This window comes from Macaca nemestrina, chromosome 5, assembly GCF_043159975.1.
Source record: "Macaca nemestrina isolate mMacNem1 chromosome 5, mMacNem.hap1, whole genome shotgun sequence".
Classification (NCBI taxonomy): Eukaryota; Metazoa; Chordata; class Mammalia; order Primates; family Cercopithecidae; genus Macaca; species Macaca nemestrina.
Window position 1 is genome coordinate 181,078,048 of NC_092129.1, and position 142,169 is coordinate 181,220,216.

The 142,169-nt window shown below is 46.2% G+C and overlaps 3 protein-coding genes and 2 pseudogenes across 15 annotated transcripts; 2 read left to right on the top strand and 3 right to left on the bottom strand.

The window, feature by feature from the left end:
- Window positions 1-4,392: 4,392 nt before the first annotated feature.
- LOC105487419 (tubulin beta-1 chain-like) lies at window positions 4,393-6,731 on the top strand (annotated as a pseudogene).
- A 13,341-nt stretch (window positions 6,732-20,072) lies between these two features.
- Window positions 20,073-23,982, top strand: LOC105487326 (tubulin beta-2A chain). Its single transcript, XM_071097714.1, has 4 exons — window positions 20,073-20,228; window positions 21,495-21,603; window positions 21,912-22,022; window positions 22,723-23,982. Exons 1-4 carry the CDS (start codon window positions 20,172-20,174, stop codon window positions 23,781-23,783), a joined length of 1,338 nt encoding a protein of 445 aa, XP_070953815.1. The 5' UTR covers window positions 20,073-20,171; the 3' UTR covers window positions 23,784-23,982.
- Window positions 23,983-24,444: 462 nt separating this feature from the next.
- On the bottom strand, window positions 24,445-57,580 carry LOC105487319 (biphenyl hydrolase like). Of its 5 annotated transcripts, none has more exons than XM_011750772.2 (7): window positions 57,442-57,580; window positions 52,205-52,308; window positions 48,742-48,908; window positions 46,963-47,116; window positions 38,374-38,505; window positions 35,363-35,486; window positions 24,445-25,158 (listed from the first exon to the last, which is right to left on the bottom strand). In XM_011750772.2, exons 1-7 carry the CDS (start codon window positions 57,546-57,548, stop codon window positions 25,071-25,073), a joined length of 876 nt encoding a protein of 291 aa, XP_011749074.2. In that variant the 5' UTR covers window positions 57,549-57,580; the 3' UTR covers window positions 24,445-25,070. The 5 variants fall into 5 exon arrangements, with proteins under 5 accessions (XP_011749074.2, XP_070953816.1, XP_011749075.2 ...); XM_071097715.1 differs by lacking the exon at window positions 52,205-52,308 and adding an exon at window positions 50,770-50,888 and having other exon boundaries at window positions 57,442-57,572; XM_011750773.2 differs by having other exon boundaries at window positions 48,742-48,951; window positions 57,442-57,562.
- Window positions 57,581-59,153: 1,573 nt separating this feature from the next.
- Window positions 59,154-104,175, bottom strand: LOC105487318 (receptor interacting serine/threonine kinase 1). 9 transcript variants are annotated; one of them, XM_011750767.3, is made up of 12 exons: window positions 98,555-98,691; window positions 96,958-97,066; window positions 91,220-91,441; window positions 90,274-90,430; window positions 87,079-87,216; window positions 84,933-85,161; window positions 82,341-82,490; window positions 78,124-78,200; window positions 70,984-71,074; window positions 69,241-69,810; window positions 64,343-64,495; window positions 59,154-61,968 (listed from the first exon to the last, which is right to left on the bottom strand). In XM_011750767.3, exons 3-12 carry the CDS (start codon window positions 91,381-91,383, stop codon window positions 61,682-61,684), a joined length of 2,016 nt encoding a protein of 671 aa, XP_011749069.2. In that variant the 5' UTR covers window positions 91,384-91,441; window positions 96,958-97,066; window positions 98,555-98,691; the 3' UTR covers window positions 59,154-61,681. The 9 variants fall into 9 exon arrangements, with proteins under 9 accessions (XP_011749069.2, XP_011749071.1, XP_070953810.1 ...); XM_011750769.3 differs by lacking the exons at window positions 96,958-97,066; window positions 98,555-98,691 and adding an exon at window positions 104,077-104,175; XM_071097709.1 differs by lacking the exons at window positions 96,958-97,066; window positions 98,555-98,691 and adding an exon at window positions 103,726-103,822.
- A 3,969-nt stretch (window positions 104,176-108,144) lies between these two features.
- Window positions 108,145-109,884, bottom strand: LOC105487317 (elongation factor 1-alpha 1 pseudogene; annotated as a pseudogene).
- Between the last annotated feature and the right edge of the window lie 32,285 nt (window positions 109,885-142,169).

Here is a 142,169-nt window from a genome sequence, read left to right on the forward strand (position 1 = left end):
GTGGTAACACTGACATTAGTGGCTATAGCTTGGACCCACCTGAATCCAAGCTTAGGTCAGCCTCAGGATCCATCCCAATACTCTCACTTTTATTTTAGTTATTACAGATAACAATAACCAAGAGACTGGTACTAGCTTGTTCCTTGTTACTTTTCATTTCCTTATTTATCCAGTACCATCTCCTCAGAAATGGAGCCATTATTTCTAAATTCCTTTGGTAACTTCTGCCTCCAGCAACTAATTGCAGCAGAGCATTAATTCCATACCATCGGCAACCCTGTGGCCATCCAGTAATCAAAGGTTCATCACCACCAACCCTTTAATCACCCCCAGCCCTTTCCTTCTTCTTCCTCTCAAACCACATGTTTCAGCAAGTCAGGGTGGGGCTAGTGAATCCCACCTCTGACACCTACTGTGAAGTGTTTTGGCGACCTGTAATGTCAGAGGGAACCGTCATTAAGACCACTGTTGCTTCTGAAACCAATTGCAAATACAAGAGTCTCCAAGATCACGCTTAGGTTTGATAATTTACTAGAAGGAGTCACAGAACTTAACTGAAATCTATTATACTTACAGTAATGATTTTTTTTTTACATGGATGCAAATCAAAACCAGCCAAGGGAAAAGTGCCTGCAGTGGAGTCCGGGGGAGTCAAATGTTTTTTTTTTTGTTTTTTTTCTTGTGGAGTCAGCACACATTACTTTCCCAATATCAAAATATGACAATACACACGGAATGTTACTGACCAGTGAAGCTCACATAAGCTTTGTTGTTCACAGTTTTTACTGTGGTTTGGGTGCATGTTTGTGGATATCCTAGACTACAAGTCCAAACTCCATCATTTTCACAGGCAGCTACCCCTGGAGTGCCTCTTGATTCTAGGGGTGCACACTACAGGCATGGCCTACCCTCAGGAGGACTGACCCAGGGAGAAAGGTCCATTAGGCATTGCAAGTGGGTTCAGGGCAATCTGAGAAGGATATCCAAGCGCCATAATATTTGGAATGTGCTCTTGAACAGGAGTGCAAGCTTTGAGTGAACATGACCTCTTTGATCTACAAATTGTCTCCTACGGGAAGGGGGCTGGACAGGAAAGGAAAAAGCATGCCTGCTGGTTGGAATAGATCCTGTTATTTAGCTAATCCTCTTGGTGCTTTTCAAATCTTTAATTAGCCTGCCTTCTCTTCTTGTCTTAACTACTACTGGATTATCACTGATTTAAGTTTTTGAGGCACTAGACAATCCAAAGAGCTACAAAAACTTTACATCTACAAGCCAAGGCACCGAATCCCAGCCCCAGAAAGAGACCGTGGCCCTCCTTCCTTATCAGGATCCCAAGAAGCCATAGAACAAGAGGCTATAAGATTGGAAGGACACTGGAAAGGCTTCATGCTGCTGTAGGTCATGGATGGACAAACTTTGTGTCTGGAGCTGCTGGTAGTGGGCCACTCAGTAAGTTCACCCAGGCTCCCACATTCTCCATGCTCTGTTTCAGGAAACAACCAGAACTGTGGAAATCTTACCAAAGACACTAACATCATCACCAGAGGATTAAAGAAATCCAGTGAGTGGCCCACAACAATTGACTGGCATGGGACATGATCCTAGCTTCCCACAGGGCACTTGGGATTGTGCAATCAGAAGTGACCGATGTGCATATGTTTCCACACACCTCTCTGATGTCTATGCCATCACCAAAAATATTCAGACTGCAAACCAGGAAATGCATTGAATGGCCACTATTGTCCTTATACTTCCGTTTAAGGACACTCCAGGCCCAACGTCTCAAGGCCTTTTAGGCTAGCTTCCTTCAAACCTCAAATCTTGGTTACTCTCTAATTTAACTTTTAACACTTTTCCCATTTACCCTGAGAACACTCGCCAGCAGCACTTCCGGCTGCAGCATTTACCCTAAGATAACTTTGCCAAGAAAGACCTTGGTTTTATTATTACTTTTGCATTTCTCTGGCATATTGATGTTGGAAACAAAAGACATTATTCTATTTATAGCATTCTGTTTTTAGTAGTGGTATTTCCATTTACAAAATATAGTAATCCTTGATCGTTAAAAATGTCAGAGCCTAGAAAACGTAGCATTCCTATGCGTGATGTTAACATCATTAAACGGCTGTTGGCCGAAGACTCATGTGATGAATCCAATTTTTCTAAAATAGATGGCTCAGATGATTCCAATGATTCTGATATTAGGTCTGTTTAGAAATAGAACTTCAAAAACAGTTTTTATATTTTCCTTCCACTTTGAAAATCAGTCAGATTTGCTTTGGCCTCAAAGCATGTGTTTATGTAAAATTAAATGAGCACTAGCAGCCAGCTGTACTTTCTTTTCTTTTCTTTTCTTTTTTTTTTTTTTTTGAGATGGAGTCTCGCTCTGTCGCCCAGGCTGGAGTGCAGTGGCCAGATCTCAGCTCACTGCAAGCTCCGCCTCCCGGGTTCACGACATTCTCCTGCCTCAGCCTCCGGAGCAGCTGGGACTACAGGCGCCCGCCACCTCGCCCGGCTAGTTTTTTGTATTTTTAGTAGAGACAGGGTTTCACCAGGTTAGCCAGGATGGTCTCGATCTCCGGACCTTGTGATCTGCCCGTCTCGGCCTCCCAAAGTGCTGGGATTACAGGCTTGAGCCACCACGCCCGGCCTGCACTTTCTTTTCTAAATGGAAAAAAGGATTAATAATTATTATTTTAAACATATGCTAGGTATACCTCTCTTAAATGCTGATCTCTAAGACTCTCTAACAACTGTCATTCTAGAACACAGTCAGCAGATGACACAGCTAGATCTTCCGGGCCATTGAGAACGTGAAGGCCAGCCCACCCCTGAGACCTGACTGAACCAGCCTCAACCTTACAATGAAGGTTATTCCATCCCTAACAGCATTGAAGGACAGATTTTGTCTGTCTGAAACAATGAAAGAATAACCACAGGCTCACAGTTGCCAATTTTTTACCAACGACTTTGGCTTGACCAAACTTTAATTGGGTTTTTACCCATAAATCCCAAATGTTGCCTTTCATGCAAGCACTCAGAGGCACGCTGTCTTCCTGAACAGCTCAACTGCAAAATCAGCTGAATATAGAGAAAAATATTTCCTGTTGAAGAGACCTGATTTTGCCACCTGTCTACTATCCATTTACCCTCCTCCATAACAAAGCTTCTGCAAGTCCTGCTTACCCCACCCTACTAAAGAAAAGCTCTATCTAGTTAATTTTGGATGCACACAGGTTAATAAAACCAGAGCATTCTCTGTATTTCAATAAGCCTTTTGATTAGTTTCTTTTTTCTTTTTGTTTTTTCTGAGACAGAGTTTTGCTCTTGTTGCCCAGGCTGGAGTGCAATGGTGCAATCTCCGCTCACTGCAACCTCCACCTCCTGGGTTCAAGTGATTCTCCTGCCTGAGCCTCCCGAGTAGCTGGGATTATAGGCACGCGCCACCACACTCGGCTGATTTTGTATTTTTAGTAGAGACGGGGTTTCACCATGTTGTTCAGGCTGGTCTCAAACTCCCGACCTCAGGTGATCTGCCCGCCTCGGCCTCCCAAAGTGCTGGGATTACAGGCCTGAGCCACCGCGCCCGGCCTAGTTTCTTTTTATCTAAGTCTGAATTTCCTTTTTTTTGAGAGACAGGGTCTCTCTGTGTTGCCCAGGTGAGATTTGGACGCCTGGGCTCAAGCAACTCTCCCACCTCGCCCTCCTGAAGAGTCGCAAGTCCAGTCGGAGGCCATCGCTCCCAGCTTGGATTTGTATTTATTTGACCACAGGGTCATCTGACGCCCACAGGCGAGGGTGTCAGATAAACTCCCTTGCTCAGGCACTGTCTAGACATGATGACATATGCCATGATGCTCTTGCTGCCCATCCCCAAGGCAGCAGGTGACAGCACTGGGTGGGGGCTATAATTACCAAGCCCAGCAGGGGAGGCAGCAGCCAGACTGGTGCACGGGTGGACGTGGTCTCTTTGAGAACCGCCATGTCGCCCATACAACCTCCCTACTGCAAATTCACAGTGGAGCCAGCGCCCTCACCATGGCCAGCTCCTTCCACTGCCACCCAGGCGCCCTCCCAGGCTCCTGCTGCCCTTCTCCACTCAGTCCCTCTGGTGGTCAGTGCCAGCATGTAGATTGGTGGCATAAACCTGCACTGTTGCAGGGGTGCCTGGGATCTGTATCAAGAGAGCTTGATCCCTGGAGGCAGCCACAGGTGGGTCCCCCCTCTCCTTAGTCCTGCCACGACCCGTCAATCATCCCGAATGCAGTGGCATTTAGCCCTGCCTGGGGTGACAGAGCCTCCCTGTACCCCTTCTCGATTTCTCTACCTCCCCACACTCTCCCTAGAAGGGCATCTGCTGTGCCCCCTCCTCCTCCAGGGCCCCTCCCAGCCTTTCAGTCTATCGCCATAATATGGCCGATGCTCTGCAGATTTTCAAGCCCCTCAGCAGCGGCTGCTGCAGGAAATAGGGGGTGCAGCTCTTTGCTCTCTGTCTAGCACTTACTGTCTGACCACAAAAGCCCCTGTTCCAAGGACATGGGAGGAGGACAAGGCCATCCTTAGTGACATTCAGGATGCAGAGCCATGGTGTGGTTCTTGTTTCATTTCAGTTTTGGGAGGTCATCAGTGATGAGCATGGGATCGACCCCACAGGCAGTTACCATGGAGACAGTGACTTGCAGCTGGAGAGAATCAACGTGTACTACAATGAGGCTGCTGGTGAGTAGCGGGATGTGTGTGCCCAGGAATCCTTGTTTTCCATGATGTGGGAGATGAAATGTCCTAGGAACATGCACGTGACAAAGGTATGCTTCTTGCATATTCATTTCAAATGCCAACTGCTGGAAAAACACGCTTTATGGTTACCTAAGGGTCCTGCCTGTTTGCCACGGTTAAGCACGCTCAGGACCTCCTTTTTCTTAAAAGCAGAAAATCTCCTGTTCTCCTTTTGTCTCAGACGCTGGAATTGAATGCTGCTGTGAGTCCATCCCTAAGCACAGGTTTGAGTCAGTTCTCATTCCCCACAGGTAACAAATACGTACCTCAGGCCATCCTGGTGGATCTGGAGCCTGGCACCATGGACTCCGTCAGGTCTGGACCCTTCGACCAGATCTTCAGGCCAGACAACTTCGTGTTTGGTATGTAGTCATGATCACTGGGAACTGGCCAAATGACACCTTCTTCCTAACAGCCCTGCAAAGCACAGTTCTTAGTGTTCAGTGCCAAGGTGACACTGTGTCCACAATAGCCCTGAATCCTGGCCTAGCTCCACACAGTCCACGGGTGGTCATGGCTCACAGATCAACGCCAGCCTGCAGAGGGCTGCTGCAGCCCTTCCATTGCAGAGCAGCCTCAGACTGGAAGGAAGAAAGAGCAAGGAAAAGCTTCAAGCCAGGCTTCATAGGCTATAGGCAACTTCAAAGGACTTCAAAGAGTCAGGGGCCAAAAGCACAGGTTATGACCAGAGCTAGACAGATGCTGAGGCCACCTTCTCTCCTAGTCACACTGCCTTCACTTTGCCTGTTTAATTGTACTTGAGTATAAAGAGAATGCCTGTTAAAAATGTATGTATTTCAGAACCAATTAAGTTTTCTAACCCTATCCTCTTCCTCAATCAATGACCTCAGATTTGCTAAACTTCTAACTTTATTATGATCCCGAGTGTTTTTGAGAGTTACTGACATACAAAAATATTTCTGGCCAGGTGAGGTGGCTCACGCCTGTAATCCCAGCACTTTGGGAGGCCAAGGTGGGTAAATCACCTGAGGTCAGGAGTTTGGGACCAGACTGCCCAACATGGTGAAACCCTGTCTCTACTAACGATATAAAAATTAGCTGGGCATGGTCACAGGTGCCTGTAATCCCAGCTACTAGGGAGGCTGAGGCAGGAGAATTGCCTGAACCTGGGAGGCAGAGGTTGCAGTAAGCCAAGATTGCAATGCTGCACTCCAGCCTGGAGGACAGAGCATGACTCCATCTCAAAAAAATACAAAAAAGAAAAAGAAAAATATTTCTTTAGGTAAAAGAAGAGTATTCAAAAGAGAAGAAACTGCCAGTCTAAGACCAGTCCTACCTTCTCCTCTGTAGTCAAAATGACATGTTTTAGGCAGGCCAGAGCGGAGCTGGGAATAACTGGGCCAGAGGGAGCCGAGCTGGTTGACTCAGTCCTGGATGTGGTGAGGAAGGAGTCAGAGAGCTGTGACTGTCTCCAGGGCTTCCAGCTGATCCACTCTCTGGGGGGCAGCACAGGGTCCGGGATGGGCACCCTGCTCATCAGCAAGATCCGGGAAGAGTACCCAGACCGCATCATGAACACCTTCAGCGTCATGCCCTCACCCAAGGTGTCAGACACGGTGGTGGAGCCCTACAACGCCACCCTCTCTGTCCACCAGCTGGTGGAAAACACAGATGAAACCTACTGCATTGATAACGAGACCCTGTACGACATCTGCTTCCGCACCCTGAAGCTGACCACCCCCACCTACGGGGACCTCAACCACCTGGTGTCGGCCACCATGAGCGGGGTCACCACCTGCCTGAGCTTCCCGGGCCAGCTGAACGCAGACCTGCGCAAGCTGGCGGTGAACATGGTGCCCTTCCCGCACCTGCACTTCTTCATGCCCGGCTTCGCGCCCCTCACCAGCCGGGGCAGCCAGCAGTACCGCGCGCTCACGGTGCCTGAGCTCACCCAGCAGATGACATGCCCTTGCCTAGCATCCACACACTAAGAGGAGAGGGCCGGGGAAAGTGAAATGTTTTGCAGCAGCTGCACAAAGAACCAGGACAGCTTCCTGTGAGTCACCAGTGTGCTGAGGCTCTCCAGTGGTGACATAATCAGACCTGCATCTTCCCAGCCTTCAAACAAGAACAACTAAATGAGTGAGAGCATCTTTGGCCTTTGCATTCAGTTCTGAATCCAGTGCCTCTCTAGATTACAAAGTATTTAAAATCCTGCTTCATGGTGGGTCCAGAGAGGGACTGGAAATGCTTAGCTAGTGAGGAGAGCACTGCTGCAGCATGAAAATGACAGGAATCTGAATGGCAGTGCAGAAGACAGACGTGTCAGCTAAGGGGACACAGCAGGACCAATCGCTGAAGGCCACTGTCAGTAGACACAAGGACTTTCCCATCAACCTTCTTTGTAGCAGACACTGTTGGACCCACTCTGTGCCTTTGGCCATGGTTTTTCTCAGACCTGCCGATGGCTTCTTACTGAAAAAAACTGTGACCTGCCCCAGGGCTCATTTGTGCAGCAAGGTAAACCCCTTTGGAAAGAGGCCCCATTTACTGACAGACTGGAGGCTAAATAGCGAGTTCCCGTCCCCTCAGGTGGGGCAACGCCGAGTGCAGTTCTGCCTTGTCTCTGACAGATGCCCCAGGGTTGAACCCTTGCCACCTGCAGCAGTAACCTGTTCTGAGGCAGCCCCCTGGCTTCCTTCTCCTTCTTGGCTCTGTTCCCTACAGCACTTCCAGCGCTTCCCAGGACAGACACTTGCCCTCATCAACTTCCACTCAGATCCTAGCCTCAGGGTGTGCTTTGGGGCACCTGACCTACATCACTCATCAAAGAAGAAATCGTGTACTAGTTTGCTATTGTAACAGGTTACCACAAAGTCAGCAGCTTAACACACCACCTCACAGTTTCCATTGGTCTTGGTCTGGTCGGGAGTGCAGCAGGGCTGGGAGGGCTGCACTCATCAGGAGCTCAGGGGCCTCTCCCATGCTTGTTCACATGCTCAGCAGGGTCCAGGTCGTCAGGGTCATAGGCCGAGGTTCCTGTTTTCTTGCTGGCCTTTGACCAGAGGCTGCTTCCTGCTCCTAAGGGCTGCCTTCTGTTCCCTGCCACGCGGCCCTCTCCGTAGCAGGCTAGCTGATCCGTCAAGGTCATCAGGAAAGGGTCTCTACTGCTTCCAAACTCGAATATCCTTTCTGTCAAAGTGTGGAGAAATCCTCTTCTTCAGAAGGGCTCAAGTAATTAGGGGAGGCCAATGAGATCATCTCTCTATCTGAAGGTCTTGGAAACTTAACTGCATCTGGAAAATTCTGTCACAGCAGTACCTAGATTTATGCTTGATTGAACAACCGGAAAAAGGTGAGTGTTGTAAAACAAAAATAAAATTCTAAGGCCCCCCAGCCATCTGAATGGAACCCTCCTCTCAGCCGAGGTCTTTCAAAGTTAACCTGAAAAACTAATTCAGGCAATGATGGGAAGTGGGAGCTGGACATGTCTCTACATTCCCTCCTCCCTTTTGGAATTGCTGATAGAACAGACTCTCAAGTCTGATGAGAAATATTTACAATCTATTCTCTCTGAGGCCAGCTACCTGAAGGCTTCATCTGCATGATAAAACCTTGGTCTCCACAACCCCTTATCATAACCCAGGCATTCCTTTCTATTGATAACTCTTTCAACCAGTTGTCAGAAAACCTTTGAATCTATCTATGACTTGGAAGCCCCCCTCCCTCCAGTTGTCCTGCCCTTCCAGACCAAACCAATGTATATGTTATATGTATTGATTGATGCCTTGTGTGTCCCTAAAATGTATAAAAGCAAACTGGACCCTGACCACCTTGGGTACATGTTCTCAAGACCTCCTGAGGACGGTCTCATGGGCCATTAGTCACTCATGTTTGGCTCAAAATAAACCTCTTCGAATATTTTACAGAGTTTGACTCATTTTACCAACAGTATATACCATGAGCCCGGTGAATCTTGGGCCACCTTAGAGTCCTGCCTGCCCCAGAGTGGAAACAGCACAGCCTCTGGAACAGGATGAAGCTGCGTTCCTAAAGTAAGTTATGTTTTTTACTTCCTAGTTATATGGCCTTGGGCAAGGATTTTAATCTCTCTGAGCCATAACTTCTTTGTCCCAAAAACGGTGATCATGGTGGCCACTTCAGAAGGGTATTATGAGGATTAAGTGAAATGCACATGTAAATTACTCGTCACATGTGTGTGCAATAACTAGCTCTGTAAGAGCACCTTGTCAAGGGAGGTGTTCAAGGATAGGCTATATAACTTCCTGTCAGGGATTCTGCAAAGATAAACCATGATAATTTTGGAATATCTTTTAATTTTTTTTTTTTTTTCGAGACTGAGTCTCCCTCTGTCAGGCTGGAGAGAAGTGGTGTGAACTTGCTCACTGCAAGCTCCGCCTCCCAGGTTCACACCATTCTCCTGACTCAGCCTCCCGACTAGCTGGGACTACAGGCACCTGCCACCGCGCCAGGCTAATTTTTTGTATTTTTAGTGGAGACAGCGTTTCAATGTGTTAGCCAGGATGGTCTTGATCTCCTGACCTCATGATCCACCACCTCGGCCTTCCAAAGTGCTGGGATTACAGGTGTGAGTTACCGCACCCGGCCGGAATATCTTTTAATTTTTAAATCTACAATCTTTAGGTTCTTTACAACCAGGAAAAGTCTGTGGCTCCATGTAAACATTCTTGAAAGAGCTTTTCGTCAGAAAAAGGGCTTCATTGATTGGTATTCAAGTATTTCCTTGGGGCCAGGTGCAGCGGCTCACACCTGTAATCCCAGCACTTTGGGAGACTGAGGCAGGAGGATTACTTGAGCTCAAGAGTTTGAGACTGGCCTGGCAACGTAGTGAGTAAAATGTTCTTGTATTGGTTCGAACCCCGAGAGTGTGCCAACAGAGAACACGAGGCGGTTTGGAGCCACACACTGTTTTAATGAGTGCCTGGGTGCAGGCAGGCTGAGGCCTAAAATGTCCTCAGCACCAAATGAGGACAGGGCAGGGGTTTTATAGTCTCTTGTAAACAAGAATTGCGTCAGTCTGATGTAACTGCTCCGTGGTACCCGGATAGCCTCTCTCGGTCTTCAGGGGATACGTATCTTCCAGCCAGCTCTCGTCCTGCTTCTACTATCTTGCTGACACACACTCTGGCACAACGGGCCTGGCACCTTGGGACTGGGCCTGGGAAGGGAGGAGTTATTCATTCCTTTAAGTTTTCAGGCCTCGGGGAGAACCTTTCAGTGAGATCTCCTCTCTACAAAAACTAAAAATGAGGCCTGGCGCGGTGGCTCAAGCCTGTAACCCCAGCACATTGGGAGGCCGAGACGGGCGGATCACGAGGTCAGGAGATCGAGACCATCCTGGCTAACACGGTGAAACCCCGTCTCTACTAAAAAAAAAAAATACAAAAAACTAGCCGGGCGAGGTGGCGGGAGCCTGTAGTCCCAGCTACTCAGGAGGCTGAGGCAGGAGAATGGCGTAAACCTGGGAGGTGGAGCTTGCAGTGAGCTGAGATCCGGCCACTGCACTCCAACCTGGGCGACAGAGCGAGACTCCATCTCAAAAAAAACAAAACAAAACAAAACAAAAACTAAAAATGAAAGTATTGGCCCGTTGTGGTGGCTTGCATCTATAATCCCAGGTACTTGGGAGGCTGAGGCAGGAGGATCACTTGAGCCCAGGAGTTCAAATTTGCAGTAATCCATGATCATGCCACCACACTCCTTCCTGGATAACAGAGCAGGGCACTGTCTCTTAAAAAAAAAAAATTATAGGCCGACGGCAGTGGCTCATGCCTGTAATCCCACCACTTTGGGAGGCCAAGGTGGGTGGATCATCTGAGGTCAGGAGTTCAAGACCAGCCTGGCCAATATGGTGAAACCCCGTCTCTACTAAAAATACAAAATTAGCCGGGTATGGTGGTGCATGCCTGTAATCCCAGCTACTCAGGAGGCTAAGGCAGGAGAATCGCTTGAACCCAGGAGGTGGAGGTTGCAGTGAGTTGAGATCGAGCCATTGCCCTCTAGCCTGGGCAACAAGAGTGAAACTCTGTCTTAAAAAAAAAAAAAAAGTGTGTCCTTAGAGTACAGAATTTAAGGGGGTGGAGCCTGTTTGCCCAGTATGGTGGTAGGAAAGTGAGAGGTACAAAAGAACTCTAAATCAAAGAAAATGACCAAGGTGAGTCTCAGTCATTTTAGAGGTTTATTTTGCCAAGGTTGAAGACACACTTGGTGGGGGGGATAAAGAACACAAAACCACGGGAACCTCTGTGATCTGTGCTTTTTCCAAAAAGGGTCTGGAGACGTCAATATTGAAAGGAGAAAGAGTGGCAGTGGGGGAAAGAGGAAAGAAAAAATGGTCGGGTAGATAAAAGGAGAGCATTTCACTGAATGCACATTTTACGTCTGAAAGGAGGAGGTAGAAGGCCAGTCAATTATGCATTTGTCTCAGTGAATCTGCAGTTTTACATTAGATAAAGTAATCACAGGGTACAGGAAGCAGCCAAACATGCATTTGTCTCTAGTGAGTGGAGGGAGGATCTAGTCCTGTCTTTGTCCTTTACCTATGAAGATGAGCTGTGAATTCACGTTGTCAGGGTGAAATTCAACAGAACTGTTTTAGGCTAAAGATCTAGGGACCTACATGGAATTTCTTCATGGGCAAATCATGTGGAAGGTCCCCTAGGGAGGTTTGTGGCCTTCTATCTTTGTAGCTATCTACTTAGGAACAGAAGGAAGGCAGTCTTTGCACGACTCAGTTCCCAAGCTTTTCCCTTTGACTTAACAAGTTTGGGGCCCTGAGATTTTTATCTTCCTTTCACAGAACAAAAAGGAGATGTAACCACCCTTACTTACAATGTCACTGAGGACTAGTCTGGATCAGTAAGCTAAATTTACAACTGCAGGTAGCTACAATGGAAATCTCTGTCTCAGGCTGGGCTCAGAGTACCAGCAACCTAGGTTTCTCTGAGTCAGCCCTGCAGGGCAGAGGTCTCCTTGTAACCCACCTCTGACATATACATCCTAGTCTCTTGGTCCTGCTTCCCCATCAAGGCCTTTCAGCCAGATCTGAGATTGTGTCACAGATTCTGATTCTTGCATTAATCTCTGGTCATTTTTAGCAGCTCATTTGTTGACTCAGCTCCGGAGCCGCTCAGCCTCTGTCCTCACTCCCTCGTCTCATCCTCAGCCTGGGCGTTCCCCACCATGGATGGCCTCAGCCTATGCTGTTTTCAGCTTCATTTCTCGAAGGTCAGTGTGATATTGTGAAGTATATGTTCAAACTCGTTTTCTGGCATACAACTCCTAAAATCCTTAAAGTCTCCAAAGTGATATCTTTTTATGCTAATGAGTCAGCTGGTGGCTGGCAGTCCCTAGATAGCTTCAGGACGGGGCTGGTCACTGGAAAGACCATGGCATGATCAGAGGGTTGGGACTTTCAGCCCTATCCCCCACCTTCCCTGGAGAGGAGAGGGCCTGAAGCTTAAGTTGATCACCAGTGGCTAATGATTTAGTCAATCAGGCCTACATAATGAAGCCTCCATAAAAAACTAACCCAAAAGGACCGGGTTTGGAGACCTTTAGGTAACTGAAGATATAGAGGCTACTGGGGGTGGGGCATGTCCTGGGAGGGCATGGATCCCTTGCCCATACCTCACTCTAGGCACCTCTTCACCTGTAACCTTTGTAATATCCTTTGTAATAAACCAAGAAATGTAGGTGAGTATTTCCCTGAGTTCTGTGAGCTGCTCTGGCAAATTAATTGAACCCAAAGAGGAGACCCTGGAATCCCGGATTTATAGCCAGTTGGTCAGAGGCACAGCCTGGCACTTGCAGTTGGCATCTGAAGGTGGTGGGGAGAGCCTGGGGGACTGAGCCTCACCCTGTGGGATCTGACACTATCTGCAGGTAGACGGTAATCTTCTGTGTTGGGTGTTGTGCCGTGAGAACAGAGAAAAAACAATTGGTGGTTTTTCACTCATAGAGTCAGTATTGGCCTCTCAATGAGATCCACAATGCCTCATTAATTACAAAACTATCCAACCTTAAACGGTATCTGTAAATTATGTCAGTATGCAAGTATTCATGAGTTAGCAAATTTTGAATTTTGAAAGACCAAGTACATAGAAATATCCAGTTGTACATTGCCTCTCTATCCTATCATGCACCCTAACTCTCCCCTCTTCCCCTAACCCATGTACAGCAACCAAGTTGCTCTTGGCCTTGAGGCCCCTGAGGGTCAGTAAGGGGAATGACTGCCCGCAACCCCTGACCACCTACCCGATTTCCTCCCAAGGAAACTGGGCATAAAAGGAGCACCTCCCCTTCCCCTTTCCACATTCGCTGCTCTGTTAAATTGCCCTCAGAGGGTGTTTCTCCTGCATATTTGTCTGCATCTTCCTTAATCTTCTTCTTTCTTTCAGTTATTAAAAAAATTCTGGGTGGGCCCAGTGGCTCACACCTGTAAGTCCAGCACTTTGGGAGGCCGAGGCGGGCGGATCACTTGAGGTCAGGAGTTTGAGATCAGCCTGGCCAACATGGTAAAACCCTGTCTCTACTAAAAATACAAAAGTTAGCCAGGCATGGTGGCACACGCCTATAGGCCCAGCTATTTGGGAGGCTAGGGCAGGAGAATCGCTTGAACCGGGGAGGCGCAGGTTGCAATGAGCTGAGATGGAGCTATTGTACTCCAGCCCGGGGGTCACAGCAAGACTGGGTCTCAAAAAAATAATCCTGCCCAATTCTTCATAACCAGAAAATGATACTAAAAGTGGGTGATGAATGGAGCCAGCTGGAGCTCTGGAGGTCACTGGCACTTTTTTGGAGGAACAGTCTCATATCATATTAAACATGTTTCATTTTCTATTTTAGCTTTTTACATTAATTATAATTTATACATTACAATATAAAAGTTGAGTTGTCTTTGACTAATTGATATGATATATTCTATAGACATTTAAATAAACATTCATTTTACTATTGCAATTTTCCTTTCTTATTTTGGAGTCATCAGTACCCTTATACCCCCCACACCCCAATTCTGATCTCAAACGTTTTCTTAGGTCTGGAAAACTAATTAGCACTGTGCTTGTGGTGACTAATGGTAAAACTGACCATGCCGGGCAAACTTGAGGTAATGGAAGGAACAAATGTTTTTCCTAATTAAGAAGAGACACAGAATATATACATTGGCAGCCAGCCATCGGTGGCATTTCATTAACACTAGCAACAAAATGTGGTGGCATCAAAAAGTAAATTTAACAAAATTAGCCCACCCCCCATTAAAATGTTCCCTATTGTTATTTTTGTACTACAGGGCTGTTAGGCGAAGGCGGAGGTTGCAGTGAGCCCAAATCGCGCCATTGCACTCCAGCCTGGGTGACAGACCAAGACTGCACCTCTCAAAAAAAAAAAAAGTACTTTGATATTCTCTTATAGCTCCAAAAAAAAAAAAAAAAAAAAAAAAAGGCACGTCCTATTTTGAGCGCATTTCCCGCCTGGTATTTCATGCATTTGTGGGAATGGTTGTTGCTCCCGCTGCAAAGGCCATCCGATCTTGACACAGAGGCTCAGGCCGCCCCGGCGACGGGCAGGGTGGGGCGGCGGCGGCCTCCAGGCGGAACCCCGGTCTTAGGGCGCGACGGGCAGGGCCTCCAGGGGGCGCAGCCCCGCCCTCCCTCTGCGCCGCAGTCCCCGCACCCCAGGGCCTCTCCCGCCCGCACGAGGCCCCGCCCCGCCCCGCCCCGCCCCGCCGTGCCGCGCTCTCAAGGCGGGGAGGGGGCCAAGCTCAGCCTTTCCCGAACCGCCGTTTGTCTAGAGCGTGAAATGGAGCGGGTCGCGCGACCCGGCGCTCCTGAAGGAAGAAGGCAGCGTGGTGGCCCCACCCCGAGTCCCTGGCAGCCCAGCCCCGGCGAAGGGTGAAGAAGCCTGGGTCCAGAACTAGGTGGTCAGGGAGTCAGGCAGTAGGAAGCCACGGAGCCGGCTCTCCCGGGTGCCTCGCGCCTCCCAGCGCCGCCCAGCGCCCTCTGCCCTGGAAGGTGCAGAGGTGGGGCAGAGGGACCCTGGACCTGCAGACTTTCGGGGTCTGGGTGGGGGCAAGAGCGTTCCGATGGCGCCTCGGCTCGCGCTTAGAGATCCTGCGCCCGCTCACTCTGCAGCGCCAGCCTCGGGATTAGGGGCGAGGAGCGTAGTGCGGAGCTGGGTACAGAAGAGCGTGCGGCCGGAGGAGACCGCAGTCTCGCCGCAAGGGAGCCTCGTAAGTGGCTCTGGAATTGAGTCCTGATTCATGAAGAAGAGCTCCAGGGATGGAGGGGAAGGAGGGAGGAAAAAAGGGAGGGAAGGAGCGGGGAGAGGACGGGATTAACCAGTATAATAGCTAATATTTATATAACACTGGGGCAGGTGGTATTGTAAGTGCTTTCACATATTCATTCAGGCTTTATCACAACCCCAGGAAGCGGGTACTATTATTACTATCACTTTACGGATGAGGCAACTAAGGCAGAGCGAGGTTAAGTAACTTGCTGAGGTCACGAAGCTAAGAAGTGACAGAGTGAGGATTCGCAGCCAGTCCATCGACTCTAGGCCCTGTGCTCCTCAGCAGTCAGGGAACACAGCAGGAGGGCACTGAGGTAGGGACATTTATTCCAGTCCTCTAAACGGCCTTAGTCACGGGAAGCAGAGATGAGTTTGCTCAGATAATTCAGTATGGTCTGGACACCTCAGATTATGGGGACGATGATAGTTGGGAGTAGGTTACATGTTTTTGAGAATTTGTGAGATTATGTCTAAGTCATAGCATAAGAAGATATAGTATTTTCTTCATTCTTAATGTTGAAGGCAAAAAAAAAAAGTTATAAAGGAACAAAAACATCTAAACAGCCCATGAATAGGACAAACAAAAAGGAATATAATACATCAAGCATTAAAAAAAAATCTCGAGAACAGTGGAAAGATACACTTGTACTCTTTAGTACTTTCTAAGTGTTTCTAATTTTATAATCAGACAATATGTATATAAGATATATGTATATATAATTGCTGTGTACATTGTATTTTTTAAAAAAATTTTTCGGGTATAGCTTAATGAGAATTTGACATCAAGAATGACATCTTTGAGACCAGCCTGGCCAACATGACGAAACTGTCTCTACTGAAAATACAAAAATTAACCGGTCATGGTCGTGCGTGCCTGTAATCCCATACTCCGGAGGATCGCTTGAGCCTGGGGGGCAGAGGTTGCAATGAGCCGAGATCATGCCACTGCACTCCAGCCTGGGCGACAGAGACTCCATTTCAAAAGAAAAAAAAAAAAAAAAAAAAAGACATCTTTCAGTTTTGAAAGGCCCCAGATTGACACTTGTAATATGAATGTCACATTCTGGGACATAGCCCATCCCAGAAAGTGGCTAAAAAACCTTCTGTATATTTACTCTGTATTATTATAGTCATCTGAAAAAAAAATTGTAAACTTTGGTGGGGTTGATATTTTAAAATTAAATTTAATTGGAGTTCAGACTGTTTTATTTTAGGTAACCTTTTGAAAAGGTTACATCCTCTTACATGCTTTGAACAAAATTCTTCCATCTTCATAAAGAGATGCTTTTATTTAAAAAATAGCAGACAGGGGCTACAGTGGATGAGTTTCATGGGAAAGAAGTTGGAGCGGAGAGTGCAGCTAGTTCCCTGGGCCTGCTCTGAGGGCACGAACAGGATGCAAGACTGTTCCATACGAATTGAGACAATTGTGTTGCTCGGATGGTCCTTGGGTTTTCATCATGCTGCTGAAGAAACTGGTGTTTTCGAAATTCCAGGACTCTTTTACTTGGACCAACTAAATCTGTTTCAACTAGATCATAATTGTCACCCTTAGAGATGGCATCAATGAACAGTAATGATATCATCATAGCACAGGGTATTTTTCACTAGAACATTCTTGCCAGGACCCTTCTTGTTGGGCCCTCTGAAGCAGGAGGCAGGAAAGGCAGGCAGAAGGGTAAGAGATTATGTCCTTCTGTAAAAGACAGATGTGGCTCAGCCTCCTACCAGGAACACATTCTGTAGTCTGAATTTTGTCATTACACCTGCCCTTCCCTTCCCCTCCTGCCCCCCTCCTCCCGCGCCAATGATGCCTTCAGGGTAGGGGTGGCTCAGACACTGCGCGTGGCATCCTGTCTAAAGCAGGAAGTGACTTGAGGCTGGAGGAGGTTGGTCCCCTTCCCCTTCCCCATCCCCGGCCCACCCAACAGCCAGTGGAGCTGCTCGTCTTTAGACACCGAAAAATGGATGAAAGGGGAGAGAGTGCTCCTCAAAAGCCTATTCTAGGGAAGGGGAGAATTAGCAGGCTCCATTTCGTCCTGTTACCTGCGTCGGTGCTGTACAAGGTGAAGTTGCTTAGTGACAGCAAGGTGGGGTTGGGGATATCTACACTTGCGGCGAGGGAGGGGAGAACAGGAACTCACAGCCTCAGATGAGTCACCATAGGCAGGGCAGGCATTATTTAAAACTCCGCGTGTGAGTTTGTCTGATTATACACTAACACACATCACGGGCGGCGCCGAGGGAGGAGGGCGCCAGAGAGAAGTAGTCTGGGCGTGAGCTGCCAGGCAGGAGAAGGCTGACTTGGGCAGAACATTCACTGCCAGCCATCCAGAGCAGACAGTCAGGTGCCTGGCCTGCGCCCATGAGCCCTGCCATGGATTTATTTTCTGTGCGCTCACTGATGTCCAGTTCACAGACAGTGCCTCTCAGCTTCCCAATGTAAGAAAAATCCATTTCCATTCTTCAGATATGGTGAGAGAAGCTCAGAGAGGTGCAGTGACTTGCTGGAGGACTGAGCTAGGAACAGCAGAGTGGTCACATGCTCCACAGGCTGGGAAACGCCCAGCTGCTAGGGGTCCCCGTGTCCCCAGTGCTGTCCCTTTCAGGTCTCATCCTCTGCTCCTATTCGGCCTCAGATTTCACGTTGAATTAAAACACAAAGGCCAAGAAGCAATTATCTCCGGAAAAACCTTTTCAGAACTGTGTAATGAGTGAAGGTACCCCAAGAAAAGCCATTCTCTGGAGAGGTTCTGGAAGGCTCCGGCTGGTGGTGAAGAGCCAAGATGTGGGAGGTGGGGTGGAGGTGGGGAGAAGGTGGAGTCCAAGCTCTGGGTACCTGGGAGCGGCATCGGAGGGACAGGCTGTCCACTGGGGGCCCAGCAGCAGGGAGAGGGGAGACAGGAGGAGAAGTTCTAGGAAATCTGTCCCCACCCTGTGAAGAGGCACTAGGCACCTGCCTACCTACATGCTGGGAGGATGCTGGGCACTTCCTAAAGCTGGGGTGATTAAGACCTGACTTGGCCTAAGAGGCTACTCGTAGACATCTGGCTTTATTTTCCACCTCCGATACAGACCAGCTATTGAGGTGGCAAGTAGGGTGCACATTAAGAATGACGGCATCAAGGCCGGGCGCGGTGGCTCAAGCCTGTAATCCCAGCACTTTGGGAGGCCGAGGCGGGCGGATCACAAGGTCAGGAGATCGAGACCACAGTGAAACCCCGTCTCTACTAAAAATACAAAAAATTAGCCGGGCGCGGTGGCGGGCGCCTGTAGTCCCAGCTACTCAGGAGGCTGAGGCAGGAGAATGGCGGGAACCCGGGAGGCGGAGCTTGCAGTGAGCCGAGATCGCGCCACTGCACTCCAGCCTGGGCAACAGCGTGAGACTCCGTCTCAAAAAAAAAAAAAAAAAAAAAAAAAAAAAAAAAGAATGACGGCATCACCTTGGGTTTTACCAAGGCATTTTTTGCTCCATAAACTCAGTGTGCTTTCATATATGGCTTCTCATTTCCTACCACAAAGCCAGCTCCAGGGCATCTGTAATTATCATCATTATATAGTCGGAATGTGCTGGGAACCAAAGGCAGTCCCCAGGCCCCTGTTACCTAGTCCACTGTGCAGGGCCATCTTTGTGAATAATTAAGACTGGTCCTTACCACAGCCCACCCAAGCCTTTAAAACTCACCTGGGCTTTCTCTTTATACAAAGACTTTAGATTCCTTCCTTTACTAGCTTTGTGACTGGTCAGGTCTTTCAGCCTCGCTTTCCGAGCTATGAAATTGGGGTAGTAATAATGCTTACCCCAAGCCAGTGGTAGTCAACAAAAATATGCATAAGTGAGCAGCAAATGGAAACCAAGTATGTAATTTTATATTTTCTAATCTCAAAACAAGTCATTTAACACAATGTATCCAAAACACTATTATTTTGATAGATCATCAATATTTAAGAATCAATAATGAAATATTTCACATTATTTTAACTTACTGAGCCCATAAAATCCAGTGTATACTTCACACTTAACAGCACATCTCAGTTCAGACTACCTACGTTTCAATGTTCGGCAGCCACCATGCCTAGGGTCTACGGAACTGGACAGCCTAGCTCCGAAAGCTTCCCTGAGGATCAGGTGACCTAAGGGGTGTAAGGGGCAGGGCCATCAGCTGACACATCAACGTGGCAGATATATTCCTCCTGTCTTTCCTCTCTGACACACACACACACACACACACACACACACACACACACCCGCAGAATTTTCCACATTTAAAAGGCCTTTACAAGGACGCAGGAGCCCAAAGCAGACATGTGACAAATCCAGCCCTTTTCTAGACCCCCTAACTCCCACCCCAGACCCAACCATCTTCCTTCCCTGTAGGGGCGAAAGGGCGCCCACCCTGCCATCCTGGTATTCCTTTCAGGCAGCTGCCCGTCGGCTCCCCGGGGCTCCACACTCCTCTCCACGCTGCCCACCGCCCCCCAACGGCGTCCTGGCCCCTGCCCAGGATGCGGGAAACCTTTGCTACCCGCTGGAGAGCCCACTGCAAATGGGTCTTCAATTTCCAGTTCCCCACTCCAAAGGGTACTCGACACCTCTCCCCGCCCCTAGGAGGCGAGGACCCTGTTCCCAGGCAGCCCCTCCCCCTGGTTCCGGGGCCCCGGTCTCCAGCCCTCCTTGAGGGTCCAGAGTGGGCGGGGCGGGGTGGGGACTGCGGCGTAAGCGAAGAACCCAGCCCCAGGGGTCGCCCGCGCCCGTGGATCCGGCAGGGGGCTGCGGCGGGGTCCGAGGTCCCGGCACCGCGGTGACCGCGGGACAGCGGGGCCGGCGGCCCACCCCAGACCCAGCGGCAGCCGCAACGGGCCGAGCGCCCCCACACCTCGCACCGCGCCCCGGCTCCCCCTCGCGGTGCCGCAGTCCCAGCCGCACCACCCCCGCGGCCGCAGCCCCGCCCGTCATGACGTCACCGGGCAGGGCGGGTCCCCGGGTATAAAAGACGGAGCTGGGGGGCGGCGGCAGGTCTCTGCGCAGCTAAGCCCGCCTGTCCACGCCGCGCACCGCTCCGAGGGCCAGCGCCACCCGCTCAGCAGCCGGCACCATGCGCGAGATCGTGCACATCCAGGCGGGCCAGTGCGGCAACCAGATCGGCGCCAAGGTGGGTGCGCTGCCGCGGAGGGACCTGGGGTGGGGACCGAGGGTGCGGGCTGGGGCTGGGGCTGGGGCCGGGGCTGGGGCCGGGGCGGGAGGCCGCGGCGACCCCGGGCTAGCTGGGTGGCACATTCCGCGGCGAGGCCGCCGGGCGGGGCCCGGGAGGCTGCATGACCCGCCAGGATGCCCGCAGCGCCGCAGCTGTGTGTGCGTTTAATCCGGGCCCTTTCGATTTCCCTGGGACACAGCCCTTCTGAGGGACGCGGTTGGCATTCCGCTGGGTGTATTTGTCTCGGAAGCTTGGGTCGGGGCTACGGTCACATTTATTGCGCTAGCTTCATATGAATTTAATTTGTGTATTTATCTCTACGGTTTGAATGAAAACATGCACTGTCACTGGACTGACAGATGTAACAGAGGCTTCCCTTTGGGTCGTACAGGCGAGGGTGTTAGATAAATTTCCTTGCTCGGGCACTGTCTTGACATGATCACATACAACGCGATAGTTTTGCTGCCAGACCCCGAGGCGGCAGGTGACTGCGCTGGGTGGGGGCTGCAATTACTGACCTCTGTGTGGGAGGCAGCAGAGGGCCTGGTGCATGAGTGGGGGCGGGAGCCAGTACAAGGACGTGGTCTCTTTGAGAACCGCCATGTTGCCCACCCAGCCTCCCCGCCCCCTCCCTGCCGCAAATTCACAATGGAGCCAGCGCCCTCACCATGGCCAGCTCCTTCCACTGCCGCCCAGGTGCCCTCCCAGGCTTCTGATGCCCTTCGCCCAGTCCCTCCGGTGGTCAGTGCTAGCATTAAACCTGCACTGTTGCAGGGGTGCCTGGGATCTGTGCCAAGAGAGCTTGATCCCTGGAGGCAGACACAGGGTGGGTCCCCCTGTCCTTGGTCCTGCCACGACCCATCAATCATCCCGGATGCAGTGGCATTCAGCCCTGCCTGGGGTGACAGAGCCTCCCTGTACCCCTTCTCGATTTCTCTACCCTCCCCACCCTCTCCCTAGAAGGGCATCTGCTGTGCCCCCTCCTCCTCCAGGGCCCCTCCCAGCCTTTCAGTCTATCGCCATAATATGGCCGATGCTCTGCAGATTTTCAAGCCCCTCAGCAGCGGCTGCTGCAGGAAATAGGGGGTGCAGCTCTTTGCTCTCTGTCTAGCACTTACTGTCTGACCACAAAAGCCCCTGTTCCAAGGACATGGGAGGAGGACAAGGCCATCCTTAGTGACATTCAGGATGCAGAGCTATGGTGTGGTTCTTGTTTCATTTCAGTTTTGGGAGGTCATCAGTGATGAGCATGGGATCGACCCCACAGGCAGTTACCATGGAGACAGTGACTTGCAGCTGGAGAGAATCAACGTGTACTACAATGAGGCTGCTGGTGAGTAGCGGGATGTGTGTGCCCAGGAATCCTTGTTTTCCATGATGTGGGAGATGAAATGTCCTAGGAACATGCACGTGACAAAGGCATGCTTCTTGCATATTCATTTCAAATGCCAACTGCTGGAAAAACACGCTTTATGGTTTCCTAAGAGTCCTGCCTGTTTGCCACAGTTAAGCACGCTCAGGACCCCCTTTTTCTTAAAAGCAGAAAATCTCCTGTTCTCCTTTTGTCTCAGATGCTGGAATTGAATGCTGCTGTGAGTCCATCCCTAAGCACAGGTCTGAGTCAGTTCTCGTTTCCTGCAGGTAATAAATACGTACCTCGGGCCATCCTGGTGGATCTGGAGCCTGGCACCATGGACTCCGTCAGGTCTGGACCCTTCGGCCAGATCTTCAGGCCAGACAACTTCGTGTTTGGTATGTAGTCATGATCACTGGGAACTGGCCAAATGACACCTTCTTCCTAACAGCCCTGCAAAGCACAGTTCTTAGTGTTCAGTGCTGAGGTGACACTGTGTCCAAGGCAGCCCTGAGTCCTGGCCTAGCTCCATGCAGTCCATGGGCGGTCATGGCTCACAGATCAACGCCAGCCTGCAGAGGGCTGCTGCAGCCCTTCCATTGCAGAGCAGCCTCAGACTGGAAGGAAGAAAGAGCAAGGAAAAGCTTCAAGACAGGCTTCATAGGCTATAGGCAACTTCAAAGGACTTCAAAGAGTCAGGGGCCAAAAGCACAGGTTATGACCGGAGCTAGACAGATGCTGAGGCCACCTTCTCTCCTGGTCACACTGCTTTCACCTTGCCTGTTTAATTGTACTTGAGTATAAAGAGAATGCCTGTTAAAAATGTATGTATTTCAGAACCAATTAAGTTTTCTAACCCTATCCTCTTCCTCAGTAAATAGCCTCCGATGAGCTAAACTTACTTCTTAACTTTATTATGATCCCCAGTGTTTTTGAGGTCGCTGACACAGAAAAATATTTCTTCAGGTAAAAGAAGAGTATTCAAAAGAGAAGAATCTGCCAGTCTAAGACCAGTCCTACCTTCTCCTCCATAGTCAAAATCACAGATTTTGAAATTCCTTATGTTTTAGTGTCTAATGTTCACTTTCCCTCTGGCAGGCCAGAGCGGAGCTGGGAATAACTGGGCCAAGGGCCACTACACAGAGGGAGCCGAGCTGGTCGACTCGGTCCTGGACGTGGTGAGGAAGGAGTCAGAGAGCTGTGACTGTCTCCAGGGCTTCCAGCTGACCCACTCTCTGGGGGGTGGCACCGGGTCCGGGATGGGCACCCTGCTCATCAGCAAGATCCGGGAAGAGTACCCAGACCGCATCATGAACACCTTCAGCGTCATGCCCTCACCCAAGGTGTCAGACACGGTGGTGGAGCCCTACAACGCCACCCTCTCTGTCCACCAGCTGGTGGAAAACACAGATGAAACCTACTCCATTGATAACGAGGCCCTGTACGACATCTGCTTCCGCACCCTGAAGCTGACCACCCCCACCTACGGGGACCTCAACCACCTGGTGTCGGCCACCATGAGCGGGGTCACCACCTGCCTGCGCTTCCCGGGCCAGCTGAACGCAGACCTGCGCAAGCTGGCGGTGAACATGGTGCCCTTCCCGCGCCTGCACTTCTTCATGCCCGGCTTCGCGCCCCTCACCAGCCGGGGCAGCCAGCAGTACCGCGCGCTCACGGTGCCCGAGCTCACCCAGCAGATGTTCGACTCCAAGAACATGATGGCAGCCTGCGACCCGCGCCACGGCCGCTACCTGACGGTGGCTGCCATCTTCCGGGGCCGCATGTCCATGAAGGAGGTGGACGAGCAGATGCTCAACGTGCAGAACAAGAACAGCAGCTACTTCGTGGAGTGGATCCCCAACAACGTGAAGACGGCCGTGTGCGACATCCCGCCCCGCGGCCTGAAGATGTCGGCCACCTTCATCGGCAACAGCACGGCCATCCAGGAGCTGTTCAAGCGCATCTCGGAGCAGTTCACGGCCATGTTCCGGCGCAAGGCCTTCCTGCACTGGTACACGGGCGAGGGCATGGACGAGATGGAGTTCACCGAGGCCGAGAGCAACATGAACGACCTGGTGTCTGAGTACCAGCAGTACCAGGACGCCACGGCCGACGAACAGGGGGAGTTCGAGGAGGAGGAGGGCGAGGACGAGGCTTAAGAACTTCTGAAATCAATCGTGCATCCTTAGTGAACTTCTATTGTCCTCAAGCATGGTCTTTCTACTTGTAAACTATGGTGCTCAGTTTTGCCTCTGTTAGAAAAATTCACACTGTTGATGTAATGATGTGGAACTTCTCTAAAAATTACAGTATTGTCTGTGAAGGTATCTATACTAATAAAAAAGCATGTGTAGAAAACCTTGTGGTCTCTGTTCTCCCTTCAAGTAATTTTTATTCTTTCTCTAAATGCTTAAGTATAAAGTTTCAAGGTTTAACTTGGTACTGTTTTTATTGTGGTAATCAAAGTTTAATAGCAATGTAGGATTTCTGCTTTAGTATTTTAATTAATAGCATTCCTGCCCTTTTAGTACAGAGCCATGAAAATACGTATTTTGTTCGCCTTTACTGGCCCAAAGTATTCATCTCTCAAAAGTGAACCAGGAGTAAAGAGGGATATGGGGTAAAGCAAACCTGCTTCTATCTGCTGCTGGTCTGGACATCCTATGATCTTAGAATTGAGGACCTCAGGCACGGACTCTCCCTACTTCTCTTTGAATATGATAAACACAAATAAAAACACAAGTGAAGCTTGAACCTCTCAGATAAAAGGTACAGTATAAATTCAAGACGTCTTAAAATCTCCAACATTGACACTACACATTCTCCAGGTAAAATTTATTTGAAAGTAAATTATGGCAGGAATTCACCTGTTAAGACAATGGTATAACCTATCACAACTTCATATTAGAAAATCAGATTTAATTTTCATAGCTATGAAATTTAATTTTCATAACATAGAAGTTAGAGGCTTTATTCCTTTTTTTTTTTTTTTAAAGACAAGATCTTACTCTGTTGCCCAGGTTGGAGTGCAGTGATGCAATCACAGCTCATTGCAGCTTTGAATTGGCTCAAGTGATCCTCCGCCTCAGCTTCCGGAGCAGCTGGGACCACAGGTGTGTGCCACTTCGCCTGGCTAATTCTAAAAAACTTTTTTTTTTGTAGAGCCAGAGTCTCCCTATATTGCACAAGTTGGTCTTGAACTCCTAGGCTCAGGCAATTCTCCCGCCTCAGCCTCCCAAAGTGCTGAGATTATAGCGGTGAGCCACCGTGCCCAGTCTGAAGCTAGAGGCTGGTTTCAGTATGTCATTGTTCTCATCTGGTCAGGATAAGATTGAAGGGAGGGGTAGAAAGTTTCCAAGGCGGAAGGTTTCAAAGGCATCATGGTAACAGGCAGCAACACGATGAAGCCCCACGCGAAGGAGCCACCGAGACTCCAGTGCGCACTCTCACTGCAGGAAGCCTTCTGCTAACCTGTTGAAATCATTTGCAAAACGCAAATGCAGGTTGTGTTTGCCTTCTGGCATCAAATGCAGCCTAAAAACAGGAAGAAAAAACGCTTTGCGTCAATGGCACACCATGTAAGAACAAACCCCTCACTCTCCCCAACACTTCACAAACATCTAAAGTGAAAAATTGCCACATTTTCCCCATGAGCACTATCGAGGAGAAAATGGAACCCATCAGCCTTCTAAGAATACAGACAGAAACGTGAAACTTGGAGTTTATGACGACCCCTGAGGCTGACTGTAAGGCGACGACTTAACAGTAGCAGACACATATTATATTTGGAATTGAATCACGTAACAAATGGTTTGACCAGAAAAAGACTGAGAGTTGGGGAGGTGATTTGGTGGTTACTCTAGAAAAATCCATTTTAATGAAGTTGATTTTAAGAGAGGTTGGTAAGATGATAAAAAGAAGAAATGTCCAGAATGCACTGGGTTGGGGCAGGTGAGTTTCTTGGGCTGTCAATGTAGCGGGCAAGTGCAAAGCAGAATGCACAGCCGCCCTCAGCCTGCTGCTCAACGTTCCAAATCACCCTTCCATTTTTGGATTACTGAACAAATCCATCTACATACAAGCCGCCAGACAAATGGCTGTGAGGGTGGTGAGCCCACGCCAGCAGGCCTGTGCTCCAGGAGCCGCTGCTGCAGCTGTCACGGCTCAGCGCTGTGGCAAACACACTGTCCTCGTAAGGCTTCTTCCTTTCAACAGGATTGTGATAAAATGGGACAGGTTTACAGTTTCCTGAATAAATGCAGCCTTCTCTTTGTTCTATATTTGACTTATTAGCTACAAAAGTATAGAAACAGTAAAAGTGTTAAAGGTTCTAGGATGAAAGCCTAAGTTCAAGCCACTTTGTCTACAATGATAACTAGACATTAAAAGGACAATATTGGGGCAGAATGCGTTACCATGTTGCCGAATTTTTTGACTTTCAATACTTGGGGACTGACAGCTCAGAACCTCAGCAGGCTCCAGGGAGGGACTGTGGGGCAGGGAGCTGTCCTTGGAAGATGCTGGGCCTCTTCCAACTCAGCCACCACATTGTGGGTGGGAATGGGGTACCAAGAGAATCAACTTGAAAGGAAGACATATTGTTGGGACCTTTCCAAGGGCCTTGGAAAATTAGTAATGCTATTACTAACAACCAGAACATTCTAAATTCAAATTTAACACTATTCAGAAAAGAAGGATGAGTTGCACCTACCCCAAAGATAGGATCCCAGTTGCCTACACAAGGAACAGGGTTTGCAGGGACACTCAAGGCCTTTGTTTTCAGGAAACAGGAAAGAACCAATTGCCAAGGATGCTGAGAGGTCACAGAAGGTCACGTATAGGCTAAATTGCATCCCGTAATCTGCACTAAGCTGGATTGGGAGGCAGGGAATCCCCAGCCTGCCACACGTGAAGTCTTCCTCTGTAGACAGCCCAGCCCATCTGGCTACGATTTGTTGGTTTCCCATAAGGAAGGAAGGAGACCCTCGCTGTGAATCCTTTCTTTTTAGCTGTTCAGCACTGTCTGCACTCTTCCTAATCTCTAGATCTTGGGGAAATAAAAATTAGGTTCCCTTCATTAAACTGTGGGAGACCTGCTCTGAATGCTGGATGGATGAATGGACGGATGCACAGATAGACAGAAGAGAGTATGAAGACAACTGTTCTCCTTGATATCTTTTGAGGGTCATTTCAAGCTCCTTCGCAGCCCTTGCCTCCCTTAGGTCTGACCCAGGTTTCGCTGCACGGAAACTCTACTGTGTTCCTCTTTGGGAACAGGACCACAAGAGACCATCATGAATATCAGCTGTCAAGGCAAGGCAGGAGCTCTGTAGCTGCCCTAGATTCTCCCCAAGTAACAAAAGGATGTAATCACATGCTTTGTGGAGAGTGCTTTTCAAACAATAACATTCTCCAGAAAAATGAGTACGAAACCCCCCACTGCTACACACATGGCCGAGTGGGACATGAAGGGGCTTCAGAGGATGAACACGAGTTCCTCTGCCCGGGCAGGTTCCTCATTGCATGTTGCACCTTCAGAAACAAGACATGATTCCAGATATTTTGAGGAACTAGAAACTAACCCCAAGATAAATGTATGGGTCACTTTACCTCTGTCGATACAGCTCTTTTAAGTCAAAATGGCATAGGTGAGATGCTGGCCTCGTGACGCTACCTTTCCTGCCCCGCCTGGAGCCCTTTTCATCTTTAGCTGAACTTTCTTTTTTTTTTTTTTTTTTTTGAGACGGAGTCTGGCTCTGTCACCCAGGCTGGAGTGCAGTGGCCGGATCTCAGCTCACTGCAAGCTCCGCCTCCCGGGTTTGCGCCATTCTCCTGCCTCAGCCTCCCGAGTAGCTGGGACTACAGGCGCCCGCCACCTCGCCTGGCTATTTTTTTTTATTTTTTAGTAGAGACGGGGTTTCACCGTGTTAGCCAGGATGGTCTCGATCTCCTGACCTCGTGATCCGCCCATCTCGGCCTCCCAAAGTGCTGGGATTACAGGCTTGAGCCACCGCGCCCGGCCATTTAGCTGAACTTTCACCTGTAACTCAGGGAGTTAGACAGTAACAAGGCCACAAGTAATGCGCTGTGGCGTGTCTTCACCTTGGATCAATGTAACAAAACTTGATCTATGAATCCATAAAGTTGTCAGTAAGTCTGTAATCCGTAGAGTGCCAGTATTTCACACTTTTGTTTTAACTGGAACCCAAAGCAGGCCGCTGGATCTTTGCACAGCATATCTTCCAGTGTGAAACTGGGCAGCAACATGGATATCACTTCTTCAGGCATTCCTTCTGACACCATCCAAACCTGGTTGCCAGTAGCCCCTTTTTATTCAGAAACTAAATATTGTCCTTTTTCATTCTGCTTCTTCTAGAAAGCACCATCTAAGAAAAAGGTACTAGACCAGGCACGGTGGCTCACGCCTGTAGTACCAGCACTTTGGGAGGCCGAGGTGGGTGGATTACTTGAGGTTAGGAGTTCAAGACCAGCCTGGTCAACATGGTGAAACTCCATCTCTACTAAAAATACAAAAATTAGCCAGGCATGGTGGTGCATGCCTATAATCCCAGCTACTTGGGAGGCTGAGGCAGGAGAATTACTTGAACCCAGTAGGCAGAGGTTGCAGTGAGCCAAGATCCTACCACTGCACTCCAGCCTGGGCAACAGAGCAAGGCTCTATCTCACAACAAACAAACAAACAAACAAAAAGGTAATGGTGGGCAAACCACAAGCTCCTTGCTGCTGCTGAAGCTGGGGGCTGCCTGGCTGGACAGGCTCTCCTCTAGTTAGGGCTGACCAGGCATTTGGGGATGGTGGAGGCAACAGCTCACCGAGAGCTCCTTTTCTCAAATGCAACCATCTCTCAAGCAGTAGACACAAGCATTAGATGCAAAACTGCCCCGGAGGCTACTTTCTGGGCAGTGTGTCGGCTTAAAGTGGGCTGCTAGAGGACCCTCGGGCTGCTGGGTTGGTGCTTTTAAGTGGTGTGTGGAGGACAAAGCCTTTCCAAGTCTGCTGTGACTGTGGGGACCTAGTCAGGCCCTGGACTGCAGGAAAGCTTTCTTCCTCTGACAGTTGGATGTAAACTGGAGGCATCATCGCGGGAGGAAAACACTGGCTTTATGGGGCCAGGACATGTTTTGTCTAACCAGCACAGAGTCCGAACTGACAGGCTACATCCATCTCCCTGAGTCACAATTCCTCATCTGGAAAATGCGGACAGTAACAGAATCTACCCCGCAGAATCATTCTGAGGATGAAATGAGATAGTAGATTCAACGTATGCAGCATAGGGTCTGTGGGTACGTGGTAAGCTTAACAAATGTCTGCTGTTATTTTATTAGTGTATTTGTATTGCACTTTACAATGTGCAGAATTCCTTAAGGTGTTAACCTGTGCGGCACATTAAACAATGACTGACTCAGGGGAGCACAATTAATCTACATTTGTTGGCTAACACAACACCTCCAACTGCAGGCTTCTTCTCTTAAGAGTGGTTTTAATATAATCTTAGGTAAGATTTGTCTGGAAAGGTTCAGACCACACTGTTTGAAATATTAATACAAAGGACTCAACTTGATAAGCACTGGCTAATTCTGTGTGCAGTAAATCCTGTCATGAGCCCACAAGCAGTGTCCGGAGCTGACGGTTTTCCCTTCCACCTGAGCAGCAGCTGGGAGGAGCTGAAAGCAGCACGTGGGAAGAGCAGGGCTGGGATGCCAGTGGCGGGGAACTGTCACCTGGGGCAGTAGCAGAGGAGCGGGCGAACCACTGCGTCCAGGCTGGAGGCAGTACAGAGCGGAAGCTGCAGCCCTGCCTGCCGGCAGCGTCTACCTCCCCACCAGCACCTGGCTTCACTTTTCTATGGAGCTGAAAATGAACCATTGTCACTGGTGTGAATCTTTTCCACCTAAGCCAATTCATTTCACTCCACCAAGCGGTAAGGCTCCCACTGGCCGGCCTGGGAGGACTAGGGCCATCTTACCGCCGGCGGCCAGACCCGAACAGCCAAGGAAGCTGCAGAAAGAGGTACTTCCTTCCGTTCTGTGGTTCACACAGAGGACAGGGACTGGCCACTGCACAGACATCCCAGCACACCCTGACGCCTCGCTGCCAGCACACCCTGTGTGCACCCAACACAAGGCCCAGACCTTTGTAGAGATGGCATCTCTCAGCCCTTCACCCTGTGACTGTACACTTTGTGTCAACTTGACTGGGCTACAGGGTGCCCAGATATTTGGTCAAACATTATTTCTGAGTGTGTTCATGAGGGTGTTTCTGGATGGGTTAGCATTTGAATCCATTGACTGAGTAAAGCAGAGGTCCTCCCCAGTGTGGTGGGTCTCCTCCAATCTGCGGAAAGCCTGAGTAGAACAAGAAGGCTGAGAACAGGGAATTCCTCCCACCTGGTGGCCTTCAATCTGCGATGCTGGCTTTTTCCTACCTTTGGACTCAGGCTGAAACATTAGCTCTTCCTGGGTCTCAAGCCTCCTGGCTTTCACACTAGAACCACACCATCACCTCTCCTGGCTGTCAGGCCTTCAGACTTAGACTGGTACCACACCTTTGGCTCTCCTGGGTCTCCAGCTGGCCAACTCACTCTGCAGACCTTGGGACTTGTCAGCTTTCATACTCCATGAACCAATTCCCTGTAATGAATCTCTTTCTTTCTACCTATATATACATACACACATATATGTATTGTTGGTTCTATTTCTTTGGAGAACCCAAATATGCCCATATACCTACACTAATAATGGTGTTGTCTTAGCTATTCAGGAGACTGTAATGAGCCGTGACCACACCACTGCACTCCAGCCTGGATGCCTGGATGACAGTGCAAGACCTGTCTCTTAAAAAAAAAAAGAGAAGGCCAGGTGCAGTGGCTCACACCTGTAATCCCAGCAATTTGGGAGGCCGAGGCGGGCGGATCACAAGGTCAGGAGATCGAGACCATCCTGGCTAACACAGTGAAACCCCGTCTCTGCTAAAAATACAAAAAATTAGCTGGGTGTGGTGGCGGCGCCTGCAGTTCCAGCTACTCGGGAGGCTGAGGCAGGAGAATGGCATGAACCCGGGAGGCGGAGCTTGCAGTGAGCCGAGATCGCGCCACTGCACTCCAGCCTGGGTGACAGAGTGAGACTCTGTCTCAAAAAAAAAAAAAAAGAAGAAGAAAAAAGGTATGAATAAGGAGCCACATGACCTCAGATAGGTGAGCGAGCAACTGGAGGGGCAGGCAGAGGCAAGGAAGCCTCACCGAGGAGCTGCCTGAGTCCTGGCCTAAGGGGTGAGCACACACCCAGGCAGGCAGAGGCAGGGCTGAGGGGTGAAGAGTGGCTGCAGGCGAGAGGCAAGGGGCTCATCATTTGCAGCCAAGTCTGACACCTAGAACCAGGCATCTGGTTCCTGAGATCCGAGCACCTCCTCAGAAGCACTGTGATGGGCTGAACTGTACCCCTCATATTGATATGCTTAGATCCTGACTCCTAGCATCTCAGAGTGTGACCTCCTTTGGGTAGGCCCGCCACCACGCCCAGCTAATTTTTTGTATTTTTAGCAGAGACAGGGTTTCACCGTGTTAGCCAGGATGGTCTCGATCTCCTGACCTTGTGATCCGCCCGCCTTGGCCTCCCAAAGTGCTGGGATTACAGGTGTGAGCCACTGTGCCTGGCCTTCTTTTTTTTTTTTTTAAGAGACAGGTCTTGCGCTGGTTCATGGGTGTTTAAAGAGGTAACTAATTTGAAATGAAGTCATATGAATAGGTCCTAATCTATTACGACTGCTGTACTTATAAGAGAAAATCTGGACACAGGAGGCAGAACGGCAAAGCCTGCTGTCACCGCTGTCGTTTGAGCAGCTCTCACTGTGTGTTTCGTATCTCAGACTTCGGCGTAAGAGCTTGTTAGAGGAAGGGCTTCAATCGACTAAAAACACATGTTAAAACCACTGAGCTTGAGTGATCTCTAAGGCCTCTTTGCTTAAAATAAAAATAAGCGATTCTTATTTTTCTTCTACCACAAAGAGAGGAGAGAAAGAGAAAATTAACATAAGCTGGAGGCAGACCTGCTGAGCAACTCCCCCTTTGTTCAGCCTCCTTCTGAGGCAAGAAAGGCAGTTTGCTGTTTGCTTTACACATAATCTGTATTTCTTGGTAAAAATCTGGGAAGGGATGTCTGTGCCTTTAAGTGTTTTTTTTTTTTTGAGACAGGGTTTCGGCTCTTGTTGCCCAGGCTGGAGTGCAGTGGCGTGATCTTGGCTCGCTGCAACCTCTGCCTCCCAGGTTCAAGTGATTCTCTGCCTCAGCATCTTGAGTAGCTGGGATTATGGGTGCCCACCACATCTGGCTAATTTTTGTATTTCTAGTAGAGACGAGGTTTCACCATGATGGCCAGGCTGGTCTTGAACTCCTGACCTCAGGTGATCTGCCCACCTCGGCCTCCCAGAGTCCTGGGATTACAGGTGTGAGCCACCGCGCCTGGCCTGTGCCTTTAAGTTTAATTAAAAGTGTACCTGGCAGCCGGGCATGGTGGCTTGTACCTGTAATCCCAGCACTTTGGGAGGTGAGAGGATGGCTTGAACCCAGGAGTTCTGAGGCTGCAGTGAGGTATGATCCCACCACTGTACCCTAGCCTGGGTGACAGAGTGAGACCCTATGTCAAAAAAACAAAAGTACCTCGCAAGGCAATGAAATATCCAGTTCACTGGAAGCTTGCTACACCAAGTTGTTTCCCTGCTGTCAGATGGCTGTCAGATGTGCACACAACACAGTCGGGTTTTGGTACTCAGGGAATCTGCCTTCGTTTTGTGGATACCAAAATAAACCAACCACATTCTAGGTAGGCTCATGCCCAACATAAAGGGCTCTTACAGCAGAGGAAGGTAATAAGTAGAAAATACAAGCCAGTTTTCTTCTCGGCTCACTGCAAGCTCTGCCTCCTGGGTTCACGTCATTCTCCTGCCTCAGCCTCCTGAGTAGCTGGGACCACAGGCGCCTGCCACCACCATGCCCGGGTAATTTTTTGTATTTTTAGTAGAAACGGGGTGTCACCATGTTAGCCAGGATGGCCTCGATCTCCTGACCTCGTGATCCACCTGCCTTGGCCTCCCAAAGTGCTGGGATTACAGGCGTGAGCCACCGTGCCCGGCGCTACAATCCAGTTTTCGACAGTCATTGCTAATAACACTTTATACTCAACCTATTTCCTCCACAGAATATTGCTTTAAGAAAATGATCTTCCATAAAATAGTCTACTAAAACAATTAATATCTGCATAGTAAGGGTGGTTTTCTCCTATACTGATGTATTCTGTTGCTAGGAGATGGGCTTAAATTAAACTTTAATTCCTAAATTAAACGTTCTTGTAGACTGACTTTAATTGAACCTGGCTGTTTAAGGGCACATACCACATTTACTATGTATGTCACTGTGAAAAACCTGTCATTTCTGAAGCTGGAAGACAATTAACCAGGTCACCTGGTATCTTATTCTGGGCACGTTACCATCGTACATATTAAGAGAGAAGTGGCAGCTGTACTATGGTGGAAAAGCACCATATTAGGAGAAAAATCTAAGATTCATTATTTACTAGCTATGCAGCCTTGAAAGATTGCTTAACATCTCTCAGCCGTGATTTCTCACCCGTAAAATGGGTAATTTTTTTCATAAGTGTGTCACAAACTATAACTAGATACTATGTAAAAAATACCTTTAAAAATATTAAGTGCTATATGGAGACACCACTTTGCACACTGCAAACAAACACAATCAAAAGCACAAAAACTGAGATTGCACAAAAAACTTTTACAGGCTGGGCGTGGTGGTTCATGCCTGTAATCCCAGCATTTCGGGAGCCCGAGGCAGGCGGATCATGAGGTCAGGAGATCGAGACCATCCTGGCTAACACAGTGAAACCATGTCTCTACTAAAAATGCAAAAATTAGCTGGGCGTGGTGGCACACACCTGTAATCCCAGCTACTCAGGAGGCTGAGGCAGGAGAATCACTTGAACCTGGGAGGGGTTGCAGTGAGCCAAGATTACGCCATTGCACTTCAGCCTGGGCAACAAGAGCGAAACTCCACCTCAACAAAAAAAAAAAAAAAAAAACTTTTGCAAGGATTAATAAGAAAGTATACTATTGGAATTTTGTACCATGACCATGACTTAGTATTATAATTTTGTAAAGTCTAGTTTGAAAATACCTTTTATTGCCTACTAAATACATTTATTTTTATTTATTTATTTATTTATTTATTTATTTATTTATTTCTGAGACGGAGTCTCACTGTGTCACCCAGGCTGGAATGTAGTGGCATAATCTTGGCTCACTGCAACCTCTGCCTCCCAGGTTCAAGTGATTCTCCTGACTCAGCTTCCTGAGTAGCTGGGATTACAGGCGCCTGCCACCATGCCCGGCTAATTTTTGTATTTTTAGTAGAGATGGGGTTTTGCCACGTTGGCCAGGCTGGTTTTGAACTCCTGGCCTCAAGTGAACCGCCCACGTCAGCCTCCCAAAGTGCTGGAATTACAGGTGTGAGCCACTGTGCCCAGCCCCTACTATATCAATTTAAAAACTCCAAGTGAGGCGTGGTCGCTCACGCCTGTAATCCCAGCACTTTGAAGGCCAAGGCAGGCAGATCACGAGGTCAGGAGTTTGAGACAAGCCTGGCTAACATAGCAAAAACCGTTACAACTAAAAATACAAAAAATTAGCTGGGCGTGGTGGCGTACACCTGTAATCCCACCTACTTGGGAGGCTGAGGTGGTAGAATCGCTTGAACCCGGGAGGCGGAGGTTGCAGTTAGCCGAGATCACGCCACTGCACTCCAGCCCAGGCAACAGTGCGAGACTCTAGCTCCAAAAAAAATAAATAACTTCTCCACTAAACCTCTTTGTCCACCCGCAAAATAATCCTGCCTAACTCCCACCTTTGCTCTTCACTGACTCTACGCTCTCACCACACGAATTATTTGTTATACAGGCTCATGTGCATTTTTGATTCATGGTTGAAGTGGCATAGGAGGAATGTGTGGAATAAAGAGATGCCTTTTAACTTAAAAAATGCTAAATGGATATAGCATTATCCATTATGGATATAGAGATTATAAAGGTTTATGGTAATTGTATTTTATTATGGAACAGAAACTTTTTATCCTCATTTACAAATTCTCTGAGAAATCCGTTGTTAAATATACCACAGAACAGAGTGATAAGGAAGCAGTGGAGCTGTTTCTGTGCCTGCTTTCCCGGCTGGCCGGAGGGCTTTCGGGACAGGGAACACTACCATTAGCCGTGCTGAGTGGCGCTGCCTGTCAGCAGACATCAGAAATTTGGTTTAACAGATTTTTTTAAATTGGGTGGTCAGTGCTTTCATAATGATAAAAAACTAAACTGAAAATTCCTAAATTGTGTGAAATTATTTCGGTTAATACTGATGGAAATAAACCTGAACTATTACCAAGTGACAGGACTTAGCACCTATGAGCATGTTTGCCACTCATAAAAGTAAGAGCTGACTAGCTGAGCGTGCCTTTCCTTCCGGTTATCAATCACCCACAGTTCAGGGCTTCTGTCCTCCGTGGTCCCCTAAATAAAGCGGTGCTACTGACTGCACTGGCAAACAGGGGGGCCGTGTACTCTAAAACTCCAACTCCTCTTGGTTCTTTTCCTTCCAGTAGCTCTGCCCATTGACTCCGAGGCTCTGTGGGGGGGAGCGTGAAGGTGGTGACAGGACTTACCGTGAGCCTTTCACGTGCTCATGAATGAAGTTGGCATGAAACCGCGGGACCAGAGGATCCTTCTCACCGTGCACAATCAAGGTGGGGCACTGGACCTGGGGCAGCAGGTGCCGGCAGATGTTACCTGAAGGATACACAGCACAAGAAATCTGCTTTAGTGCAACCATTCTACGCTGTCAGAGGAAGCAAAGCTCGGCGCGCCCTGCCCCTCCTTGGCCCTCAGTTTGCCTATCTGTAAAAACCGTGGTTTGGATTTGACCGTGCCTGGGATCCCTTCCAGCTCTAACATTCTTTGGATTCCCTTTTCTGATTCTGTTTCTTGTTTGTTTGCCCGTTTCTGAGTTCTACTAGTAAATAAGCAGCCTGATTTAAATTCACATAAAATAGTAGGAAAATCAAATAAACACCCCACCACTATATTCCACAGTGGCAGTTCCCAATGTGAAAACAGGGGTAGGTGCTGGACACCTGTAGAGCTTTTCCCTGGAAATCACATTTCAGATGAGTGTAGGGGCCCCAGCCAGTCCTCAAAGCATATGAGCCTCACAATGAATTCATTATACAACTTGCACATCACTGATGCCTTATCACTGATGCTTCTGTGACACTCCTGACTGACATCCTTTGGAGAGACTGTAAGGACTCACCCCCATTTATGAGAACTTTCCGGAGGCAATGATGGACAGCCTGGGCCCTAGTCCCTGTACTGCAGTTTCCTGCCTCTGTGAGACTGTGGTGGCCCCTTAACCACTGGGAGCTTCAGCCACAAACAGGAACAATCCTAGTTCCCGGGGCCTGTCGTGGGGCTAACAGGAGAGCTGCTTCTACGGTTCCGGCATCCCTAAGCTAGCTCTTTGCTTCTCCTCCCTCCCTTCTCCGTGTGTGTCAAGAAGAAGATGCTGCAGCTCTGAGAAGGCTGGGAGCTGCCCCCACAATGCAGTGCTGCCCTGCCTTGCCCTGGGCCTTTCCCTCCTCTTCAGTGGGAAGTCCCCGCCTGCTAAGTGAGAAGGGGACCCGGTGACTAGGGAAATACTTCTCCAGGTCTCTGACACTTCCCTCTCCTGTCCCGAGATGACACACACTGGCCAACTGCTTCATCATGTGATGATCAAAGTCAATATTCCTGAGTGCTCACTTTGTACCAGGAACTGGTTACACAATTTCATATCTGTTAAACCCAGTAGTTACATGTTTTAACTCATTCAGCATATAAAAATGTTTGTCTGTTAAGTACTTTTGTAACAACAGTAACGCCAACCTTTCATTAGGCACTTACTCTGTCTTTGATCCTGCACCAAAGCTGAACAGATCATATCTCATTTAATCCCCACAACAGCTTTTCCAGGTCACAGACAGGAAACTGAAGCTTCAAGAAGCAAAGTTACCTGCCCAGATCCATTCTAACAGCAAGCCAGGGGCACAGCCAGAATGCACACTCCGGCCCATCGCACTCCAGAGCCGTGCAATGAATCCCTGTGCTATACCAAGCATCCACAAACCTGAGAGGACAGTGAGGAAAACAGGGCTCCTACCAAATTAGCCAGCACAGAAGGGGGACAGAGCATGAGGGCCTCGCTGTGAGAGAGTTTATACACTGCTGCAGCCTCTGTATCAAGAACGTATTTTTGAATTGCTGATTTAACCCTATTTCCACCTTTAAATCTTCCTATCTTTTCACTACTCTCTTCAATAAAACATAAAAGTTTACATTTTACAAATGTGCCCTCTTTAATGGAGAACTGTCTCAAACATTGCTTTATGGCATTTATTTTTTGTTTTCAGAGCAGAGATTTCCAGGGCCTGTTTCCACGGGAGGATACTGCATCTGAACAGGAGCATTATAAGGCATATATTTGATATATTTGCTGCTTTCAACTCAAACCAGAAGAGTAACATTTCCAAACGTCCTTTTCATTGTGAAAGTTCTGGCAGATGACTCACGCAGGAAATGATTACCTAATAGATCAAATTGGTCCTTCAATCACAACCATTTTGTAACAATGCACTCCAAGATTAGCTCTCAGCTACTCTGTTTTCTCAGCAATTAAAAAAGAAAAAGAAAAATATTATAAACATAAATAGCTGTATGAAAATAAACTATAATTCAGAATTTCTCTTAAAGATGTCAATTCTTACTTTAACTGGAAATCTTGGTAATTTTTCAGATAAAGAATAGGAGGCTAGGTGTGGTGGCTCAGGCCTGTAATCCCAGCACTTGTGGGGGGCCAAGGTGGGCAGATCATGAGATCAGGAGATCAAGACCATCCTGGCCAACATGGTGAAACCCTGTCTCTACTGAAATACAAAAAAAATTGCCTGCATGGTGGTGCATGCCTGTAGTCCCAGCTACTTGGGAGGCTGAGGCAGGGGAATCGCTTGAACCCGGGAGGCAGAGATTGCAGTGAGCTGAGATCATGCCACTGCATTCCAGCCTGGCGACACAGTGAGACTACATCTTAAAAAAAAAAAAAAAAAAAAAAAAAAGAATAGGAGATATTTGTTCATAGTTAAGGTCATATCACCTAGTTCTGAAGATGGGAAAAAATTATATTTTCTTCCTCATATTAACTCCATTGAGATTAAAGATTAACAGTGTCCTTGTGGGGTGACACATCTAAAAGTGTAAAAAGGAAAAAATATTGTACACATTGTGGTCTATTTATTTTCGAATGACTCATTCTGGAATTAGAAAATAGAAACTGTTCAAGGCTTCTGGGTAATTATTTTGTCATCACACACACACCAAGGATAAGAAGGAAAAGAGAACAGTCTGCTATTAAAGACTCAACAATGTGAACCTTTGGACGTGCAGCCCTATCTCTACGTTAAGCCAGATTGACTACACAAGAACTGGCACAGTACACAGTAACTAGTATTCTCCGTTCTGTTCACACATGAGCGTGTGAGGGCGATGGGCAGATTCATGAATCACTGAGCAATTCTGGAACACTGGGGAGGAACTCGCGCACCCTCTATAACAGGCAGAGAGCCCTTCGAGCCCAGTAACCTACCATCTGGGAGATGTTTAAACTGTCTTATGCCATCCACCCACTTTTCACAGGTTCTGGCAAAGTAGTCATACCCATAGAGGGCTTCTAGCGGCTTTCTTGTTCTCTCACTCCATTTAGAAACATCTCGGATGCCTGAAAAACAGAAGTGTAGGCAAAGAAACATTTAGTTTCATACTGAAGTACTGTCTTTAAGTATTCCGAGCAAGAGCCACTTCTGAGCCCATGCGCTCACTGCCTCGTCTGCTGGAATGCCTCCCTCCCTCCCTCTGCTCGGGTTTAGCCCTGGTTGCTGCTTTGCAGTGCCTTCTGGACCCATGACTGAGTGCCTGCCTCCCACTAGGACCTGGTGCAGTGGAAGGGACTTTGCTTTGCTCCTCACTGTACCCCAGGGCCTACGCTAGTGCCTCCCACAAAACAGGCCCACAAATCAGTGCTTACCAAGTGAATGAAATTAAGAGCTGCACTTACTGCTCTCCTTTAAAGAAACAAGATAAAAGAAAATATGACCCTAACAGGGTCACCTGAGTAAGAGCGACAATATTTGCAAAAGAGGAGTTTTTTTCTGCATTGCATTTGTATGGACATTGAAAAATGCACACAAAGTATTCATTCTAACTTCTGCTACCAAAGAAATATGGGTGTAAAAGGCTAAGAACCAAACTTCAAACTATATTGTAGATGATTCATTAGTAGGGAAGAATAGCTAAAAACAAGCCTTAACATGAACCAACAAATACAATTCCTTAGGCCAATCTTGTCCATATTTCTTTAAATACACTGTGGTAAGTAAAGATTCTAATGTTCTTGGGCATATTAAATGTTGCTTACTGAGAGCTACATGTTACCCATGGAAGAAATATAACACTAATGGCATGAACTCATATGAACACAATACGTACAGGGTCCCGGACAACGTCAGGCGCCTAGCAGGCACTCACCGTGTGCTTAGTGAATTCAAATCACCAAATAGAGGAAAAACTGCTATTGACAATCACAACTCCCTTCCGAGGAGGGAGGACCCCCCATTACAGGCCAGTGCCTGGTGCCTGCCTTTGCTTCTGCTAATTGGCTTAAAAATTCAGAGGTAGGCCCCGCGTGAGTTGAAGATAAAGGCTGAAGAGGATGAACTGCTCTGCACAAGAATGAAAAGACTTGAGTGAGGTACTAGAGACAGGGTGAAGAGGTGGGGAGAAGATGTGGGAAGAAGAAAACGTTTGGGGGTGGGGGTAAGGGAGAGAGAAGCAAGACAGTGTGAAGATGGCTAGTAAAACGGCCCCGCACAAGTTTCTGCTTGTGGCTGTATGGCAGACCGCACCCTCTGAAAGGCCTTTTTCCAGGGGAATAACTAGATCTTTAACAAAACAGAATTTTGTGGCATTGCTGAAGTTGCCGTGTTAATGGAAACCAGGGTGTGAGCGTGTGTGTGTGTGCGTGTGTGCGTGTGTGCGTGAGTGTGCGTGAGTGTGAGTGTGCGTGAGTGTGCGTGAGTGTGAGTGTGCGTGAGTGCGAGAGTGTGCGTGAGTGTGCGTGAGTGTGCGTGAGTGTGCGTGTCTGCGTGAGTGTGTGCAAGTGTGCGTGTGTGTCCGAGTGTGTGAGTGTGCGTGAGTGTGCGCGTGTGTGTGTGCGTGAGTGTGTGTGTGCGTGTGTGTGTGCGCGTGTGTGCGCGAGTGTGTGCGTGTGTGTGCGTGATTGTGTGTGCATGAGTGTGCGTGTGCGTGAGTGTGTGTGACTGCGTGAGTGTGCATGTGTGTGTGAGTGTGCGTGAGTGTGCGTGTGTGTGTGTGAGCGTGAGTGTGCATGTGTGTGTCTGTACATGAGAAAGAGAACCCTGAAAATACAGCAAAGGAAGTAAGCCAGCTCCCAAGGCAGGCCTGCCCTGGGTGGAGACGCAGTGTTCACCGGCAGGCTGGGGGCCCAACCTGAGACTCCTGGATTAAGCTGAGCTAAAAATGGCCCCAACCTGGTATGATCCTGTAGTTCCCAAGAGCAGCAAATGCAAATCTTCTCGGAAGGAAAGCGCTCTTGATGTATGCTCACCGTTTTGTTTGTTTTCAGATTAAGAGTAAGCAAATATTAGCTCCTAACCAAAGGTCACGAAACAAACAGGATTTTTATAAAGTTGATGGAAAAACTAGAAAATTGGAAGAGACATCTAAAGAAATGATGCAGAACACCATGCAGACACAAGATGAAGAGATACGGAAGACGGAAAGACGAGGTCTACAAAAGTCCACTCGTCTCAGAAGAGAATAAGGAGAATGAACGAGATGCCTACTTGAAGAAATAATGGGTGGGAGTGTTTTTCAAAATGAATCAAAGAATCCACAAACAAAAATGCAATGTATTCCAAACAGGATAAGTAAAATGAAATCTGCACTTGGACAGAATATATTAAAACAGCAATATACCAAAGGTAAGGAGAAAATGTGAAAAACAGCCAAAGAGTTAAGACACATCACTCCAAAGCAGGAACCATGTAGACGGACAGGAAACATCTCAACAGCAACGATGGGAGGCAGAAGACTGCAGAATGGGGGAGACGATGATTTTCCGCTTCCATTTCCACACTCAGCTAAACAGACTTGCAGAAAAGGTGGGTGAAAGAAAAGACACTTGTTGGTAAAAACTCAGTTGACCATTAACAGGCTGCCCTTAAATAACTTCTAAAAATAACTTCAGGAAGAAGAGAAGATAAATGCGTTTAGAAGGAACATTTGTGAAGAAAGAACAGGTGAGTAAACAAACAGGCAAACATGTTGGTGGATCTAAAACCAAACAAAATCAGTCAAACCAATGAGAAAATAAAACATTGTGAGGCCGGGCGTGGTGGCTCACACCTGTAATCCCAGCACCTCGGAAGGCTGAGGTGGGTGGATCACTTAAGTCCAGGAGTTTGAGACCAGCCTGGGCAATGTGGCGGAACCCCATATCTACAAAAAATACAAAAATTAGCCAGGTATGGTGGCACACGCCTGTAGTGCCAGCTACTTGGGAGGCTGAGGCAGAAGGATAGTCTGATGTTGAGCAGGTTGCAGTGAGCTGAGATGGCACCACTGCACTCCAGCTGGGGCAACAGTGTGAGACCCTGTCTCAAAAAAAAAAAAAAAAAATGAAAAGGAAAGAAAAGAAAAAGAAAAAGGAAAGAAAAATAAAACATTGTGGCATTTCATTAAGTACTTCTGTCCATAAAAAGGCAAGCCACCTACTGTGAAAAGGTGTTTGCAACACAGTTACCCTAAAAGGGGTTATTAATTAGGATCAGAGTATTTTCTTTTTTTTTTTTTTTTTTTTTTTTTTTTTTTTGAGACGGAGTCTCGCTCTGTCGCCCAGCCCAGGCTGGAGTGCAGTGGCGCGATCTTGGCTCACTGCAAGCTCCGCCTCCCGGGTTCACGCCATTCTCCTGCCTCAGCCTCCCGAGTAGCTGGGACTACAGGCGCCCACAACCGCGCCCGGCTAATTTTTTGTATTTTTAGTAGAGACGGGGTTTCACCGTGGTCTCGATCTCCTGACCTTGTGATCCGCCCGCCTCGGCCTCCCAAAGTGCTGGGATTACAGGCGTGAGCCACCGCGCCCGGCCCAGAGTATTTTCTTAAAACCGCACAGCAGCAACACTGGGATAACATGTTCTGGTGCTGAGTTGGGTGGAGAGTCGGGGGTTGTTTCATTGTTACATTTCATACCTATACCTAAACATACTATATTGCACGTATCAATTATTACATAAAAAACTTTTAGCCAATAAAAATACATGAATAGATATAATACAGAAGAAACTCAAATGGTGGATAAACACAGATTTGCAATCTTATTAGAAATACGAAATGCAAATTAAGACCCCAATAAGATAACATCTGACACCCATTTGATTGGCCAATGAATTAAGAAGTCTGAGAATTTCAAGTTTTTGTTGAAGAGGTAAAAGTTAAGGAATCTCATCTATTGCTGGTGGAAGTGTAAATTTATTTTGCTGGAAAATAATTTGTCACTTGTAATGCAGTATATCTGTGCACAACACTCAGCAATTGCACTCATGGACTTAGACCCTGGGGAGATACTGTTGCTCCTACACCCAGGAGACAGGTACAAGAGCCAGCTGTCCGTCTGCAGCAGAGTGGCCTGTGTGCTCACACGGGCAACGGAGAGGGTGTGGCAGCGGTGAGGGCTTCCTAGAGGATGGAGTGGTTGGGCCATTCTGGGAGAAGGGAAGTCAGCAAACAAGTGAAGGAGTGGGAAGGGAGCGGGAAGGGCCCACACAAGGAGGCAGGAGCCCGCCACCTGCTGCAGGGGGCCAGGTGGTCTCGGATGGCTGGACACTGGTGGTTGGGAGGGGAAAGTGGGGGGAGGGGACATGGAGAGGCAGAGGCCGGGCCACTCATTCCGTGAGCAAAGTGAAGGAGGCTGAACTTTATCACGAAAGTCGTGGGGAGTCCTGGAAGGCTTAAAGTAAGATACCATGAGATGCACATATTGCTGAATTGCTCTCGGAGCATCATGGAAGGCAGACTGGTAGGAGGCAAAGACCTGGACCGGTTGGAGAGGCACAGAATCAGCCCAGGCGGGATCAACGAGGCTGGCGGGAGCCTGGTGGGGGGGCGGGAGGGCAAGATGGGTCCACTCAGAGCCCAGCAGAGGAGCGGAGTGGGCTGCAGGCTGCAGTGTGGGGCATGTGGTCTGGAGGGTTTCCTCACTTTTGTGAGCCCCTGTTTTTCACCTGATAAGCAGGCTGAGTATCAGAGATCTTACAGGGATAACACATGGTTATAGACTTTAGCTCATGGCAGGCACTCAATAAATAGTAATTAAAATACTATTTTGAGGGAGAAAGTATATTCCGATAAGTATTATTTATAAAGACAAGAAATGTAGCAGAAGGGACAGGCCTAGAGGGAAGATCATGAATACAGTATTAGACAGACTGAATTTAAAGTATGTATGAGACAACCAGATAAGAAAATTGAATAAAAAGTTGAATAAGGCAACATAGTGAGAACTTAACTCTTTTTCTTTCCTTTCTTTTTTTTTTTTTTTGTTGGGACAGGGTCTTGCCTCTGTCACCCAAGCTACAGTGCAGTGGTGCAATCACAGATCGCTGCAGCCTCAACCTCCCCGGCTCAGGTGATCCTCCACCTCAGCCTCCCAAATGGCTGGGACTACAGGCACATGCCACCATGCCTGGCTAATTTTTGTATTTTTTGTAGACACGGGGTCTTGCTATGTTGCTCAGGCTGGTCTTGAACTCCTGGGCTCAAGTGATCCTCCCGCCTCAGCCTCCCAAAGTGCTGGGACTACAGGTGTGAGCTACCACACCCAGTGAGAACTTGTCTCTTAAAAAAAAAAAACAAGTCGACTATGTGGGGTTTGGGAGTTAGGTGAAGCAAGGAGCTGAGTGAAGCTACTCAGGTGTGAGGGTGAGAGGGGAGCAGAGCACCGAGGGTGATGCCTGGAGGACCCCAACACTGTGGCCCACGTGGGGGAGCAGGCACGTGTCAGCCAGGGAACAGCCTGAGAGAGGAGGGGAAGTCGGGAGAAGACGGTGGCAAGAATTTCCAGACAGAGAAAGCTTCAAGAAGCAGGGCGTGACCGATGGCGCACACATCATAAGCATGTTCCCAAACGCTGCAGAATGAACAAGGAGCCAAGAGGAGGTGAATGGTGGGGGATTGGTTATTGCAGCAGACTGGCGGGCCACAGCCATCCTGACACAAGTTAGGAGAGAATGGGGGATGAGAAAGAAAGGGTGGCCAGGAGGGGAAGTAGACAGATGTCAGAGAGTAAAGAATGCGTGCTACTGAGAGACTCTTGCTTTCATAAAGAAAGGAAAGTCAGAGCAACTGCACGTGGTGAGTTCCCACTGCAGTGACCGAGGCAAGGGACTGAGTGACGACAGTGTCCAGGATGAAGGGCCGTGACACAGGCATGTGCAATGTGTGGCAGGGTCCAGGAGGGAGAGCACCGCCAGGTCTCAGGGCTCCAGGATGCCTTCCCAGACGCTGAGCCCCAAGGAGCTGTGTCGGGGTGAATACGCCCTGGCAGAGGATGTGGCTGAGGGGAAGGCTGGTGTGAGGTGGCACAGCAGCAGTTCCAAAGGCGAAGAGGCATGAGGGGGTAGCTTGTTCCGGGAATGGCCGTTTATTCCATGTGGGAGAGGCACCGGAAGGATGAGGAGAAAGGGGAGATGGGAGAATGCCCAGTGAGGGGCTGGCGGGAGGGGCCAGCCAATCGGCACAGACTTTGCTGGATAGTGAAGGATTTTAAGTCCTCTAGTAGAATTAAGTGATTCGATTTTTGCCTTACAAAGGAAACTCTCCTATGGAGGACAAACTATCATAAGAAGTTAGCGGCCTAAACCAGGAGAATGGGGAGGAGAAAGAGAGGTGAGGATGACCAGAGGGGTAGTATGCACGTGGTGACAACAGAAAGCATCACAGTTCAATGAACAGGGCAAGGTGGGCAAATGAAGAGGGCAGAAGAGGACTCTGCCCTCTGCCCTCGAGGGATGCGTCTGGGGCTCTACCTGGATGCCAGGTCATCTGCAGGCCATGAACTGAGATAGAGATTATGGGAAAGAACAAGTGGGCAGAGGTCAGTGAGAAGAATTTCAGTAGAGGGGGCCAGAATGGGCCAGAGAGGGAGATGGGGCAGAATGGACTAAAGAAGGAAGGAGAGGAGGATCCCCAGAAGCAGGGAACGCAGGTGGCTCTCTCCATAAGTTTGTGGGAAAGAATAAAGAATGGGAAGATAGCAAATACAGGTAGGAGTGGCAACTTTCTGGAGGAAGAATTGTGCCCACTTTTGCAGGCTGAGAGGACTGACCCAGTGGAGAGAATTCAAGGACACAGGAGAGGGAGGAAGAACTCAAGGCAGCCTGTCCTAGAGGCCGCGGGAGGAGACAGATCCGTAACAGAGCGGAATGGCTTACTCTGCACAAGACGGACACCAGGCAGCAGCACAGACAGGACTGGCAACCACATCAGACTCACCGTAAAAGCTTCATATTCATTTAAAACACAGAAAGACTGTGAAGAACTACGATTCTACAATAGAACACTGCCACTAAGTAGCTTACTTCAAAGTCATGTGAATTGCAGGAGAGCTGAAAAACACTAGACTTCTGATATTCTAGTGAAGAGATCTGTACACCTTTTATGTAAAGGGCCAGAGTAAATGCACATTTTAGGTTCTGCTGACCAGAAACAAAATCAGAGACATTATGCAGATACTCACACACGAGGAGAGAAAATACCTGACACACCTAGTCCTACGTGTCTGGGGCAGGCCATCTGGGATCCACTAGATCACACTTGGGACAAAACCTAGTGGCCTGAGGAAGAGGGTCCTGGTGGGCCACACTGGCAGGTGGGGGTAGTAAGGTAATGCAGCTCAGGTTTACTTCTTGTCCCAGCAACCCCTAGATCCTGGTGCACACTTCGCTCCTCCCAAGAGCCTGGTCATCTCAATGTGGGCAGCTTGCTGGAGGCTAAGCAACTCCTGAGCTGCTGACTGAAATTCCATGACTAGTCACCCCTGTGTAGTGACCACCAGTGCAGGTCTGGGGCAGCAATGCTGGGTGATAAAGGGATACCCCAGCTTGGTCTCTGTGATTCACAGCACTAGCCGCCTTGATTGGTACATGGGCTGCACAAAAGTGGGAGGCAGGCTAGGTGTAACGCACAGGCTACAGTTCGCTGGCCCCTATTCCAGTGCCCGTAAAAACCTCAGGCTGGGGGCGGTGGCTCATGTTTGGGAGGCCAAGGTCGGGAGTTCGAGACCAGCCTGACCAACATGGAGAAACACCGTCTCTACTAAAAAATACAAAATTAGCCAGACGTGGTGGTGCATGCCTGTAATCCCAGCTACTTAGGAGGCTGAGGCAGAAGAATCGCTTGAACCCAGGAGGAAGAGGTTGCAGTGAGCTGAGATCACGCCATTGCACTCCAGCCTGGGCAACAAGAGCGAAATTCCATCTCAAAAAAACCAAAACCAAAACAAAAAAAACTCAAAGACAGGCTTGAAGGACAACCTTAAAGCATGCAAACAGCACAGAAATTACTTTAAAAGGTTTCATATTTGAATACAGTGATTCTTTTCCACACTCAACATTATTTTCTTTCCTCCCCCGTCTCTCTCTCTCCTGTCACCCAGGCAAAAGTGCAGTGGCACAGCCATGGCTTACTGCAGCCTCGACTTCCTGGGCTCAAGAGATCCTTCTGCCTTGGGCTCCCAAAGTGCTGGGATTACAGGCATGAGCCACCGTGCCTGGCCTCACATTATTTTCAATGAGGTTATCGATAACACTTCACACCACCCCCTCCTTCCTTAAAGTTCATTACCAGTAGTAGTCAATGGAAATAGTGATTTTCCTGAGCCTTTTCCTGAGCCATGAAGTTTCACTCCTGGAAATAGAAAGCTTTAAAACTCAGACTGGTTAAATTGCATTACTTTTCTGAGAACTCGTTATTATTCCTACCTGAGAGTTGAGAACTAGAAGCAGAAGAGATATGACTTGTCAACATATCTCACAACAAGAGATGAGATGCGGAGAGAGGGGAAGGATCTGCTGTCCCAGCATCTCCACTTCGCAGAACCTACCCTCGTATATCATGCTGTCTTCGTCGGTGACGTAGGCATTGGCGCCCCAGATCACCATCTTGTGGATGTAAGACGGATATTTTGCAGCGGCAATGAGTGCGGTTATGCCCCCATCACTCCACCCCAGCAGAGAAACCTTCTTAAACTTCAGCGCCTACGATCATACGATAAAACGCATAGCACAAGTTATTGCTCCTGTCTGTTAAAAGAAACTGAGTCACTAATTATCAGAATCAATACAGGTGTGGGTCTGGAGTATCAATTAGTCAGAAAAGAAAAATCCTAGAGTCCACCATTTGATGACATCATGTTTTCTCTTAATTAGTTTTAGTGGAAATTGTCAAAAAACCTGAGTATATGGTATGGGTTTGAATTAGGAGGGAACTACATCTTCTGGTTGGATAAAAAGCTCAAGGAACTAGAATCAATGGAGACCAACTACTTAGATACGACAAATATAGCGTGCATGTGTATGTGTGAGCGCATATGCATGCCTGAGCAAGGACCTTGAGAACAGTTCCATAGATCAGAGAGGGGACCCTGAGCTCTGCTGGATGAAGTGAAGCAGGGTATCTGGTAAAGCAACTGTGGGAAGAACTGGCAAGAGCCAGGCTGTCAGAGAACAGTGTCATGGGGAGGTTATGTGAGCCCGCGGGTGAATCAGCCAAGGTCTGCACATGTGTTTGGCAGGGAAAATGGACAAAGACTACATCTTAGAGGGGCTGCCAAGAAGAAAGAATAGAATGACTGGAAAATTAAAGGTAAAGAATTAATATTAGTCCAAGATATTTGCTGCCTGGACCATAAAATGGTGTAACCACTCTGGCACTATCCTGTAAAATGAACATCTGGAACTTCTATCACCTAGCAAATTGTCTCCTGAATTTGTATGAAATTCTCCCACATGTGCCAGGAGCTCAGTCCAGGATGTCCACAACAATACTGTTTATAGTAGCAAAAAAATGAAAATGGCCAGGAGCAACAGAATATTCACTGCCTGCTATTTATAACAGCAGAAAAAGACAACTTAAAAATTAAGTCAATTATCTACTATTAGAAAACTGGTGAAATAGGCCAGGTATGGTGGCTCATGCCTGTAATCCCAGCACTTCGGGAGGCTGAGGTGGGTGGATCAGGAGGTCAGGAGATTGAGACCATCCTGGCTAACACGATGAAACTCTGTCTCTACTAAAAACACAAAAATTAGCTGGGCGTAGTGGCGTGTGCCTGTAATCCCAGCTACTTGGGAGGCTAAGGCAAGACAATCGCTTGAACCCGGGAGGCAGAGGTTGCAGTAAGCCAAGATCGCGCCACTGCACTCCAGCCTGGGTGACAGAGCAAGACTCTGTCTCAAAAAAAAGAAAGAAAATCGGTGAAATAAGATACAGTACATCCATACAATGGAATAATATGTGCCTATCATACAACTAGTATAAATGCATATTGATTGACATGAAAGTTATTTCCTTGAAAAATTGTTCAATAAAAATAGTAAGTTAGAAAAACGTTAGGTATAGTACGATGGCATCAATATGAAACTGCGTTTGTGATAGAATAAGACTGGCCAGAAAGCAGAGCCGCTGAGACTTGGTAGTGTCTCTGGAGAGCTGGACTGTGGACTATTCCCACTTTCTTCTTTATACCTATTTGAACTCTGAGTTTTCTATAGCAATCACATGGTATTATTTTGTAGAAAGATATAACAACAAGATTTAAACAAAATAAATGAACACAGGCCCAGCCACCCTTCCTCCCCTAGCCCTTCCCTAAGAGACCCACCTTCATCAAATCAACAGCATCTTTTGCATCCCTTTCAAAAAAGTCTGCTGGGAAATCGCGATCTGGGGGCCTGGAATGTCCATAGCCTCGAGGATCCCAGGCGACCACTGTGAAGAGCTTCTTATTGAGGTTCTTGAGCTGAGGTCCAAAATCTGTCTCTCCACTTCCTAAAAACAGCCACTTGGTTACCCTCAGGTGATCGCTTATCACCTGTCAAACACATTACAGTGAACACAGAAGCAATAACAATCTTAAAGCAAAGTAACTAATTTCTACTCAAAGCGGTCAGAATATAATCAGGAAAGCAGCCTTGCAATGACTTAATCCATCTACTCAAAGAAAGGAGGCAGGCTAGTCGGGTGCGCCTGTAATCCTAGCACTTTGGGAGGCTGAGGTGGGCGGACTGCCTGAGCTCAGGAGTTCGAGACCGGCCTGGGTTTCTACTAAAATACAAAACAAACAAACAAACAAAACAAACTAGCCAGGTGTGGCGGTGTGCATCTATAGTCCCAGTCACTCAGGAGGCTGAAGCAGGAGAATTGCTTGAACCCGGGAGGTGGAGGTTGCAGTGAGCCGAGATCCTGCCACTGCACTCCAGCCTGATCACAGAGCAAGACAGTCTCCGGAAAAAAAAAAAAAAGGAGGCGGGCTTCCTTTCCCGGCGGAGCGCAGGCCCGCTCCGACCTCCCGCTGGTGGCTATTTCCAGAAGGACAGAGGCCCTGGGTCTTCCTTTGGTTCTGTATTATTTCAGCACTTTCGAAACCTCTTTGGCTTAATCTTCCTTTCCTAAAGAAAAGAATTAATGAAACTGTATAGAAATTAATTTACAGATATGCTTCTGGTTTCTCTTTTCTTCTTAAAACAATGACTTACACATGAGAGGGATCTCTATAATATCTGCAAGCAAATTTATGAGATTTGGTCCAAGTTATTCAAAGTGGAATTCTAAAATTCCAGATTTAATTTTTTTTTTACTAAGCTAAGGTGAATAGCCTAAAGATTTTATTTTGTAGTTATATTTAAAAACCAGAAAAACTAAATGAAAACACTGGAATGCAGAAGAGGTGTGGAGGAAAAAAACCAAATCAGTTTCATCAGAAGAGTGTGAAACAGCCTATGCTAAAAGCCGAATTCTATTAGTGGGCCTGCAGGGAGCTTGGCCTGCTAGTCCACAGCCCACCACATGTCACTGTAAGTGTGGTGTGTTCACACCTACTGTGCACAGTGCAGAAGGCCACTCTCACAGAGCCCAGCGCAGCGGCAAGTCAGCATTGTATCAGTGAAGTCTGCTGATTTCTGAGGACTTCTATCTCAGGCCACAAATGACTACTAACCACTTTGCCTGATAAACTATATTAGAAAATGTCTTTCACGGTGGTGCAGGATCATTTAACAACGTGAAGGCCTATCATTTTTCCTGGCAAGATATATCTTTCTCGAGATCAAGTAAATCATCAGAAAATTCAAGCCAAAACCAAATGAATGGATCTCCAGCCCACATCTGCTGCTGTGGCCCCTGAGGCTTCTCTTCTGCCTCTGACCTGGAGGGTTCTGGCGAGGGAAATACCCTGAAGGAGGGGCAGGAGGTGAAAAGATGGGAAAAAAGAATAGTCTAAAAGACCAATTTCAGAAACAAGAAGGCATTTGCTCCTGGCACACACGTACACATTTGAAGACCAGTGTCAAGAATATAAAACTTTAAAAAGCGTTTAGGGAATATATGTACCTAGTTATCAGCATGTGACACCTGAGAGGCTTGTGGGGAGGGGAACTGGGTGCTGAGGATCGGACAGGAGAGAGAATCTCCTCTGGTCCATTTTTTTTTATGTTGGAATCATGCTAATATTTTACATAAACAAAAATTAAATTGGGGACAGGCACAGTGGCTCACGCCTGTAATCCCAGCATTTTGGGAGGCCGGGGCAAGTGGATCACCTGAGGTCAGCAGCTTGAGACCAGCCAGGGCAACATGGTGAAACCTCATCTCTACTAAAAATACAAAATTAGCCAGGCGTGGTGGCACACACCTGTACTCCCAGCTACTCGGGAGGCTGAGGCAGAAGAATCGCTTGAACCTGGGAGGTAGAGGTTGTGGTGAACCGAGATCGTGCCACTGCCTCCAGCCTGGGCAACAGAGTGAGACTCCCTTTCAAAAAAAAAAAATTAAATTGATAAGTTTTTAGCACCTGGACAATGACTGCAACACTGAAATAATGGAAAGCTAAGATGGGAAATGCTTTTACAGATAACTTTAGCTCCACATCAGCCATGAAAGTCAATGTCCTCATTCATCAGCTTAAGGCAAACAAAGGTGCCCAGCACCATTTGGACGCATGCGCCTCGCTAGCTGCAGCCGTGCACAGTCCGCTGAGGCTCAGTCAAGTGGAACTTTTTCAGCACTTTACTTTTCGAAAGAAGCAAATCACAAAGAAATAAGTACAGTCAGCCTTCCTATCCCCGGGTTCCACATCTGTGGATTCAACCAACCTCAGAACAAAAATATCTGGGGAAAGAAATGGATGGTTGGGTCTGTACTGAACATGTACAGGGTTTCTTCCTTGTCATTATTCCCTAAACAATCCGAGATAACAATTATTTACACGGCATTTACACTGCATGAGATATGGTAAGTAATCTAGAGATGACTTAAAGTATACAGGAGGACATGTAGCTTCCATGCAAATACTGCGCTATTCTATATCAGGGACTTGAGGACCCTCAGATTCTGGGATCTGAGGGCTTCCTGGAACCAATCCCCCATCGATACTGAGATTAAATATTAGGATTATTTTACCAAATCAAAAATAAAGCAACAATAGTAATGCCCTTAAAACCAGATTTGGGATATCCTGGAATCACTGGAAATTTTTCCCTTGAACTTTCTACATCTGAACTCTAGTTATGAAAATGAGACTAAAATCCAGTAGGTTTTATTATGGCCCATATATCGAGAGAGGGTAATATGCCAATCTAACTCTGATTTCTAACAAGATTTAAACTGAGTTTTTTTTCTTACCTCTTATTTTAACTGAATATATTATCAACCACAACAAGTGACCAATCCACCCTAGTTTTAGCACTGAAAGTCCCACATCCTGGAAAATCCCCCCATGCCAGGCAAACTAGGATGACTGATTACCCACTCACCTTCTTCCTTTATCTACACCTTCTTCCCACACCCCTTTCCTTGACCCCTGTCACCCTCCCAAATTATGGGCAACTGTGATTTCATAGTGTACTTGCACAGGAAAACTGGGTACTTTACTAAAGGAATAAAAAATTCAATTCTGAACAGCAGTAGAAAGTTACCTACCTTTCTAAGTCATTTAAGTTTGATTGCAGCAAATATTAAAACATTTCAGAAAAGCACTAAAACTAATAATCAACATTTGGCATCTAGTATTGTGAATGCATCATAGATTTTACAGCATGCAAAAGCATTCCATTAAAAAGTGTCCAGACCCAACATCCCAGGAAGTAGCAGGACTGCATGACCTCCCTCTCCAGTCTGCTGATAATGCAGTTGAACGCCATTCACAGCCACTTTGGCAGAGGTTACCGAGGTTCTAGAAGAGAAAAAACCCATCCCCACAGGGGGAAAGGGGAGACGGAAGATTTCTTAGTTGATTCACAATTCCAGGTAGACAGGAGGAATAAGTGTTAGTGTTCTGTGCCACTGTGGGATGCTAACAATAAGAGATCTTTTCAAATAGCTAGAAGGAAGATACTGAATGCTCCCAACACAAAGAAATGAGAAGTGTTTGAGACGATGGATATGCCGATTACACTGATCTGATCACTACGCTTTGTATGTATGGAAACATCACTGTATACCCCAAAAACAGGCACAATTATGTCAATTAAAAAATACAACTTGAGAAATGTTTAAAAATGCACCCCCAAAGGAAAATCATTTAATTTAAGATGATAAAACTGTCTGTATACGAATGAGTTGCTTCCACATCGCCTCGCAGGCTCCTTGGGTTATTCTGATTTTTCCAATTCTGAACAGTGACATGAGTTTGAATCTTCTTTACTAGACTGCCAATCTGAACTGTACTCTCATGCTTGAATATGCCATTGTGACCAGCCTGGGGCTCACCCTACAAAAACCCTAGCAAGCTTGCTGAATCGGCCACAGAGGCTCACGGCACACGCTGGTGAGCTGGAAGCTGAGGGTACTCAAGTGCAGGCTGGCATGGGGCCTGGTGCAGTGAAATAAGGGTGGACATCGGGGCAAAAACCCTGGAGCCACTCATGTGCACCTCAGCAGACGCAGAGGACCCACCCAGACCTTCAGCAGCCTTGGTGACATTTCCAAAGATGCGATTGGTCTCAAGGTGCTGATCTCCAGGCTGTTCCTTAGCTGTAGGGTATCCTGTGTTGTCTGGCCTGCGCAGGAGGGCCATAGTCAAGACTGCCCATCTGCACTGATAAGGCCTATTGTTTTATAAAATGTTAAAATATGTCTGTGTCAACTACTAAGTAGCCCTGTCCATAAGCCTCCATCTCAAGAGCCTCCTTCCTGCCACTCACCCGCCTTGGCCTAAGACCTCCTAGGATCCAGCATCTAACTGGACCACGCTTAGTACAGGACAACGCCTCAGGACAGGCACAATGCCGGTGTCTGTCCTGCCTGAATTAGGTGTGCTGTACAGGTGTTCTGATTAACCTCTCCTCAGCTGCTCTTCCAGGAGCGCCAGACTGTCCTGGGATATACACCAGAGGGGCACACGGACGGCACCTGCACCAGGACCAGGCTCCACCAAACTTCCCACAGCTTATCAGACAGATGACTGAGTGAAGCACAGGAGGAACATGATGGCAAGTCAGGACAGATGCCAGAAGGAGGCGCTCCTCTTCTCCTGGTGGAGTGCCAACACAACGAAATCAACCACCATCTCCTTTACTTTTCTTTTTTTTTCTTGCTCTGTCGCCCAGGCTGGAGTGCGTGGCACCATCTTGGCTCACTGCAAGCTCTGCCTCCCGGGTTCACGCCATTCTCCTGCCTCAGCCTCCCGAGTAGCTGGGACTACAGGCGTCCGCCACCGCGCGCGGCTAATTTTTTTTTTTAAGTAGAGACAGGGTTTCACTGCGTTAGCCAGGATGGTCTCGATCTCCTGACCTCGTGATCCGCCCGCCTCGGCCTCCCAAAGCGCTGGGATTACAGGCGCGCTCGGGGCATCTTTTTCTTTTACATACTCCCTACCCCTACCTCTGCCCTTGGTCAAAAGATAACTGAAACACAGCCCTTTGAAAAAACGACGTCCTGTTTTCTCCTTTGGTTTAATCTTATTTGCCAATCTCAAGTAAAAAAGAAACAAACGTGCAAACAGATGTGTTGAATACAGCTACATCTAATCTTAACACACAATTTCTGGAAAAATAAAAGACAGAGTTGGGTAGTAATAAGTCTGACCAAACTCTAAGCTCCTTATCTACAGAAATATTATTAGAGGGGCATCAATGAAGCCAGCAAACAACGGCAATACTGACCCTGCCATTTACTTATTATGATTCCTGCCCTATTCCTCTGAGAAATTCATTTCTATGGTTAAGATAGCTTTGGATCAGCCGGGCGTGGTGGCTCACACCTGTAATCCCAACGCTTTGGGCGCCCCAGGCGGCTGGATCACGAGGTCAGGAGATCGAGACCATCCTGGCCAACATGATGGAACCCCGTCGCTACTAAAATACAAAAAAAATTTGCTGGGCGTGGTGGTGCGCGCCTGTAATCCCAGCTACTCCGGAGGCTGAGGCAGGGGAATCACTGGAACCCAGGAGGTGAAGATTACACTGAGCCGAGATCGCGCCACTGCATGCCAGCCTGGCGACAGACAGAGACTCCATCTCAAAAAAAAAAAAGAAGCTGCTATTACAATATCATATGTTCAGCTATTTCTTTTGTGTATGTTTTGCAAAGTAGCCTACAATAAAGTATTTGCTACTTTCAGGGCTTGAATTTACGTGAATCTTGATGAATTATTTTTACATTTCTTTTTTTTTTTTTTTTTTTTTTTGAGATAGAGTCTCGCTCTGTCCCCCGGGCTGGAGTGCGGTGGCGCGATCTCGGCTCACTGCAAGCTCCGCCTCCCGGGTTCACACCATTCTCCTGCCTCAGCCTCCCGAGTAGCTGGGACTACAGGTGCCCGCCACCTCGCCCGGCTAGTTTTTTGTATTTTTTTAGTAGAGACGGGGTTTCACCGTGTTAGCCAGGATGGTCTCGATCTCCTGACCTCATGATCCGCCCATCTTGGCCTCCCAAAGTGCTGGGATTAGAGGCTTGAGCCACCGCGCCAGCCTACATTTCTTATATATTGTACTATTATATAAATATTCCCTGCGCCAGCCTACATTTCTTATATATTGTACTATTATATAAATATTCCCATTGTGCCTACTAATTACTTCATGTTTATTATATCCCCAGGCTTTTACATTCATTGTTTCAAATGCTCACAAAAACGCTGCAAGGCAAGAGGCTCAGAGAGGTTGAACAATCTGCCCACATTCACATAGCTAGGAAGTGGCCACGGGGCCATCAGAACTCCAGAGGCCATGATTCCTCTCTAACCTCATGGCTGAGCAGAGTCCTAAGAGGGCTCAGGCACTGGGGCCACACTCTGACTGCCAGATACAGTGTGGTGCAGGCGTCAGCAGGACAGTCTCTGATTCTCTGGCAGGGCATCCCAAGGTTGAACTTGGAAAATGTTTTTTAGGAAGATTGTTAGGTTATGTGAATTATTAATATCTGTAACTGTACATAATACACAATTTCAGGTAGAAAAGTTTTTTTTTTTTTACCTGACCCAGGAATAAATCACCTTACAGATTTTGAAATAAGGGTCAAAGTTCCAAACAGCAGACTTACAAACAAGTTTTTGGAACACAAGTCAATTGTAGGTTGGGCAGTGGCTATTCTGAAGCTAAGTTTTTACATGAATCCTTTTACCTACTGACACTGAGCTACAGCTGCGTTTCAGGATTAACTAACACCACTGCCTGTTTTTCCAGATTATATGTCATATCAACTTGCAGCTGCATGTATAAAATGGCAGTACGAAATCCAGAGAAACCTGTTTTTTCAGAGATATTTTAGGAAGAATGACCTGCAATGCAACTCGGTGAATGGGGCCTTCCTCAACCATTAAATAACCTATCAGAACTATATTGGTAGGCCGAGAGCGCCTGTAATCCCAGCACTTTGGGAGGCCGAGGTGGGTGGATCATTTGAGGTCAAGAGTTCGAGACCAGGTTGGCCAACCTGGCGAAACCCCATCGCTACTAAAAATACAAGAATTAGCCAGTCATGGTGGCGGGTGCCTGTAATCCCAGCTACTTGGGAGGCTGAGACCACGAGAATCCCTTAAACCTGGGAGGCAGAGGTTGCAGTGAGCAAGATCACACCACTGCACTCCAGCCTGGGCAGTAGCGCGCGAGTCAGTCTCAAGGGAAAAAAAAAAAAAAAATATATATATATATATATATATATGTACAATTACAGTAACCTTACTTATTTCAATGCCTTTCTACAAACAGGAAACGGAAAAAAAATCATCTTCACTGTTAATTTATACAGCTGTAGCCATTGACATGTTTTTCCATCTATCAAAATAGCCCTGACCATCTTATAATAATTCTAAAATTAAAGGAGCTAGTCAATTGCAATATGAAATTTTAAAAGTTGGTCAGTTTTGCCCTCTTTTCTCCTTCTAAATCAAGTTTTCAAACTAAAAGTTTCTATGTTGGATCAAGTAAAGTTCTAAACGCTGTGTACCTATCTAGTATTGACTTCATGGAAATAGCCCATCAACAGTCAACAGAGCACATGCACTGTGTACGTTCGTTGTATACGTGCGTTTGCATGTGTGTAGGGATGTATGTAGACAATAAAGAAACAAGCTTCATGCCGCTGTATCCACATTTCTGCCCAGTATCTCTGGGGACCAAGAACATTCATTTTCAAGACGGAAGGTCAGAAATTAATCCAGTTTTTTGTTATTGTTTTACCTGAAATGGGGGAGAGGTGGGACGACAAATGAGAATAAAGCAGGTTCCTGGGCATCTCCACACATGTAGATCAGATCCTCTGGGAGTGAGGCCCAGGATTCTGAATTTTCACAGTTCCCAATGTGATTCTTTTGCACATTAAGGTACGAGATCAGCAAGCAAAGAGAAGACTTAGGGCTCTCGTGACCCGGGATTAAGGCCTTAGCGGTACTAGAGAGCTAATGGGCACAGTCATTCTCAGGCTGATTTCTGACATAGGAGGAAGAAGAGATTATTGTCCTTATGCCCTTACAGTGTGGACTCTGGACAGAGCAATGGACTAATAAGGGTGTTGGGATTCTAATCCGTGCTTCGTCACGGGTGAGTCTATACTGCGGGCAAAAGTATCTCCCTGGGTCTCTCTGGTCTGCACACTGAAGTGGCTGCACTCCACGGCCCAAGGCCTCTACTGCTCCGGACTCTTTGAACTTAGGCTGACCGAGGCGCATGCACGATCGAGGGACTCGCTCACCAAGCGCGGCTGCACCCCAAGATCGGGGTCTCGCGGCACAAAGGGCGGCAGGGCGGCCGGACCTCGCCCACGCCCAGTGCCCACACGCCTGGAACTCCTGCGGTCGGCACGCGCCCCTCCCGCCGCCCCTCGAGCGCGCGGATGCTGGGGATCCCAGGGGCGGGGTGGCCGCCATTACCCGAAGGCGGCCGCGGGTCCGGCCCGTGGGACGTGGATCCCGGGCTTCAGCGCCGAAAGCAGCAGCCGCAGCCGCAACACGCCTCGGCCACCCAGCACAGCCACCATGGTCACAAGTCGCGTCACCGTCGGAAGCGCGCATGCGCTGAGACCCAGGGCGGTCCGCGGCCCACTCCGCCCACCCCGCCGCTCCATCCTGCTTTGCCCTCTACCCTTCCGGCCCCGCCCCGAAGCCCCGCCCCGAGGCCCCGCCCCGAAGCCCCGCCCCGAGGCCCCGCCCCGAGGCCCCGCCCCGCCGGGTTCTTGCCTGTGGGCGACCGAAACTCGGCTCGTGGTTTCCCAGTCCTGGAACTGCCTGCACCTGCATAGACCGTCCCCTCTCGTGCTGGCTCTGGCTCCCGGGCTGAGTGTCCCAGTCGGCGCTGCCCCGCCCCCGCTCGTCGCCTCAGCGACCGTGGCCTTTCCAGGAGTCGAGGCTGCCAACCATAGCGCCCTCGCTGGGTGGGCGTCCACGCGGGGCTCCGGCTCTAGGCCGGCTACTAACGGTGGAAGTGTATTTGCTTTTCAGAGATGATGAGATCTAAATTTTCTTTATACAACTTCACACCCATTAGGATGGCTGCTAGCAAAACCCCCAGAAATTATTGTTGGTGTAGATGTAGAGAAATTGAAGCCCTTGTATATTCCTGTTGGGAATGTAAAATGGTGCAGCCACTGTGATGAACAGTACTGTTGTTCCTCAGAAAATCAGTTATATGATCCAGTATTTTCTTTCCTGGGTATATAACCCAAATTAATTTAAAACAGGGTGTACAAGAAGAAATGTTTTTACACTCATGTTGACAGCAGCACTATTCACAATAGCCAAAAGAGTGGAAGCAATTTAAGTGTCCAAAACCAGATACATGGATAAACAAAATGTTGCCTGTGCATGCAATGGAGCATTTTTTAGCCTGAACAAAGAACGAAATTCTGACACATGCTACTACATGAACCTGGAGGGCACTATGCTGAGGGAGGTAAGCCAGTCACAAAAAGACATACTGTGTGATTCCACTTATATAATAAGGTGCCTAGAGGAGTCAAACTTCTAGGGACAGAAAATACAGTGGAGGTCGTCGGGGGCTGGTGGAAGTGGGAATGGAAAGTTGGTGTTTCCTTGGGACAGTGTTTCAGTTTGGGGAGATGGATTTTCGTGATGGCTGCATAACATTGTGAGTGTACTTAATGCCACCGAACTATACACCTAAAAGTGGTTTAAGTGGTAATTTTATGTATGTTTTACCACACTTAATGTTTGCTTTGACTATATAATTCCAGCTTTATAAATGTTATAGACATTATCTAATTGAAAGCTCAGTGGAGAAAAAAACCACTATTGCTTTAAGTCTATCGTTGTGCCTTAATTGGAAATAACTGGCAGATTTGTGGCTACTGTTGTAGCCTTGGCTTGAATAATTGGAGACAACAGCTTCTTTGCATATTGCATGACTGTCCCTCCAAGAGACCTTTTTGGTGTCAGTCCTGTGGGCACAGTGCTTGTAGGTGTTACTCATGGAAATGTCTGCCACCTGCAGTGTCCTCACTGGCCCTTTGGAGTTTCTTGAGTAGTAAAGGCAGTTTTGGCCTAAATACAGACTATGCAAAAGTTTTCATATACTCTCAACATAACTCTATCACATTAATTCCTGAATAAAAGGAAAGAGACATATATAATGTTTGAGTGGAATTTAATCATTTGACTTTCAGCAATCTTTGGTGAGGTATTTCCTTTTTTCCTGATATGTTGATTGGGGTTTCATCTCAGAAATGATAAAAATAGCTGTCTGTACAGTTTCAACACCAGTTACCCTAGTGCTAAGCAAAACAGTAGCACTGAGTTTTTAGGTCTTTGGTGTCACTATTTTTTTCTTTTTTTTGAGATGGAGTTTCACTCTTGTTGCTCAGCTGGAGTGCAATGGCGCGATCTCAGCTCACTGCCACCTCTGCCTCCCGGGTTCAAGCGATTCTCCTGCCTCAGCCTCCCGAGTAGCTGGGATTATAAGCACCCGCCACCATGCCAGGCTAATTTTCGTAATTTTAGTAGAGATGAGGTTTTGCCATGTTGGCCAGGCTGGTCTTGAACTCCTGACCTCAGGTGATCCACCCGCCTCGGCCTCCCAAAGTGGGATTACAGGTGTGAGCCACTGCACCCAGCCTGGTGTCACTATTTTTAAGTAACATATCTGACAACCAGTTCTTTATATACAGCAAGATTGTGCAGCTTAAAAAACTGCCATTTTGTGCCACGCATCTTATGATGCATATTTCTTTAATCTTCACATCAGCCTTTTGTGCTATTGCACTCCCCATTTATAGATGAGGCATCTGAGGCTAAGAAAAGTTAGGAAGCAAGCCCTGGGTGACACAGCTGAAAAGTAATTTTGAGCTGCTCAATTTCAGGACTCTATACTTGGATAATGATGGTGAAAGGTTAGGAAGCAAGCCCGGGGTGACACAGCTGAAAAATGACAGAGGGGAGTTTTTGAGCTCTCAGTTTCAGGACTCTATACTTGCATGATGATGATGATGATGATTGAGACATGGTGTGATCACAGCTCCCCACAGCCTCAAACTCCTGGGCTCAAGTGATCCGTCCACCTTAGCCTCCCAAGAAGCTAGGCCTACAGGCATATACCACCACACCTGGCTAATTTTTTTTTGTTGTTGTTTTTGTGGAGATAGGGTCTTGCTATGTTGTTTTATGCTGGTCTCCAACTCATGGCCTCAAGCAATCCTCCCAGCTTGGCCTCCCAAAGTGCTGGGATTACCAGCATGAGCCACGATACCTGGTCATATACTTGGATTATTACATATTGTAAAAATCACTGTAGTAGCATTAACCTTTCAGTGATTGCTCTGCAGCCCCGTTTCAGGGGCGTGTATGTGTCTGCTAGAGTTGAGGGGGTTCACAGTCAGAATCAACAACACTGTTATCAGCCCAAGACACCAGAATCCGTTCCGACAGCCAGACTGACCATCACCACACCCTTCTCGTCCTCCCTCTGGGGATAGCTAAGCACACGGCCTTCCCTGTCTGTTTAGCAAAATGCCAGTGGAGACGCTGAGCGGCCCACCCAGCTTCAGTCTTCTGAAGTATTCTAGTTCCTTCATCCACCCCCAGGTTTCAGGTGGACTTTGAAAGGTTGGGTGCTACAGGCACAATTCCCACAGTCAGGAGTTGTCCTTCACTCTGGCACACAGAAAAATATGAAAATACTTTCACGGTACAGAGCAAACCGAGGAAGCCACTCAACAGTGTCAGCCCTGAGGTTCTGCTCTCACCCAGGCGTAGAGATCAGCATTTCCTGTTCCCTCTCCAGGGCACCCAGGCTGGGTGAAAGTACCAGAATGCCAGGAAGTAACTTTCAAAGTCAATCAAGAATTTCTGCTGTAGTCACAGTTAGTAGCATTTCCTTGCAACAACTGTCTGGGAGATCTGATGTTTCCCCCCTCCTTGGTACCCCTTTAAATCTGTTCGGTTAATTTGAAAACTGAATATAAACTCAATTAATTTTAAAAAAATCGATAATTTAATGAAGACTGCATGTGATTCTTAGAGCCTATAGTGACTGATACGGTATTTGATATCCATGTTAACAGACTCTGTAACGTGGCAATGAGCTGCAGTTGTGATTCAAAAAGTCTCTGAACAGGGCTTAGAATTTTACTGTACTTTGTTCATAACAGGAGCCTACGTGAAGAAGAGAGCACACAATTTTAAAAGTTGATTTTATGTTCTCTGAGTTTTTCTTCTTGCTTCAGCAAAATTCTAGGAAATGCCATAAGCTGAAAGCAAATGACCTTCCTCAGACATCTCTTCTCTCCCTTTCCAAACCCAATCAGGAGTCATTTTTTGATTGGTGCTAGGCCATTAAGAGGTCTTTCTGCTTACGCTTTCCTCGGAGCGGATTGTTGCCTGGGCGCAGTGGCTCATGCCTGATATCCCAGCACTGTGAGAGGCCGAGGCAGGAGGATCACTTGAGTCCAGAAGTTTGAGACCAGCGTGGGCAACAGAGTGAGACCCCTTTGCTGCAGACTTCTTTCCCCATTCCCCAGCTATGAAATACAGGAAACAATATTTCTGCAGACACAGAACCCCCATCAGTGAGGACAGAATTCTGAATGCTCTGAGGCAGCCAGCTTTCTGGGGTTATTCACTAAGTGAGGAGTCCGCTTCAGCTGCCATAGCCCATCCAGGGTTAGTTCTGGCTGACGTAAATCAAGTGGTTCAGAAGGTCGATCCTGGCACACTGGTGGAGCACCTGGGCCAGCTTCCCCACTGTGGCTCCCTTAATGCCTTCCCTCATCACCCACTTTTGGAGCATCTGGTAAACCTTTTCTTTTAGTCCATCTCGCTCATAGTCATGGTCAATTTCATCAATCTGAGACTGTGTGAAGCCCAGTTTCCGGGCACAGTTTTTCCAGTGCTTTCCCAGATTTTCCCTGATTGGGTCCAGGTGTTTATCGGTCAGACTAGTGGTATTATCTGCCAAATGGGAAAGAGAAGAAGGTGTCAAGCTAAAGCCCATTCAAACATTCCAGCTTCCTGAACTGCTAAAAAACCCAAGTGAAATGAAGAGTACCAGAAGACAGGGAAAAGATAACTTCTTAGTTCTACAGCTGTTGCTGCACTGGAGACATTTCACACGCCTGCTAGCCCACATGCAGTCTTTATGTGAATTACAATAGGGCATTCCTGGCCTGGTGTGGTGGCTCATGCCTATAACCCAACACTTTGGGAGGCCAAGGCAGGAAGATCACTTGAACCCAAGAGTTCTAGACCAGCCCTGGGCAACATAGCAAGACCCTGTCTCTATAAAAAAAAAATTTTTTTTTTAATTAGCTGGGTATGGTGGCACATGCCTGTACTCAGTTACTCCTCAGTTACTCAGGAGGCTGAGACAGGAGGATCACTTGAACCCAGGAGTTCAAGGCTGCAGTGAGCCATGATTGTGCCACAGTACTTCAGCCTGGACCATAGAGCAGGATGTGGTCTCAAAAACAAAACAAATAAAAAAGAATAAGGCATTCCTTCCTCCCAGTAGACACATCCCTGAACCACAGCTGATGGCTCTGTGAACAAAACCCCTATGTGGCTACCAGGTTGGGTGTTTTATTCAATCTTAGCCCGTGACCCTGTTGGTATTAGACGTTCCTGGATGTAAAGGGAAAAACCACCATTTTTGTTCCTTTTAGACATTTTCCACTTACATCTGGCCAGAGTGAAAGCCACACAACTCCTGACCACCACCCACGCCCAACAGTTCACTTTCCTCTTACTTAATCAAGGAATTGTCCAGCAGGTGTGAACCCATTCAGTTACAATGCCTTCCTTGTCTTTCAAGCGATGAGGTAACTACTCTTCAAGGTCTGTTTCTGGACCCTTCCCCTCCTTTACTCCACCCCGCCGCCAACTGACATTGCCTCTTCTCAAATAGCCATAACCTCTCTCCTTCTACTGGTTCTTTCCCTTAGCCCTTCGTAAAAATAATAAAAGGAAACAAAAATGTAAAACAACCACAACAAAATTCCTTAATCCCCACACGACCTCATTAAACAGAACATAAGGAAGAAAATATTTCATTTTTCCTTTCAACCTCTCTTCTTTCCTCAGCCCTCCATAATGTGGCTTGTATTGCCACCAGTCGATTGTCAGCAGTCCAAGAACTTCCCAACATACTTTCCAAATTTTGTCAATATTTCTGTAGGGGGTAGATCCCGCGTTTCATTAGATTCTCACAGGTGCCCTTGACCATTCAGAATTTCTGTTCTAGGTATTTTAAAAGCAAACTATGGCCTGTGGGCCACATCTGGCTCCCTGCCAGCGTTTGTAAATAAACTTTTATTGGAACACAGCCGTGCTCATTCACGTGTGTATTGTCTGTGGTTGCTTTTGCACTACAATAAGAGAGTTAAGTAGTTCCAAGAGAGACCTCAAAGACAGCAGGGCCTAACATTTCCTACTGGTTCCTTTACAGAAAAAAAAAAAGAAAAAATAGCCAATCCCATGGTTAATTAGAAAGCTGGGTTCTTAATCAAGTTGTTTTGGCCTCATGGCTTTTTCCAGACTGTACTTTGGGATTAGCATTATGGGCCTACACAGTAGAACCCTGTAAGAGATAGTCCTCTTGATTTTATTACAGAAGTGCTGTGGAGGGCACAGTCTTCTATCTTGTACAGGATCTCCTTTGATGAGGGCCTGACACAGCTGTTTCTTCCAGGTCTGACCAGTAATACTGATGATGCTAATGATGAAATTTAACACTTTTTATAGAACTTACTATGTGTCAGGCAGTCTTCTAAGCTTTTTATACATACCAACTCATTTAATTTTCACAACAAATCCATAAATACTGTGATTATCTCCATATTAAAAACAAATAAATTGGCCGGGCACGGTGGCTCACGCCTGTAATCCCAGCACTTTGGGAGGCCGAGGCGGGTGGATCACGAGGTCAGGAGATAGAGACCATCTTGGCGAACACAGTGAAACCCCGTCTCTACTAAAAATACAAAAAAAATTAGCCGGGCGTTGTGGCGGGCGCCTGTAGTCCCAGCTTCTTGGGAGGCTGAGGCAGGAGAATGGCGTGAACCCAGGAGGCAGAGTTTGCAGTGAGCCGAGACCTCGCCACTGCACTCCAGCCTGGGCGACAGAGCGAGACTCCGTCTCAGAAAAAAAAAATAATAATAATAATAAATTACAAAGGAATTATATGGAAATTACAAAGATATTTTGCAGAAGTAACATGAGAAAACTTTCAAGAAGAATTATCAGATAAATTTTAAGATTCCACTATGTCCTTCTCACAAGTAAGAAAGTTCAAGGTTGCTAGACATGGGGTCCCTCCAGGGTATCTTACCAAAGATAGCTTGGTACTTGGAAGCTGGCTCTTCTTTAAAGTTCGTATTTGTGCTGTCTAGTAGTGATGAACTCGTCCCACCAACCTCCATATAATTGTAGGCTCCAATCTGAATGCCAGTACTATTGTATATAGCATATTTTATAGATTCATCTGAACAAAGAGAAACACACAGGTAAGTAATTCTAGATCAAAAGCAAGAGAAAAAGTACAGCATGGCAAACAAGCAGGGCTTTACCCCAAACATTAAGTTCATTATCCTATGCCACAGTTCAAACTGTTCTTCTTTAAAATCTGGCTAAACCACCTCATACCCATTAGGATGCCTACAATTAAAAAAAAAAAAAAAAAAAAAGACAGAAATAACACATATTGACAAAGATGTGGAGGAAATGAAGCCCCTGTGCACTGCTGGTGAGAATGTGAAATGGTGCAGCCACTGCTATAAACAGTATAGTGGGTCGGGCGCAGTGGCTCACACCTGTAATCCTAGCACTTTGGGAGGCCGATGTGGGTGGATCACCTGAGGTCAGGAGTTCAAGACCAGCCTGGCCAACATGGTGAAACCCCATCTGTACTAAAAATACAAAAATTAGCCAGGCATGGTGGTGGATGCCTGTAATCCCGGCTACTCAGGAGGCTGAAGCAGGAGAATCACTTGAACCCAGAAGGCGGAGCTTGCAGTGAGCCGAGCCGAGATTGTGCCACTGCACTCCAGCCTGGAGACAGAGCGAGACTCTGTCTCAAAAGAAAAAAAAAAGAGTTATCGTGATTCTTCAAAAAAATTAAAGATAGAATTACCATATGATCCAGCAATTCCATTTCTGAGTATATACCCAAAAGAACTAAAACAGGTTCTAAGAAATGTTTCTACCCACGTGTTCATTGCAGTGTTATTCACAAGAGCCGAAAGGTGGAAATCAGCCAAGCACCCATGAGCAGATGAGTGGATAACCCAACTGTGGCCTAGCTACACAATGGAATAGTCAGCCTTGAAAAGGAAGGGAATCACATCACATGCTACAACATGCATGAACCTTGAGGACCTTTCCTAAGTGAATGAAGCCAGCCACAAAGACAAATGCTGCACGATTCCACTCATATGAGGTACCTAGAGTCAGAGTCACAGGAATGGAGAGTAGAATGGTGGTTGTCAGGGGCTGGGAGGGGAGCTGGGGAGTTGGTGTTTAATGGATACAGAATTTTAGTTTTGCAAGATCAAAACAGTTACATAGATGGATGGTGGTGATGGTTGCATAACAATATGAATGTTAGGTAATGCCACTGTAAAAATGGTTAAAATGGTATATTTTATGTTTTTGAATTTTACCATAGAAAAATGTGGCTGTCAGAAATCAGAGGTGGATGAACAGCACAGCACAGCTCAGCCACACTTCCCAGCAGGATCCCATGACTCTGAACATCTGTGAAGGGTCCTCCTCCTTTACCTGATAAACTCAAACCTCTCAGGTTCAGTATTCAGAAGCTAGCCACAGCTCTGCCCTACCCTCTGTCTCTGATCTTCCTTTCACTGTCTCCGCCCTCTCTCCACTCCAGAGACTCCAGTCCCACCAGATTTCCCACTGATCTGCTGACATGGTGCTCCTGCCTCTGCCTGGACTGTTGACCTTCCGACATGCTTCTCCCTATCTGTGATTTTCTGCCACAGGCCCAGCACAAATTCCCCCTCCTTCCGTGAGCCTGCACTGTAATCCTAGACTCAGCACTCTGCCCTGGGCCGCTCTGTATCTGAGCTGGGTCTGTCTGACTTCTCCACTAGAATGTGAGTCCCGAGAGGGCAGCAACCATACCCACTTGTTTTTGTATTCCTTACACTCGCTAGCCTGGGACTTGGTACGGGCATGGGCTCAGTGACATTCATGCTGAGCTGAATTTGTCAAGTGTCGGTACTGTCCCTAAAGAGCACTTAGCATATCCTTGTAGGAGAGAGAAGGTGGTCGAGAAGACAGTTCTGAGGAGGGAAATGAATAGCAGCTCCAGGGACCTTTGTCAGCACACCTGACCCTAAGATAGGCCGCCTTCTGGACCAGGCACCGTGCTCATTTGTTGCATTTTCTCTGAGGAAGCCAAGGAAACTAGGGACCCTCTCTAGAGACAGGTGTAAGAAATATAGGATGTGCACGCACACGCCATCTGTATGTAGTTCTGGGTGTTTATGAAGCTGCTGAAACTGGGGTCCCTGGAATCCTAGCAAGGAACCGCCGTGACAGTCTCTGAGGTACCTTCCAGCGCTCAAGGCTGTCTAGGTGTTCTTGTTAACAGTGATAATAACAGTGCTAATAACAGCAGCTACCATTTACTGAGCACTTATTCTGTGCATCGGCAGGCACAGTGCTAAGCTGCCTTACCCTGTTGAATCCTCCTGGCCCACCACCTCCAGCTTGTACTGACACTGTGTTTGTCACTCACAGTCTGCGTTCACCACGGGCTTACATGGAGGTCTACCCTGCACCTCTCTACTTGGAGATTTGTTTTCTTGAATCAGTGCTTTCTGCCCAAATCTGGCCACTGGAAAAGCCATGAAAGTTATGAAACGGAGCAACGAATGCAATAACGAATGCAATATTAGAAACACACTAGAGCTTACAATGTATAAATTTTCACTCGTAACATTTTCATTGATAATTGAGGAGAATGAACTCTGGAAAGGCAAACGACTTTCCCAAAGTCACCCACTGCAGTGACTGGCACACGCAGGACTCGACTTGGGTCTCCTGACCCCTAGCCCAGTGAGCTTTCCTTTTCTAACCTCACTTCAAACAGCACAGTGAATAGAAACAGTGGGTCTAGGAGCTCTTTCACTGAGAGGAAGACTTTTATTTTCCTTTTGTACTTACTGGATACACACACCCTTCTTCTATGATATGGCAAATTAGAAAACTCACATTTTGGTACAGAGTTAGGACATTTTGATAACAAAAGCAAGCAAAAGACTTATTTAAATTTGCAAGGAGAAACTCAGCGTGTTCATTTACTAGCTCAGTACTTAGCAGGATCATCTTTGGGAGCAGAAACACAGAAAATTCTATTATTTATTATAGATCCAAGTGCCCCCTCCCCCCTGAAAGCATCTCAGAATCCTGAAGAAGCTGGATGCCTGTACATCTGTCACTGGCAGAATCAGGAACCACAGCAAGAGTGAAAACAGAAAGCGATTTTGGCACTAAACTAGTGTATTTGGGTTGCTCATGTGGAAAGAAGATAAAAAATTACACATTAAATATTGGTTTAGGGTCTGCCTTCTGTCTACTAGGATTTAAACTATATGAGGGAAGGGACTCACTCAGGCTGTTGGCTCAGTTATAGCTCCAGTGCCTGGAGAACTGCATGGCACAAAGTGGGAAGTGCTTTGGAATTTTTTTTTCTTTTTTCTTTTCTTTATTTGAGATGGAGTCTCGCTCTGTCACCCAGGCTGGAGTGCAGTGATGCGATCTCGGCTCACTGCAACTTCTGCCTCCCAGGTTCAAGTGATTCTCCTGCCTCACCCTCCGGAGTAGCTGGGATTACAGGCGCGTGCCACTATGCCCAGCTATTTTTTTTGTTTTTTTGTTTTTTTTGTATTTTTAGTAGAGATGGGGTTTCACTGTGTTAGCCAGGATAGTCTCAATCTCCTCACCTCGTGATCTGCCTGCCTCAGCCTCCCAAAGTGCTGGGATTACAGAATTTTTTTTTTTTTCCCTGAGACACAATCTCACTCTGTTTCCCAGGCTGGAGTGCAGTGGCATATCTCAGCTCACTGTAACGTCTGTCTCCAGGGTTCAAGTGATTTTCCTGCCTCACCCTCCCTAGTAGCTGGGGCTACAGGCATGCACCACCACGCCTGGCCAATTTCTGTATTATTTAGTAGAGACAGGGTGTCACCATGTTAGCCAGGCTGGTCTCAAATTCCTGGCCTCAAATGATCCACCCACCTCGGCCTCCCAAAGTGCTGGCATTACAGGCATGAGCCACCATGCCTGGCCAACCATGGCCCCAGCTGAAATTTTTATTGACTTAATCATGAATGAATAAAATGATATGGCAATACTAATGAAAAATTTTATCCCCAGACATGAAGGAAACAAAAGGATATTCTGCTCATAGAATTATACATGACTTGGATACTGCTTAATGTCTAATCCAGTATTTTGCATTCTACAGATCTTAATAATAAAACCTATGGAAAAAATCGAGGATGTTTTCAAAGGATGTTTTTGGAGAATTTGGCGTTTTGAAAGAAATTGTAACTAAGCTCTGTGGTTCTCAAAGTTTCCTGTACCTGAGTTGATTTCAGGATCTCCAGGACACTTGTGGGTATCACTGGTAGATGCCGTTCAGGTGGTTAAGGTGATGTTGGTGAGTATTATTTGATAAAAATGCTGGATATTACATTAAATCACTTCCATTCTAGACTGCCAGTAACTACTATCACGTACCTTTTACTTCACCTGATAGATATATGGGAGTTAAAAAAAAGTTTTTCATCACTAATGGTAGTCTTTGAGCTATATAAGGTAAGAAACAAAAATATCCAAAACTGATTTCTTATCTTCAAAAAACAGCAAGCAAGGTAAAAGCAAATAAGCAGATAACTTCCCATTGATCAGAGATTGGGTGAAATAGGACTACTATGCACTCCACATTAGAGTCAAAGGCGCCTGCTAGTCACAAGCACCTCCTGATGCTTGTGGACATGTGTGATGAATCCTAGCCCCAGATGAAACACTCCCAGACCAAGTGGCCTGGCGGAGTCCATTCCACAGCGGCAACTTGCATCTGGCCGTGGACGATACCCTCTGTCCCCATCACAACCCACAATCTACAATAGAGCTGGTTGGTTGCTTTACTTTCTGAAAAATAAAAAAAGACAAGGTTGTGACTATCAAAGACCCATTTACCTGTTAGTGGCAAGGAGGTGAATGGCATCGTGGGTGTGTTTCCTACATAGTTGGTCTCAGGCACCGGGATTTTATACAGACTAGACATAGGACTTGGAATTGGCCCATACCAAACTCTGGGACCTGCTGTTCCTGGATCCAGCGGTCTTGTTCCAAAGCCATGTGAGCTATATAAAACATTGTTCCGATATGGCACTTGAGGTTGGCTGCTAAGCCCTGAGGGCTGGGGCACTGCATTACCATGACCGGCTGCACTAGAATAAGCGGTGCCTTTTACCTCTGTATTCTGAAAATTCTCATAAGGTCTTTGCTGTGCAAAAGGGTCATGGGAGACCCTTCGTCTCCTTTCCTCCTCTCTGTTGTAAGCCACATTCTGTCTGGGCTGCTGTTTCATCTGCCTGTCCATGCGGCTGCCATAGAGATGGTAGTTTGCTTCCTCTTGGAGTTTACTCTGCAGACTGGGCTCATTCTCTTCTTGCTGGTGCTCCAGGGAGGGGGCAAACCAGGACTCCTCCACAGGACCCATCCCAAGTCCCTGGGAACTGTGCAGTGAACCAGGCTGTTCTGTGGCTGAGAAGAAAGGATCAACATTAGAATGGGGTTCGTGAAACATTAAAACGTAAAATAAAATCTGAGCGCCATCATGAATCTGTATCTCAGAGGGACGCACAGAAAATAAGTAAGAGACCAGTCCGAAGCATTTAGGAGATGGTCCTCTTCCCACAAGCTTTACAAATAATAGGAGCTCCTCGCTGGCAGTAAGAGAGTACTAGGAAAATTATAGCAAGCAAGAGAAGAGCGGCTGTTGCAGGGATGATCAAGGAAAAAAGGGACTTGGTTTGGAGCAGAGAAGGTAGTTGTCTCCTTGGAGCGATTCAGGTGGAAAATAAGATCTGCGACCAGGCGCGGTGTTCACGCCTGTAATCCCAGCACGTTGGGTGGCCGAGACGGGCGGATCACCTGAGGTCAGGAGTTCGAGACCAGCCTGGCCAACATGGCAAAACCCCGTTTCTACTGAAAATACAAAAATTAGCTAGGCATGGTGGTGCCTGTCTGTAATCCCAGCTGCTTGGGAGGCTGAGGCAGAAGAATCGCTTGATCCTGAAAGGCAGAGGTTATAGTGAGCCAAGATCACGCCACTGCACTCCAGCCGGGGTGACAGAGGGACTCTGTCTCAAAAAAAAAAAAAAAAAAAAAAAAAATCTGCAGCAGCTCTGTCCTAAGCACGTCCCATGAATTCTTTCATTCTTGAAGAGCCCTATGAGAGGAGGAGCAATGATGATGATTTGATGGGGGAAGTTTAGGAGAGGTTAAGTAATTAGCCACAGATCAGGTAGCTAAGTGGCTGCAGTATCCTATACTCTGCCATCCTTTCTGTTACAGTGGAAAAACTATTCCTACTTGACCTGAGACAAGCCTCTCTGCTTGTAGTCTGGCTCTAAGTCACTACGACCTCCTCAGGGACTTTGCTCTCACATATGTCCCTCACCTTCTTCTGAATCATCACTTCTCCCCATCAGGTATGTTAGGCCTTTTGTTCAGAACACTGACTGGTGAGCACACTGTTACTTCGTATTTCAAATACATGTAACTTGACTCTCGAATATTATAAATTCCTTTAAGGCACGTGTTCACTTTTATAGTTTCTTCTGTTTCCCATGTGGTCCTGAGTAGCATTTTAGAGCGGAGTGAATGAGTAACCAAACAAATAAATGAATGGATTTTGAGCACAGTGTAATTTACCTGAATTTGACCTGCTCGGAGGCACTGGCACACAATCAAGTTGGAGAGACTGCATTCTCTTCACAACTGCATTTTGGTTTGAATACTCTTTCTGTAATTAAGAGCATAAATACACACTTTAACAACAGAAAAGATTGAGTCCCAGAAAATCATAAATGAGAATTCATATTTTCAGAAGGTAGAAATTTCACATAGATCTTACAAGTAGTAATTTTTTTTTCATTATTGTTTTTCCCAAATAGCCAAAATGACCTTTAAAAAGAACAAGGTTGGAGGACTCACAGTTCCTGATTTCAAAACTTACTACAAACCTACAGTATTCAAAACGGTGTAGTACTGGCATAAAGACAGGCACATATGCCAGTGGGGCAGAATGGAGAGCCCAGGAATAAACCCTCCCATAAACAGCCAATTGATTTTTGACAAGGTTGCCAAGACCATTCGATGGGGAAAACTGAATATACACATATGAAATAATGAAGTTGGACCCTTATTTCATACCATATAAAAATTAACTCAAAATGGATCAAAGACTTGATTTAAGGGCTAGTGCCACAAAAATTCTTAGAAGAAAACACAGGGAAAAAGTTTCATGACACTGGACTTGGCAGCGATTTCTTGGTTATGACGCAAAAGCACAAACGAAAGTAAAAAGTAAAAATACATCAGAATTAAAAGCTCTGTGCATCAAAGGATACTATGAAGAGAGTAAAAAGATAACCCACAGAATAAGGAAACAATACTTTGGGAGGCCAAGGCGAGTGGATCACATGAGGTCAGGAGTTCGAGACCAGCCAGGCCAACATGGTGAAACCTTGTCTCTACTAAAACTACAAAAACTAGCCAGGTGTGGTGGTGTGTGCCTGTAGTCCCAGCTACTCAGGTGGCTGAGGCAGGAGTATCTCGAACCCGGGAGGCAGAGGTTGCAGTGAGCCACCATTCCGCCACTGCACTCCAGCCTGGGTGGCGACACAGTGAGAGTCTGTCTCAAAAAAATAATAATAATAATAAAATAAATAAATAAATAAATAAAATAATGGGGAAAAATAGCAAACCATATATATCTGATAATGGATGAAATCCAGAACATTAAAAAAAAAAAAATCCTACAACTCAACAACAAAAAACCAACAACCCAATTCAAAAATGGGCAAAGAACTTGAATAGCAGTTTCTCCACAGAAAATATACAAATGGCCAACAAGCCATGAAAAGATGCTGAACATCATTAGTCACAGGGAAATGCAAGTGAAAACCACCATGAGGTACACTTTCATACTCCTGAGAGTGACTGTAATATGAAAATGATAAATAAAACTGTTGGGAAGATGGTGGAGAAATTGGAATCCTTGTGCATTGCTGGTGGGGAATTTAAAATGGTGTAGCTACTGTGTAAAACAATTTAATAGTTCTTAAAAGTTAAACATGGCCAGGCATGGTGGCTCATGCCTGTAATCCCAGCACTTTGGGAGGCCAAGGCGGGCAGATCACCTGAGGTTAGGAGTTGGAGACCAGCCTGGCTAACATGGTGAAACCCCCATCTCTACTAAAAATACAAAAAAATTAGCTGGGTGTAGTGGCACGCGCCTGTAATCCCAGCTACTCGGGAGGCTGAGGCACAAGAATCACCTGAACCGGGAGGTGGAGGTTGTAGTGAGCCCAGATTGTGCCATTGCACTCCAGCCTGAGTGACAGAGTGAGACTGTCTCAAAAAAAAAAACCAAAAAAAAAAACACCAAAAGAAACCCCAAAGATTCAAACAATGCAGAATCACACAGAATAACACCCAAACATTCCTTGAGCGCCTTCTTCCATTCCCCTGAGGCAAGCCTTATCCAGAGTGTGGTGCATATCACTCTTATTCTCTCTCTAGGAATTTGCACACACATTCCAGAAATATACTATATATATGTGTGTGTGTATATATATGTGTGTATATATATATATGTGTGTGTGTGTGTGTGTGTGTGTGTATATTTATATATATATATTTTTTTGAGACACAGTTTCACTCTGTCGCCCAGGGTGGAGTGTAGTGGCACGATCTTGGCTCTCTGCAACCTCCACCTCCTGGGTTCAAGCAATTCTCATGCCTCAGCCTCCTGAGTAGCTGGGATTACGGGTATGCACCACCACACCTGGCCAGTTTTTTGTATTATTAGTAGAGACAGGGTTTTGCCATGTTGGCCAGCTGGTCTCCAACTCCTGACCTCAAGTGATCCGCCCACCTCGGCCTCCCATAGTGCTGGAATTACAGGTATGAGCCACTGCACCCGGCCTATATATATTTTAACATTAAAAGGACCACACGGTAAGTATTGTTATGTGACTTATTTTTTCACTAACAGCTAATCTTGAAGATCTTTCTATATCATTACATGTTAGTTGCCACCTCTTTCTCTTAAATGGCTATTAGTATTGTGTAGTTTAGATGAATCATAATTTAGGGCATTTACTTATGGGCATTTGAGTTGTTTGTAATTTTTCACTCTTATAAACTAAGGTGCAAAGAACGGAAGCTACATCTTTGAGTGTACATGTGAGTGGTACAGATAATACTGAGAGTAGAATTGCAACAAAACTTATGGGCTTGTGGCGTTTGTTGGATGCCACACCTTCTAATAAACTTCTCCAATTTACACTCTTACCAATAGTGCAGAAGACTGCTTGTTATTCTGCATTTTCACCAACACATTGTATCATCAATCTTTTGAAAATTTCAATCTAATGGATGAAAAATCGTAACAGGTTCATTTTGCCTTTCTCTGTTGGCAAGGCCAAATATCTTTTCTGAACTGTGTTGTTCAGTTTATTTTTTGAATTGTCTGTGTTCTTTGTCTATTATTTTTCTTTTGAATTATTTTTTTGTTTGTTTGTTTGAGACGGAGTCTCGCTCTGTTGCCCAGACTGGAGGGCAGTGGCGCAATCTCAGCTCACTGCAAGCTCCGCCTCCTGGGTTCACACTATTCTTCTGCATCAGCCTCCCAAGTAGCTGGGACTACAGGCTCCCGCCATCATGCCTGGCTAATTTTTGTATTTTTAGTAGAGACGGGGTTTCACCATGTTGGCCAGGATGGTCTCGATCTCCTGACCTTGTGATCCGCCCGCCTCGGCTTCCCAAAGTGCTGGGATTACAGGTGTAAGCCACCGTGCCCAGCCTATTTTTGTTTTTTATTTGTAGGCATTCTATTAAATATTCTAGGTATTAATCCTTTGCTAAACACAATTTCTCCTTTTCAACTCCCTTTCCATTTTCATGAGGTCATATACAATAATCTTAATACTTTGCAAATTTTGTGTGCAGCTTAAGAAACATACATGGATTGATTCTGGACTTTGTGGTAGACACAGTGATGGGCCTGTCAGATTCCCCAGCAAGGAGGGAGTTGCTGCCCTGTTGCAAGGAGCTGAGTGAACAAACAGCCTGTAGCTGTGAACTTCTTTGCCCCAGGTACTCCCCTTCTGAGCCAGTGACTGAGAAAGGCAAGGAGATAAAGCCTTGGCCATTTCAGCCTGACGTGGAATAAGCCAGAGGGGCATTTGCTCAGCGCTCCCTGCTGCCAGAGCTCTCTGTTCAGGCTTCGTTGCCCTCTGACTTCTTCCTCTGCTCATTCCTGCTTCCCACTCCTTCCTTGCACCCCAGTCCCCAACTCAGTGGCTGCTTCTGGAAAACCCAACCTGCAAAGACTCACCTTTTCTATTAATCTATTTGATTATCCTTGCTCTAGTCTACACTGTTCTGATCTCCTTCTTCAGAATTTTCTTGGCTAGCTTTGTACATTTTTCCTTTCACATAAACTTAAGAGTCAGCTTGTTGAATTCCATAAAGAATTGGTTGTGCTTTTAATTAGGATTGCACTCCTTTGTAAATGACGTTGGGGAGAATAGACAGCTTTAGTATGTCAAGTCTTTCCATCCATCAACACATTTCACTGTTTATTTGGATTTATTTCTTGTCGTTTAGAAAAGCCTTGCCATGTTTGCCAATGTTTAGACACATAATATTATCTTATTGTGGTTTTAATTTGCATTTCTCCAATTACCAGTAAAGATGTGCGCTTTTTTGGTATATTTATTCTCTTTGGTGAAGTGCCCATTCAACTATTTCATCCCTGTTTTAACTGGGTTGCGTAGCTTTTCCTTTCTGATTTATAAAATTTCTCTAGATTTTATGTATTCAAGTACTTGGTCAGTTATGTGTGTGTCGCACTTCTCCCATTCTGTGACTAGTTTGCTTGTTTATTATTTATTTATTTATTGGATATGGGGTCTCGTTCTGTAACCCAGGCTGGAGCACAATGGCGCAGCCTCCCAGGCCCAAGCAGGCTTCTCATCTCGGCCTCCTGAGTAGCTGGGACCACAGGTGCACACCACCATGCCCAGCTAATTTCTTTTTTTTTTTTTTTTTGAGACGGAGTCTAGCTCTGTTGCCCAGGCTGGAGTGCAGGGGCACGATCTCGGCTCACTGCAAGCTCCGCCTCCCGGGTTTACGCCATTCTCCTGCCTTAGCCTCCGAGTAGCTGGGACTACAGGCGCCCGCCACCATGCCCGGCTAATGTTTTGTATTTTTAGTAGAGATGGGTTTCACCGTGTTAGCCAGAATAGTCTCAATTTCCTGACCTTGTGATCCGCCCGCCTCGGCCTCCCAAAGTTCTGGGATTACAGGCATGAGCCACCGTGCCCGGCCCTAATTTCTTAATTATTATTTGTAAGGAGGTCGTCTCACTATGTTGCCCAGGCTAGTCTCGAACTCCTGGCCTCAAGCGATCCTCCCACCTCAGCCTCCCAAAGTGCTGGGATTACGGACATGAGCCACCATGCCCAGCCTCCATTCTCTTAATAGTTTATTTTGATGAATAAAAGTTTTTAAATGAATTTATAAATTAATTTAAACATTTTATAAATTTATAAATGTATTAAATGTATCTATAAATTTATAGAATTTTACAATGAATTCATTTACAAATTCATTTTTAAAATTCATTTAAAATTTTATAAATTTTAAAATTTATCAATTCTTACCATTACAGCTAATGCTTTTGTGTACTGTTGAGGATTCCCTGTCCTGATATGAAGAAACTCTCCTATATTTTCCAATAGCTTTATAATTTTATCTTTCACATTTTCTGTCAGTAATCAACCTGGAGCTGATTTTTTGGTATGGTGTAAGGTAGAAGCCCAATTTCATTTTTGTACCGTGTGGATACCCAGTTGTCTCAGCACCATTTATTGAAAAGACTGTCATTTCCCCACTGCTCTGCAGTGCCATCTCTGTCAAAATCAAGTTTCTAGGTATGTGTAAATCTATGGGTTTTCAACTCCATTCCAACAGTATCTGTCCACCCCACACCAATACCACTGTCTTTTTAATATAGCTTTATAATTCTTGATAAGAATCTGATAAGACAAGCCCTTCACTACTAGTCTTGTCCTTCCTCAAGGGCATTTTGGCTGTTCTTACTCTCTTCTTTACCTTTTCATATGGATTTCAGAGTGGGTTTGTCAAGTTCCACTCCTCACACCCACTTTCCACACACACAAAACTAAGTTTGAGATATAGGCCTGGCGTGGTGGCCTATATCCCAGCCCTTTGGGAGGCCGAGGCAAGTGGATCATTTGAGGCTAGGAGTTCAAGACCAGCCTGGCCAACATGGTGAAACCCCATGTCTACTAAAAATAAAAAAATTAGCCGGGCATGGTGGCACATGCTTTTAATCCCAGCTACTTGGGAGGCTGAGGTAGGAGAATCGCTTGAGCGCAGGAAGCAGAGGTGGCAGTGAGCTGAGATTGTGCCTCTGAACTCCAGTTTGGGCAACAAAGCAAGACTCTGTCTCAAAAAACAAAAAACTTGACTGGGCACAGTGCCTCACGCCTCTAATCCCAACACTCTGGGAGGACAGGGCGGGCAGATCATGAAGTCAGGAGATGGAGACCATCTTGGCTAACATGGTGAAACCCCGTCTCTATTTAAAAAAAAAAAAAAAAAAAAAATTAGCTGGGCGTGGTGGCAGGCACCTGTAGTCCCAGCAGCTACTCGGGAGGCTGAGGCAGGAGAATGGTGTGAACCCAGGAGGTGGAGCTTGCAGTGAGACAAGATAGTGCCACTGCACTCCAGCCTGGGGGACAGAGCGAGACTCCATCTCAAAAAAAAAAAAAAAAAATTCTTCTTCAGTTGTAATTGTGGATTTGTCTGTTTTTCTTTGAGTTCTGTCACTTTTTGCTGCGTTGACTTTGAGGTCATGTTATTGACGGTGGATTCACATTTAAAGTGGTTATACTTTCTAGATGCATTGGGCCTTTTATCATTATGAAATATTCCTGATTGTTTGAGGGAATGCTTTTTTGCCTTAGAGTTTATCTTAGCTGATTCCAATCTTTTTTTTAAATTATATTTTAAAATCTGTTTGCCTGTTTCATTTGCCGTAGCCTCCTGTTCATGACTATGGGGGTAAGTTGCTGGAAGACGTATGGCAGTAGCTTGATTCCAGAGTCGGCGGGGGCGGGGCAGGGTGGTCTCCATTCTCTTAGTTGATTGGTTCCTAATGGGGCCTTGTCATGCCCTTCTCACCCCAGACACCACCTCCTTGCTTCAGTCTTGGGCAGATGCTACTGCCATCTGTTGCTAAGTACAGGAGAAGTAGGGAGAGAAGCCAGCTTTCCTAACTAGCATAAATGAGGTTCTCGAGTGACTCCCCTGTCAGTGTTCCAGGTGACTGTGCTGTTACTTCTGTACACTGACCCAAGACTGCCCCTCCGGTACTTCTTCCTCAGCATTATGTCTTGGGTTAGTATTCCTTTTCTGTTATATGTCTCCGCAGAATAAATCTGTGGTCTTTCTATCTTTCAAGAATTCCTCAAAATGACTGATCCACTTATGGTGCTTTCCATTCTTTGCCAGTGACACTGTGCTTTTGTTTTCATACTGCTATATATTTGTTCTCTCATTTCATGAGTTTTGAAGGAGAAATGGGTCCAGTATGCCAACAGGATGATATTTGCAGACAATTGCTCATTTTGTTTTATATGTTTACCAAGCTAGCTTACCTCAAATCTCAATAACAAATCACATTGTTTTGGTTTTCACGATTGACAGTATATATTTTGATATGTTAATATTTCAAGCATCTGCTATATTGCCTACCTTTAAACTCTTCACATCCTCTTCTACACTTTCTTCTAATTGACTTAAATAAAAAGGCCTAAATTTTTCTTCAATGCCTGTAAGAATAAAATGTACTTTAAATTTCTTAATTATTTTCTCACATAAAATAAAAAATATTAGCCATCTATTATCTTTGAATTACTTACCTCAGTCTGTGGGCAAAGCAGTAAAATAAAAACTTAAGCTCCAAATCACTGACTCTGATAGAGACTAATAAGATGAACAGAACAAGGGATGAGCTAACACAGGAAACCAGGGGTTTCTGCTGAAATAGCCTGTGCTCTTTGTGCTTTTTATTTGTGCTGCAGTTTCTCCGGCTGCAACACAAACCGCTCCCCGATGTGAGTCCATCTCCAGCTGGACAGGGATGGGTGAACTCCCTGTTTCTGTCCCTCTGGCATCAGATTTATGAGAGGTCGGGATACTCAGAGCAAGGATTTAGAGTAATGGGTTACAGCTGTTAGCCTTCAAAGAAAAAAGAAACTTCCAGTTCCAGGAAGATGGAGTGGACATACTTTCTTCTTATTCTTCCTTCTAAGCACAACAAAAACATCCTCTATATTATTTATAAAACAAACGTACAGAGTCTCTGAAAGGAGAAGAGAAGAAGGCAGACCAGCGGGAAACCTCGGGATCAGATGAAACACACGATAGCGAGTTCACTGGATTTTCTCTTTTCCTCATATCTCAGACTTGGCTGAAAAGGTGGCAACCTCAAACCATCAACGGCCACAGATAAAAAAAATCTCCAACCAAAGCCTGCTCTTTCTAGCCAAAGAACTAAGCAAGGGGCAGACAGAAAACTAACTTTAGTCAGTCTACAGCCATGCCATCCTGAATGTGCCCAAGCTTGTCTGCCCTTGGAAGTTAGGCAGGGTCAGGTCTGGTTAGTACTTGGATAGGAGAAAACTTTTAGTCAACAACCACTCTATTCCAGCCAACCCCCACAGACAAACCCTGTGGCTGCACCCCGACCCACAGCAGCTAAGGCCAAGTGCAGAGCCTCCACATCCAACCGGTGAGACAGTAACAATGTAACTCAACAAACTCAACAAACTCAACATCCCCACCGGGGTAATGTCAGAGAAGGCCCAACAGGAAGCCAGGGCTGTCCTACCTGCCAGCTGATAATGAGCCCCTCCACTCCTATGGTGTCAGGAGAACACAAGAATAGCCTGGATTTGCCCCACATGGCAGTAACAAGACCCCCCTTCCCCACTGGGGAAGTGTCAGAGGAGGTCTAGTGGAGAATCAGGACTTTTAACATTGTCCAGTCGTAATGAGGTGCCTTCACCTCTGTGTCAGTGGGGACTATGTGGACTCTGCCAGAATTCCCACCCCTCACCAGCAGGGAAGAGGAGCCTCTGACCATGGGCGTCAATAAGGGCTGAGTGGAGAGGCTGAACTTCTACCTCCACCCAGCACTAGTAAGGTGGCCACCACTCTTCCCTTGTCAGAGCAGTCTCAGAAAAGCTCAGCCAAAACAGAAGGCTTAAAGAGGATACAGAATCTCACAACACAGTAAGAAAATGTACAAGTTTCAACAGAAAAATTACTCCTTATATGAAGAACCAGAAAGGTCCCAAACTGAATGAAATAAGACAATCAACAGATGCCAATACTGAGATGACAGCAATGTTAGAATTACCTGTCAAGGATTTTAAAACAGCCATGATAAAAACAATTCAATTAATAGTTATGAACCTGCTTGAAACAAATGAAAAATAGAAAGTCTCAGCGAAAAAGGGGAGAATATAAATTTTAGAGCTGAAAACTTCAATGACCAAAATATAATAAAAAGCTCAGTAGGCCGGGCGCAGTGGTTCACGCCTGTAATTCCAGCACTTTGGGAGGCCAAGGCAGGCGGATCATGAGGTCAGGAGATCGAGACCATCCTGGCTAACATGGTGAAACCCGTCTCTACTAAAAATACAACAAATTAGCCAGGCAGGGTGGCGGGCGCCTGTAGTCCCAGCTACTCGGGAGGCTGAGGCAGGAGAATGGCGTGAACCCGGGAGGCGGAGCTTGCGCCACTGCATTCTCCAACCTGGGGGACAGAGGGAGACTCTATCTCAAAAAAAAAAAAAAAAAAAAAAAAAAGGCTCAGTAGATGGTTCAACTGTGGAATCAAGGAGAAACAGAAAAATCAGTGAACTGGAAGACAGAATGATAAAATTATCCAGTCTGAACAAGAGAGAGGAAATTAACTGGAAAAAAAAAAAAAAATAGAAAGCCTCAGGGACCTGTGGGACTATAACCAAAGATACAGTTTTTGTTGTCACAGTTCCAGAAGGAAAAGAGAAAGAGAGTGGGGGCTAAAAAGTACTTACAGAAATAATGGCCAAAAGCTTCCCAGATATGGTAAGAGGCATAAACCTACAGATTCAAGAAGCTGAGCAAAACCTAAACAGAATAAACCCAAAGGAATCCACACCAAGACAAATAACTAAATCTCTGAAAAATAAAGGCAAAGTCTTGAAAGCAGCAAGAGAAAAATAACACCTTACCTATAAGGAAAAAAAATTTGGAATGACAGAGTTCAGACATATCCTAAAAGAATGATTAAGGAAAGTTCCCTAAACAGAAAGGAAACAATAAAATAAGACACCTTGGAGAATCAGAAAGGTCTGGTTTTGTTCATGGCAGGTAGCACCTAAAATCCTTGGAGTCTTCTAAGAGTGTCTTTTGGGTGGGGTCAGAAAACTAAGCAGCTTCAGAATGGGGGCTAGCAACCAGAAAGACCAAGCTATAATTAGAAGGTTGGGACTTTGAGCTCCACCTTTGACTTCCAGTGAGGAGAGAGGGACTGGAGATTAAGCTCAAGCACCAATGACCATGATTTAATCAATCATGCGTATGTAATGGAACTTCCATAAATCACCTTAAATGGGAAGGTGTGGAGAGCTTCAGGTTGCTGAACACATAGAAGCACCAGAATGTGGTGTGTCCTGAAAGGCTGTGGAAGCTCTGTACACCCTCCTCCCATACCTCACCTTGTACACCTCTTCCATTTGGCTGTTTCTGAATTATACCCAGTACAGTAAAAGGGGAGACATAAGTAAAATGTTTTCTTGAGTTCTGTGAGTCTTTCCAATGAATTCCCAGACCTGAAGTGGGGCTTGTGGGAATACTCAAATAAATTTGTAGTTGGCTGAGCAGAAGTGTGAGTAGCCTGGGTACCCAATGCTGGTGAGGATGCAAGAACCTGCATCACGCAGACACCGAATATAAAATGGCACAGCCCCTCTGGGAAAATGTTTGGGGATTTTTTAAATAAACTGTACATGAAACTACCATACAACCTAGCTACTGCACTCCTTGGTATTCCAGAGAAATGAAGACTTATATTCACACAAAAACATGTACATGAATATTTACAGCTGCTTTAGTCCCAACAGTTAAGAACTGGAAACAAGTCTTTTAAGGAGTGAATAGTTAAACTGTGGTACCTCCACACCATAGAATACTGCTCAGCAAACATCCAGGCACCTTTCCCCATCCCTGTATGACAGGGCCAGTCTAAATGGCAAAATACTTTCTAAAGATGCCAGCTAAACAAGGGAGGGGATGGAAAAAAAGAGGTGAAGAAGCAAAGAAGGCTGGTGAAAGCCCATACACGGATGAATGGAGAAACGAAATGCAGTCTATTCATACAATGGAATATTATTCAGCCTTGAAAAGGAAAGAAATTCTGACATCTGCTACAACACAGATGAACCTCGAGGACATCATGCCAGGTGGAATCAGCCAGACACAAAAGGACAAACATTGTATGGTTCCACTTATATACAGTACCCAGTGCAGTTAAATTCGTAGAGACAGAAAGTAGGATGGGGGGTGCCAGGGGCAGGGAGAGAGATGATGGAGAGTGAACGTACTGTGGGACTGTACTTACTGCCCCTGAACAGTGCACTTGAAAACAGTTACAATGTTAATTTGAAAGTTATGTATATTTAAACCCAAGTTAAAAAGTTAGTTACAAAAAAAGGAAACAAGAAGGCCTTATGTGCCTTCATGCTTTTGAGAGATGGCTTCTTTGCACTGAACAACATGTTTGAAATCTAGAAAATCAGTTTAAAACCACAAGTAAAGTTGAACTCAGTTTTCTGAGGATTCAAACCAAGTTCCTAACAACATCTTACTGGGAAAATCACCACACAGGATGCATCCTACACAGTCAGAAAAGATGCTCTTACCAGGAAATGTCGGCCGAGCTTCTGGATTCGCTTCCCAGCACAGCTTCATGAGGCTGATAATTTCTCTTGGGCAGTACTCAATGATGTCGTCCACATCTGGCCTGTTCCCCGATTTTATGCACATTATCAGCTGCTGCTCACAGATAGCATCTGTAAAGCAAAGAGGAGCTGAGGTTGAGACTTTCAGGTCTTGCTCCTCTCTCAGGCAGGAAGGTGACAGAACTTGAACAATACTGCTCATTTTTTTCAGCCTCTGGTATGCCTGTGGTACGGCTGCCTCATTCTATAGAGTGGAATATGTCAGCTCTTTGTCTGACATATTCCACTACAGAGATGACCAAACAATAGCTTAATGTCTGCAGATAAAACAAAATTCTCAACAAAGCTACCTGCTGATGGAACAGAGATTATGTGGGCAAGGCCAGTGGCACGCTCCATGTGCAAAGGCAAATATGGGGCAGTCCTTGCCTTTAGGAGCTCAAGTTAATGAGAGTGACTTAAAACACAAGAGTGATCATTGCTATTCAAAAAGGATGGGGCTGGGCACGGTGGCTCATGCCTGTAATCCCAGCACTTTGGGAGGTTGAGACAGGCAGATCACGAGGTCAAGAGATCAAGACCATCCTGGCCAACATGGTGAAACCCCATCTCTACTAAAAATACAAAAATTAGCTGGGCGTGGTGGTGCACACCTGTAGTCCCAGCTACTCGGGAGGCTGTGGCAAGAGAATTGCTTGAACCTGGGAGGTGGAGGTTGCAGTGAGCTGAGACTGTGCCACTGCACTCCAGCCTGGTGACAGAGTGAGATTCCGTCTTAGAAGGAAAAAAAAAAAAAAAAAAGAATGTACAAGGGGCTCCAGTAGCACAACCCTGACTAAAAAGATCCAGGAAGGCTTTGTTGAGTCCAGAAAAATTAGCAGGTAAAGAATGGGAAAGGGGGACTTAAGGAGGAGAACTCCAGGCAAGAGAAGCAGGATATCAACAGACTAGAAGTCACAGAGATCATGACACATCCCAGAAATTCCTCACTCAGTCTAACTGACAAAGAAGGGAGGGTCAGGGATGAGGCCAGTAGAGAAGCAAAGGCCAGAATATGAAGGCCTTTTATTCCACACTAAGGAATTCGAACTTCATCCTGAACACCATGGAGCATCTGGGAAGGATTTCCAGTATGTGAGGGAAAGGGTCACATGTGCCTTTTAGGACGACCATTTTGGCTGCCACATGAATGGTGGACAGTGGAAGGAGCCTGCCGCAGAAACAGTGAGGGTTTGAACTAAGCAGAGGCCAGTGGGGACAGAGAGAGGCAGATGGGTTGCAGATATATCTTGAGTCATATATATATCTTGAATTCATAGGTTTTGAGATCTGATAGAATGTGGGAGAGAGAGGCAAGGGCAAGTCTGGGATGACTCTAAGGTTTCTTATTGGGCAACTTGGTAAAAGGATGGCCATGCCACTTCCTGAGCATATGAAGAGGAGTGAAGCAGGGCGAGCTGCAGGACAGTATCGACAAGATGGGTGTGTTTGGGGGATGCTGCTTTGGAGGTTCCTTTGGTGCCTGCAATGGATCTGACCATAAGACAAGTGGATATCCAGGCCGGAGCCAGAGACACAGATTTAAGAAGCATTTGCGGCCGGGCGCGGTGGCTCAAGCCTGTAATCCCAGTACTTTGGGAGGCCGAGGCGGGTGGATCACGAAGTCAGGAGATCGAGACCATCCTGGCTAACATGGTGAAACCCCGTCTCTACTAAAAATACAAAAAACTAGCCGGGCGTGGTGGCGGGCACCTGTAGTCCCAGCTACTCGGAGGCTGAGGCGGGAGAATGGCGGAAACCCGGGAGGCGGAGCTTGCAGTGAGCCGAGATCGCGCCACTGTACTCCAGCCTGGGTGACACAGCGAGACTCCGTCTCAAAAAAAAAAAAAAAAAAAAAAAAGAAGCATTTGCAAAGAGATGATCATCAAACCACGGGAGCTGATGATCACCCAAGATGAGTATGTAGGAAAACATCCATTAGTTTATGCACTTAACAAACTGAAGAGTGTCTCTGTTCTCCTACACAAGCCACGACTTACTCATCTTTATATTCCCGGTGCCGACTAAAGTGCCCACAGTAGGGACTGAAAAGAAAGAATTCTTGAATGAAGGAGTAAGTGAATGGGTGAAAGTATGAAGTGTATGCCTTGTAGTGTGAAAGGCTAAGTCCTCACGAGTAGAAACTATCAACTTTCCTGTCTAGGAAGAACCCTGGAATTTTACAGCATCTCTCAAGCTAATGACATGTTATCAAGAGTCCTATTCATCCTATGATCACTGATTCCTAAATGGGATTACTCATTCATTCAACAAAAATTTACTGGGCACCTATTAGTTCCAGGCACAGTGAGTGTAGATGCTGAGGAGACAGCAGAGGATAAATCAGATATGGTCCTTGCCCTCACGGAACTCACAGTTTAGCAGGCAAGACTGACATTAAAAGAATAAACAATTATAAACCTTAACTGATTTCACAAACAATTATAAACCTTAACTGATTACTTCATATGGCAGTGTTGGTTCATATCAAACCCCACTCCTCTAATGCCTTACTTTCATATGGCTCCTTATTTGCAAATATCGCCCAAAGTACGACGGCAAAGCTGTACACATCTGACTTCTCCGTGGGCTTTGCGTTGACGTCGTTCAGGTGCTCGGGCGCCATGTAGTAGAGGGTGCCGCCGTTCTTCTTAGAGGTGCTGTCCACTTCCTTCAGCTCATTGTGCTCTTCTTTACTCAGTTTGCTCCACATCTTAAAGGAAGCAAGGCCAAGGTCTGCGATCTGCGAAAGACATCGAGCCACGGGGATTATTTGGTGAAGGCCATAAGCAAATCAGATCTGACTTTAAATCTAGGGCTTGTCCAGTATACATAAGGTATGGTACATTTTCCTGAAACGGTTTCACTGGGCAGGTTCAAAATGGCGACTTCTCAACAGACTCATAGAAACTGTGTGTCTCCTCAGCCATTTGTAAAATCTCCCCGCAGGAAACGTTACATGAAATTCTGGTATCGCATTCCTTATGCAATAAGGGGGAGGGGAAAAGCAGAAGAGGTTTCTGACAAGAATAGTAACAACCAAATATATTTGTTCTAATTCCCCATTGACTCTGCATATGTTTTTCAACTATTTCTGGGGCTTGGGGGGAAAATGGTTATTTTCTTCTCTGCACATTTATGTAGCAGACAGTGGCTAAGTACTACACCTTCTATTTCCCCAAATGGCGTCCAGAGGCCCATGGATGCGAGTGTCCAAGGATCCCAAAGACACGCTGAGGATAAGGACTGCAGTGTTGCTTGTTTTGAGCTGTAGCCTGAACCTAAGAGAAGAAGGGGTGGGAAGGAGGAGAAAAACAGACAAAAAGCAGAGAGAAAAATACCAAGGTCAGACGCAGAACAAGAACAGAGTTGGCAGGGCAAAATGACAGAGCAGTGCAGTGAAGAAGAGAACACAGGTGCCAGTTCCACTTCTGCCTGCAGGAATCCAAGCGAGCATGTGGGGATGAACTGTGGCACATGATTACCTAAAATCCACAGATTCTAACCCACGACATAAGAGGGAAGTCACGAATTTGAAGATAGGTTATGAATGAGGAATTTTTATTCCCAGGCCTTTTTTTAAAGGCCTGTCCAAGACTAGGACAAAGCACTAGACGTAGAACCTGCTGGTGGAGAGAGGCCCCTGTGTCAGCAGCTCCTGAGTGCCTCCCCCAGGGCTGCTTCCCCTTTTGGATGCTTGTGCTTGGATTCCTGCTGCGAAAGCCAATTAGATATGACACTCCCCGCTAGCTAAATCCTGCCCTTGAATGAACAAAAGAAAAATCCCTTTCCCTTGTTCCCTTTATGACAATGGAAAGAACGTGTTCAAAGGAAGCTGATTTTTTAAAACACAGAAGCAAATAATCAAATAAAAATATAAAACAAAATTTCAAAGTAGAAGTTTTTGATGCACTGCTGATCTCTCTTTTTTTTTTTTTCTTAGAGGCAGAGTTTTGCTCTTGTGGCCCAGGCTAGAATGCAATGGCACAATCTCGGCTCACCACAACCTCCGCCTCCCGGCTTCAGGTGATTCTCCTGCCTCAGCCTCCCAAGCAGCTGGAATTACAGGCATGCGCTACCACGCCTGGCTGATTTTGTATTTTTAGTAGAGATGGGGTTTCTCCATATTGGTCAGGCTGGTCTTGAACTCCCAACCTCAGGTGATCTGCTCACCTCAGCCTCCCAAAGTGCTGGGATTACAGGCGTGAGCCACCGCACCCGGCCGCTGATCTCACTCTTAGGCCATATCTGAACTCTAAAGATTTTCTGCACACACCCTCACATTCCCCTGCATTTCCAGAGGAGGGGAGTCTTGGTGACACATTATGGCACCAATGGCCCATTCCAGGATGTAAAGGGCAACTTTTGAATGTTTCTAACAGAGGAGAAAAACACAATCTAGGAAAGAGGACTTCTCATCTCCCCCACTCAATTCCACTCCTCCCCAAAAGATACGAGTTATCCTGACAGTTATCTCCTGATCCCATCAAGCCTGCGTCTTTCCTTTCAATCGCTGGTACAGCCCTTCAGCACCATCAGCAGCAGTTATAAGCTGAGCTAGGTCTTCCTTTAGCTTCTCCAGTTTACAAGAATGGGTTTACATTGGAGAATTAAAACTAAAATCACCCAACTTTCTGGAAGCCTACAGATGATGGTTTACCTTAATGTGGAAGTCATCATCAACAAGGATATTTTCAGGCTTCAGGTCCTTGTGTATCACGCCTTTTCCATGTAAGTAGCACATCCCTTCAATGATTTCCACAATTATCCTTCCTTTTACAGAAAGCGGGGTACTCATCTAAAACAAGTGACATTAAGTCTATGAAATGGAAAGGTAAGCAAATAGGCCAAAGCAACTGTTTCATGAAAGGGTGGTGGGATCTGAGCCTGAGGAGAGGGTTACAGGTTTCCTTCCAGCAGACGCACCACAGCACTGCTGTCACTGGAAAACAAGAAAGATTTCATTCTTGGAGGGCAAAAGGTATTCATGTTGTATTTTGTTAGTGTAAAAACAAAAATCCCACAATAATTTGGTAATGCATAAAATACTATAAAATTAAGCTCCTTGAGAACAAAAATATATATTATTTAGGACTGTATCTTTAGAACCTAGGATTATACCTGGAATGCTTGCTGAATGAATGGATGAATAAATATACAAGCAAGCATTTTCTATGGGATACTCATACGATGTCATATTAAGTTTACATTAAGGACATGAACAATGCCATGGAAATGTCACATGTAAAATAACATTAAGAGAAAAAAGAATACAAGGGAACATGTTCACACTGATTACAATCATAGAAAAATCTGAGATAAACATGATGTTAAAACGACAAAGCTTCAGTGAATTAATATCTATTTGATGACCTGGTAGCAGATACTTCAGGCTTTTGTAGAGTCTCAGGTCACTGGTTCCTATAATTGTATTCTTATTATATGAACATCAATATTAACAAACAATTCCAGTTTCTATTATGGTGGTTAAAATAGTTTTGCTTCACAACAAAAAATCAGTATACAAACAAGATGTTTCCTAAAAATTTATATGTATTTTGGTTGTTGGTTAACAGGAAAAAAATTTTAATGACAAAAGTGAGATTCCAAGTCTATCCCTCAAACCATATTTATGACATAGCGCAGCTGAGCGACACTGTTAATAGCTTGCTCACCACCAAACAGAAAGTAGCAGAAGAGATGTTTGCCCTTCCTCTTTGGTATACCTTTGGACTTAGGGAAAACTTCGGAGCAAGCAAAGTAAGTTGGTCCCCCTCTCTCTTCTCTTTCTGCTTCTCTCTCAGGTCCTCCTGATGTCCTGACTGAGTCCAAACAGGCACACCTGAACTTTCCCTGATCCTGCAGAATGCCTCATGTCCCAAATGACTTCTCTCTCATCTCAGAAGCTAAGCAGGGTTGCGCCTGGTTAGTACTTGGATGGGAGACCAAAGACTTATTTCCCAATCAAAATGTTTACTTCAAACAGCTGATTTTCTCTCGTTCTGGGGTGGAGAGCAATCTGATCAAACTATAATACCATGAGTGTAAGTGATCACCGCTTCTCCTTCCCAAAGGTATTTTTGTGAGGTGCCTGTTGGCTTGGCAATTGTGGGGTAGGAGAAGAAAGTGGAAAAGTGGGAGTATTTGCCACAAAGGCAGCCATATCCCGCCACCCCTCCCCATACCTTGTGCAATCTATGCTCTAGCCAAACCCAGGAATTTACAGTTCCCCAAATTTGGCAGTCTCTACATGGTATTCTCTCTGCCTAGAACACTTGTTCCCTAATTCTCTGCTTCAAAACATCCACCTGTCATTCACATTAGAAGCCCTTCTTGTCTATCCCAAGCTGAGTGGGTGCGTCTCGTCTGTACTCCCACAGCGGACGACGAGTATGTCTATCAAAACACCCTCAGCTGGGAGTGGTGGCTCATGCCTGTAATCCCAGCACTTGGGGAGGCCAAGGCGGTTGGATCACAAGGTCAGGAGTTCAAGACCAGCCTGACCAATGTGGTGAAACCTTGTCTCTACTAAAAATAAAAAAATTAGCCAGGCATGGTGGTAGGCGCCTGCAATCCCAGCTACTCAAGAGGCTGAGGCAGGAAGATTGCTTGAACCAGGGAGGTGGAGGTTGCAGTGAGCCAAGATCGCACCATTGCACTCCAGCCTGGGTGACAGAACGAGACTCCTCTCAAGAAAAAAAAAAAAAACCACCACATAGCTGGGTGCAGTGGCTCATGCCCATAGTCCCAGCTACTCAGGAGGCTGAGGTGAGGGGATCATTTAAGGCCAGGAGTTCAAGCCTGCAGTGCACTGTGACTGTGCCACTGCACTCCAGCCTGAGCAACACAGTGAGATCTCGTTCTCTTAAAAAAGAAAAAAAAAACCACCATCACACCATATCACTCATTTAGTCACCTGCCTCCTTTTACTGCCTGCGTCGCATTAGCTATTGATTTATAAGCTACTAGCGCAAGGCCTTCATCTTAACAGGCACATTAGCTTTTAAAAATGTTGTCAAATAATTTGATTTTGGTAAACAATTTTTATTTTTGTTTTAAATCCTATCCAGTGTTGTTGCCGCTAATGTTCTATATTTATTTTAAAATAAAACTTTGTTGAATGGTTTCAAAGTGCAACCGCTAATACTCTGTCTGCTCTTACGGTCATTTACAGTGTACATCCTTTCATTAATCAATCCATATTTAATTGTCATCCCATCATGCATATACTCCACATCAGATGATGTCTGCAACGTGAAGACAGGGCCTATCTCTGAACTGTAGATTGTAGAACAGCAGACAGGTATGGTAAACAGCCAATCACATTCCTAAGACACAGACTACGGAGGACTGTCCGCAGGATCGAGAGGATGAAGAGACCACTCTCAGGGCAGCAAAAGGCAAGGAAGATTTTGAGACAGGGTCTTGCTCTGTTCACATGCACCTTGTATTTTTTGTAGAGATGGGATTTCACTGTGTTATCCAGGCTGGTCTTGAACACCAAGGTGCAAGTGATCCTCCTGCCAAAAGTGCTGAGATTACAGGAGTGGCCCACTCACTGGGCCGGATCAAGGCAGAGATGTTTTAAGGAGAAACTGACTTCAGGAAATTGAGCCTGTAATCCCAGCTACTTGAGAGGCTGAGGTGGGAGGATCGCTTGAGACCAGGTGTTTGAGTTCAGCCTGGGCAACATAGCAAGACCTTGTCTCTATAAGAAAAGGAAAAGAAAATTCAAACTACCAAGCAATTTGCAAATTTTATACTAATGAGCTGCAAACACACACCCCAAGGGCAGCCATAACAGACAGCCAGGGCCCAAGCGCTGGGGATCCCCGTGTGGGGGGGCACTCTCTACCTCGGCTTTTAGCACGTGCATCAGGTTGCCCTTCTCCATGTACTCCATCACCAGGGAGTAGTTCCCTTCCTCTATGATGACGCCCAGGAGCTTTACCACCCGGCTGTGTCTCAGTCTGTTCATCATCTTCGCCTCCTCCAGGAGGGCCTCGTTGTGCCTGTGGGCAGGAAAGGTGCTATGCTGAGGTTGGCAGAGCCAGCACCTCAAGAGCCTGGTGTACACCTCCAACGCATCACTCCCACGTGCTGGGGTCGTGCTTGAGTCTGTACCTATCTCTTCCAGGCACAGGCCAGAAGCATTAGAAGGCAGAGCAATTTCTCACTTCTCCACAGTTCTCCTGCCCAGTAACTGGCAGTGCATGCTCAAAAAATGTAAATCAATGAAGGAATGAATGAACGAATCAATGAATGAAAAGTACATGAACAGCAGCAAGGTAACCTGAAAAAAGACCGTGCTGGACCGTGTGACTGAAAAAACAAAAAACAAACAAACAAACAAAAACAGCCTCTCTCAAAACCACTCTGACAAAGGAGGGATAGGGGTAAAACCACTCTACTGGTTGCTTTCAAGGGAAGGTTCTCAGAACCTCTCAGGAATGAACTGCCTTTTTATTTTCATACTTAGGGCTGGTCCTCACTGAAAAGGTGAAGCAAGTGAATAGATCTGTCTTCACCCATCCTCCTGTTTCCTTTTCATTGTCCCCCTCACCACACTTCTCTCTTTGTCTTTCTCTATTTCCTTCTTGTTCATGTCTCTTCTGTTACTTACTAGCTGTGAGCCCTTCACGACCCAGCCTCGGAGTCCGCGTCAGCGACAATAACATAAGAGCCGTCGTCACCCTGACATCTTGGCAGGCTCCCTCTCACTCTACCCACCAGCGGCTCTACGGCAGCCAGCGTCCCCATCCCGCTCCGAGCTTGCCCGCCCACCCCTGCTCCCCACTCACTCAATGCAGTTGGGCCCCTTGTACACTGTTTTCATGATCACGAAGCCCTGGGTTCTGTGGAAACATAGAGACACCTTTCCGAAGCCTCCGCTGTCCAGTTCTGCCCTCTCCAGGAAGTCACTGGATTTCATCTTAATGACATTCAAGGACATGTCTGGTTGCATTCTGAAGCTCAAGAACACCCAAAATGCTGCCACTTTTCTCCCCCGTCAGAGCGGTACCCTGTGAAGAAAACAGAGACAACACCTCAGGGCAACAAGAATATATATATAATTATTATTATTATTTTCTCCTTTGGAGACAGGGTCTCACTTTGTCACTCAGGCTGGAGTGCAGTGGCACAATCACAGCTCACTGCAGCCTCGACCTCCTGGGCTCAGGCAATCCTCCCCCCTCAGCCTCCTTGAGTAGCTGGGGCCACAGGTGCACCCCACCATGCCCGGCTGATTTTTCAATTATTTGTAAAGAGTTGGGGGCGGGCAGAGTGGTCTCACTATGTTGCCCAGGCTGGTCTCGAACTCCTAGGATCAAGGGATCCTCCCACCTCAGCCTCCCAAAGTGCAGAGATTACAGGTATGAGCCATTGCCCTTGGCAGAAAAGATCATTTTTAAAAACTTTTGTAACATTCCACATGCTTGGTGTGCCTTGGATTTTTGAGGATAGACTTACAGTCATCTGATGAGCTATTTTTCATATTTTTAAGAATCACAGAAGACTATAATATTTATTCCCTCAGCCTTTTTATTTCTGGCAATATGGAGCATTAGAAAATTTTAAGAACTCTCCGGCTATAAAGGACATAAGTATGTTGCACAACATAATACAAACATTCATTGAAATGCATACCAGAACTCCGTGGAAAGGAAAAGAACTGTAGGGACAGAAACGGCACCAGAGACAGGCAGTAGCTCACACAGGGCAGTGCCAATCTCGCCATCCAGAATTCGAGGTTTAAAGCCCAGCTGAGGTCAAGGAATGCAAGAAAAGCAGGTAGAATGAAGACTCCCTGCTTAACACTGCACTGCTCAATGTGCTACCCCTTGATGAAAGGATGAACTAGAAAAAAAGCAGCCTGTGGCAAACAAACATATTTGTCTTGGACTGGGCACAAGGTATTTAAAAAAAAGTCTGTGCAAATTTATAACCTTGGGCCTGTCTTCAAATAGATACAGACTTTGAAATGAGAGGATCCCCTAAACTATGAACAGGAAGTGGTCACAGGCTGATGCCATCCTGAGGTTATTGGCTAAAGCAAACAATACCCTCAAGCCAGGCTAGACAGAATTCCCACAAATACAAATTTAACATAAGCTCCCTTTCCAAAATTATAAAACACAAAAGAAAAAATTCGCCGTGAGACAGACCCTGCAGCTACAGCAAACAGCAGTAGTAAGCACCAAAGAACTTCAGTAAATTAACAACTGAAAGGCAGTAGAAAATGAATAGGTTTAAGAAATTATGAACAAAAGGAATCTGAAGAATATAAAAAGAACAATGCAAACTCTAAGAAGAAAATGTGAAAAAGGAGTAGAATTTGGAGAATATCCATCAGGGCTGTGAAGTATATAGCGTCAGATCTCAAAGCACAGCTATTTGCTTCATCCTTCCTCCCTTCTTTTCTTCCATTCATTCATTTTCCCCAAACTGAAATGAAGAATAAAAACCCATGGAGAACCACAATGAGACACCACTACACAACTACCAGGATATCCAAAACTAAAGACTCATAGCACCAAATACTGGCAAACATGAGAAGCAACCAGACCTCTCAAACATCAATGGTGGGAGTATAAAATGGTACAAACACTTTGGGAAAAGGGCTGGCAAAGAGCTTCATGGCAAAACAGAAACCCTATGCAAACCAACAGGACACGGACACACTGGTGTGTGCATGTGAATGTGCATGTCTGTGTTTTGATTTGAGAGTAGGAGGAGGGCTATGAATGTTTTGTATTCCAGAAATACCCAAATCCCAGCTGGGCGCGGTGGCTCACGCCTATAATCCCAGCACTTTGGGAGGCTGAGGAAGGCAGATCACGAGGTCAGGAGTTCAAGACCAGCCTGGCCAAGATGGTGAAACCCCGTCTCTACTAAAAATACAAAAATTAGCCAGGTGTGGTGGCACGCGCCTCTAATCCCAGCTACTCGGGGGGCTGAGGCAGGAGAATTGCTTAAACTTGGGAGACAGAGGTCGCAGTGAGCTGAGATCGTATGCCACCGCACTCCAGCCTGGGCAACAAAATGAGACTCTGTCTCAAAAAAACTAAAATAAAATAATAAATATGTACATCCAAATACAGACCATGAAAAATAACCTTTCTGGGGCATAAAATACTCATAGAAATTTCATAGGCATAGATTTTGTTTATAAAACCACGAACACCTGCACTATGACCCAGCAATTCCAATCCCAAGAGAAATGAAAACGTATGTCGGAAAACACTTGTAAAATGTGCATAGCAACTTTATTCATAATAGCTCCAGACTGGAAACAGCTGTCCATCAATAAGAGAATGAGTGAACACAGTGTGGTATATGAACACAATGGGATACTACTCAGCAATAAAAATGACTGCTGATACACATGAATGAAAACAGCATGAACGAAATGCAAAAACGTGATGAGTGAAAGTATACGAAAGAATACATACTATGTAATTCTATTTATATGATGGTTCAGAAGTCAAAACCAATCTGTGCCAGAAAAAGAACACTGGCCACCTGTGAGCATGGTGAGGCTGGGCGGGCAGGGGCATGAGGGAACTTTCTGGGGCGATGATAATGTTCTAAGATATCAGTGGGGGCTAGGGTTGCAGGCATACGCATCTGCCCATACTCAGCAGATGTACTCCTAACAACTGAAGGTAAATTTTACATCAAAATACAAACCTGTGAACATGTTGAACTCTAGCTAGTGGTATGCATGCTGAAGTATTTAGAGATGTGTACTTGGAATTATATCAAAAAGTCAGATAGAATGATGGACAGATGACGGGAAGGGAGATGGAGAATTACATGATGAAGCAAGCGGTGTTAAGATGATACTCGTGGTGGACGTAACCTTCGGACTTTGGTGTTTTTCATGATAAAATGTTGGAGGGCGGGGAGTTAAAAATGAAAAAAATAAATACCTTGGGGAGAGGGGATTCTGGAAACCCCTTGGCTGCCCATGGTGTTGTGCAGTGGGCGGCTCCAGGTGACTCAGGTAACCAGCATTCGACGCCTCATCTAAAGGCTGTGGGCCAGCTCTGTCTAGCAGAGGAAGCTCACACAGCAGCATCTATGCACCTTCTTTCCTAGGACATAAGACATTACCAGACAAGAGGAAGTGCCCTCAGGAAACAAGTACATCGGTAGGACATGGGCAGTGGGTGGAGGTGAGGGGCTGCCTAGATGAAGGCCTGAAGACTGAGGGGTGGGGTTAGGCAGGCGCTTGAGGTAAGAGACCAGGGGCCATAGCTCCAAGAGCACCGGCCCTCCACTATGAACGTGAACTCTAGCTCTGTGACTCACCAACCTGTGACCCTGGGTCACTTGTGACTCAATTTCCTCATCTGCAAAATGAAACAATGACCGCCTCACAGAAGTGGTAAGGATTATGAGAAAAAAATATGTATACATTTATATACGTATACATATAAATATACATATATTTGTATATGTATAAACATATATAATACGATACATGATATAAAATATGTATTTGTGCATATATGTGTATATATATTTGTGTATGTGTATATATACATATATTTGTGTATGTGTATATGCATATATATTTGTATACATAGATATATAGCTATATTTGTATATATATACACATATATGTGTATTTATTTGTATATGCATATATATGTACATATGTATATATTTGTGAAAACACGTTTGTTACCTGCTTTATGTCTCTGGCTATGGCTGGCCCAGCCACCCACGTGTTTATCCACACGGATGGTATTTCCTTGGGCTTTGAGAATGCCAGCATTCTCAGCTGGGATCACTGTCAGCAGGGCCCTACTGAGCAATCCTAGTGAGAATGAGGTAGGAGGGGGTGGAGACAGCGGGCTTAAAAGATAACATTGATTTTAGGCCTCCTTTTTCATTCACTACAGATCACTGGAGCATGCAGAACTGCAAAGTCTTCCCCATTCCATAAAGGTCATCTGTCCCACCCTCTTAGGCCACATTCTTCCAACTTCTTGCCTGGTTAGGTGTCAGAGAACTGTCATTTTGTCAAGGAAGCCATCCTAAGTCTTCCCATTAGACATTTTCACAGGTAAGACAGTACTGTAATTGAGAATTATTTCTCATGAAGTTCACAGAAGGCAGGAAACTTGTCTTGTGCACTGTTTCCAGAGCCTAGCAGAACCCAATGTATGCCGGCCCATCATCAAATGAATAACTATTTTAAAAAGAGAACTATGTAATTGTCCAAAAATAAAAAATACTGTTAAATGAATTACAGCACATTCCTAACAGAATATTGTATAGCCATTCAAAATTGTTTTTGACGAATAAATCTGTAAAAATTATATTCACATTTGTGTGATATATATATATATGTAAATAAAGATGTAAGTACAGAAAAAAAAGACATAAAGACACCAAAATGTTAACAAGGATTGTATCTTGATGGTAGGGTGATTTTTGCTTTCTTCTTTACACTTTTACTATGTTTTCCAAATTTTCCCCAGTAGACATGAATTAAATGTAAAATTAAAATTTTTTTTTGAAAGGAATAATTCCTTGACTCAGTATTTCTTTACTCTGAGGGATCAAATCAGAGATGCTGATAAAGATTATGTGCAAAGCTGTTCCTGGTAGCATTACATAGAACAGCAAAAGTAGGTAAAATACTTAGTATGTACAGAGAAGAGAATCAGTTATGTCCATCAACACTCTGAAATATATCTAGCAGTTTGCAAAAGCGATGCTGTAAGAATGTTTAATAATATTAAAAATGCTCACAGACAGTAAAGAAACAAGCAGGAACTACAACATGCCCTGAAAAATGCCCTTTTGGGTAAAAGGTTTCTACTTTATGAGGAGTCCTATCTGGTATCTCTCCTTCAGTCTCTGCCACGTCTCCTCAAATTTGTCAAGACCAACTAGGACCTGCAGGTGCTCCTGAGTGTGGTGGAGCTTGGGAAGGCCTCTAGTTGGGTCCACTGGATTTTGGGAGCTTAACTCCCGACCCAAGTCAGTTCTCCTTATAGTCTTGCGGTTTGCTAGTTTAGTCTGATGTTAATCTTATGCATCTTTTGCATGGTTTTCAGTGATTTCTTTTGTTTTTGCTATCCACCCCTCTTTTTTCCACATGAAAGATTCAACTTTATGAGCACTGTGTATCTTAGGAAGGCTTTGTGAGTAGTTGAATGAAGGAAATCCAAAAACACTGAATTTAGGCAGCTTATATAGACATATTGCATAACCATATTATTACAAAGCCATGTTACAGAGTAAGAAAGACATGCTGGCCTGTTATATCAACTAATTTTAAGTAATAATTATGTCCATTTGAATGCAATTTGTAAATGTTTTCCATAAATAAATATTAATTCAGGGACTCAGGACAGTGAATTTTTTTCTATTGAAATTAATGTGAAATCCCAAGGAATTTCACAAATTACCTTCTAAGGCAGGGTGAGTATACATATCAAAATATTCTAATTAACTTTTCCCCATTTTTCTGTGATGACTACACATAACAAGAGAATGGCAGAAAATGCTAGTTGCCCACCTGCCATTGCCCTCTTTCTTCCCACTAACAGAATTCTGATTTTGCTCAGTTATCCAAGTGACCAGAGGATTTCTCCAACTTCCATGATTACAGCAGCCTGATGCTTTCCCTGGATAAACAAAAGTTCTGAGCAAGGAAGAGAATTAAGGACCAGCAAGGAAGGACCAGCAAGAGACAAGAATTGAAACAGAGTTTAAACAAGCATCATGACCCCTGAAGCAAATTTTATCATGATTTCAATTTGCAAATAAAGAAACTAAGATTTGGAACTAAATGATCCACCTAAAGTGGCAGGATCCTGGAATGAAATCTTTGTCCCTTCATTCAAACTTTCACTGTTGGCTCACTAATACATGCTACTTCTCTAGATAGCAAATAATCTGTCTTTGGAAAAATCCAGATGCAGAGACCCACTCTTACAGCCTTACTCATCTATGTTAAATGAATATGCCACAGTCAGAAACACGGAGAAAGTGCAGAATAAATTTTTTAAATACAGGAAGGCGGGGCGAAGGGGCTCATGCCTGTAATCCCGGACTTTGGGAGGCCGAGGCGGGCAGACTGCCAAGAGCTTGAGACCAGACTGGCCAACCTGGTGAAACCCTGTCTCTACTAGAAATACAAAAATTAGCCAGGTGTGGTAGTGTACGCCTGTAATCTCAGCTTCTTGGGAGGCTGAGGCAGGAGAACTGCTTGAACACCAGAGGCGGAGGTTACACTGAGCCACGATCGTGCCACTGCACTCCAGCCTGGGCGACAGAGCAAGACTCTGTCTTCAAAACTAAAAATAAAAATACAGGAAACATATGGCTCAAAATCAATGTTCTACAGATTAATACAGTCAACCATTTTTGCCAGAATGTAATATCCAACTAAAGCATGGGAAGTTAAATATTTTCTTCAGATTCTCAGATCATATGGGTGTTAACAGGTTATAAATCAATAAGCACCAAAATGTAAGCTGCCCAGTTTGAAACAGACTATTTAAGAACTTTTCTTAATACTCATTAATATTCACAATCCAGAAAGTACAATATATCTCTGGGGCTCAGTATAGTGCAGACAGAGGAAAATGAGTATTAAAGTTATCATTTTTGCCATTTTATCAGTAATAATGATACACTCCAAATTTCATTTTAAACAAGCCTAGTCTTCTCTTCACTTTTTGTGAAGAGTTGCAGTACTCCACATTATTTTATTTTTTTTTGAGACAGAGTCTCCCTCTGTCGCCCATGATAGAGTGTAAGTGGCACCATCTCTGCTCACTGCAACTACCGCCTCCTGGGTTCAAGCCATTCTCCTGCCTCAGCCTCCTGAGTAGCTGGGATTACAGGGACCCGCCAACACATTCGGCTAATTTTTGTATTTTTAGTAGAGACGGGGTTTTGTCATGTTGGCCAGGCTGGTCTCGAACTCCTGACCTCAGGTGATACTCCCACCTCGGCCTCCCGAAGTGCTCGGATTACAGGAGTGAGCCACCGTGCCCGGCCCAGTACTCCACATTTCTAATATGACAATTTCCTCTTGACTCAATCCATCTTCCTAGCAGTCACAGAACGCAGATGAGTACTAAGTCACTGCACATTTCAAAGTTCACCTCCTGCCTTGGCTTCTTCAAGTGTAAATCAGGGAAGAATTAATCGTTGGAGCAGCCTCCTTCTTTGCCCAAGATAAAAAAAGCTCTGATTAAGGGAGAGTCAAATGGTCAGCAAGAGAGAAAGAACAACCCCAGACCTTCCCCTGCCCCCGCAACCCCCGCGTCCCTCTGAGGCTTTGTCAAATGCTGAGGGAAGAAGGATGCAGCCTATCCTCTTCCCAACCCTGAAGAGGGTCTGCAGCACTTCACAAAAGCACATGCCAGTGACCACCAAAGCAGCCTGCTAGGGTTACCACATTTGTCCCCTCAGTCGTCTAAGATCACGCAGAAAAGGTTTTGTTTTTGGAACCTGCTGTGGCCTCAAGTGCAACAGTAAAAGGCCCTTTCAAAGGGTTGGTGGGAAGAGCCCAAACTGTTTTTTCTTAATGATAGGGCAGTAAGGGCCTCCACCAAAACAACAACGACATTAACGGCGTGTGGGACGGCCTATTCCACCCTCACGCCGTAATCGCGGCCCAAACGCAAGTCTCCGCCCACTACCAGTCCAGCGCCCAGACCTCCGGCGCAGAAGCACCCAGCTGACTCCGGATAAGCTGGGCTAGAGGCGCACCTCCGACTTCCGGGAGCGCCCGGCCCCGCCCACTACCCGACTTCCGGTACCGGCGGGGCCCCGCCCGCCGCGCGCACGCCGGGCGGAGTCCCTCTCCTTCCCGGAAGCCCGCGGCCGCCCCGGCCTCCGCGCAAGCACCTCAGTTACTTTCGTTTCCGCGGCAAACGTCTGGAGGCCCGAGTGAGGGACGAAGCGACGGCGGAGGGTTGGGGATTCCTGCGACGCTGCGGCAGCCTTGCCGGGGCGTGCTGGGGGACGGCGCGCGAACCCCGACTGGGGGGTCGCCGGGACTGAGCGCGGCGGCGGCCTCCGGAGTGTTCTGCGCGCGGTGCCAGCCCGCTCACCGCGCCCGTCTCCGTGGCCGCGCCGTCCAGCCGAGTCCTGCCGCGCTCCCTCGGCCCCGCCCGGATGGCCGCGCCTTGGCGCCCCAGCTGTGGGTCCTCTGGGCTCGCCGCGCTCCGGGAGCTGGTCAGCCGTCCGCCGTCCGCGTCGAGCGCGCCCGGCAGGAGGGCGTGGACTGCTCGCGCTGCCTCCTCCCCCTGCCGCGGCCCTTGCCAGGGAGGAGGACTGCGACAGCGCCGCCCCGCCGCTCGCGGGACCTCGCGCCCAGGATCTGAATCCCGGAGCTCTCTTGCGGGCTAGAGGATCGCGGACTTTGTTTTACGAGTGGGGCGGCCTACGTAAAAGAGGAAACCGAAACCTCCGCGCGCACGAGAGGGAGATGGGCCTGGAGGGAAGCACTGGGTGGATTACAGCGGAGGCGCTATCCGGAGGATTCGGAGCTGTGCGGGTTAGCATTCCTCTCCCTTCACCTGTAAAGTTGGGCTGTCGAGGAGGAAATGTGATTATTTTGCAGCCCTTTAAAGTGGTAATTGTGAACTCTCGAGCAAAATTGGAACTTCATGCTATTCATGTTATATTAAAAAAGAAAGTAATAAAATTATATGCACAACAGGCCAGGCGCGGTGGCTCACGCCTGTAATCCCAGCACTTTGGGAAGCCGAGGCGGGCGGATCACTTGAGGTCGGAGTTCGAGACCAGCCTGGCCAACATGGTGAAACCCCATCTCTACTAAAAAATACAAAAATCAGTTGGGCTTGGTGACGGGCACCAGCAATCCCAGCTACTTGGGAGGCTGAGGCAGGAGAATCGCTTGAACCTGGGAGGCGGAGATCGTAGTGAGCCGGGATCGCGCCACTGCACTCCATCCTGGGCGACAAGAGCGAGACTCCATCTCAAAAGGAAAAAAAAAAAAAGCACAACAGGATTACATACTGTACAAAGATATGTTTGTCAAGAGTTCGAACGAGCCACATTCACAACACGAGCCACAGACTGGGAGAAAATATTTGCAAAAGACATACCTGATAAAAGACTGTGACCCAAAATATGCAACAATATGGAAATGTGCAACCTGATTAAAAGTGGGCAAAAGCTCTGAACAGACACCTCAGCATATGTATATGCATATGAAAAGATGCTCAACATCATAAGTCATTAAAGAATTGCAATAAAAAAACTGAAATACTATTACTTATTAGAATGGCTAAAATTCAAAACACTCTCAACACCAAATGTTGATGAGGATCTGGAGCACAAGGAACTCTCATACATTCCTAGTGGGAATGCCTAATGTTAGAGACTTTGGAAGACATTTTGGCAATTTTTTTTTTTTTTTTTTTTTTTTTTTTTTTTTTTTTGAGACGGAGTCTCGCTCAGTAGCTCAGGCTGGAGTGCAGTGGCGCGATCTCGGCTCACTGCAAGCTCTGCCTCTCAGGTTCATGCTATTCTCCTGCCTCAGCCTCCCAAGTAGCTGGGACTACAGGCGCCCGCCACCACGCCCAGCTAATTTTTTTTTTTTGGCATTTTTAGTAGAGACGGGATTTCACCGTGTTGGCCAGGATGGTCTCGATCTCCTGACCTCATGATCCACCTGCCTTGGCCTCCCAAAGTGCTGGGATTACAGGCGTGAGCCACTGCGCCCGGCCCACTTTGGCAATTTCTTAACCAAGGTCTTCTTACCATAAGATGAAGCAACCCCACAACTTGGTATCTACCCAAATGAGTTGAAAGCTTACGCCCATACAAACACCTGTACAAGAATGTCTATAGCAGCTTTATTCATAATTGCCAAAACTTCAGGGCATCTAAGATGTCATTTAATAGGTGGACAGATAAGCTGTGGCACATCTATACAATGGAATATGAAGTGCTCAAAAGAAATGAGCTCTGAAGCCACACACACACACACACACAAATTCTGGAGCAATCTTAAATGTATAAATCTAAGTGAAAGAAGCCAATCTGAGAAGACTGCATAATGTATGATTCCAACTATGTGACATTCTGGAAAAGGAAAAACTATGGAGATAGTAAAAAAGATTAGTGGTTGCCAGGGATTTGCAGGAAAGGAGGGATAGGTAGGTGGAGCACAAGGGATTTTTAGGGCAGTGGAATCTGATATTACAGTGTTGGGTACATCTCATTATACATTTGTCAAATGTATCTTGAATATACACAGAGCAAAAGCTAACAAGCTCTGGACTTTGATAATGTATATGTTTTATCCATATTGGTTCATTTTTATAACCATGTATCTATGTTGGTTCATCAGGTGTAACAAATACCCCACACTAATGCAGGATGTTGATGGTAGGGGAGGCTATACGGTCCAGGATGTTTGTGGGAGGGGATATTTTCTTTCTGCTTTGTTTTGCTGTAAACTAAAACAGCTCTAAAAAAGTCTATTCATTATTTTTTAAAAGATGTATACATATCAAAAAAGACGAAAGGCAGAGCTATTCACTCAACAAAGCTTTCTACTGTATGCCAAATAGGTACTAAATACAAGAGTATCTGGTGATAGATACAAGAGATACAAAAAGGAATTCATTCCTTCAATAAATATTTACTGAGCATCTGTTCTAGGCAGTGAAGACTCGGTTGTGAATTAAACATAAAAATTCTCTGTTCTGCCTGTGTGGAGTGGCTCCCACCTGTAATCCTAGCACTTCGGGAGGCTCAGTTGGGTGGATTGCCTGAGCTCAGGGGTTACGGACCAGCCTGGCAAACATGATGATGCTAAAAATACAAAAATTAGCTGGGCGTGGTGGCGCACACCTGTAGACCCACCTACTCAGGAGGCTGAGGTGGGAGAATTGCTTGAACCCAGAAGGCGAAGGTTGCTGTGAGCCAAGATTGCACCACTGCACGCCAGCCTGGGTGACAGAGCAAGACTCCGTCTCAAAAAAAAAAAAAAAAAGATAAATAAATAAAAATCTCGGTGTTCCATTTGTGGAACTTGCATTCTAATGGGGAAGACAAAAAGTCATTGCCCATCACTGTCCTCTGGACATCATGTGATCTTGGGAGATTGGAAATGCATTGTTTTTGCTTCATTTTGTTTTCAGTGCTCTAACTCAGAAACATCTATTTGGGAGCTTTACTCATTACTCCCAGCAAAAGCCATGAGTGTAGATGGTGCATGAGACGAAAGAACTGGTCCTTGCAGAACACCAGAATGGAAAAGGCAAAGAAACAGCCCAAGGTGAGGAAGGAAAACCAGCGAGAACAAAGAGCTAGTACTACCTCTGAAGCTAGTGGAAGCCAAAGTGTGAATGTGAGGGGGTGGGTCTCTTCGCCACAGGTGTGAAACCAAATGAACCCCCACCCCCAGGCTGCAGTTCCCAGTGCCCTTGGAAATGAGACCCTCACTCCTCCAGGTGACCCTGGGAGACCTCCCTGACCCCTTTCCATCCCCCTCGTCCCCCACACCCATCCCCAAGGCCTGCCCTCTACGCCCACATTTCGCCCACATTTCTTTCCACTTCGGATCCTGTGCCTGGCCTAATGCGCAGGCCCCCTCCCGAGCCTCTGCTCACCTTAGAGCCACTCCTCACTGTCGGGACACCTCATGTGTGCTCCCCGAAACGCCACGCAAAGCACTGGAGAGCCTTGGACAATGAACACAACCCGCTTCCCTCAGCCACCACCATGCCACAGCCACACAACATCCTCAGAAAGCGGTGTCTTAATCCTCTTGTCCTTCCTCCTAAATCTCCCAGAACCCTTAGGATCCACTCAAAGCCACCTTGTTAAAACGGTTTCTTCTGCACCTGCCCCCTCCCTTGATCCAGCCTCGCTCAGGTCACAGCCTCCACCTCTGGCCATCCTGAACCCCTCCCAAAGTCACCTCTTCACAAACTCCTGGTCCCCCTTACAAGGCCCCATGTCCATCACGGGATTAATTCTACTCACCCTCAAACACCGCGGCCTGGAGGCTTGATTCCCACCCTAAAGGAGGTTCCCTTGACCCCGCCGGCGCAACCCTCCCCAGCACGACCGTTCGTCCCGAAGGTGACTCCTCATCTTGCTGGCGGTCCCCACAGACCGCAGGCCCTGCAGGCGACGGCTGAGCCTGGCTTCGCGGATTCACAGTCCCTGGAGGAATGCTCCGGGGAAGGACGGGCCCCATCCGTTTCGCTGAATTATTGAAAGAATTAGGATGGGTAAGAGTGCTCGGATTTGGAACTGGAGACTGGTGACTTTGAAAGAGAAGTACCTGGACAGACGTCATCCTGCGGATCCCAGAGCAGAGAGGAGCAGTGAGAAAACAGGGCTGGCAGGTGGGGAGGGGCTGCAGGGGAGAGCTTCGGCCGGAGAAGGGCAGCGAGGAGGCGTGGGGGAGGGCGGCGTCCGCGCTGGCGGGGAGCTGCGGAGGCGGAAACCGGCTGCGCGCTGCAGGGGACCCCCCCAGAGACCGTTCCTGACCCGCCGAGACACCACCGCTTCCCCGGGGCTCTTGGATGAGCGACCTCTCCTGTCCTCAGGTCTCATCTTTCGGTGGCAGCCGGGGGACCTGAAGCTCGCCATTCCCGTTCCCGACCCCGGCCCAGCGCGGGGACGCCCTCACCTGCCACCTCGTCTCCGTGCCGCGCTCCGAGCCTGGACGCCGATCCCCGGGGCCCAAGACGTGACTCTGCTGTTGCTGCTGCTGTCGCCGCGGACTCCCGCTCGGGCCTTGGCGGGCACCGCCTTTTAAACTGTCTGGGATTGTTAGGCTCCTCCCATACTTGACAGGCCGCCTGACTGCGCCTGCCGGGACTATCCTGGGAGGCGCGCGCGTTCGCGCGGTGGCGGAGGGCAGGGTTAGGAACATGGGAAGGTCAGGGTCCCCCCAGTTCGCCCCGCCCAGGGCGAAGTCCGCGAATGTTCCCGCCGGTCTGAGGTCAGCCAGGTCCCCAAGGCGCGCGCCCGGCCTCGGCCACCGGCAGCGCCACGGCCGCTTCGGGATCGGGTTCTGAACCCAGAGAAGTTCTGAGCCCAGAGAAGTGGGTGGGAGCCTGCGGGGCCCAGGGCCTCCGCGCCAAGAAACAAGGGGTCTGCGGGAAAGGAGACAGAGCCTGGAACCCTGGGCTTTTCTACCTCAGGAAGCGAAGTCGGGTGACAGCCAAGCTCCATGTCCCAGTGGGAAGGCCCCATGGGTCTGTGTTCCACGCCTCTTGTCATGAATATGAGGGATTCACTTAGAACCAAAGCGTTTGTTCCAGGTCCCACCACTAACTAGTACCAGTCCCGGGCCCAGAACCAGGCTCCTCACTCCTGGCGCCCGAGCCCCTCTCCAGCCACAGGTGCTTGGGCTGCGGTGCGGTGTAAGCAGCCCCATTTTCCCGCGAAGTGATGGGAAGAGACACTGAGTCACATGGGCTCCGGACACTCCTTGTGTCCTCTCTCGGGGGTCCAGAGGCAGGGACTCGGGGGAGTTGATGCAGCAGTTCGTAATGTCATCAGATATCCCCCCACCCCGCTCCATCCTAGGCTGGACGCAATTGGAAGCATTTCATGTCGGCACGGTGACGTCCAGAGGAAGAGAACGGACCAAATGCCTCTCTCTGGAGCACCGAGTGTCTCCCAGAAGCCGTGTCCTCCTGTTGCGAACTGACCAGAATTAGGGCTTTCTCCTGAGGGCCTGAATTAGGGAGAGCCAGGTGCCTAAGGCACAACATTTCAGGAGGGCCACACTCATAGGTGCCAACCCTGCATTTGCGTGGCCCTGAGAATCAGAGCCTCCTTCAATTTTATACCCTAGGTGCCTAGCTTGTTTTTTTAATTAACACCCTTATTAAGGTTGGGTAGGTGGTTCACGCCTGTAATCCCAGCATTCTGGGAGGCCAAGGTGGGCAGATCACGATGTCAGGAGTTCTAGACCAGCCTGGCCAACGTGGTGAAACCTCGTCTCTACTAAAAATACAAAAATTAGCCGGGCATGGTGGCGCATGCCTGTAGACCCAGCTACTCAGGAGGCTGAGGCAGGAGAATCGCTTGAACCCAGAGGCAGAAGTTGTAGTGAGCCGAGATTGCGCCACTGTACTCCATCCTGGGCGAGACAGGGCAAGACTCCGTCTCAAAAAAAATAAAAATAAATAAAAAAATTTTTAAAAACACCCCAAAAATAAATAAATAAATAAATATATAAAATAACACCTTTATTAAAATACAGTGCACATACCATAATATTCATCCTTTTAAAGCATACAGTGGTTCTTAGTATATTGATGAAGCTATCCAACTCTTACTACTATCTAACTCCAGAAGATTTTCATCACCCTAAAAGCAACTGTGATACCCATTAGCAATTATTCTCCATTTCCTCCTCCCCACAACCCCTGGGAACCATAGATTTATTTTCTGTCTCTGTGGATTTTCCTAGTTTGGGGATTTCATGCAAATGAACCATACAATATGTGGTCTTTTGTGACTGCTTCTTTTACTTAGCATAACGTTTTAAAGGTTCATTCATGATGGTTCCAGGTAGCATTTATCAGGCTTTATTTCTTTTTATGGCTGAATAATATTCATAACAATATGTATACATATATCCATTTTGTTCATTCATCAATTGACAGACATTTGGGTTTTTTCCATCTTTTGTCTATTACGAATAATGCTGCTATCAACATTCATGTTTGAATATATGTATAGATGTATGTTTTCTTGAACTTATCATGGATATATACCAATGGGTAGAATTGGTGAGTCATATGGTATAACTCTATATTTAACTTTTTGAAGAACTGCCAAACTGTTTTGCAAAGCTACTGTGCAAGTTTACATTCCCGCCGGCAATATACAGGCATACCTCAGAGATATTGTGAGGCAGGTTCCAAACCACCACAATAAAGTGAATACCACAGTAACGCAAATCACACAAAGTTTTAGCAGCCCTATGCATATAATAGTTATATACTATACTGCAATGTATTAAGTGTGCGTTATGTCTTAAAAATGTAGATACCTTAATCGTAACACATGTTGTCACCAAAAAAATGATGACAGTCATCTGAGCCTTCAGTGAGTCATAATCTTTTTGCTGGTGGAGTGGCCCACCTCAATGTTGATGAACCTGACTGATAAGGTGGTGGTTGCTGAAGGCTGGAGTGGCTGTGGCAATTTCTTTAAGTTTGCTTCGTCAATTGATTCTTCCTTTTCTGAAAGATTTCTCCGTAGCATGTAGCGCCATTTGATGGCATTTTATGCACAGTAGAACTTATTTCAAATTGGTATCAATCTTCTCAAACCCTGCCACTGCTTTATCAACTTAGTTTATGTTATATCCTAAATCTTTTGGTGTTTGTTCGTTTGTTTGTTTTGAGACAGAGTTTTGCTCTGTCAGCCAGGCTGGAGTGCAGTGGCAGAATCTTGGCTCACTGCAACCTCCATCTCCCGGGCTCAAGCAATTCTCCTGCCTCAGCTTCCCGAGTAGCTGGGATTATAGGCATGTGCCACCACACCTGGCTAATTTTTGTATTTTTAGTAGAGACGGGGTTCCACCTTGTTGGCCAGGCTGGTCTTGACCTCCTAACTTCAGGTTATCTGCCTGCCTCAGCCTCCCAAAGTGCTGGGATTACAGGTGTGAGCCACCACACCCGGCATGTTGTCATTTCAACAGTGTTCACAGCATCTTCCCCAGAGGCAGATTCCATCTCAAGAAACCACTTCCTTTGCTCATCCGTAAGAGGTGACTCCTCACCTGTGAAAGTTTTGACATGAGATTGCAGCAATTCTGTCACATCTTCAGGTTCCATTTCTAATTCTAGTTCTGTTGCTATTTCCACCACATCTGCAGTTACTTCCTTCACTAAAGTCTTCCATGAGCATTGGAATCAATTTCTTCCAAACTCCTGTTATGTTGATATTTTGACCTCCTTCCGTGAATCGCAAATGTTCTTAATGGTGTCAAGAGTGGTGAGAATCTTTCTAGAAATTTATCAATTTACTTTGCCCAGATCCACCAGAAGAATCACTATATCTGGCAGCTAATAGCCTTATGAAGTGTATTTTTTTATTATTTTTATTTATTTATTTTTTGAGATGGAGTCTCACTCTTGTCGCCCAGGAAGGAGTGCAGTGGCGCGATCTCGGCTCACTGCAACGTCCGCCTCCCGGGTCCAAGTGATTCTCCTTACTCAGTCTCCCAAGTAGCTGGGATTACAGGCACCCGCGACCACGCCCAGCTGATATTTGTATTTTTAGTAGAGACAGGGTTTCCCCATGTTGGCAAGGCTGGTCTCAACCTGCATACCTCAGGTAATCCACCCGCCTTGGCCTCTTAAAGTGCTGGGATTACAGGCGTGAGCCACTGCGCCCGGCCGGAAGTGTATTTTTTAAATAAGACTCGAAAGTTGAATTTACTCTTTGATCCATGAGCTGTAGAATGGACGTTGTGCTAGCAGGCATGAAAACAGCATTCATCTCCTTGTACATCTCATCTCCATCAGAGCTCTTGGGTAATCAGGTGCATTGTCAATGAGCAGTAATATTTTGAAAGGAATTTTTTTTTCTGAACAGCAAGTCTCAACAGTGGGCTTAAAATACTTAGTAAACTATGCTGTAAAGAGACATGCTGTCACCCAGGCTTGGTGGTTCCACTGAGAGAGCACAGGCAAAGTAGGCTTAGCATAATTCTTTCTTTTCTTTTTTTTTTCTCATTAAACTTTTTAAATGGGTCTCAAAATTCTGTGACAAATTTTTGGTCAAGTTGTTTTCATTAAAAAGTACTGATTTAAAAAACTAATAACTTAAAACTGCCACACGCAAAAAAGAAAACCAAAGTGGTCCACAAAACATTCTCCTTTCCTTCTGAAGGTTTTACGAGGCATTGTTACCATTAACCAGTCTTTTACTACTAAACTTAAATGGCCAATTGAAACAAACAGTTCTGAGACCGTTCTTCCACCACTGATTAAGAGTGGGGTGGCAGGTATTAGGGATAATATTCATTTAACCTTCTGAGCTTTCTGGACAGACTTGGTGACCTTGCCAGCTCCAGCAGCCTTCTTGTCCACTGCTTTGATGACACCCACCGCAACTGTCTGTGTCATATCACGAACAGCAAAGCGACCCAAAGGTGGATAGTCTGAGAAGCTCTCAACACACATGGGCTTGCCAGGAACCATATCAACAATGGCAGCATCACCAGACTTCAAGAATTTAGGGCCATCTTCCAGTTTTTTACCAGAACGGCGATCAATCTTTTCCTTCAGCTCAGCAAACTTGCCTGCAATGTGAGCTGTGTGGCAGTCCAATACAGGGGCATAGCCAGCACTTATTTGGCCTGGATGGTTCAGGATAATCACCTGAGCAGTGAAGCCAGCTGCTTCCATTGGTGGGTCGTTTTTGCTGTCACCAGCAACATTGCCACGACGATCATCCTTGACAGACACATTCTTGACACTGAAGCCCACATTGTCCCCAGGAAGAGCTTCATTCAAAGCTTCATGGTGCATTTTGACAGATTTTACTTCAGTTGTAACATTGACTGGAGCAAAGGTGACCACCATACCGGGTTTGAGAATACCAGTCTCCCCTCGACCAACAGGAACAGTACCAATACCACCAATTTGGTAGACATCCTGGAGAGGCAGGTGCAAGGGCTTGTCAGTTGGACGAGTTGGCGGTAGGATGCAGTCCAGAGCCTCAAGCAGCATGGTTCCACTGGCATTGCCATCCTTACGGGTGACCTTCCATCCCTTGAACCAAGGCATGTTAGCACTTGGCTCCAGCATGTTGTCACCATTCCAACCAGAAACTGTCACAAATGCTACTGTGTCGGAGTTTTAGCCAATTTTCTTAATGTAAGTGCTGACTTCCTTAACAATTTCCTCATATCTCTTCTGGCTGTAGTGTGGCTCAGTGGAATCCATTTTGTTAACACCAACAATTAGTTGTTTCACACCCAGTGTGTAAGCCAGAAGAGCATGCTCTCGGGTCTGCCATTCTTGGAGATACTAGCTTCAAATTCACCAACACCAGCAGCAACAATCAGGACAGCACAGTCAGCCTGAGCTGTCCCTGTAATCATGTTTTTGTTGAAGTCTCTGTGTCCTGGGTCATCAATGATAGTCACATAGTTCTTGCTGGTCTCAAATTTCCACAAGGAGATATCAATGGTGATACCACATTCCCGCTCAGCTTTCAGTTTATCCAAGACCCAGGCATACTTGAAGGAGCCCTTTCCCATCTCAGCAGCCTCCTTCTCAGATTTTTCAATGGTTCTTTTGTCAATGCCACCGCATTTGTAGATCAGATGGCCAGTAGCGGTGGACTTGCCCGAATCTACGTGTCCAATGACGACAATGTTGATATGAGTCTTTTCCTTTCCCATTTTGGCTTTTAGGGGTAGTTTTCACGACACCTGTGTTCTGGCGGCAAACCCGTTGCGAAAAAGCTAGCATAATTCTTAAAGCCCTAAGATTTTCAGTATGGTAAATGAGCATTGGTCTCAAAGTCACCAATTTGCATTAGCTCCTAACAACAGAGCCAGCCTATGCTTTGAAGCTTTGAAGCCAGGCATTGACTTTTCCTCTCTAGCTATGGAAGTCCTAGGTGGCATCTTCTTCCAATAGAAGGCTGTTTTATCTACATGGACAATCTGTGTAGTGTAGCCACCTTCATCAATGACCTTAACTAGATCTTCTGGATAACTTGGTGCAGCTTCTACATCAGCACGTCCTGCTTCATGTTGCACTTTTATGTTACAGAGACGGCTTCCTCCCTTAAATATCATGAACCACCTCTGCTAGCTTCCAACTTTTCTTCTGCGATTTCCTCACTTCTGTCTTCCTGCATAGGATTGAAGAGAGTTGGGGCCTTGCTCTGGATTCAGCTTTGGCTGAAGGGAGTTCTGTGGCTGGTTTGATATATGCAGACCACTAAAATTTTCCCCACATCAGCAATAAGGCTGTGTTACTTATCATTCATGGGTTTACTAAAGTAGCACTTTTGATTTCCTTCAAGAACTTTTTCTTTGCATTCACAACTTGGCAGGTTGTTTGGTGCAAGAGGCCTTGCTTATGGCATATCTTGGCTTTTGACATGTCTTCCTAACTTTAATCATGTTTCACTTTTGAATTAAAGTGACAGGCATGCAACTCTTCCTTTTATTTGCAGGTTTAAAGGTCATTATAGGGTTGGTCAATATTGCTGTGTTGTCTCAAAGAATTTGGGAGAGGGAGAGAGATGGGGAAATGACCGCTCGCTGGAGCAGTCAGAACACACAGAACATTCATCCATTAAGTCTGTCAACTTATATGGGTATAGTTTGTGGCACCCCAAAACAATTATAATAGTAACATCACAGATCACCATAACAGAGGTAATAATAATGAAAATGTTTGAAATATTGTGAGAACTACCAAAATGTAACACAGAGACAAGAAATGAGCACATGCTGTTGGGAAAATGGTCCCCAAATCCTGCTCGACACAGTTGCCACAGACCTTCAATATGTAAAATACACAATATCTGTGAATTGCAATAAAGCAAAATGCAGTGAAATGAGGAATGTCTGTATAAGACAAAGAGAAAATCATAAAAGCAGCAAGACATGTACAAGGGATCCTCAATAAACTCATATATCTGTGGCCAAGGGTGCTAAGCGGTATTCAGTGTGGGAAAGAGTAGTCTCGTCAATAGATGACAGGGAAGGACTGTATTTCCACATGCAAGAGTAAAGTGAGACCGTGCTTCACGTCTCGTCAATAGATGATAGAGAAGGACTGAATTTCCACGTGCAAGAGTAAAGTGAGACCCTGCTTCACATCTCGTCAATAGATGACAGAGAAGGACTGAACTGCCACATGCAAGAGTAAAGTGAGACCCTGCTTCACATCTCGTCAATAGATGACAGAGGACTGAATTTCCACATGCAAGAGTAAAGTGAGACCCTGCTTCACACCATATAAAAAAAACCCTCACGAGTAATGACCTAAATATAAAAACTAAAATCATGAAATTCTTATAAGAAAACATAGAAGTCAATCTTCATAATTTTGAGTTTGGTAATAGGCTCTTAATATGATACCAAAATCTCTGGCAAAACAACAACCAAAAAAACAAAAAGAAACAAAATCCATTGGGAGTATACTTCATTAAAATCTGAAATTTTGTGTATCAAAGGATATTACCAAGAAAGACAACCTACAGAGTGAAGGAAAATGTTTGCAAATCATATATCCGATAAATTCAGAATATAAAGAACTTCTACAACTCAACAAGGAATAGACAAACAATCCAATTAAAGTATAAGCAAAGGACTTGAATAGACATTTCTCCAACAAAGGTATACAAATGGCCAGTAAACACATGAAAAAATGATTCAAGTCATTAGTTATTTGGGAAATGCAAATCAAAAACACAATGAGATACCACATCACAGCTGCTAGGATGGCTATAATTTAGAAAAAAAAAAAGCAACATAACAAATGTTGGTGAAAACATGGAGAAATTGGAACCCTCATACACTGTTGGTGGGAATGTAAAATTGCAGACACTGTGAAATGCATTTTGGCTATTCTTCAAAAAGCTAAACATAGGATGACGATAGAATTGTTGTAGTAGCAATTCCATTCCTTGATAGAGACAAAAACTATTAAACGCAGGGAGTCACACAGATACATATATGCCAATAATCATTGGTACATTATTCACAAATCTCAAACGACCTGTGCATTTTTAATATTCAGCCAAAAAGAAGTGAAGTTCTGACTCATATTACAACACTGATGAAACTTGCCAACAAGGTTTTCAAGGGAAACAAGCTGAGTGTAAAGGCCCATTGTGTAGGATTCCATTTATGTGAAGTACATGAGATAGACAAATCATGGAGATAGAAAGTAGATTAGAGGCTACTGGTGATGAAAGGAGGGGGGAATGGGAAGTTACTATACAATGAGTACTGTGTTTTTATTTGTTCTGTTGAAAAAGTTTTGGAAATAAGTAGCAGGAAAGGTTGTACAACATTGTCAATGTAATTAATGCTTCTGAACTGTACACTTAAGAATGGATAAAACAGCATATCTTATGTTGTACATATTTGACTACAGAAAAACAAAGTTAAAAAGTACAAAAAACTCCGTTATTAAGAGTCAGTTTCCCAAAGGGATGGGGATGCTGGTAGCAGAAGGGAAAGAAAGCTCATTAAATAAAAACAAAAGCAATGACCTCTTCAGGAGGTGGCTCAGCTAGTTTAGCCTTACCTTAGCTCCACAATGGTCCATTTTATTCGGAAGTAGAAACATGGGGCGTTGGGGAGAAAAGATGTGTACCTGCCTCAGCTGCCTCCCTGCCCAGAATGCCGACTCCGACTCTTGCATTCCACTAAGGCTGGGGATTAAATGAAAAGTGAGAATCTGGAAACCCCCAGATATGATGTTTGTCGTTGGAGCTGATTTTGTCTAGTTTTAGCAGCATGACCTCCTCCTCAAACTCAGGATGCAATTATGGTCACATCTCATTTGTTTGCAGTAATTGCTCAGCTCCAATACCAGATTAGCAGTAAGTTCTGTTATTTTCCTTTTAACGATGGGCTCCTCCTGAACTGTCCTGGAATCTACCACCGTTCAGCTTACACGACTCAAAAGACCCAGGGAACTAGGCCAGTCCAGCTTCCAACCCCAAGCAGGGAGCAACTTGCTCAGTCCACGTTGTGATATCTCCTCGCTGCCACAAGGTGGTGACGTTGCATCACAGACTCGCCTGATGGGCGCGCAGGCGCCAATGCTCCCAGGACCTGCCGTTGCATTCCTAAATGAAAGCTGCTCCCAGGATCTGGACTCACGAGACAAGGCAGCCTGTTCCCCGCTGGGGAGCTTAGGGGCAAGAGGGCATCTCAGAGAGAGGGCACATTCTCACCTCTGAAGACAAGGAGAACATCATCAACACATAGACCAATGCCAGCACTGCACCTTAGGATGGGGAGGGCCACTGTGAGTTAAAGCAAAATGAACGAACGAATGAACCAATAAGTATATGAGAGGGAAAGTCCCAACGACCCTCAGAAGTGCAATCAACAGTTGCAGTTATTTTCATTAGGAACATTCTAAACACAGGGGAAACCTTCCTTCCTTCTGCTCTGTTGTTGGAGTGGGACATCAATGGTTCTGGTCTCTATTTGTAGAGACACCAGAAATCAAGGTATAGAGTTTGGAGTTTGGAAAGGGGTCTTGGGGAGGTCACAGTGGCAGGTGACTGCCAAATGAGGTGGCAGAAGCCAGCAAGCTCTAGAAAAAAAGACAATCGGCCCAAACTATTCACCAGCACCGCCCCCCCCTCCAACCCCCTCATTGGCTCTGGTTCCAAGACTTTCCATTTTCTAGGTATTTCCTTGTCCTTAAACCATTTTCCTTTAATTGAACTTTTTCTGTGGAGCCATGCACCCTTTATCCGGTTTGCCACAATGGTGGCATCTCACAAAGGACGGTCTGGTATCCCAACGGTGTGTTGCATTCCGCGAGACGCAGATTTCCTTCACAGGCACCCCTTGGGTTGCCTTTTTATAGCCACACCCACCCGCCTCCCTAACTCCTGGGCACCGCTAAGGAGTCCTGCATTTCTCTTCTCTGTTCTTTGGAGAAGCTGATCATCCGTCTGTGATCTTTGGGACTGGTTTCTCTCACCAGCGTAACTCCCCGGGAGATCTAGCAGGCTGATGGGCGCAGAGTACCAGTGGCTCATTCTTTTTGTCGCACCGCAGACTCTCATTCTGTAACCTGGATATCTGCCAGGGATGGGGAGGGGAAGCACAGGGCAGGGGTGTCCCTCCTACCCGCACAGCATCAGCATCCCAGCACTCCAATTTTTTTTTTTTTTTTTTTTTTTTTTTTGAGATGAGTCTCACTGCACTCCAGGCTTAAGTGTAATGGCGCCATCTCGGCTCACTGCAACCTCCGCCTCCTGGGTTCAAGCAATTCTCCTGCCTCGGCCTCCCGAGTAGCTGGGGCTACAGGCGCCCGCCACCACTCCCAGACTAATTTTGATATTTTTAGTAGAGACGGGGTTTCACTGTGTTGGCCAGGCTGGTCTCGAACTCCTGACCTCAGGTGATCCGCCCGTCTCGGCCTCCGGGATTACAGGCTTGAGCCACGGCGCCCGGCCTCTGCGATTCATTCCTGTGGGTCCAGTTTCCACCTTCTCGAAAGCCAGCAGGGTCCTCCCCATCCCCAAAGGGCTGGACGAGACCGGGGGCGGACTGCAGTGGTGTGGCGTGGGCGGAGCTTGGGGCCGGAGGCGGTGTGGGCGGGGCTCAGGGGCGGGGTGCGGCCTCGGCATGGGCGGGGCCTGCGTGTGGCCTGCGAGCTGCCGAAGCAGACCTGCAGTCCTGCGGCCCTGGTCCCGGGTTGCTTGGATCCGTGCGGGCTACTGGTCCCCGCGGGTGGAGCCGCAGTGCTCTTGCCTGCTCGGCGTCTGCGGAACGCGGCCCTGTAGCTGGAACCTGGCGCATCTCCGAGTGCTGTCCTCGCAGAGGCGCAGGTTCCAGTCCTGCGGCTTCTACCCGGGCCTGGTCTGACCCGAGGGTGAGGGCCCTACCGGGGACCGGGAAACTTGGGAGGGGCAGTTCCCTCCTGCAGCCTCCCCGGAGGTTCTACGTCACCATTCACTGTCCCTGCTCTGAGGCACCTTCCTGGAGCACTTACGTAAAATAGCAAACATTCCCCTGCTGTTTGATCAGCTAGAGTACTTTATTTGCTCATCACTATTAGGTGCCATGGTTCTGGTACTTACCGCCACCTGGAATTTTGTGGTGCTTTTTTTGCCGGCTTTATTGTTTCTTGCCCGCCCCCGCCCCCCCCCCCCCCCCCACGCTTACCCTCCCCGTAGAGTACAAAGTCCATTCCTATCTCTTGTGGCCCCAGCACCTGCCCAGAGATGAGCCCACCTGCCAGGAGGGGTCCAGCTGAACGAACGTGTGTGTGGGTTAGGAACGGTGTCCCTCTCACTGCTAGTAGCAGAGTCAGCTCCAGCGGCTTTCACAGAACTCGTAAAGAGCCTGGAGCTTCTCGGAAACCATCACCCGCTCCGGAACCTCCGTGACTCCGGGCTCCATACTCACCTTCCAATCTTTTTTTTTTTTTTTTTTTAAACAATCATAGCTATTTTTAAAAAATATTATTATTATACTTTAAGTTCTAGGGTACATGTGCACAACGTGCAGGTTTGTTACATATGTATACATGTGCCATGTTGGTGTGCTGCACCCATTAACTCGTCATTTACATTAGGTATATCTCCTAATGCTATCCCTCCCCGCTCCCGCTCACCTTCCAATCTTAGTTTCGCCTCCACGTTGACCTTCAACCCTCCTGGGGTCCTGTCCGTAATAGTGCTTAAGATTCTTCCCCTGGTTTTGGCCGGGCGCAGTGGCTCACGCCTGTAATCCCAGCACTTTGGGAGGCCGAGGCGGGCGGATCACGAGGTCAGGAGATCGAGACCATCCTGGCTAACACGGTGAAACCCCGTCTCTACTGAAAATACAAAAAATTAGCCGGGCGTGGTGGCGGACGCCTGTAGTCCCAGCTACTCGGGAGACTGAGGCGGGAGAATGGCGGGAACCCGGGAGGCGGAGCTTGCAGGGAGCCAAGATCGCGCCGCTGCACTCCAGCCTGGGCGACAGAGCAAGACTCCGTCTCAAAAAAAAAAAAAAAAAAAGATTTTTCCCCTATTTTTAACTTAAGAGCACCTGCCTCACCTTAGACCTGCGCTCCGCTGGCCTCAGGGTCCCTCCATGGTGTGCGCGGTGGGCAGCCGCCTTCCCTCTAGCTTCCCCATAGATTGAGAGTGAACTGAGAAGGTGGCCACGCAGTGGGGAGAAGCAAGTCCTGAGCTTCCTGGTCAAGCCCGCCCGTGGGGTCAGGAGAAAGCCCCTCCTCCTCGGCCTCACCGACCAGACTTCTGCTTCCCTAGGCTGTGCCAGGCCTCCCTATGCGCTGTGACAGCCAAAGTTTGCTTTCTACAAAGTCACCTCCAGGCAGTGACTGTCTACCAGGGCACTCCTGAGCCTCCCAGCTAATGATGAGGTCATTCACTGTCCTTTCTTTTTCCTTTGAGATAAATCCCTTTCCCGACCCGCTGTTTTGGCTCACAGCCCTACTTAAGTTACAGTCCTACTTCTCACTGCCAAGCGTGGGTGTCACTGCTGGCTCGGGGAGCGTGGATCTTATAAACTTGCCTCATCGGGAGGCTTTGAGGAGTGACCTCCAGGGACTAGACAAGTAGCTTGTTCTTCACAATCAGTGCCCTCCCAAGAACATCCAGGGTTTCAGCCTCAGTGCTAAGACAGCTGTGTCTCCCTGACGTATGCTCGCTGCTGGTAATTCTAGGGAAAGCAGAGGGCTGTGCAGGTGCCCCTGCCCCAGGCTAGGAGAGCTGGCAAATGCCTAGAGACCCAAAGGCCTCATCCTCAGGGAGGCCAACTCTTCTGTTTTAGTGATATTTTATTGTGATTTACAGTGCAACTGACCGGTTCAAACAATACCACCTGTATTCATAAACTTTCTTTTTCCTTTCCTTCCTCACTGCCCAGCTTTAAGTTCATTCTTGTAAGTGTTGCTGGTGTCAGAATAGGAACCTCCCTGCACTTTGAATGGATGAATGTGACCTCTCCCACATTCTCCGGTGCTGTGATGTGCCTTAAACACAGCGCGGTATTTGGACACAAAGCCAGTGCCCAGAGCCCTTATGCAGTTTCAGACTGACAGGCCATAGCCCTCCCTACAGACTCAGTGCCATTGTAGAAGTTCCTGCGTGGAAAATACATAAACACAAATATCTGCGGTTAGCAATCCACCACTGTCTTGCAGCCCCAAGAGAGCCTCAGGAATCCAGGTTCCTTTGGTATTTCTGCTCCCTGTCCTTGGTGCATAGCCTCCATCCCCAGGATGACAAGAAGGCTGGCTGGGCCCTAGCATCATCCCACAGTCCAGCTGGGAAGAGAGCCAGGGACAAAGCTGGAGGGAACTAGCTCCCACACCTTCCAGCCCCAGCTGAGTTAGCTTCTTGAGGGTATTTCCCGGAAGCCCTGCCTGTCACTTCTGCTGACACCTCACTGGCCATCTCAACTGCAAGGCAGCCTAGGAAGTGTAGTGTTTCCCTGGACGCATGGATTCCTGGAATCAATTCAGGGTCTGTCCTTAGGGAACCAGAGTGGGGATATTGAGTCACCAAAGATGCAGGTTCCCAGCTGTCCAGTGACATCAAGAGAACGGGGAAGGGTTTGAACTCACCTTTGGGTGTTTGGAGTGATCAGAGCTGTCTGACTCCTCTTGAGGGGTGACAGTGTCCCACTCTGTTAAACCCCATATTTGCCCCCAACTCAGCTTCAGCCACAATTAGGCTCTTTTCCTTTATGTCCACAGGGCAGCTGGCCTGGATGGAGCCCAATCCTCTGCACCCACCTCACTTCTTGCAGTATTCTGCAGACCCCAGCCCTATGCCTGTGCTCTAGACAGCTGGAGATAAGGAGTGGGCCCTGGAAGATGCTCAGTCAGGCTCTGCTCCAGATTTTAGTTTAGGAGATAAGCACAACTATGCCTCTCTGTTCTTTTTGTTATGCTGTAAAGACAATTGATAGGTTAAAATTGTTGTTTGGACACAACGTGGATCATGCAATGTCTTCACATTAACCCCTAGTCACACACTCTAAGTTGTCTGTTTTCTTCCCCCAATATTTTTATTGTCATAAAAACATGCCGAGTATAAAAACCTTAACCAGGCCAGTTGTGGTGGCTCAGACCTGTAATCCCAGCACTTTGGGAGGCCAAGATGGGTGGATTACTTGAGGTCAGGAATTCAAGACCAGCCTGACCAAAATGGCGAAACCCCGTTTCTACTAAAAATACAAAAGTTGGCTGCGCACGGCGGCGCCCGCCTGTAGTCCCAGCTACTGGGGAGGCTGAGACAGGAGAATCTCTTGAACCGGGGAGGCAGAGGTTGCAGTGAGCCAAGATCATGCCCCTGCACTCCAACCTGGGCAACAGAATGAGACTCTATCTCAAACAAACAAACAAACACCGTAGCTATTTATCTTTCGAGTTGTGTTCTCCCTGTGTTTTCCAGGCTGGAGTGTAGTGGCTGTTTACAGGCATGATTATGGCACACTGCAGCCTCCACCTCCTGGGCTCAAGTGATTCTCCTGCCTCAACCGCCTGAGTAGCTGGGACTACAGGCATGTGCCACCATGCCACGGTATTAACAATTTAAACAAAAATATAATCATCTCAAAGATACAAAAAAAGCATTTGACAAATTCCTACATCCATTTCTGATAAAAACTCTCAGCAAACTAGAAATAGAAGAGAACTTTTTCAACTTGATAAAGAGCATCTGTGAAAAACCTATAGCTAATATCACACTGAGGAAAAAATGCCCTTTGCTGTAGGTTCTACTCAGTGCAGTAAGCCAAGAGAAAGAACAGATTGGAAAGCAAGAAGAAATGTTGTCATTAGTAGCAAGAGATATAATTGTCTATGTAGAAAATTCAATGGCATCTACAAAAGGCTACTAAAATAAGTGACTGTCGCAAGTTATCAAGGTTGAAATACACCTGCTGTGTGAATGCCTGGCTGTCCTCACAACAGCTGGCACTGCACCTGAACATGAGACCCTGCGTGTTCTGCATGTTCTCTCTTTCCAGACTCTTCACCGTGGAGTCCACCACCTCCTGTATCTGCAGCTGCTGCGGCTCCACCATGGCGACCCTGCGCTGCCCTGCTCTGCTTAATTTTTCTAGAAATCTAAACTATTCTAAAAAAATTAAGTCTTGCCAGGCACAGACTCACAGTGGCTTACGCCTGTAATCTCAGCATTTTGGGAGGCCGAGGCGGGTGGCTAGCTTGAACTCAGGAGTTCAAATCCAGCTTGGGCAACATGGCAAAACCCCACCTCTACCAAAAATAAAAAAAACTAGCTGGGCATGGTGGTGCACACCCATGGTACCAGCTGTGGGAGGCCAAGGTTGGGAGGATCACTGGAGAGCAGGAAGTCGAGCCTGCAGTGAGCCATGATTGTGCCACTTCAGTCCAGCCTGGGCAACAGTGAGATCCTGTCACGAATAATAATAAGAGTAATAATAATAATGGTCTATTAATTTTAAAAAGGATTAAAAAAGTCTATTGGCCATATGTATGTGGATCTATTCCTCTCACTCTCCTCTCTCTACTGTTTCATTTATCTTGCATCTATTCCTTTGCCAATATCATACTGTGTTTGTTAATTAAAGTACCTTTAGAGTAAATTTTAAAATTGTGCAGGGTAAATCCAATCTATTCTACTTTTTCAAAATTGTTCTAACTATTCTAGCTTCTTTGCTTTTCTGTATAAATTTTTTGAATCAACCTGTCTATGTCTCCCAAAAATTCTCTGGGATTTTGATTGCAATTGTATTAGTGTATATATAAATTTGGAAAGAATTGTCATCTTTTTAATATTGATTCTTCTAATTCATGAACACGGTGTCTTTCTCCATTTATTTAGACCTTCTTTGGTGTCTTTTATCAGCTATTTTTAGTTTTCAGCATAGAGAGCATGTACATGTTTTGTGAGATTATTTTATTTGAGGATCTACTGTGAATTTTTGCTGGTATATAAAAAGACAATTTACCTTTACACATTGACCTTGTATCTTGCTAAATTCTCTTATTAGTTCTAGAAGAGTTTTTTCTTTTTCTTTTTCTTTTATTTTCTTTCCTTTTTTTTTTTTTTTTTGAGACAGAGTTTTGTTCTTGTTGCCTAGGCTGGAGTGCAATGGCACAGTCTTGGCTCACTGCAACCTCCGCCTTCTGGGTTCAAGTGATTTTCTTGTCTCAGCCTCCCGAGTAGCTGGGATTACAGGCGCCCTCCACCACGCCTGGCTAATTTTTGTATTTTCAGTAGAGATGGGGTTTCACCATGTTGGCCAGGCTGGTCTTGAACTCCTGACCTCAGGTGATCCACCCACCTAGGCCTCCAAAAATGCTGGGATTACAGGTGTGAGCCACCATGCCTGGCCTTGTTTTGTTTTTTCTTTTATATATTCCTTGAAATTTTCTATATATACAACCATATGATCTGCAAATAGGGATAGTTTTATTGCATACTTTCCAATTTGTGTAACTTTTTGTAAATTTTCCTTTTCATTGCACTGACTAGGTGAGAATGGACATCCTTGCCTCATTCTTAATTTTATGAGAATAGCATAATGATAGCTGTAGATATTTAGATGTCTGTTGTCAAATTAAAGACATATTTTTCGGCCCAACATGGTGGCTCTCACCTGTAATCCCAGCACTTTGGGAGGTTGAGGCAGGTGGATCACCTGAGGTCAAGAGTTCGAGACCAGCCTGGCCAACATGGTGAAACCCCTTCTCTACAGAGCAAGACTCTGTCTCACAAAAAAAAAGACTTTTTTTCCTATTCCAAGCTTGCTAAGAGGTTCCTTTTCCCCATGAATGGACATTAAGTTTGGTCAAGTGCTTTTTCTACATTAATTAATATGATCATGTGGGTTTTTTTCTCCTTAGTCTATGGTAGATTACATTGGTTGAGATCCAAATATTGAACCATACTTGCATTCCTGGAGTAAACATTATTATGTCTTGCTGTGCTATTCTTTGTATACATTGCTAGTATAATAAACATTATATCATGCTGTACTATCCTTTTTTTTTTTTTTTTGAGAAAGAGTTTCACTCTTGTTACTCTTGTTGCCCAGGCTGGAGTCGGGTGGTGTGATCTCAGCCCACTGTCTCCCAGGCTCAAGTGATTCTCCTGCCTCTCAGTCTTCTGAGTAGCTGGAATTACAGGCATGTGCCACCACACCCGGCTAATTTTTGTATTTCTAATAAAGACGGGGTTTTGCCATGTTGGCCAGGCTGGTTTTGAACTTCTGGCCTCAAGTGATCCGCCCCTCCTCAGCCTCCCAAGATGCTGAGATTACCAAAGTAAGCCACTGTGTCTGGCCTATACTATTCTTTGTATACATGGCTCATATAATAAACACCATTATATCATGCTGTACTATTCTGTTTATACGTTGCTGATTTGCAAATATTTTGTTGAGGATTTCTTTGTATTCAAAAACACATAATGGTGTAGGTATAGTGGTCTATAATTTTCTTTTTTGTACTATCTTTGTTTTTGTTATAATAGTAATGAAAGCCTCATAAAATGAGTTGGAAAGTATCCCTTTTCTATTTTCTGACAGAGATTGTATAGAATTAATGTTTTGTTCTCATTTAAATAGTTGGTAGAATTCATCAGTAAAATCATATGGGCCTGGAGATTTCTTTTTAGAAGTCTTTTAACTATTCATTTGATTTCTTTAATAGTCATAGGATTATTTAATTATGTCTGTTTCATCTTGTGCGTGTTTTAGCAGTTTGTAGTTTTCTAGGAATTGGTTCATTTCATCTAAAGTTTATGTGCATAGAGATGCTCATGGTATTTGTTGTGGGGAGCAACGATTATCCAGGACAGTGGTGTGGGAGTACAAGAATTTACCAAGACAGGCCGGGCAATGTGGCTCACGCACTTTGGGAGGCTGAGGCAGGCGGATCACCTGAGGCCGGGAGTTCAAGACCGGCCTGACCAACATGGAGAAACATGGAGAAACCCTGTCTCTACTAAAAATACAAAATTAGCAGGGCGTGGTGACGCACGCCTGTGATCCCAGCTACTCTGGAGGCTGAGGCAGGAGAATCGCTTGAATCTGGGAGGTGGAGGTTGCGGTGAGCCGAGATCACACCATTGCACTCCAGCCTGGGCAACAACAGCAAGACTCTATCTCAAAAAAAAAAGAAAAAAAGAAAAGATTTACCAGGACAGTTGTTGGTACAGAAAGGCAGATTTATTAGAGAAAGTAGGAAAATACATTGCCAGAGAGACAATGGACAAGTCAGCAGAAGCTGACTGCAGAGAAACAAAGACTTGTGGAGATTTTCTAGGGCAGTGCTTGTGCTGAAGAGGGTTTGTGTAGTTTGTGTAGATAATACCAAGATTGCAGTGAGTTAACTTGCAGGTGTCCTGTGATAGCTGGGTGCAGGAAGACTGTGAATTATTTGCACAGGAGGGCTGTGTATCCCAGACCTTGAGAAAGGCAGACTTGTAGCTTATCTACTTTCTCTTTTTGCTTTCCCTTGGTCCTGCAAACCTGACTCCCTTCCCCTGGTTAGGACTCCACATCTCCCCACTAACAGAGCAACAATAAGAAGTCTTTAGCATGTGGGTGAAGATTTCATCTTCCAACTGCTTCCTGCTGACCAGAGGCATCGAGCTGGCCCTACCTAATCCTGTTAGTCTGTCAGGAGGTTACAAGGGCCGAAATCCTTGGCTTGGGAGTTAATTGGGCAGAGTCATTGTGTAACCATGGGGTTGGGGGCAGCATTTGTAGCCTAAAATTTTGTCCTGCTGTATCCAAAGGAGTCATGGAGTTCTTTTAGTGGCTGATACCCTCACTGCAGTGACATTTTAGTTTGAAATTGTTGTCTTCTAGAAGACACAAAACAAGATATTGCATTAATAATACATAATACAAATAAGCTAATATAAGCATTATTATAGGTGGGAGAAGTGGGGCCTGAGAGATAAGATTTCTAAATGTTAATTCAATAAGAGAAAATCAAGGAAAAGTTTGTAGATGTACTAGTGAGGAGTTAGTTTAGTTTTGACCTTTATTTCTATATATTCCATTCCAGTTGCTGAACTATGTACAGGTATGAAAGAATTACTACACATTTTGCTGGCATTAACTTTATTGTTTCCCCACTATAGAAAAAACCTGTGGAGGTGCACAGTGAACTTGTCTCCCATTCCTGGTGTGTCTGATTATAGTTGAGGGTGTAATTGCTATGGGCTCGAATTAAAGCCCCTAGGACAGGGCCAGACCCCTTGGAGTTTGTGGTGTAGAGGTGAGCCTTACAGCCTCTACATATGATGAAGGCAAACAAATTTTTAATAAGAGGCATTTTTATGGAAACAGAAGAAAAAAACAAATATTAACATTGGGCACAATTTATCCAGATGTTAAACTCAACGCATTTTTAGTTATAGAGGAGGAAGGCAGTGGCCATCTTACCCTTTTCATTCTTTTGCTTGTATTTTAAAGAATGAACTTCAGTTTGCAGGACCTTAGGAAAGAGGTAATAGCAACTCCATTTAGTTTAAATTAGAAAAATAAAAGGAAAAAAATGTTGAATGCATTGGGAACTTGTAGCCCAGAAGGAATTCAGGATTTGGTTAAAATTGTAGAAAATAATAAAAAACTTTATAACAGTGGACAAGACTAGAATTTGATGACAGATGTACTACAGCTTTTTTGAAACATAATTTTTCTTTCCAGTTTACTAAAAACAAATTATAATGGAAAAAAATCTATTGGTAAAATAAGTTTTTGTCTTATTATACTTGGCTTTAGTATTTGCATAAAGTTAGCAAGAATAATTGTTTTGCATATAGACTCTTCTATTTTTTTTTTTTTTTTTTTTTTTTTTGAGACGGAGTCTCACGCTGTTGCCCAGGCTGGAGTGCAGTGGCGCGATCTCGGCTCACTGCAAGCTCCGCCTCCCGGGTTCCCGCCATTCTCCTGCCTCAGCCTCCTGAGTAGCTGGGACTACAGGCGCCCGCCACCGCGCCCGGCTAATTTTTTGTATTTTTAGTAGAGACGGGGTTTCACTGTGGTCTCGATCTCCTGAACTTGTGATCCGCCCGTCTCGGCCTCCCAAAGTGCTGGGATTACAGGCTTGAGCCACCGCGCCCGGCCTACTCTTCTATTTTTTAAATTTGGTTTTGCTGAAACTTTATTCCATAGAGAATCTCAGATTTAACTTTAATGTCTTAAGCTCAGTTATGGGTTTGTGCCATTAAACACCTGTATGAGTTGGGTAAATTCTTTTCCTCTTGAGGTCCCAAGACAACTTGGGGCTCCTGGGTCTGTTAGAAAGTGACATTCTTTACTTATCACAGGTTAGGAACCCTGCACAGTGACTGCGTAGATAAGGTATGAGGCCAGCTTTTCCAAGGAACTTTTATTGGCTTTATAAGTTAGCTTTGATTCCGCCTCCCCACCCCTCAAAAAAGCATGCCATTCCAGTTAAAGCTTGGTAAAAATAACCAGTGTCTCCAACTGTGACCTGCTACAAAAGAAAACAGATCTTTTTTCTTTTCTTTTTTTTTTTTTTTTTCGAGACAGGGTCTCGCTTTATCACCCAGGCTGGAGTGCAGTGGCGCAATATCAACTCACTGCAGCCTCGACCACCCAGGTTCAAGCAATCTTCCTGCCCTAGACCCCCAAGTAGCTGGAACTACAGGCATGTGCCACCATACCCAGTTAATTTTTTGTGTTTTTCGTAGAGACAGGATTTTGCCACATTGCCCAGGCTGGTCTCGAACACCTAAGCTCAGATGATCCACCTGCCTGAGTGCTGGGATTACAGGCGTGAGCCATAGCACACAGCCAGAAAATAGAAAATAGATTTTCACGCCATGGTGTGAGCCATGGCACACAGCCAGAAAATGGGCCATAGCACACAGCCAGAAAATGAGCCATGACACACAGTCAGAAAATAGATTGTTAATGAATATATGCAAATAACTATAGTTTTTAGTTTTTTTTGTTTTTTAGTTTTTAGTTTTCCATTAGTTTAGTTTATGTAATTAACTTCTGTTCTGCTCGATATTTATGAACACATTAGCTTTTAATGGGAGTCTGGGAAGTTTCTTTCTTTATTCTAACGTTACAATTTCCAAAGTTATTAGAAACTTGCACTCAAGAGCACCTGTTAGAGTTCTACAGGTGATTATAAAACCACCTTGATCTAAGGCAGACAGAAAAAGAGGACAATAAAGAGGTTTAGAAAGCTTTATTTAACTCTATAAGGCAAGTTAACCATTTGAGCTCTGAATTTTTCTTGTTGCAACTTGCTCATAAGTTTAAAATGTACATGAAAACAGGCCACAATATGCAAGCAGCTGGAGTTTTAAAGAGAACAATAAAATCAAAGATTAGGATGTTAGAAACTGTCTTTCCCTTTTAAGGCTGAATCTTTGGATTGAACAGAAAAAGAGAAAAGGAAAAGAATGAATGGAGAGGCAAGGGTTCAGCTTTACAGGAGGGTTTGTGAGCCTCCCAGTTACTGCACGGTGTGGAGCTAGCACTCTTTTCCACTTTGTCTCCGTCACGGAGAGCTTTAGCACTTCAGACCCGCAGAATGTGGAACAAATGTGTCCCACCTCCACAGGTTACTCGTTAAGCTGCGCTGCTTTTAGCTGGAGCAGAGAGCGCCTTTAGATTAAAGCCACTGGCGGTTGAATTTAAGTTCTGGGGGTCCTTCAGCTTTCAGGGCAATCCTGTTTCCAGTGGCCAAGCTTGTGGCAGAGTGGGTAGGCTGTGCACAGCTTCTCCCCATTTATTTTATGGGGTAAGTTGCCCTTTAGTGGCCTGACCTTTTGCACAGATGGCAGTTATTTGGAGGAGTGTCCTTAGGGAAACCTGGAGAAGCTGGGGGCTTGTAAAGCAGCCAGCCATTGAGTCTGCCTCTTGTCCCTGCATTTTCATTTTTTTCTTTTTCTTAGCCCTGTTTTCCTTATTTTGCTTTTGATTATAAAGACTGAGGAGGTTCATTTGAGGATTTCCTGAATAGGGGCCACGCTGTGTTACAAAAGAAAATTAGATATTTCTTTTTTTGAGAGTCTGAGGGTTAAATTTGTCTTAATGCTTTAGGATGCAGCCTAGCGGTGAGTCTGAAGGAATAGAAGGGGTGTGTCCCATGGTGGAACTGGAAAACACACGCCTTGGGGGCAGTGCCACTCAGGGTCATGAACTGCCCTTCTGCTTGGGACGTCCTGCCAAGACGAATGCGGAGATGTATGCCAAGTTCCACGGACGTCTGCTGAGGGACTTGGCGTGCACTTTATAAAGGGGCATCCCACCTATTAGTAAAGATCATCCAGGGGGCCCTGCGGCTGGACAGCCAGTCCAGGTTCTCACTCACGCCGGGTGATCAGCCCAGGTATGAGGAAGGAGGGGTGCAGGACGATCTCCACCAGTGCTGGTCCAGGAAAGGGAGCGGGCGGGGGATCACTATTCTGAGGCTGTCTGAAATTACCTAATTTGGCAACATCTGGAACAGGATGGCTGGGTGACTCTCCAGAGTTTTTCTTTGTTTATTTCTTAAGGTATAGGCTGATATTATTGATTCAAGACCTCCTTTTCTAATATAAGCCTTTTAATGCCATGAATTTCCCTGGAAACTTTAGTTGCATCTTACGTATTTTCATATGTTGTATTTTCATTTTCATTCAGTTAAAAATACTTCTAATCTCTCTCAAGACTTCTTTGACCCATGGGTCACTTATAAGTATGTTTAATTTCCAAGTGTGTGGTATTTCTTCTATTGTCTTCCTTTTATTGATTTATAGTTTAATTCTATTATGGTCAAATGACATATTTTGTATGATTCCAATTTTCCTAAATTTGTTAAGCTGCAGGATATGATCTATCTTGGTAAATGTTTCAAGTGTGTTTAAAAAGAATGTGTATTCGGTCATTGTTGGATGGAGCGTAATATACATGTTAATTAGATCTAGTTGATTAATGATTGCGTTAGTCTGCTTTGCATTGTTATAAAGGAATATCTCAGGCTGGGTAATTTATAAAGAAAAGATGTTTATGTGGCTCATGGTTCTGCACGCTGTACAGGCACAGCCCCAGCGTCTGCTTGGCTTCTGGGGAGGCCTCAGGAAGCTTCTAATCATGGCACAAGGCAAGGGGAACCAGTTTATCACATGGTGAGAGAGGGAGGAAGAGAGACGGAAGGGAGGAGGTGTCAGGTTCTTTTAAACAATCAGCTGTCATGTGAACTGGATAATATATAAGCTGTTTCAACTGGATAATAGAGTGAGAACTCACTCATCACCAAAGGAACGGCACCAAGCCATGCATGATGGATCTGCCCCCACATCCCAAACACCTCCCACTAGGCCCATCTCCAACATTGGAGGTCACATTTTAACATGATATTTGTAAGGGACACACATCCCAACCACACCAATGATGGAATGTCATCTCCTTGATGATTTTCTGTCTCTAGTTCTATGTATTGCTGAGATAAACGGTTTCTGATGAGAAATCTACAGCCATTTGAATTGTTGTTCCCCTATGGGTAAGATGTATATTTTTGATTTGACTGCTTTCAAGAGTGTTTCTTTATCCTTACTTTCATGTGTTTCTCTATGATATATCTGGATGTGTATCTCTTTTGGCTTATGTTATTTGGAGTCTGAGATTGTATTTTGGTTATTGTATTTTTCAGTTGTAAAATTTCCATTTGTTTCTTTTTCCTTTATTTTCCTTTTCCAGACAGTATAACTCTGTCACTCAGGCTGGAGTGCAGTGGCATGATCACAGCTCACTGCAGCCTCATACTCTTGGGGTCAAGCAATCTTCCTGCTTCAGCCTCCCAAGTAGCTGTGAATACAGGCACGTGTCACCACACCAACCTAATTTTTTTTTTTTTTTTTTTCATAGAGATGGGTTCTCACTATGTTACCTAGGCTGGTCTTAAACTCCTGGTCTCAAGTGATCCTCCCACCTTGGTCTCCCAAAGTGCTGGGATTAGATGTGTGAGCTATCGTGCCTGGCCTGTTTCTTTTTTATATCTTCCATTTCTTTACTGAGACTTTCTCCTTTCCCCTGGTTTCTAGAATATTTGTAATTGATCATTGGAGGGTATTTTTGGTTTTGGTTTTGTTTTTTCTGTTTCCTTTCCTTCTTTTAATGACGGAATTTTATTGTCTTATAGATCTGGCCAGAAGTCTGAAGTCAAGATGTCGACAGGACTGGTTCCTTTTGGAGGCTGAGGGTAGATTTGTTCCATACGTCTCTCCTGGTTCCTAGTGGGCGTAGGTAATCATCAGCGCCCTTGGCTTGCAGCAGCCTCACTCCAGTCTCTGCCTCCATCCTCACATGGCTTTCCCCTTGGGGGCTTCTCTGGGTCTCAAATCTCTCTCTGCTTTCTCTTATAACAACACAGCCATTAGGTTTAGGGTCCACCCTAAATTCAGGATGGTCTCATCCTGAGATCCTTAACTTATTTATGCCTGCAAAGACCTTGTTTCCAAATACGATCTTATGTCGTGTTTCCAAATACGACATTCTTAGGTATCAAAGGTTAAGACTCGTGCGTGCCTTTTGAGGGGGATACAATTCATCCCACTACAGTGAATAATTTACATATGATAAAACTCAACAATTTTAAGTGGCCAGGCATGGTGGCTCTCCCCTGTAATCCCAGCACTTTGGGAGGCCAAGACAGAAGGATCGCTTGAGCCCAGGAGTTTTGAGAGCAGCCTGAGCAACACAGAGAAACCAGACCCCACTTCTACAAAAAATAAAAGATAATATTTGCCAGGCGTGATGGTGCATTTCTGTAGTCCCAGCTGTTCAGAGAGATCTCTCACCCTATTTCCACCATGTGAGATAGAACGAGCAGTTGGCAGCATGCAATCTGGAAGACAGCCCTCACCAGGACCGGACTGTGTTGGCGCTCTGATCTTGGACTTTCAACATCCAGAACTGTAAGAAATTAGTTTCTGATGTTGATAAGCCACCCAGTCTATGGCATTTTGTTATAGCAGCTAGAACTGACTAGGACACTCTATTAAGAAATCTGTACTTGACATTCAGAAAATATTGAGAAAGGCAAATACGACCAATGCCAAATTTGGAGCCAGATGAAATTGTTTCTTTCTTTTATTTTAAACTAGAGACTGGGTCTCACTATGTTGCCCAGGCTGGTTTTGAACTCCTGGGCTCAAGCAATCCTCCTGCCTTGGCCTCCCAAAGTGCTAGGATTACAAGTGTGTGCCACCACACCTGGCCAAGGTTGTTTTAGTCTAGTAATGATGAAAATGCATCTCAGGCACATAAGCTTGGCAGGTACCTCCTGAGTAGTGGCTGAGGGCATTTATTTGTCTGCACTTGAACTATGGGTGTATATTTTTACCTTGGAAATGTTAAGGAGTACCATTAGTTCCTTTCCCTAAACCCCTATTCCTGGCCCTCGTTCTGCCATTCAGTATGTGGTCATAGTTGGACAGTTTCTTATGAAGAAAGAAAGTGAATCCTTAAGGAAGAGACTAAGATGTTAATTAATCCAGTAATTCACCAGCGATGTCTTTCCTTATAGCCCTTGGCTCAAAGTCCATGGCATGTAAATCAGACACAGTGACTGTGCAGCCCTGCCTGCTCAGTTCACCCACACCCATGTTATTCAAGGATGCACATAGATGTACACAAGAGGGCACGTAGATGATGACCACTTTCTTACCTAAGTCACGAGCAGTGAAAGAACCTCATGGGAAAAAAGTTCCTCTTAGTCATAATTCAAGGAAGAAGAATACCATTAGCAAATGCATCGCTGTAGTCAAAGCTGAAAAATAAGACTTTTAGTACACACTCTTAAAATGGTGATCGTTTTACACTATTTTAAGGGATAATTTATAAGGTTTACTTTCAGCTAATTTTACAATACACAGTCTTGGAAAATAAGATGGAATAAATCTATGCCCTCTCCAAATGAAATTACTAAACTTTATGAAAAGTCTGATATAATGTGGCTATTCTAGGTGAGAGGTTTTAGCCTTGTCCTTCTGAGAATAATAATAGTTCATGCTGCATGTTGAATTCACCAGGGCACTGATTTTTGCTCTTAGCCACAGTCCAACCCTGACAAATATCAATCTGATCATAAGAATGTTTAGGTTTTCTTCTCCTCCAAGCACAGGGGAATTTGGTACCTAACACAAAGCAGAAAGAATGGCCAAAGGTCCTGGGAGCCTGAGGCCCATCCTCTTTGGGTGGTGATACAGGTAACGGGGAGAAATCTGGCAGTGGCAATGTCTTACGGCTTCGATTATGTGGGCACCTCACCCACCCCTAGTGTGGCGCATTCTCATTTCAGAAATCCCTATAAGACTTCTCGTCTTTCTGGAAGACAAATGGGCAAACAGCTTCTGTGCCAGAGAGAGTTGAATGAAAGGCAAAACGCTGAAGTGTGAGCTAGGGCAACTGCGATTATAATGACAGAGTCTGGATTTGGAACCATCTGTTCAGGCTCTTCAAAAGAAAAAATATTGTACATAACGCTAAAATCACTGGTTTCAGTCCATCCTACCAACAATAGGAGTTGAGAGTTAAGCAATGTTAGTGTTAAGGTTTTTAATCCTGATCCCCAGAGTCCATGTTTCATGTCTTCTAAAAGTAGCTTAATTTCCTTTCCTGAGAATTTAATTTATGGCACCAGTCTGAATATCGCAAAAAGGAGGAGCCCCTGATAGATAGGCCAGCAACAACCTCTCTAGGAGCCAGCCTCGGTGGGGCGGGTCTGTGAGGTTGTCCCAGGGCTCTGCTGCCACCTGCAGCCCGTGCAGCTCAAAGGCATATTCGTGACAGCCAGCCGGATGTCAAGTGCTCCTGGCGTCCTCTGTGGCACAGGAGTGGGGATCGGATCCTGGGAGGTCCAGGCTACAGTGGGCCATGATCGCGCCACTGCACTCCAGCCTGGGTGACAGAGTGAAACCCTTGCCTCAAAACAAAAACGGAAACAAAATCCAGTGAATCTCATCGGTCCCTAAATGCCCTTAATAACCGCCCTTCCACCCTTAATAGCATAAGAATGCTGAGTGTTTCCTTTCAAACCTTGAGAGGTGAACTGATAGCAAAGTCTGATATAACCACGAGCACGGGTGCTTTGACCCTGCCATTCTGGGGTCACTGTTGAGTTTACATCCTGCACAGTCTCATGGACATGGGTCCACTAGGGTGGACATGCCCTTGAGTGCTCAGGGCTCACACTCCTGAGGAGACCCCGTGTGAACTCTAAAGGTGCCTCTCTTTCAGGTCCATTGACTCAGCTGTTGTCCCCAAAGCAACATGCCCTGCCTCAGTGGTAGGCCTCAAGAGGTTTGTTTTGGCAGGGGAACGAGTGGTGTTTTGTTTTGAGACAGGTTCTCGTTCTATCACCCAGGCTGGAGTACAGTGGTGTGATCATGCCTCACTGCAGCCTCAACTTTCCAGGCTCAAGTGATCCTCCCACCTCAGTCTCTCAAGTAGCCGGGACCACAGGCGTGCACTACTATGCTCAGCTAACTTAAAAAATATATATATATTGTAGAGATGGGGTCTCGCTATGGTGCCCAGGCTGTTTTCCAACTCCTGGGCTCAAGCAATTCCCCTACCTCAGCCTCCCAAAGTGGTAGGATTACAAGTGTGAGCCACTATGCCTGGCCAAGAGGATTTTTAACACAATATGCACCCAGATTTATTTTATTATTATTACTCTTTCTTATCACAAACTATTTCACATGTACAAAAGTAAACTTTATAGAAATTGATTTATACATGACAGTGAAATGAATACTTGAATACTCACCATTTAGCTGAAGACAAAGATCATTAAAAATACCTTTAAAGACCTGTGTGCCCCTCCCATCACATTACTATTCTGAATATTTAATTATACTTTTCCACATGAATTTGGCAGGTGATTTTTTATTTGGTATGTTTTTATACTTGAACTGAGTGATATCTAAAACCTGTATTTTTCACTCAACTTTATAATTATGAAATATACACATCCTGATGTGTGGACCTGTAGTTAATTATTTGTTAATTGGGTAGTATAGTGAGATGTGTAAATGCTCAATTTTACAGTCAATGTTTGAACAATGGACACTACCCACCAGTGGACTATGAATTCATCTGTTGACCCACAGTCTTACTAACACCTGGTATTGTCTACATTGCTGGGTGCAGTGATTTTTTTATACCTATGAGATCAATTTTGTTCAAAATTTTTTTAGACAGAGTTTTGCTCTGGTTGCCCAGGCTGGAGTGCAATGGTGCGATTTCGGCTCACCGCAACCTCTGCCTCCCAGGTTCAAGCAATTCTCCTGCCGCAGTCCACTGAGTAGTTGGGATTACAGGCATGTGCCACCACACCCGGCTAATTTTGCATTTTTGGTAGAGACGGGGTTTCCTCCATGTTGGTCAGGCTGGTCTCAAACTCACAACCTCAGGTGATCCGCCCACCTCGGCCTCCCAAAGCGATCGGATGACAGGCGTGAGCCACCGCACCTGGCCAATATTTATTATTTTAATGGCATCCACTTGACTACCACTTACTAAGAGATGTGTCCTGAAATCTACCACTCTGAGAGTGGATTTGTCAATTTCTTTTCATAATTCAGTGTTTGCTTTATATACTTCAAAGCTGTTTATTAATGCATACCAAGTTTGGAAGTGGTATAACTTCATATTGAATTGATACATTCATCATTACACAGAGAACGTTTTTATTCCTAATCATGATTTTTGCTCTAATGTCTATTTGTGCTTGATATTAATACAATGATCCTACCTGCTTTTGAGTATTTGCGTGGTATATCTTTTTACATCCTTTTACCCTTAACTTTTTGTGTGGATGGCTTAGATATATCTCTTGTAAACTGAAGGTAGCTAAATTTAAGCTTTTTATCCAGCTAGACTCTTTTAACTGATATTTTTGTCCATTGACCTTTTTTGTGAGTACAGATATATTAGGATTTTTTTTTTCCACCATTGTATTTTGCATCGCCAATTTGTCCTTCTTTTACTGTTGATTTTTTTCCCTTCATTCTTGTCTTCTTTTGGATGATAGCATTTTTTCTTATTCCATTTTTCTCCTCTACTAATTTGACCTCAATTTCTATTGTTTTAATACTTATCCTAGAAACTTGAATATACATATACCACTTAAAAATCTAAATCATTAGCATTATCCCCCCTCCCTGAAAAAAGAACTGACTGTTTTTATTTGGATTATACCCTCTATATGTTATTTTTGCCCAGGATTATAGTTTTATCTGCTTTTTAACCCTATAAATTAGGCTATATTGTTATTTATTTACTTTTGAGACAGGGTCTCACTCTGTCACCCAGGCTGGAGTACAGTGCAATCATAGCTCACCACAGCCTTTAACTCCTGGTCTCAAGGGATCCTCTCACCTCACCCTTCCAAGTAGATGGGACTACAGGCGAGCACCGTCACAGGCAGCTAATTGTTTTTAATTTTTGTAGAGATGAGGTCTTGCTATGTCGCCCAGACTGGTCTCAAACTTCTTTTTTTTTTTTTTTTTTTTTTTTTTTTGAGACGGAGTCTCGCTCTGTCCCCCAGGCTGGAGTGCAGTGGCTGGATCTCAGCTCACTGCAAGCTCCACCTCCCGGGTTCACGCTATTCTCCTGCCTCAGCCTCCCGAGTAGCTGGGACTACAGGCGCCCGCCACCGCTCCCGGCTAATTTTTGTATTTTTTTAGTAGAGACGGGGTTTCATGTGTTAGCCAGGATGGTCTCAATCTCCTGACCTCGTGATCCACCCACCTCGGCCTCCCAAAGTGCTGGGATTACAGGCTTGAGCCACCGCGCCCGGCCTCAAACTTCTGTTCTCAAGCTGTCCTACCACTTTGGCTTTCCAAAGTGCTGGGATTACAGGTGTAAGCCACCGTGCCTGGCTGCTAATCTACCGTTTAATTTATTCAGTCTTTAATTTCAATGTTTATGCATTTCAATTCTAGACGTTCCTTTCAGTTGTGTTTTAAATCTGGTCACTTTTGAATGTCTTTATTTCTTTAAACATTTTGTACGTGGTTATTTTGTGTCATGTGTCCCATAATGCCAATATTTGAAGATCATAGGTGATTAAACCTATTGCTTAGTGTTTTTATTTCCAATCATAATGTTTTGTTTCCTCATGTGTTTGGTCATCTTGCAGGGCATATATTAGACTCCGCTTAATCAAAGGGAATCCTGATAGGCATGAGGTCATGATTTTCTCCAGAGAGAATGTGTGTTTACTTAAATTACTTACTATACTGAAGGTGGCTATCACTTGGGATCGCTTAACTTCTTTAGATTTTGCTGACTTGTGGATGTGGGTAGAATAAATTCCAAATCCAGACCCTATGGAATAGGAGGGGTTTGTTTTTCTACCCAGAGCTGAGACGGAGATAGGCTACCTGCCTGTCTCCCTGTAAGGGCGAACGTATTTTTCTACCCACCTTGGAGCCCCTCTACGAAGTCTTGATTCCACTGCCCACATGGCACAGCCCCCAGGCCTGGTCTTGCTCCCTTTCGCTCGGTTATCGGTACCAGTATTTGATACCGACGCAGCCTAAGGTTCCACACTTGCTTTCCAGACCGCTGGCAGCAACTTGTTTATTGTTGTGGTGGCGATGGGGGTGGTGGGGTGAGGGGTGGGGCATGCGCTTGGGTATTTTCCTTCACTTTTTATGATCTTAGTAACACATTTAAAAGTATATTTGTTGTGATTTACTTGGCATCTAGAAGTGTTGCTTCAGGAGAGCTTTTCAGATGTCTTGTCTGCCACGGAACAGGAAGTGAAAGTCTCTGCGTGGTTTTTGACCTCACCCAGCCATGACACAGAAGAATCTCTGACCCACAAAACATGAGGCCCTTGTAGACCCGGGGACCCCGCCTTAGGTTTCTGCTGTTCTCACTGCGAACTGCCCAGGAGAGTCTCTAAGGGTCGCTTCTTAAAAATGGCCTTTGTTCCGTGCTGCTTCAGTTCCCCGAAGGGTTCCTTGCCCCAGTGGAGCAGAGCACAAGCTTTGGAAAAGGCTGCCTGGGTTTTAGTTTCCACGCTGCCTCTTGTAGGGGTGGAGCCTGGGTCAAGTGACTTGAGCTCTGTAAGTTTCGGTTCACCGTCCGTAAAATGGAGATAACAAAACCTTCTTACAGATTGTCAACTCAGGCTGCAAGACATCAACAGAGGACATACCTTCCATCCACGATTCAAGAGTTCAGATGACACACACTCGGATTCTGACCAGCTTTACCTTCAATACATTCTCATCGAACACATCACTGGCTGCATCGACGTTCCAGCATATCAGCCCACTTTACGGGAAGAAAGAAATGGGGAGAGATGAGCAGAAATCAGACTTCCCAGCAGACACAACCCGAGGCAGGGTCAGCACCTGGGCCGTCGGGATCCCAGACAGGATTTCAAGCTCCGCCTGGGATCCTAGAGGGAAGGTTTCTCGTGACAGGACTGAGGACACGCTGGCACCTGGCGTATCAGGTGGGGCAGCTATGGAAGCCAGACTCCTTTTCTTTCATAGATGGGGAAACTGAGGCCCGAAGAGGTGGGGGAGCTTGTTCAGGGGTACTCAGCTGCTGGCAGAGCTGGGCCTGGATGCAGGACTGCATCAGCCTCTTCTCCCTCTGTCACTTCCCCACAAGGGCAGATTCTTCCTCACCTTTTCCCCCTCCTTCTTTGTGTATATACTTAACCTGCTTCATGAGGAGATATGCTACTGTAAATTTTGTTACAATTTTTTTTTTTTTTTTTTTTTTTTTTTTTTTGAGATAGAGTCTCGCTCTGTCGCCCAGGCTGGAGTGCAGTGGCCGGATCTCAGCTCACTGCAAGCTCCGCCTCCCGGGTTTAAGCCATTCTCCTGCCTCAGCCTCCTGAGTAGCTGGGACTACAGGCGCCGCCACCACGCCCGGCTAGTTTTTTGTGTTTTTTAGTAGAGACGGTTTCACCGTGTTAGCCAGGATGGTCTTGATCTCCTGACCTCGTGATCCGCCCGTCTCGGCCTCCCAAAGTGCTGGGATTACAGGCTTGAGCCACCGCGCCCGGCCCTTGTTACAATTTTTATATACCTCTATGAATGTTTTTAGATTATGGTCTTCAGATTCCAAAATTAATTTGTTTTGTTTTCACTGGAGTACTGCATATTCCCATGTAGATAGTCACCATGCTTGCAGCATTATTCAGGATTCTTTGATTGTAACTGCTATATGCTCAACTCACAGCACTAAGCAAAAAAGGCAACATCTTGCCTCACATAACTGAAGAGCTGAGGAGGAAAAGCTCCAGTTCAGGCAGGGGTGGATGCAGGTGTTCACAGCGTGTCACTAGGAAGTTGTCTCGGTGTGGCTTGGCCGCACCGTCCTCTGCCTGGGCGCGTTGGTGGGCCAGTGCTCTCAATGTGTTGGCCCCTGACCCACTTGCCTCATCATAGCTCCAAGTCCAGAAGCAAGAAAGGCCTCTCTTTCCTGATAGGTCCAGTGAACCCCTGAGTTCAGTCTCACTGCCTGGGGTGGTTAGGCAGTGCCTGGGCTAGGCCACGGAACACTGTGGTCAGTCAGGGCTGTGAACTGCCACTCCTGGGTTCGGAGGAGGGGCTAACCCTACGAACACCACACAGCTTGGTGAAAGGACCTGGTTCCCCCACACGCAAAACAAACCAAGGTGTTGCCATCAGAAGGAATGGGAATAGATATGGGACAGGCAAAGATGGCTCCTCACAGTGTCTGCCCTGTAGCAGCTCAGAGTGCTTCGTCACTACCCCAATCACAGGCACTTTGGTTGCTTCCAGAGAGGAACCAGACACCCTGGGTTCAAACCACATCAGCCCCTCTACAGCTGTGACCCTTGGGCAAATGTCTTTTCTTTTTTTTTTTTTTTTTGAGATGGAATCTCACTCTGTGGCCAGGCTGGAGTGCAGTGGCACGATCTCACCTCACTACAACCTCCACCTCCCGGGTTCAAGTCATTCTCCTGCCTCAGCCTCCCGAACAGCTGGGATTACAGGTGTGTGCCACCATGCCCAGCTAAGTTTTGTATTTCCAGTAGAGACAGGGTTTCACCATGTTGACCAGGATGGTCTTGATCTCTTGACCTCATGATCTGTCCACCTTGGCCTCCCAAAGTGCTAGGATTACAGGTGTGAGCCACTGCGCCTGGTCTCCTTGGGCAAATGTCTTAGCTAACTTTGCCTCAGCCTCCTCACCTGTCAAGTGGAGACAGCAATAGCTCTTGCTCTGAGGGCTGTTATGGGGACTAGATGGGCCACTAACACACATAAAGACTGCATCAGCCCTGGCACCTCGAGTAAGCACCCGACATATGTTAGCTGCTGCTTCTCACTTACAATCAGCATTGCTAAAATCAAAACATTTAATTTGCAAGACAGTGTTTACTTTCTCTGTATTTCCCTAGAATCCCTTTCTGCACATGGAATTACCTGGCTAAAGGTCCAGCTGTGTTCAGAGTGCTTGTATTTCACTGCCGGATAGCTCCCGGCTGCACGAGCTGATGATACCGTCCTGGCACGGTGCCTTGTACGGTACAATACACATGACCTTGAGGCCGAGAGTCTTGCAACACTTTTATCATTGTTTTATTTTCCTTTTTTTTTTTTTTTTTAGACGGAGTCTCGCTCTGTTGCCCAGGCTGGAGTGCAGTGGGGCAATCTTGGCTCACTGCAACCTCCGCCTCCCAGGTTCAAGCGATTCTCCCACCTCAGCCTCCCAAGTAGCTGGGATTATAGGCATATGCCACCACGCCCAGCTTATTTTTGTATTTTTTAGTAGAGACGGGGTTTCAGCATGTTGGCCAGGCCGGTCTTGAACTCCTGACCTCGGGTGATCCTCCCGCCTCAGCCTCCTTTCAAAGTGCTAGGATGACAGGATGAAATAACACTTTCCTTTAAGGGCCAGCAAAATCACTTGAGCATGCATCCATCAGAAGGAGGGCGGCTTTTAGGAGAAGTTCCACACAGTGTCCACTGCTGAACTGTTCATTAGCTAGCTTTTTTTCTGCATCCTCATCTTATTGCCATTTTCTGGGGCTTGGTTTTTCCCTCTTGAGAAAGAAATAGGCCTGTGCTTATTTCCCTCTGCCCTGGAACAAGGCGCCGTCCACTCTCCTGAGCTGCCGGGAACTTCTCCAAAATTCCTGGTGCTTTCTCACATTGAGCAACATGAGTCTCTTTCCTGTTTTTACCAGCCTCCGCCCATGCAAGGCTCTGAGACAAACTGTGCGACCGAAGACATGTTTCTGAACCCACAGAGCCCTGTTTGCCTAAGAAAAAGGTCGCGGGCTCAATCACACACACCTGGCTGCAGTCAGTTCCAATTTTCTTTCTTTCTTTTTTTAATGGCAATTCCTGCTGCCCTGCTGATACTGAATTTATTTTCATTTTAAGTTTTTCAGCAATAAGATCTTAAAAACCGGCTGGGCATGGTGGCTCACGCCTGTAATCCCAGCACTTTGGGAAGCCAAGGTGGGCGGATCACCTGAGGTTGGGAGTTCAAATTCAGCCTGACCAACATGGAGAAACCCTGTCTCTACTAAAAATACAAAATTAGCTGGGCGTGGTGGCGCACGCCTGTAATCCCAGCTAGTCGGGAGGCTGAGGCAGGATAATCGCTTGAACCAGGGAGGTAGAAGTAGTGGTGAGCTGAGATCGTGCCATTGCACTCCAGCCTGGGCAACAAGAGTGAAACTCCATCTCAAAAACAAACAAACAAACTTAAAAACCGGCAGAAAATGTATCAGGGTGCCCGGTACTATGGGAGATGAGATACAGGCTAGAGCCCAGCCCTCGAATTGCTAACAGTTTCGCTTGGGAAGCAGAATTAATGTCTTCCGCATACTCAGGCCAAGGTGACAGCACCCGCTCTCAGAGCAGTTGGATTTCAGGAACTTCCCATCCTCTCAACCCACACGGGAAGGGACAGGCCCCTCGGCAGTTAGAGAACGCACTTGGTCACACTTCAGGGTTGCCGGAGGGAGGGTGGAGGACTTCCTACCTCACGGTGATCTGAGGTCCAGCAACCCTAGGGACCCCAGCTTGAGGCTCTGAAGGGCTGCGACAGCCTCTGCCTGCCAACCCCGCCCTGGATGCAGCCTGCTGAGCGAGCGTGGAGAAGGGGAGCTATGTGGCCAAAACACTGAGGCACTGAGGAGCACGAGGGAGCCACCCTTCCTGGCATTTCTCCTGAGGCTGTCTGTCCTTCCCCAGCCTCTTCAGCCTACAGTCCCAATCAAGAGCCAGGCCGGTTTCTGCAAGTCCAGGAGCAGAAGAGAAACCGGTGAAGATTTCACCACTACATATCAGACCAATGATGGCTGCTCGGTGATGGCGCTGCTCTGCTGCAAACACACGATTGCAACACTGAGAAACTGCCACCAAGAAAAACCCCAAATCCACTGATCCCACAAAGAGGGGAGAAAAAGGAAGGCTTCATGCTGAAGAAGAAGAAATACAAATGTGTATGTGCCGGTTTGCCTCTCGACATTACCGTGGAGGCATTCACACGCCTGTCCATTTGGTATCCTCACGAGCGATCCCCAGAGGAACCAAAGGTCAAGTTTTACAAAGATAACCAAGGACATCTTAAAGGAGACGGGCTTTGCGATCGTTGGAAGAGGGAAGCTGTGGATCTTGCATTCATGCGTTTGGATGAAGATGGGACATTAGAAACTGCACGTTGCGGGTTGAGGTGGCCAAGTTTCAACGGAATGGGAAATATGAGGCTTCAGGAAGGAAATACACGAACCACAAGAAGGCTCTGTCTCTACAGCAGAAGCGGCCACGCCGCGGGCCATCCAAACGCCATGACATGAGTGAGTTGTCCTCATCGAACACATTTCATCCTGTGAATTTTGAGGATGGCCAGAGAAGACCTTCAAGGACAGTCAAGTTTGGACCAACTCGGAGGCTCATTCTCTTTGACAGACACCTGGCTGGTGAACCTGTGTCCTGGAGGAATGCAGGAGCAGCTGCTCACTGTATTCAAACCTTTGATGGAAGGTGGTTTGAATGATATGGTTGAGCAGACTCCAAGGCTGAGAGGACGGGCGGCTTCCTTCAGTGTCCCTGAGGCCAACACACTCAGTGCTTCGATTCCACAGAGGGGGTCTTTGGGTGGTGCTGGGGGCGTTGAGGAAGAAAGGGCCCTGGGCACAGGCAGCAGCGCCGTCCTCAGTAGTGGGCACAGGCAGCGGCGCCGTCCTCAGTAGTGGGCACAGGCAGCGGCGCCGTCCTCAGTAGTGGGCACAGGCAGCGGCGCCGTCCTCAGTAGTGGGCACAGGCAGCGGCGCCGTCCTCAGTAGTGGGCACAGGCAGCGGCGCTGTCCTCAGTAGTGGGCACAGGCAGCAGTGCTGTCCTCAGTAGTGATGACACGGAGGAGGAGGAGAAGGGAAAAGAGGAGGATATGATGACAAAGATGACATTTAATCCCTTAAACTTGCTTTTAGGGAAGTTCCTCCATCTGCATGTGCCTGTGTCAGGGTTATTATTGGTAGTGTTACGTGAACACATGCACAGTGGTACAATGCCATCAGACTAAATTTTTTAAAAGTTTTAAATTTTCATTGTAACTGGCAATTAATGATTTTTAAATTATTTTTATTTATTTATTTATTTGTTTTTTGAGACAGGTCTCATTCCATCACCCAAGGCCGGAGTGCAGTGGTGTGATCTCAGCTCACTGCAACCTCTGCCTCCCAGGCTTGAGCGATTCTCTCACCTCAGCCTCCAAAGAACCTGGGACTGCAGGTGTGCGCCACCACACCTGGCTATTTTTTTTTTTTTTTTGTAGGGTTGGGGTTTTGCCATGTTGCCCAGGCTGGCCTCAAACTCCTGAACTCAAGCAATCTGCCCATCTTGGCCTCCAAAAGTGCTGGGATTACAGGTGAGAGCCATCACGCCTGGCTATTTTTAAAAAGAGTCTTGCTCTGTCATCCAGGCTGGAGTGCAGTGACACAGTCATGGTTCACTGCAGCCTTGAACTCCTGGGCTCACGTGACCCTCTTGCTTCAGCCTCCTGAATAGCTGGAATTACAGGTGCATGCCACCATGCCTAGCTAATGTGTAGTTTAAAATTTTTTGTAGAGATGGGGTCTCACTATGTTGCCCAAGCTAGTCTTGAACTCCTGGCCTCAAGCAATTGTCCTATCTCAGCCTCCCAAATTGCTGGGATTATAGGCATCACCCACGGTGCCCAGCCATTAATTTTTTTTTTTTTTTTTGACGGAGTCTCTGTTGCCCAGGCTGGAGTGCAGTGACGCCAATCTCGGCTCACTACAAGCTCCGCCTCCCAGGTTCACGCCATTCTCCTGCCTCAGCCTCCTGAGTAGCTGGAACTACAGGCACCCACCACCACGCCCGGCTAAATTTTTGTATTTTTAGTAGAAATGGGGTTTCATCGTGTTAGCCAGGATGGTCTTGATCTTCTGACCTCGTGATCTGCCCACCTCGGCCTCCCAAAGTGCTGGGATTACAGGCGTGAGCCACCGCGCCCAGCTAAGCCAATGAGTTTAAAATACTTTAAATAAATAAATTTTGTAATGTTTCACTTAAAAAAAGAGATACAGTCTGAGAAATGTATCATTAGGTGATTTCATAATTAGTTGATTTCATTGTCAAGCAAACATCATAGAATGCACTTACACAAACCTAGATGGTACAGCCTACTACACGTCCAGGCTTTATGGTACAGCCTATTGCTCTTGGCTGTAAACCCATAGAGATGTTACTGTACTGAATACTGTAGGCAACTGTAACACAATGACAGGTATTTGTGTATCTAGATATAGAAAAGCTACAGTAAAATTACAGCATTAGTCCAGGTGTAGGTGGCTCATGCCTGTAATCTCAGCACTTGGGGAAGCTGAGGTGGGTGGACTGCTTGAGACCAGGAGTTCAAGACCAGCCTGGGCAACATAATGAGATCCTGTCTCTACCAAGAATTAAAATAATTAGCCAGGTGTGGTGGCATGTCCTAGTTACTAGGGAGGCTGAGGCAGGAGGATCACTTGAGCTCAGTGAGCTACGATCATGCCACTGCA

What these genes read in the sequence shown, in the direction of transcription:
- LOC105487326 (XM_071097714.1), top strand. Translation starts at nt 20,172, where the DNA reads ATGCGCGAGATCGTGCACATCCAGGCGGGCCAGTGCGGCAACCAGATC. An exon ending in GCAACCAGATCGGCGCCAAG is followed by an intron (nt 20,229 to 21,494) that starts GTGGGTGCGCTG and finishes GTTTCATTTCAG; the next exon opens with TTTTGGGAGGTCATCAGTGA. An exon ending in GCCAGACAACTTCGTGTTTG is followed by an intron (nt 22,023 to 22,722) that starts GTATGTAGTCAT and finishes TCCCTCTGGCAG; the next exon opens with GCCAGAGCGGAGCTGGGAAT.
- LOC105487319 (XM_071097715.1), bottom strand. Translation starts at nt 57,548, where the DNA reads ATGGTGGCTGTGCTGGGTGGCCGAGGCGTGTTGCGGCTGCGGCTGCTG. An exon ending in GGACCCGCGGCCGCCTTCGG is followed by an intron (nt 50,889 to 57,441) that starts GTAATGGCGGCC and finishes TTTTTTTGAAAG; the next exon opens with GGAGTCTCACTCTGTTGCCC. An exon ending in GTTTAAACATCTCCCAGATG is followed by an intron (nt 35,487 to 38,373) that starts GTAGGTTACTGG and finishes TGTATCCTTCAG; the next exon opens with GTAACATCTGCCGGCACCTG.
- LOC105487318 (XM_011750769.3), bottom strand. Translation starts at nt 91,383, where the DNA reads ATGCAACCAGACATGTCCTTGAATGTCATTAAGATGAAATCCAGTGAC. An exon ending in AAATAAGGAGCCATATGAAA is followed by an intron (nt 82,491 to 84,932) that starts GTAAGGCATTAG and finishes TTTGCTTTACAG; the next exon opens with ATGCTATCTGTGAGCAGCAG. An exon ending in AGCTCGGCCGACATTTCCTG is followed by an intron (nt 78,201 to 82,340) that starts GTAAGAGCATCT and finishes TTATTCTTACAG; the next exon opens with GCATTGAAGAAAAATTTAGG.